Source organism: Manduca sexta, chromosome 23 (genome assembly GCF_014839805.1).
Source record: "Manduca sexta isolate Smith_Timp_Sample1 chromosome 23, JHU_Msex_v1.0, whole genome shotgun sequence".
NCBI classification, from domain to species: Eukaryota; Metazoa; Arthropoda; class Insecta; order Lepidoptera; family Sphingidae; genus Manduca; species Manduca sexta.
This window is the reverse complement of record NC_051137.1, coordinates 6,118,119-6,251,954: the sequence shown is the minus strand read 5'-3', so window position 1 is coordinate 6,251,954 and position 133,836 is coordinate 6,118,119. Positions and strand designations below refer to the sequence as shown.

The window sequence follows — 133,836 nt, the reverse complement described above, 5'->3', positions numbered from 1 at the left end:
ATGTCCCAACGGTATTACCATATGCTGTATGACTGTTCTCTGTAATTTAGGTAGGCATGTGCTTATCTTTTATGTATATGTTTTATATATACATATACTTAACTAGATTTTGGTCGCAGTTTCACCAGCATGAAAAGCCTTTCGCGGTAAAAAAGTCCCTAAAACTCTAACGATCGATAATGCCATCTGCTTTAAAGTATCTTATTAAAAAAAAAAACATAATTTCACATGTGAAGAAAATACCGGGATACAAGGAGCTTATGTATGTGTTCAACCAGTATGGCCTATCCATGTGCCAAATTTAATCCGAATCCGTTCAGCTATGTCAGCGTTTATGTCTAATAAACATCCAAATATTTTCGTTAACTTTCGCGTATATTATGGTACTTAGATTCAAGAAAATAACATTGAGTATTTAGTTTCATTAATAAACACAATAGTATTCATATTATGCACATGATATTATATTAAGAGCTCCGGTGCTGTCAATGAGTAAATAACGCCGGTCAGTATTTATATGAAACGAAATGGTCTCAATCCGACCCATACTCGAATTTGCATAGCCAAACATTTAATGACTTCCATGAGTAATGAGTAGTAGTAAATGTTTTATAAGATTATTTCCGATGACGTGACAATATCAAGGTTAATGTATTAGTATATTTAGAAAACTGGAATTATAAGATTTCGTACGTATTTTTATACGTACGAAATCTTATAATTCCAGTTGTCACACCATACATGTGTGCGTATTCTCGGTACGTCCACATATTCATCCTCGCTACACAATACGCATAAAAAAATTTCCTAACTTCCACATTTTTGGTGGAAGCGTACACTAAAACAACGCAAAATACAACGCCATTATTATTTGTCATGCTAATGGCGAGATTTCCGGTCAAACAAATCAACTCCTCATTCATTATTTTGTTATGGTGGCATCCATGATTCCTCTGGTTTAGGAACGTTTATGGTCGGTAGTGATAGTTAAACATTAGCGGAATAACTTGCTTGTTTGCTTTTATAAGTTAAGACAAGCAAGTTCTCGCAGCAATTTATTACGTAAAACCTAGATGCGTTCCGACTAGCGGCATTATTTGAATAGTTTTCCATAAGCGAGGTTTAGATAAGCAAGAAATTTAAAATAAGTCGACATTTGCAAGCAATTTTTACCGTTTTAACATCACGACAAGGCGAGTTCTGCAAGTTTTGAAGTTTGCAGGGCTTGCAACGAGTCGCATGTGTGTAGAATCATTCGAAATATTCAGGCTAGTGTAAACGAATTTGGATGTACTTTCGCAAGATATTGCAGGAGAACTTGCTAAGTCTAACTTAGTTACGCATATGCGACTCGCCGAAAGTCCAGCTAGCTTTAAAATTTGCAGAATTAGTTGCCATGTTTGTCACGGGAAGAATTGCTTGTGGAAGGCAACTTGTGTAAGTTTTCTTGCTAATCTAAACCGCGCTTTATAGATACTGTGGAGCTTGCTTTCAAAATAATGTAGGTAGAGACATTTATTCCTTTATTTATATTGTAATGAAATTAATTGAATATCACAAATTCTTATGAAATATTTTGGATTAATTTTATTTTGGTATAACTTGTACGTTTACGGCGCATAAGCATTATTAGGATTATAAGGAATAAAGATATAGTGATAGTAAGTATATAGAAACATCCATATGGCCTTTTATTATGATATATTATTTATAATCTAAATCTTTGAAAATGTAATTAATTATGAAACACTTATCAAACTAAAATAATACGTAGATACATGTTAGATATATTATGGCGACGGTAGGGATTTGCCATATATTTATAACATGAATAACATTATACTACTTCATTAAGAATAAATTCCTGAGGTACACTAGATTAAACGAATTGATGAATTTTTACAGTAATATTTGATATGAATAACACATAGGCTACAATTTATAATGATTTTGTTTAATTTGGTCATAATATAGCGATATATATCAGGTCCGAAAAAAATTGTTATCTTCGCGTACACTACCTAAACCGTTGGAGTTAGACAAAGATGATGTACCGTAGATTTTTTTAAACAAAAGTCCGCGACAACGTATATTTACCTTTTATGTGGAAGCTACTATGTCCAGAATAGTGTGCCATAAATATAATTAAATCGGATACTTTTTTTAGCGGGGACGTTTTTTCCCGGAAAACTCATCCACGTGGGCGAAGCCGCGAGCAAAAGCTAGTATATAATATTTAACGAGTCGGCAAACATATTTGATATCAATATTTTTTAACGGCTAAACGACTACTGAGACGTAACTTGCAACTAATTTCTTGGTGTACTGAATGTGTTTTCTACAGTGGTCAAGCTGTTTGGTTGACCTCGCTGTTTGCGTTAGATGATAGCTCGTGTTCTCTGATATCCTATGTTATTATCCTTCATATAAGTAAGTATGAGTATATAGTATACAGTATACTCGGCATGATTTTATAGTGCCGTGTATTTACGGTTGCCTGCGTGCATCGTTGTGAAACATTTTTAAATGTTATCGAAGATTTTATTTACTTGTCTGCTGTTGTGTCACTTTACAGATATAAATTGTTTATATTTGTATTTACAGTCTACACAAAATACAAACATTGCCAGTTAGAGGCAGATAGTAGCTTCTATCAATATTATGATTTTGTATTGATTACAAAACGAATAAAGTAAGTTTCGATTTTGCCTGCATTGTTTATCGATTTCGTTCATAAGACAATTAATATTAGTAGCTATAAATTACTATGGTAGAAGTTCCTTACGTAGGCACTTCGGTAACTTCATCGTGGCAATGGCCAGTTAAACATATAAACAAGAATTAAAGTACATTTTATTGTTTTTACTGATACAACGACACCTAATCTATTAGACCTTGAAGTATAGGTAAGTTTTAGTGTTTTTTTGCCTTTGTTATATTTCCATAAGATTTTACTGAACTCAGGGAAAATGTTCCCATTATGGCCCACCAGAGCCACATATTTCCTAAATAAACAAAGAACAATTATGGAATATTCATCCTATTTATTGTTATATTATTTTCAAATATAATGCTCGATTAGTTAAAGTAATTGAATTATTTTTATTTTCGTGCAATTTTATTTTAATGTACTTTTATTACAACAGGCCACGGGCTAATATTTAGATGTATTTTTTGACTTTTCGATTTTTCCATACGTTATAAGAAGAAATAAAAACTTAAATATCGATAAGGTTCCTACTTATGTTAATGCAATTTTTAAGGCCATGTTGGGCACCGACTTTTGTTTACATGGCTCACCATCCATGTTTTCGAAAATTAGAATTTTTGTAAGTAGCTATATCGCAAGAATATACTACGATTTTTTGCTTTTTCTTTTATTATTAAACATTACAATTTAATTGAAGGCTTTTCTTTACTCTCGGATGCCACTGTGTAAATGCCACGAAACCTGATTTTCTCAATATTAAGTTATCCCTTAAAATTACCGATATGTTCGATATTCAATGATCGTATCTGATTGTAAGGAAAGGATAATACGTAAGGAATAAGTAAGGATTATTTTTGTTCAATACCCTGTCTCAAAAGAACCGATTTGAGACAGGATTAAAGTAACCACCTCAACTTACACAGGCAGCTACGTAAGTGTCAAAGATCTTAAATTCCCTAGAAAACGTGCCAAAGATCTTATTTTACTTTGCTTTGTTAAGTATATTTTTGTTATCATCATTGACAATATTTGTAATATACAGTGGCAAAACACTTGAAATCAGTGCCTCTAGGGCTGTCCTTCCTTTGTAATATTATATTGACATCTGTTTTAACCTAACAAGTGTTGAGTCCCGCACTTAATACGATTAGCCCTTATTTTCTTTTATTTTATTAAGTAAAAATAAACAATTACACATTAAAAACGATTATATAAGCATTTAATAATGATTATAAAAGTACTTATAATATTTTTATTCTGTTGTCTTCTTACAAGGGAGTAACGTAGGTATTGGAGGCCTGTACCCAGCAGTGGGACGGTATAAATGTTACAGCTGACTAGTATTATATTATATTACTTACTCTCGATGTATGCGGAATAAAAATATTTTTTGTTTCCCTATTGCAACTTAGTTGTAAAGTGCACTGTCGCTGTTACGTAGCTTGAGAGAGCCTCTCTACCGGCGATGCTACATACTTGCCAGCGGAAGCATATCTTACAATAGCTTTTGCTCGCGGCTCCACCGGCGTTAGGAATTTTTTCCGAGATAAAATTCCTGCATATCTTTTCCCAGAATACTTAGTAGTCTATATTCTTCTCAGGGTCTCAAGCTATCTCCATATCAAATTTCATTGAAATCCGTTGGACGGTTTTTGAGTCAATCGTGTTTACAGAGGCAATCACATGCGGTCGGGATTTTGCATTAAAATATATTTTTTAGATCTTTTTAAGAAGAACAATTCTGTCATACATGATTGTTGCGTAGCGCACGCAACGCAAAAGCAATACATTTTCCTAGTTTTTGCTACACTTTTCGTTGATTCTCCGTTCCTATTGGTCATACATAGTGTGATATTATGGCCTTCCTTGATAAATAAGGCTCTTAAACACTGTTTTTTTTCAAGTCGAACCAGTAGTTCCTGAGATTGGTAAGTTTAAACAAAAAACCAACTCTTTAGTTTTATATAAAGTATAGATGTTACATTATTCTTTACAATGTCACACATGATTCAAAGATCTAATATATACTTATAGGTTCCTACTTACAAATATTGTTTGTTACGAGTCTGCGTTCCACTCAAGAACAATTCATTAATCAATCATTATTATTGTTCCGTTTATTAGATAACAACCAATATTTATCTACAAATATAGTAATGTTATTAGGAAGTTATACAGGTAAGTTTTTCAAGGACATCTGACCTTAAAACCTAAACTCTTACGTTATCTACGTTTTATAGGATTTTCCAACATTGTAGTTAGATAGTTCATAGTTTTAAAACTCAACATCATGAAATTGTATAATTTTTTACTTTGTGAATAGGTTAAAAAGCTAAAATGCAGATCTATAAAAACATGAAGTACTCTGGCTATTTAAATATATTCAATTCTTTTTTTTTCTCACAATTTGTACGTACAAAAATGTAGAGACACTCTAAAAATAAAAATGTATGTGGATTTACTAAAAATTACTTACATCCTAAATCCATATCCGTTTAAAGTAAAGCAAAATATAAAAAATCTGCATATAGAAAATCTAATTTCTGCGGCCGCTAGTACCTTTTTGACCCCGCAATAAAAATGTTAGTGAACTTCATGTTGTTTGCCTTTTAGCTGGTAGGATATTTAACACGAAAGACTCTCTCAGGCCAAATCTTGTTTTTGTTGATTTCTGCTGTCAAGTAACAGAGTGCGAGCTAATTTGTCAAGGTGACACTAGGTTCAGTACATTAGAGTCTTTGATGGAGTACTTTGTAATTCAAGGTTGAGGGTGACGGTTGATATTTATGCGCTCGCGCACCGCTTATCATAAAGTCATCGTATTGACTTTTAGTGGTAAAAAATTGTCTACTCCTGTAAACTTTGTAGAGAATTCTTGTAGAGAATCTTACCCAATTTCATATTTTGCATTTGGTTTTAAATCTTATTTACCTTACTAATATTCAAAAAAGTAAGCGTAGGAATAACTTGCGGAACGAAATAGCTCTAACGGCATTGGATAAAATTTGGAATAGAAATAGACCATATTCTGCACATAGGCTAATTTTTATCTCTGTAATTTGCTCTCACGGGAAATAATGGATTTTTTTTATTTAGATGGCGGATTCATCGTACAGGTAGCTCTATAGCGGCGGCAGTGTGTTTTAGGGTGAGCAACACCAAGGTATTTATTAATTTCAACTCAGCCCTATCTTTATATTTCACAATTTTCTCTACGTTTATTTGCCTGGCAAGGGCAGGCCTATAAAAGTACAAACATAACGGACTTTTGGGAAAGCGCTTTAGCCGTTCGCATCCCTTGAAAATTAAGCGACCATGCTGAGGGCAACCCATTAACGGGTTACGAACCTTCGCTCAGCACGGATGGTATTAAAAGTTGTTTAAATGTTTATGTACCTACAAACTACATGGTTGCTTATACACACCTTTATTTCGTGTGTTTGTATAAAATTTTAAAATATGCATGAATTTAAAAGCACTCCAAGGCTTTTAAAAAAGTACAATGACACTTTAGAACTGCGCATTTATAGAGTCTGCCTTTTGTAGGCTTCCGTAACAGTTACGAAATTTTAATTTTGCCAATTTTCACGGTAGGTTTACAAAAGAGAAGTCGCGACTGGCTTATAGTCAATAGGTGTACGTGATTTTAGAATTCAATAGAAACATGACGTCTTAACGCTCCGATGATTACGGTCTCGATAAAAAATAAGTACTTACTTATGTACATTTCCTGTTAAATATAACGCTTGTATAGATATTTATTCTTTGAATTAATGCCGTGTTCCTCCAGTGGTGACGCCGGGTAAAAAGTAATTGCAGACCTACTACTATAGATAAAGTTGATCAACATTGTCGACCTACATATTCCCGCACCCTGGTCACTTACAATTCCATATTAGATATATAATATGATTGTCTTATATTATATATTGACTAAATCAAATTTACTTGGTATGTAATTATTGCACAAATGGGACTGTCGTGCACTAAAGTCTAAACCTTTTCAGTACTTAGTAGTTATGCGTAGAGATGAGGCCCAGTGAGGTAAAGTATATACCTACTACAGCAGTGTTGATAATAATATGATATACTACTTATTATTGTTAGAAACTTTCGCCGTTAGAAGTTTTTCCCGCTATATAGGTCCCTGAAACACAAGCCATTCAAAGCGCCAAATGTACGAAGCCAGCGCCATCTGTTTAAGAAACCAGATTAAAATAAAAACATCGAAATATAAAAATATTTATTTTTTTAAAACAGATGGTGCTGACGTCGTATGGTAGAGATGGCGCTATGGATCACTACAGTGATTCAGAGACTTGTAGCTAGATTTATTTTTCATGCAGGCGTATCTGAGAGGAGTATCTAGTCTTACTTCCTACTTTTACTAATATAAAAGCGAAATTATGTGTGTTGAATGGGTACATTTATATTTGTTTAGGGTAACATTTGTTAATATGTAATTTAATTTGTTTTTGTGGCAACACGCCTCCACTTCCTTCTTCCTGTCACGGGCTGCCGGCGAGCAACCACAATAATGTAGTTCTTTAAGTTTATGTTTAAGATATCAAATTAAATAACAGTGATCCGTCATAGTGGTTTTATTAACATGGTAGCAGAGCGTGGTTGCCTGCAAATACAAAGAAGAAAAGAAGATATTTTCGCAAATAAAGTGGAAACGTGCTATATATACAATAAGCAAAAATGGCGTTTACTAAATGCAATGACGCAGTTATTCCAATATTCGACGGATCGGATTATAGTAGCTGGAAAATACGTATACTTAAGTTTTTGGAGTTTAAGAAATGTAAAGAAGCTGCCATACGAATCAAAAATGATTCGGATGATGTTGCAAAGTGGGAAGAGATGGATATCCAGGCAACGAACTACATTTATAGTGCAATAAGCAACAAGCAACTCGAATATATATGCGACTTAGATTCCGCATGCAAAATATTGGCAAAATTTGATGAAATGAAAAAGACAGAACTGTAGATTATTTGAAAAGTAAAATTATGTTAAAATCATTGGATAAAGAACCTGAAAAATGTAATTAACCATCACGCGACAACTCAAATGTTTTTAAAGCTCACACTAGTAGTTCTGCATCACCTAATAAAAACTTTAAATGTTTTACCTGTGGAAAACCTGGCCACATGCAAAGAGATTGTCGACACAGAAATGTTAACAGTGGTAGAGGAAATGGATTTATTAGATTTAATAATAATCGTGGACATCAACGTGGATCATATTATAATTCAAGAAATATTAGAGGAAGAACTTATAATAATAAATCCAGTAATGAGAGTGGTGGTAATAATTTCCTTGCAACTATTGAGAATAATAATGTTTCAACTTCAAGTAAAATATATAATATTGAGCAGTCTGGCCACTTAACTTGGTTATTAGATAGTGGTTGTACAGATCATATAATTAATACTGATGAGTACTATCATTCATGTGAAATATTACAACAACCTATTAAAGTAAAAGTTGGTGATGGAAGAATATTAGAAGCTACAAAGGTCGGAAAAATACAAACTTATTTTATGGTCTATGGAAAAAAGTCTGAAGTTGTTTTGAACAATGTTTTCTATGTCAAAGAGATGAAAGCAAATTTATTGAGCTATTCAAAGATTACAGACAATCATAAAATTGTTTCCAGGGGACGACAATCAAAAATATATAACGTCTATGGAACTATTATAGCTATAGCAGTGAAAGAAGATAGACTGTATAAATTAAAAGGTTATATAAATGCAAGTACATTACATGCTAATTTAGTGAAGAAATCAAGTATGACAGTGAAGGAGAAATTACATAGGATGCTTGGTCATATAAACTTTAACAATTTGAATACTATGTGTACAAGTGAATTATTGAAAGGATTACCAAAGGAGATTGAATGTAAGTACATGAAATGTGCTATATGTATTGAAAATAAAATGCATAACTTGCCATTTAAAAATAATAGAAAACGAGCACAGGATATATTAGAAATTGTACACACAGATTTAAATGGGCCACACAGAACTACAGGTTTTAATGGTGAAAAATATTTCTTAAGTTTTATAGATGACTATAGTAAGTTGGCAAAAGTTTATTGTATTCCGTCAAAAGATAAAGTATATAATTGTTTAACGCAGTATGTTAATGAGATACAAAATTTAACTGGGAAAAATATTAAAGAATTGAGATGTGATAATGGAAAGGAATACATTAATAAAAGAGTGTTTGACTTTGCAAGATCAAAGGGAATAATGATTAAATCTTGTCCGCCATATGTGCATGAATTAAATGGCACAGCAGAAAGGTTTAATAGATCAATAATGGATATGTCAAGATGTCTTTTGGCAGAGGCAAAAGTACATAAAAGATTTTGGCCTGAAGTGGTTATGGCCGCAGCTTATTTAAAGAATAGAACATTAACAAATGGCACTATAGAAAGGAAGACGCCTTATGAGATATTTTTCAAACAAAGGCCAAGCATTGAAAATTTAAGGATATATGGAAGTAAAGTATTTGTTAGAACACCAGAGGAAAAGAGAAAATGTAAATGGGACAGGAAAGCCGAGCTTGGCATACTAATGGGCTATACAGATGTTGGATATAGAGTATTAATAAACAATAGAATAGTTGTAGCAAGACATTGTGATATAATTGAAGATGATGTAATGTGTATTGGTCTCCGATGATAATAGAGAAGAGAAAAATGATAAAAGTAATAGCCAGCCGAATAAATTGGAAGAGAAAATTATAGAAGAGAAGAAAGAGACTAATGCAGAAGAAAATAATGAGAAAATTAATGAAGATTTGAATGCTGAAACAAATGAAAGTTATGATGATAATAAAGTAATTGAAACAAGAAATCGGCGTAAAATCAAGCCACCAACTCGGTTTGATGAAGAATTTGGTTATTATTGTATAACTGTTAACTATTGTGATGCTATGATTCCAGATAATTTTCAGGAGGCAATAACTAGCGATGAAGCAAAAGAATGGACTGAGGCTATGAATCGTGAGATGAACAGTTTGGCAAAAATGAGACCTGGAGACTTGTAAGTAAACCAGCAGACAAACAGCCTTTAGATGTGAAATGGATATACAGAAAGAAAGCCGAAAATAAATTTAAAGCTAGGTTAGTAGTAAGAGGTTTTCAACAAAAAGATTTTATTGATGATATATATTCACCCGTTGCTAAAATGCAAACTTTAAAATTGTTATTGTCTTATTGTTGTCAAAATAATCTTAATATACATCAGATGGATGTTGAAACTGCTTTTTTAAATGGTAAAATTTTATCTGAAATTTATGTAAAGCAGCCAATTGGTTATGATGATGGCACTGATAGAGTTTATAAATTAAATAAAACATTATATGGTTTAAAAGAAAGCCCTCGGGCTTGGTATGAATGTGTCAATAAGTTTTTAACTAGTCTTGGATTTCAGAGAAGTAAATATGACTTTTGTTTATATTTTAAATTGGATACTAATGTGAGTGTATACATTTTGTTATATGTTGATGATTTGTTAATATGTTGTAAAGATGAAAAGGTAATGAGTAATATTAAAAACAAACTGTTAAGTAAATTTACTATGAAGGATATGGGTAAAGTTAAAGAATACATTGGAATACATATTGATTATGATTATAAAAAGAATAAGACCATGACACTGAGTCAGGAATCATATATAGAATCATTAGCTAAGCGTTATAATATAATAAATACAAAGTTATATACTACACCAATGGAAGTAAATCTTAAACTAGAAAACTGTAATATAAATGAGAATGTAAAATATAGAAATTTAATTGGAGCACTTTTATATATTAGTTCAGGTACAAGACCAGATATATCGTTCAGTGTTAATTATTTGAGTAGATTCCAAAATTGCTATAATGAGACACATTTTAAATATGCTTTGCGAGTACTTAAATATCTTTACTTAACAAAACATATAAAATTAATTTATAACATGAATATAAATTCTGATATGTTAGATTGTTATGTAGATGCAGATTTTGCAGGAGATATTGTCAGTAGGAAATCAACAACAGGATTTGTAATTAGACTGTTTGGGAATGTAATATTTTGGAAATCAAAGAAACAAAATTGTGTAACAAAGTCATCTACATTTGCTGAATACATTGCGCTGTCAGAAGCTGTTACTGAAATTAAATTTATAGTTTGTTTAATTAATGAGATTTGTCAGAAAGATTGTAAACCTGTAAAAATATATGAAGATAATATTGGAGCTCAAATTATTGCTAAATACGGAAATTTCACAAAAAATTCAAAACATATTGAAGTTCATTATCATTTTGTTCATGAAAGTGTTAAAATTGGTTTAATTGATGTTATAAAAATTGCATCTGATCAAAATATAGCTGACATTTTAACAAAACCATTGGGAAGTAATAAATTTAATAAATTTAGAGATATGTTAAAGTTGTTGTAAAAGTAAATTATCTTTCAGATGGATATTATGTTGAGATAAATATTGGTTTAAATTGTTTAATTAAAAGATGATAATTGTAATATAAAAAAAAAAAAAAAAAAGTTACAATTAATATGTTATACTGAAGGTAATGTTTATAGAGCTATTGTTTTAATTTAAAATACTTGATATGAGTAGTGTATGATATGATTTAGTTAAAATATAAATGTAAGGAGGCATGTTGAATGGGTACATTTATATTTGTTTAGGGTAACATTTGTTAATATGTAATTTAATTTGTTTTTGTGGCAACACGCCTCCACTTCCTTCTTCCTGTCACGGGCTGCCGGCGAGCAACCACAATAATGTAGTTCTTTAAGTTTATGTTTAAGATATCAAATTAAATAACAGTGATCCGTCATAGTGGTTTTATTAACAATGTGAAAATGTTTGGATGTATAAACTTTCGGATATTTGGATTTCTCTTAGAAGTAAACACAGTATACAGGGTCATTTTGACATGGCGTAACTAAATGAAAGCATATACTTATCTACATTGCAATAACACTTTACAATAAGTTTCTTGAGCCGTAGATGCAAAATAAAAAATTGTAAGCTTCGAACAAAATAAATATTAGGTAAGTAATAAAAAGTAAATTTAATTTTATGCATCCTAAAGCCACTTTCTACTCTAGAATTCGTTGAAGCGGCAACATCATACTTTTAGTGAGAAATACACCTACGCACACGCCATATTCGCATTAAACTACAAAATGATAAAAAAATCAGAAAAACATAAAAAACTAAAACCCTGGTTTTAGTTTTATTATTTTCAGGGAATTTTCTGGGAAATCCTGATTTTCCCTGAAAATATTAGTTATTAATGGATGATTTTTGGCACAATGTCAGCAAAGGTGGAGACTCGTATATGGTTTCAATTAATAACGCAATGTCAAAATGACCATGTATACTGAAAAGATTTGGATAAAATTTGGCACATGGGTAGAGCATGTCTTGGATTAATACATAATCTACTAGTAATCCCGGAAATATTGTCCCGTTAGAAATAATGATTTTTTTAAATAGATGGCGCTAGCATCGTACTTCAGTGTTTGAGGGACTTTTGTTGTGGGAAAAGCTCTTTTTAACCGACTTAAAAAAAAGGAGGAGGTTATCAATTCAACGTGAATGTTTTTTATATTTTTTTTGTATGTTTGCGGATGAATTCGTAAGCTATATTAGTTTTAAATAAATTTAATTCCATTTTTTCAGAAGGAGGTTTATATAATGACCTTGAGTCTATGTATGTATTAAATAGAGATATAGAGGAAAGGTTTACTCTCAAATCTTATAAACCACCCTTGTACTTACAGTCAGAGGTTTAAAAATTTCAAATAAATTATAATTATTTTTGTAAAGTTAGTGATAGATTTTTTTTAACTTAAACGTTCTAATACGAATATTAATAGAATTTTTTCTTAAATCTATTTGAAGAACTAACCGATTTTTTGTTCTGTATAAATAATTATTAATTATTAATTTTACCGACGGTGGCACAGGTGTTTAAAATGACCTTGTGGATTTGGAGCATTTGGAGAATTCCCGGTATGTCCTGCTCATCATGAGAGACGACTAATATTGGCCAACAGGGGGGTTCCGGCGCGATGTGAGGGCTGTTGTAACGACCCCAGTAAGTATCAATACCCTGGACATTCCCTCGCAAATTGTGTGAACCTCGGGATGTAGTGTGGTCTCATATTGTCTTAATCTTACTCACTTTACACAGTTGCAGTTTCGTCGCGTAACTAAAAAATGATGCCTAAAACGCTTTATGATATTTGGTTGGTAGAAATACTTAAATACAGTATGGCCAGGGATGATTGATAGTATGCCAAATGACGAATAACACGAGATCTAAACTTGGGAATGTATGTATTTGTATTACCAATAAGATAAATACAATTATTAACTTACATTCTATATTTATATCTATACTATTATATAAAGCTGAAGAGTTTGTTTGTTTGTTTGTTTGTTTGTTTGAACGCGCTAATCTCAGGAACTACCGGTCCAAACTGAAAAATTCTTTTTGCGTTGGATAGCCCTTTGTTCGTGGAGTGCTATAGGCTATATATCATCACGCTATACCCAATAGGAGCGGAGCAGTAATGGCTAATCTCAGGAACTACCGGTCCAAACTGAAAAAATCTTTTTGCGTTGGATAGCCCTTTGTTCGTGGAGTGCTATAGGCTATATATCATCACGCTATACCCAATAGGAGCGGAGCAGTAATGGCTAATCTCAGGAACTACCGGTCCAAACTGAAAAATTCTTTTTGCGTTGGATAGCCCTTTGTTCGTGGAGTGCTATAGGCTATATATCATCACGCTATACCCAATAGGAGCGGAGCAGTAATGGCTAATCTCAGGAACTACCGGTCCAAACTGAAAAATTCTTTTTGCGTTGGATAGCCCTTTATTCGTAGAGTGCTATATGATATATATCATCACGCTATACCTAATAGGAGCGGAGCAGTAATGGCTAATCTCAGGAACTACCGATTCGAACTGAAAAATTATTTTTGTGTTGAATAGCCCTTTGTTTGTAGAGTGCTCTAAGTTATATATCATCACGCTATGACTAATAGGAGCGGAGCAGTAATGAAACATGTTGCAAAAACGGGGACAATTTATTAGTTTTGAGAGCTTCCGTTACGTGCGCTGCGTAAACGGTTAGAGTTATGCAACAATGATGTATGACGGGATTGTTCCTCTTAAAAAGTTCTATAAAATATATTATAAAACAAAGTCCTCCACTGCATCTGTCTGCCTGAACGTGTTAAACTCAAAAACTACCCAACGTATTAAGATGAAATTTGGTATGGAGACAGTTTGAGACCCTGGGAAGAACATAGGCTCCCGGGAAACTACTACTTTTATAACGGAAAACTTTAGCCTGAAAAACTTTATAACGCGAGCGGAGCCGCGGGCAAAAGCTAGTAGATAATAAAACTAAAGCATAGGAATCATATTGTCGAACTTCATCTTATTATTTAACAGATCTGAATTCGCGCTATAACACGAAGTAACTAACGATAATACCAAATCGGATCACAAAACTTGGTCAGTCAACAAAGATCATAATTCCTTAGAGTCCTCGGGAATGCATAAGAACATTTTAGAGCAAGTTATATTAAAGGAATTGCATGCTGATTGCAACCATTTGGGTTTATTACTCCATTGAATAAATATGAGGTATATTGGAACTCCTAGTGCTATGAAAGCAATGCCGATTCCCACTTTTATTGGGTTCTCGAAAAAGCAGAATATAACAAGGAATGTACACGTGATTAAGAATACTATAGGTAAGATAAGGTTGACGCGGATCGGTCGCATCTTCTGAGGTAGAGTGTGACGCATCCACAACAGCCCCGCCACCGAACACAAGGTGAACATCGCTTCCACCGCGGAGACGATCAGCATCAGCGACTCAATATCGGTTGATATTAACAGCGTTAGTGTCACCACGCACTGAAAACACAAAATATTAATTCGATTAGATTATCTCTTTATCCGACTACGACTGGAACAATAAGTTCTGAACCTTACAGGCTATGCTTTTGACAATGACAATGAAACCTAACCTAACCTTAAACTCACTAAATTGAGTGCATAAGTAAGCTGGTAATTCTTCATTTTCAGTGATAGAGTGGTGTTCTACTTGTGTCGAACCGGCCGTTTCTTGTCTACAGCATGATTCTACTATCGATACTTTCACTTATAACGGAGTCACCCCAATTGAACACTATTATCTAAATGGAATATTGGAATCACAGTGCTTAGACTTCTACGTTAATCGTGTATTATAGCAATAAAACCACAGCGCGAAATCAAACTATAAAAAGCAAAGGCGTTAAGAATTCTTACCTAATCTTTGATTGTTGCGTATTACCGCCGCACTAAGAAATGTCACTTAAATTTAACGATTGTAAGACCATTTTTGTGATTCGACTATTTTTACACCCAGAGGTAATTAACGCTTAGAATTTTTGACTTAATATAGGGAAAACTAATACAAAAAAATTGCGTTTGAAATTTACATTTCATTGACCTTTGGAGAAACAAGCAAATAAAAAAAAAATCTAAGGATCATAAATTAAGGTTATAGCTTAAGGTCCATTTTTCATACATTTTGTTTCACCTTTAATCTGGGTAACTAAACAAGTATTGACAAGTAAAGAATTTAAATTCACGTCTAGTTAGTGATTAGTTCTCGCAGTTGAAAGAAAAACGTAAAAATAATTAATATGCATGGATATTTCGGCCTTTAAAATTTAATATGACGAAATTTTAAAGAATTTAAATTCACGTCTAGTTAGTGATTAGTTCTCGCAGTTGAAAGAAAAACGTAAAAATAATTAATATGCATGGATATTTCGGCCTTTAAAATTTAATATGACGAAATTTTAAAGGCCGAAATATCCATGCATATTAATTATTTTTACGTTTTTCTTTCAACTGCGAGAACTAATCACTAACTAGACGTGAATTTAAATTCTTTACTTGAAAATACTTGTTTAGTTACCCAGATTAAAGGTGAAACAAAATGTATGAAAATGGACCTTAAGCTATAATCTTAAGTGACATATCTGAGCATGGTAAGTATGATTTAGTTATCATCTATCTAAAAAGACTAATCTAGTGCCAGCGTGAACTGGGAAGTGCCCGGTACGACAAGTATCGATTATGTGATTTTATTAGTTATCCTTGGAATTCAATTCTTCAGAAGTGAAAGTAAATTAAGCCAAACCCATTCTGTAACATGCGTATAAATATGTAGCACCGATCTCTACATTAGGGCTTGATAGGGGCAGAATAAGACTGGCAATGTATTTAACCTCTCCAAAAGTTGTAAAAAAAAAGAACTTTTTTAATATCAATATTTTAGGCAGGCATTTAAAAAGTAGTATGTATACTGCACTTTAGTTTTCCTATAGTGTGTTATTGTGTAGGTTATATACCAAGGTACGCATATTTGCTTTTCCATACATATGCACGATACTTAAACTGATCTATCTCTATAAAAGTCCCTGTAGTTAGGAACAAATAACGGTTGAAATCCATAAACGATCACAATCGCTATCTTTAGAATTTGGATCAATCCCGAAAATAAACCAATCAAAATAAGCCTTTGTGAACTTACGAGCTTTGTTCTAATTGATAAATTTGCACGGTCGATCTTAAAATATCGATTGAGGTCATCTATTGAAATACCCACATTAAATCAATAACCATTAAAACGTACTCGGTATACAAAGCCGAAAAAATCAGTAATAAAAATATCTCACCATAAAAATTAGGGAAGGTACGGGTGTGAGCCTTCTGATATCGATTAAAGATATTGCAAGTGGAAGGTGGCCATTCCTTGCTCCGACGAAGAACAGGCGAGATGAGGCGTATATAGCTCCATTTAATGAACCAACTGTACACATCGCGACGAAAAGCGGCATGATCCACGCCACCTTGCCTAATATCTTCTCACTGAAAGTGACAGCGAGAACCTCGGAGACAAGGACCTCGTCGTTAGTGAGAACTGCGAAGTAGGCGACGTTTGCCAGCGCGTAGACCAGTGTCACCACAGGCATCGATATGCGTATTGCTCGGGGAAGGTTCCTAGAAATTTATAAATATACAGTTAAATTCTATCATAAAATGCATGCTACTTACATCCTATGGGTTATGTAGGTATAAGTATCACAGCCTTTATACTGTTACTGGCTAGGGGGTTGGGGTTGACCATGGTAATACCGATTTACTGGCTTGCATTGAAGTTATGTCGCCAACATAAAATCCGCCTATTTATCTCGTCAGCGGCCCAAGTAGTCCGTCGAGTGGCGTGAGTCCTAAGGTACCACGACGAGAAACTTTGCCCAATAGCACTAAACAAAATCAACCTTATACAGCTGTATATAGGGATAGAATATTTATTCACACTTTGTTAACCCAAACGTCTTAAAGTGTGACGTAACTTATGGATGGCCCCCTAGTGTTCTCCATGCGCGATTATTGAGTTCCTCATGCCATATTTAAGTACCTAACCTAATAAAGACGGTGTTTTTTTTCCCGACGAAGTGTTTCTCGCGGCTTCGCACACGTGTAGACCTTTCTCGGTATAAACTTCCATTGTGTATTTTTCCGAAATAAAAAGTTAGAAAGCAATTTAAATATTACGCTAGCCCATCTTAGTCACTGTAACAGTTCATAGCGCAATATGTGAATTTACGATATCGTCGCCTATTAAACAAAGCGAAAATATTTCCTACGGGGACAAATTACCAGAATAATAGTATTCTTGTATATACTAATATAGGATATGGTCTAAGTATGTGCCAAATTTCATTCAGAAGTTTTTGCGTTTATGTTTACAAATATCCAAATACTTCCACGAACTTTCGATTTTATATAAGTATATAAGATAAGATTGACGAAACGAGCAGGTCGTTCCGATGTTTGCAAGTGTTCCCATAAAGAACAGCAATTTTTACAGCAATAAATACAGCATACTGTATTTTATATTTAAATGTATTTAATTATTGCATAGCATTCAAACAAAATAGTCAACTTACTTGTAGGGATCTTTTAACTCCTCTGTAACGAAATTCAAAAAATTCCAGCCGGAATAGGAGAAAAGGCCAGTGAAGAACGCACTAGCGATGCTTCCTGGCTTGGTGGTGGTACCCTCCATCATATTCTGAAGGTTTTCAGTGTGACCAGAAAATAAGTACCATAAACTCGCGAAGAATGTTATCAATAATGCTAATATTTTCGCAGCTGTGAAGGAATCTTGTACTCGCGTTACCCATTTGACGTTGTAGCAATTGATGACGGTTAAAAAACCTGCAAAAGGCAAAAGAGCAAAACGTTTATTATTAGGATAATACAAAAAAAGTTAAATGCGAAAGAGTATAAGTCGCTTAACATAGAAGAAGGTGATTGCCAGCACGTACCTAATAACAATTCGTGTTGTGATTACTGAGCCGTTAAACCCACATGTTGATAATTATTAATTAATGGTGCCTAGTTTCTTGCCAAGGTTTTTCTTTTGAAAAGATAAATACTAGTCCTATTATGGTTAAGCATTTTATCTATAATGACATTATAAACCTGAATCCAGCACTGCTATTTCCTACGTTTATGTTATAGGGTAAATCTGGGTGGAACCTTACAGGAGAAATGGCCAAACCAATAACGTAACATTTTCATTTTCTACATGGCACTACATTGATAGTACCTACGCTGTGTGTAGTGCGTAAAAACGATATTTTAGTTCGAACTTAGGTTGATAAGAAACAATAAGTAAGGAATATGTAACTACCTATCTTCAAACAGAGTTTAAAATTTTTATGGCCCTTACTTAAAATAGTTCAGTGATAAGATATACGATGAATAGTTCGGTTCAACCGGGATAGTATCATTATGCCACAAAACTTTATCTGAAGAGCCAGTTTGATGTTCCAATCGAGTAAGGAGTAAGAATTCTGGACGCTCAGTATGTTAACCTATTCTCTATTACGTTCCTTATGAAGCTGGCAGTGTGCATGGTATTTATGAAACCTATTAAACCTATGAAGTTTTCAGAAAGATATTATAGGATTTTTTTTGTTAATAAATATATTTACAAACTGACCAATTCTCCCTTGCTACTATGGTCACGAGCGAGAGAGATGGCCAATAGTAACTTAACAAAACTCGTTATTTAGTGAGGGTTACTCTGCTGTAATTATTTCTTATTTTCTGAGAGTTCATTAATTAATAATGTTAGTTTTAATTTAAATGCCTTCCTATGGCCTTACTATAATAACATCGCTATCAAAAGACCTACGAGTTAGCAGGTTTGTTTCATACTTTATGAAATATACTAATTTAGTTTACCCAAGTGTTACTTGTCCTACCTATTAATTGTTATTTGTTCTTTTCTGGTGTATGTTTTAAATTTTGCGAGCCATACACGGGAAGTAAGTTCATAATAAAAATATATATTTTAACGTTACATTACTTAAAATATATAAATAACGGAACTTTAATACGATTCAGCATATCGTAAAGCAAACTTATTAAATACTTAAAAATTTAAAGAAATTAGGAATGTCTTCGGGAAGTTTCTTAACAGAAAAATGAGTATAGCTTATAAAGAGCCCTTAGTCCTTACATTGTCCGTCAGTCCTATTTGTTCGCGAAGATAATTCCGCACAAGAGCGTGTGCGAGTACGATGCGGGAGGAAGCCCTCATTATCCTGTCAGGCGCAATCAGGCGACCGCGCTCGCGTACTCCTGTATATATGTATTATAGTAGGTACGTACAAAACTGGATGAAAAGATGCCACCGAAGCCCGATAGCCGACCTTAGGGTCCATTACTCACAATCATTCATAGCAGGATTGTGTCATGATTGTCTGTCCTTCCGTCATCGTAAAGGGCTTTTATGAGAAGTAAAACGATCGCATTATAGCACATATGACTTTGATATTTTGTTTATTTTGAACTCTTGTCAGTTGTCACGCCGTTGGACAACCCCGGTGGATTGAAAAGCACTAATACGATAAGATTAAATTAATTATTACATAAATAACTCGCTGTACAAAAGGTTATCTCTACATGGAGTTACAAGTGTAATAACTAATAACTGTTGATTATAAAATTGTAAACATCCCCGCCCACAATACGCATGTGACCAGTTACAATGACACACATTTTGGTTTGAACACTTACTAGCTCTTCTTGTGGTATTGTTGTATAAAAAAATATATATTATATATTCAGAAAGTGTTTATTTTAATCCCAAATATAGTTTTAGACGAGGCTGATATCCTGGCAAGTATTTTTATTTGTTTATTTTCTTTTTAAAATATTAAATTTTCGCTTCTTTTATTCTGTTCTGTTTTCTTCCTTCTGCTCTTATTTTACGCCAGTGCTCCAGTGCAGGGTGGGTATTTATTTTTAAAAAGCATAATATTATTGTAGAAAGTTTTGCTGGGTTTTAACGTCCAGTTGTCTGCGTAATATCAACTTCCTCGGAAATTCAGTCCCGGATAAAACCTATTAGTAAAAAATCCGCACAGTGTGTTTTCTAACCCAGGATTGTCACCCCGGTCCTTCTGTTTATATTGTATTTTCTAACGCATATTATATCGTAAACGGTCACATTTATTACAACGTTTTAAAAAAGGTATCTTTGGGTATTTTATCTCAAAGGTTTAATAAATTAGTCTTATTGAAGCTTTTAATTGATATTAATTATATTTACTAGAGAGATGCTTCTTCTAATAGTGGGCACAAAAGTGCCAAAACAATTTTCGGATTGTTTGGAATTTTGTTAAGCATTAACTTTGGTTAATGCTTGTTTTTGAGAAGGACAAAAGAACATTTACACGTTACGCACACGGAATTTTGAGAATAAGTTTTGAAGACATTAATCAAACTTTTTTGATCGCTGGTGAATTTCAGTTTGGAACAGAACACTGAACTCCGTGGGTGCAGTCAATAATTATTACTTTAATTTGCAAGACGAAAGACTCTAACATTAATTATAGTTCATTTGAATCGTTCACGTAAATTAGTATTAGTACTACATTTTCTATGATGCTTTAAAATGTCTCTCTCAAATGACGTACAAAAACCACTTTGACAAGAAATAAATTAATTTATCAAAATCAATGCCGAAATTCCTGGTGTAATAGCCTTTGTGGCGTGCATGTATTTGCTAATTATGCAGTCACGTTACGTGCGGCCTTTGGAAAATTCTTATGCCTATGAAAATACCAAGTGTGAGATCAGAGAATCAGGACTTCGGACAATAGACTGACAGGTTACGCTATTCAACTTATGACATGCTAATAAATATTCTAAGTATGGGACAAAAAAAAAAAAAAACTTTATTTGCAATTTTATAATAATTTAGATTAGCCAAGTTTTTTCTGAAGTTTACGTTTTTTGAAAAGTTTCAAAAATAATATTAGCAATTTCATAGATTAGCCAAGTGTTTTCTGTAGCTTAAGTCTTTTGAAAAGTTCCAAAAATTTGAAAAAGTTAAAGAATAGACACGATGAAATTGTTAATAAGATGTTTATTTAAGCCATTACAGAACTTAGCCATTTCTCGATTTATTGTATTAAAATTACTTATATTTTTAACCCTTTGTAGTATATAACTAAGATTTAAAATTACTTAAATATATATTCTTTATAATAAAAGTTATTAGTCATACAAATCTCCAAACCACTCCCCTCGTGTAAACTGTAGGTAGGTATAATGAACACTAGACAGGCATCCGAGATTCAGGGAATTGATGTTTTGGCAGACCCCTTGCAAATAATATATCGAACGTAATTCTTAGTATTACAGCGGGTTCGCTGCATGGGGTAAATATATAATGACAACGTGTCCTTTAAATAAAAAAGCACTCCTCAGTCCTGCTTGTATTATAAATCATTGCAGAGTAAAACCAGTATTGCCATTGAAATATAGGTACTTATGTAAGATTCACAAGAAAAGCTTTTTGCTCTTTTGAAAACTTGTTATTGCATCTTATATTACGTGTTTCATTTTTGATTATTCGATCTGTTTAACGTGATCGTGAAATTATAAATAGCACTTTATTTAACGTTTATGGTCAATACGATAATCAAGTAATAAAATTGTGATATTACTAGTTATATTTTTATACATCATACAAGATATTGTATCATACCAACTTCATCCTATAGCTTTTATTACCAGTCAAAATTGTTTATTTTACTTGTATGCATGTATCTATGTGTTGTATATCATATGCTGAATTTCTATGTGGAACGGTTATGCGTTACGTTAATTATTTACCAACTCGTCTTACGACAAGAAAGTTGGTGGCAATATTTCCGGTGCGGGAACAAGATTTTGCAAAAAGAAATCAGGCTGAACCCCTATTACATTCCAGTTTGTATTTGGGTTGTAGAATGGCTCTCGAAGTTCTATGAATACTATTCAATTATAAGAATTGGATTTAACAAGAATGTTTTCAAACCATTGTCCATTACGAATGCTTCAAGATATAAAATATATCTCAGATATAAAAACCCTGATGCAGGTAATATCTCCAGCATACAAGTCATTACATACATGTTAGTCTTGAAGGGTTTCTTTAATGTTGTTGCGTGCTCTTACAATAACAGTTATTTACGGTAATATTACGTAAAAGTAATGTACTTACATGTAATAATAGCAGCTATAAGGCTAATTGCAGTAGTAGGCGGATGACATTCTGGCCACAGTGGTTTGAGGATGTATTCCGCAAAGGTGAGGGCGGTGATGGCGTTACCAGTCGGTACCAGGATGAACAGTGCCCCCCATAAATATAAGAACGCCGGCAGGTTGCCAAACGCCTCGCCAATGTATGCGTAGTCTCCACCAGACTTTGGGATCATTGTACCTATAAACATTGTTATATTGTTTTTATTACACATAATATATTTAGGTAACTATTGGTTTTCTATATTGCGAATTTGGCAACACAATGTGACAGTAATTAATGTTCTGGATGAACGAAAAATAATATAATAATTTAACCAAGCCAAGTACCTACTTATTTATGTTTCCAGAAATTTCTTTTACTTATGGCCCGGCCATGTATTTAAAAACAACAGAACAGGTACGAACCTACAACATTTTATGCCTAAAATATTCATCTCAGTAAAGGCTTGAATCACAATCTTGCTTTTATCTTATCTCTTTGAGCCTCATGGCTTAGCGGGATATCACTGGATGACATTAATGAAATTCGTCGAGTACCCAGCAGTTCATAACGAACTAACCCAAGTTTAGAAGTAAATACTTGTTAATGCAAGTTATGATCTTCTCATCCTTGATGTAAAAAACAATGTGCGGCTATGCAAGTAAAATATACCTATGTGAGAGTCTCGTACTGGCACAAGACTCTAAAGTCTCTTTGACATTTTGCCGTTGTTTTGCGTTAATGTCGTTTCACCACTTAGCCTCGGCGGCGCCACTACGAGGGCTGACGCCGAGGTCGACGTCACTCATCAGAGTCACAGACACCACACACACTAGCCGATTTTAATAAATAACTTTAGCTCGTTTTTAACATATAGATCAAGGACAGCGAGGTATTTATATTAATGCTTTACTGTATATTAATTGTATAATGCTATTATTTCATTAATTTTCCTTTATAAAATATCGGTACTGTATTATGACCATGGAAATATTTTGAATAACTTAAAATATGGTAACCAATATGAGGTTATTGAATGTTTGTCATAATTTATTACTTATTACAAGGACTCTTTTGGCTTATCGGGCTACTGATAGTAAAGTTATGGCCTTGTTACCAAATTAATATTCTAAGCTAAATGAATAGCCACCATGAAATATGGTGCGTAAGTTCACGCCTGTATGTTAGTTAAAATGAATAACGTGCTAAATAAATTTTTATTTACATCAAAATATATGTATTATACAAAAAAATTACCCCTTTCTGATGGGACTGACGTGTCCCCATTATTATTAAATTTGCGTATAAAACCAGAACTGTGAACATATGGCAGTTGGCACATTTTTTACGAAGGGTCAATTCGAGGGAACATTTTTTTGTGTAGTTAATGGAAAAAAAACTTTTGCAGTTCCCAAAATTAATTATAGACAACGTGTAAATATACGTGTTGATTATGAAATTTAATAATAGAAAGTTGCTCGAATATATAACGATAAATTTTTGCCGTCTGCAGCGTTTACCAGCAATTATTTAATTTTATCTAAATTATAACTTAAGCCAGTGAAGCAAGGAAGTAATGCACTAAGTTATAAATTTATTGTGTGAATTAAAGAGACGAAACATGGATTAGTGTAGTAAGATTAAAAATTTGCCGCGTGGGCAAGGCCCGTGCATAAAATATATTTTGGACCGGTTAGGTTTTGGTACAGGTGATGCAATATAGAGATTGATTTCATTTCAAAAAAATTCGTAAGCAAGTAAGCGCGCACCACTGAGCCAACGGGCTAAATGAGCCCCTCAAGTAGACAGGTGGCTTAGAGGTGTTTCCAAGTAAATTTTGGCAAGTTAATTTTTCATTAAGACTTATTTTAAGTGCATGTTATGATGCTAGAACAATGAACTTCGGTGTAATTTAGAAAATTTGTGTAACAATTGTCTCATTTTTTTCGCGTTGCAATAAAATACTCGATGTTAGACGCCCGCCAATATTTGGTAGTCTTATTGGAAGCCTTGAGCGAATACAATCTCTATCTCGCGAGATCTTAATTTTCACGAGATGTTGATTCATTTGCTGAGATTGAATCCTGTTATTTAAAAAAACACAAAAATCTGTCAGAAATTAATTCCACTTACGAACTATTTTTGCGCCTGCATCTACTTAATAAATTATATTCTTCTACTTAATAATATAATATATTAATAAATTGAGCGAATACGCGGATGAGAAACAAAATATCACGATTTGAATTTCGTGTTGAAATTTTAATTTTTATCCGTCTGTTTAACGAGTCATATAGAAATCTTGAAACAAAATTGAGTTTATGTTGAGCCGTCGCCGAATGGACTTGTAAGAAATTATATAACGATAATATTCCCATAAAATGTAATTGTATCTCATTTAAGAGTCTCTAAATTCGAACGTCTAAATAATAAAAGTGAGACATTTTTAGGAAATAATATTTTAAGATAAGTCAGAGTAATATCAGAGCTCTACATTCTAACGAGTGTCTTATTAGTACAGTTGCTTAAGGAGAAATTGATTTGATCGAGAAAGTTTTACATATTCCTCTTTTAAATTTTAAACTCATTAATAACGCGTAGACCTTATATCCGAGTGGTAATTAAAAATACTTGTAAAACACGTGTATTTAGAATAAATCATTAGGAGTTGAATGAAAAACAAAGCTAAAATTTTGATGACTGACATCATGATGATTGACAATTTTAATTACACACATCACACTTACCTAATTCAGCATAGCAGAGCGCTCCAATCATGGAGAGGATTCCCGAGAGCACCCACACGATGAGCGCCATGCCTTTGGAACCGGCAAATTTGAGGACGTAATGTGGTGACACGAAGATACCCGAGCCAACTATAACTCCAACAATTATCGCCACACCATTCATCAGACCCAATTCTTTTTTCAAACGAACACTTCCGTTTGACTCCTGATCTCCACCATCCACGGTTTCTAAACCAGAATCCATCGCCCTAGATGGCAGTCCATCAACATCACCTACTTTTGCCATTTTTGTTATATTAATTAAAGTAAAAAAAAAAACACTCGTAACCTATATCACTATACTGTTATCAAACACTGTCACATGTATAGTTAACGGTAAAAAGGTCATTATTCAAAACTTCCGAAATTCTGAGGCACCGCCATACAAACATTGCGTCACACTGCGGCGTGCACTGTGGCGGGAAACACCACGTGTAGAAATATAGATAAAGTTATTTTACCACTACCGGTATTTGATAAGCTTAAAAATATACCAAGTAACTAGGAAAATTTATTTACTTGAAAACCAATACCAATTTTAGGTTAAAATATTCATCACATTTATAATCACTTTTTTAATTTAAACACTAGTAATTAGCACTAAAACTAATTCACTTAACTTGAGCTAAGCGAACTACGTCAAGTAAATTATTTTTGTTTCTAAAATTGTATATTTTTTCGCCGCGATCGAATCCATATGGTACGGGAGTGCGGAGTATACGTTCGACTTCACATGCGTCTGCTTTACTATTCACTAGCGACTCGACTACTTTGCAAGTTAACTACGGACGCGGGTGACTACCACGGTCTACCATGAACATGACTCAAACCTAAAACGGCATGTGTGAAACGACACCGTTAATCGAGAGTGGACCTTTTCCTCTGGTGAACAAGTATGTATTTTGAGTTATTGCTGGTGTTGAATTCACTGCCAAGTTCATTCGACTGGTTTTAGCCGTCTCTCTCACACCGTCCTACTATAAACCACGTGTGCATTTGGCACACATTTTTTAATAATGAAGTTAAAATTGTGACACTGATAACGAATAGGCAGACTTAAGTGATATAGTACATTGACCGTCTTTAGGACGAATACCATCTTGACTAAGACAGGATATGAGCAATTCATTTGTAGCATGTCTCTGTGCAGGGGTCAATGACAGAGAAATATGATGTCGGTCAATATAAAGTTAGACTTTAGAGCTGAAGCATCGAATCTTTCATTTTTATTATAATATACCTATTAGGAGAAGTAAAAAAACCAAAAGCATATCGAATCATATTCAGAAAAAGGTTCCGTAGTTCTTGCGAAATGATAACTCCAACATGGTTGGCGACATCTAGTAAATTACAAATTATATTTGTCCATTGTTTTTTGTTAACATCACCAAAAAGTGGGTAACATTTCCTGGAGAATAGCATTTTACTTCGTCGGTAAAGTTTCAGTGTTCAGCTCTAACAGTTTTGTCTTCAGCAATAAGGGTCGCTCGTACGGGATGGTGTTTTACCTTACCGATAGGGCGTACTCAATTGCATTGAAGCGTTTTGCGTGGTCCGTGGGAAGACCGGAAGCCAACAAACCTCAAGGGTCCGATAACGCGCCGTTGATTTCGCTAGTTATAGATGTATATGCGACGTTCACTTATTTATCGTCTGTTTAATGTTTCCTCCTTTCCTCTACAATTAAAAATTAGTACAAGTAATTGAGTGTTTTAGAGTACCTAATTATCCACTTAGAAATTTACATATTTTATAAGGGAAACTTATGATTAATCACTGTTTATATGCAAATACTCATATATTAACGAGCAACCCGCCCCGGCGTCACACGGGTAGCAGAGCATGCCTATACGAGTAACTTTTTCTGTCGTATAAAACTTTAATGAATTCTGCACATAAATGTTGTGAATAATTTACTAGGATTTGTACGAATTCTTGATTTCAATAACCTTTATCTGGAATCGGAGTTTGAGCCGGGTATGGCGATAGGCGCGAGCCGAGGGATGATAGCGATATCATACCATAGAGCCAAAATAAGTTACGAAATTTGTGTATAGCTACTGGTTTAGGCTCGGTCTAACCCTTAAGGAATAAAAACGTGAACTTATAAACCTATATATGATAAAGGTACATATTTGAAATAGGGTGGAGAAATCGTGGTGTGAAGTGGCTGCCAATTCGCTGTGAAAAAACGCTTGGGCTCCGTTTTCATGGATAGTTTATTTTACGGTAGGAAATTATCTATATATATAAAAATCAATTGCTGTTCGTTAGTCTCGCTAAAACTCGAGAACGGCTGAACGGATTTATCTTATCTTGGTCTTGAATTATTCGTGGAGGTCTAGGGAAGATTTAAAAGGTGAGAAAAATTCGAATAATTGCCGGGAAAATCCTCAAAACAGCATTTTTCTATTTCCCATACAAACGTTTTCTAACTAATACGTAGAGTCAATTTGAGCTTTATTGCTATTGTATAAAGTTCACTGTTGTCTAAGCAATGTAGGTGTGTTCCTAACATCAAAGCAGTGTGCGTTGGAGCACAGAATATAATAATGTAATGTCGCGTTCTGAAACTCAACAAAAGTGATATCGCGGACCCGACTAAATTGAACAGTCACAAAATTTAATATATCATTAGTTATTTGGTTGGCTTCACGATATTATTTCTTTTGTTTTACTTTAAAATGCATGTTTTCGTTATGGACAATTTTTGAGCTACTTTTGCATATCTATACTTATAATAAATCTGTAGAGAGGTCAATTCTGTACATGAAATATATTTCCAAAATAACTGGGGGTGATTAGGGATCGATACTGATGCTAAAAATGCAATTAGTAAAATTTTTGTCTGTCTGTCTGTATAACCGTTATAGAAACAAAAACTACTCGACGGATTTTAACTTAACTTGGTACAATTATTTTTCATACTCCTGAGCTGGTTATAGTATACTTTTCATCACGCTACAATTAATAGGAGCATAGCAGTGATGGAAAATGTTGGGAAAACGGGAGAAGTTACTCCATTTTTAAGCTTCCGTCATTTCGTGTGCAACCTTAATGGTTAAAAGTTCCTTCGATTTCACCAGGATCCCATCATCAGACCCTGACCGGACAATCGGACCACCTGCATACCACCATAAATTAAAAAACATTCCGACAAATTGAGCACCTTCTCCATTTTGAAACCCGAAATCCACGCGGGCGAAGCTGCGGGCGGAAGCTAGTTATATATAAAAGTCTCGCTATAAATTTTCCCGGAAGATCTAAAACGAAATTTATAGATTTCCCCGTTTTTGCAATATTTTTAATTGATGCTCCGCTCCTATAGATTATAGCGTGTTGTCATATAGCCTATAGCCTTCCTTGATAAATGCGCTTTCTAGTATTAAAGTATTTTTCAATAAGAATCAGTAATTCTTGAAATAGGGTGTTGAAACAAACTAAGAAACTCTTCAGCTTTATGTAAGAGTATAGACATGGATATATTGAGTTATAGTCGACCAGGTGTTGGACAGCCGTGACATCAATAAACTTTAAAGGCTTCCAATAAGACGTGACCAAATATTGACAGACGATTAACATTGAGTATTGTATTGCAACGTGTAAAAATGTAAACACAATAACATACATAAATTATTTAATTACTTAGAGCAATGCCTGTTCTATATTCATGGGCGAAACTCAAAAAAAAAATTAAGATGTGACTTGAGCCAGCGTGAAATTTTACTAGAAATATTGAAAAATAACTCGTTCTATTTAGACCGCTATTTTGCCTGTTGCCCCGGTAATCGCCATTTTTAAAGAAGTGTTGGAGATGACATACTTAGATCTCAAGATTGCATCATGTTGTCAAAATCGAACCGGTCTAATGTTTTTACATTTTATAAAACCAATGAAACCTTCAAATATTAGCCACGCGGCACAATTTTAATGTAATTTAAGTTTTGTTTTTTAAATTTTGAAAGTATTTAGGGTGATTTTCGTAAATAGATTTTAGAGAACCTTGACAACTTAAGTGTTTTCCCAATGTGTCCGTTTCAATACAAGTAGTAACTTACTTTTATTGAATTATTGTGACTATTTATAAGAAAATTTTCTTGTTGCCGCCTAGTGTAAAATCTGATTATACTCATGTAACGGCGTCTTACGCGACGTTTGGATAGTACCTAATCTTAGTGCATGGTTACGATTCAATAAAACGTTAGAAGCTTGATAGATACACGTATAGATCATAGTCAACCTTTTTTATTCTGTTTACGACGTAAATATGAGGTCAGCAACAGGGTCGAAACCAATCCTGGGCAAATAAAATAAAAAAACCTATAAAAATTATTGCCCGAACCAAACATGGATTCCACGACCTTGCGGTCCATAATCTCGAATCCTTATACCTTGCAACGAGATCCTGGTGTCGAGAATTATTGTTATAAGTATCACATACATTTTCATCACTTTAAAAAAAACAATTTATTTTTATTTGCTAACGTAAAAACCATAATTTTGTTAGGGTTTTTAGTGTAAAGATGTGGTTTTCCCTTTTAGTTTATCTATATTACGCTGGCTGTCAATTTAATGGGAAGTAATAATTTTGAACTTAATTAATTTCAATACTTTTCACATTTATGTGTTAAATTTAAGGCCGTCTTAGGTGCCTATGCGCCCCGAGCGAAATCTTTTTGGCGGTTTTTCTTTGTATTATGGCGCTATCGCCATCAAATCCGCGCGCTAATCGTGTTTTAGAAGATATTCGAAATTTATAATTCATATAGAAATACAAATAAACATCGTATTTCTACAATATGTTATCTTTATTTGGTTGTTTATATTTATTTCAATAATGTGGATATTGTTTCAGTAATTTCATGATGAAATGCGTTTAAAATTGTTGATTCCGTGCAACACCTCCTTAAGTATATATAATTTGAAACCAACAATAATAAATAGACAACTTATAATAATATGAGCCCTGTATTATATACTTGCCCACTGCTGAGCACGGGCCTCCTCTACTACTGAGAGGTACTAATCCCGTCAGTAACTCTTTAGCTGTAACTATAACGAACCGTTTAGGCCGTTCGCTTGGGAAAAGGGTCTTAAATACATTATTGTGGTGAAAAAAAGGCGGCGAAAAATATTTTCCACCCGGCGTGCGACGGATTCTTTCTTTAAATCATAACATGCATCTTGTTCACAAAATAGTTCCAAACAGAAGGTGGTACCGGGCAAGACGTATTCTTGTTACCATGACAAGATGATGAATAGTACGATAACACGAGATAAAAGGTAAATATGGGACGCAAAAGCTGAACTAAATTCATCGAAAATGTAGGTAATGTCAGTAATGCAATTACATTTTCAAAAACTGGTTTAGATAAAGGTTCGCAATGGTTTTCTGAATTGAAGAATTAAAGATGATTAAATTATTACCAAATTAAATTAATCAATACCAATAAAAAAAGCGAAAGTAACTCGTAGGGTATCTGTCTGTTACGCTTTCAAGACTAAACTACTGAATCAATGTTGATGAATACTGGTCCAGGGTAAGGTTGAGCCATAAGGACGTAGACTACTTTTTATCCGGGAACGTTCACAGCAGTACCTATTTTTATCCAGAAAACATTTTCACTGGCGCGAAGCCGCGAACAATGCTGGTTGCTTATTGTATAAGTAAAAGCTCTTTCTTTCTCCAGTTTTATCATACGGGCTTCAAAGAGAACACGCGTAAAGTAACCTAATTTAAAGGTAGGTCAAGTTAGGTCCCTTCCTGATTAATGCAATAACATTGGGACATCGTGCACGGTGTGCTTGGATATCGAAACGACATCGGTATAAAGTCGTGCAATACTACTGTATATCAATGACCGAGCCAATAATGGAACGGTCTTTGCCTGATTCTCAATGGACGAGACTGATTTTGATCTTGTTGTACATTGGTGTACACAATTCGTATTAATTCAACATAGAGGACTAGGCCTAAGACGAGAAAGCTGAGAAAGTCTGTTCTCAGATGTGGGCTGTTATATATTTAATATAGGACAGGTATTACTAAGTTGCATACATCTCATGTCAACTATTATTGTGTATTCAGTATTCACAATTCCACGCACGTAAGTTATAAAATCACTTAAAATAAGAGTGATAGAATAGTGATGAGCTATAGCACTCTATAATGTTTATTAATAAAGAGCTTATTCTTAATTCACAAATTCAGAAATAACCACTATATTACAAAAAAAAATGTTGGAGATTCAAGGATGGGTTGATAGATAAATAAATCGTGTATAACATAGAGTTTAGTATTAGTTTTGGTATCGATTTATCGCATCCATTTACCGTGCAATATAACGATACAACACTATATGATCTATCGGTATTTAATCGATATGTTGGCCAAACGATACGTCTCCATTTATCGTATTCTCATAAACTGTACAAAGTATCTCAGTTGTGTTAAAAGTGATATTGACATATTCATTCAATCGCGTACGATACATTTACGATGGGATATATCGGTAAAAGAGGATGCGATAATATCGCGCATAGTTACAAACGCTATCGATACAGTTATGATACAACTATACATGCAACGGGTTTTTCGGGAAATCCTATAAATACATAGACCAGGTTATAAAACGATAGGGAATTAATATAAACAAAATATGAATCAATACAGCAACAAAATATAATGATATAATGTATAAATTAACAAAATGCCAACATAATCAGCAATTTACTAGTACAAAAAAAGGAAAAGAAAACAATTAATCATTGTCTTTGTTTACTTCGTATTTAAATATTCTTGCAGTTCCGTCGTCAGATGTAGTCAATATAATGTTTTGTTTCGCGTTATAGCACAGATCGAGTACCTCAGATCTATGTCCAGTGAGCATGAGACTCTTTTCACCGGAGCGGCCTTCGTAAACGCGAATGGAGCCATCGAGACACCCGGTGACTAAACGATCTTTAACCCAAATCATTTTTGTGACTCCGCCGACGTCATCTGATGTGGCGCATTGGTGACGCATCATCTGCCTGGCTACATCCCATATGCTTACAGCACCCGTTAAAGTACCTGAAGAATTAAGATTTATAAGAATGTCTTGTAAATTTTTAATACCTAATTTAAAATATCCATAGTTATATAAGTAATTTTAATTGTTGTTTAGAAATAATAATAATAATTTTGATACATTGTTTTGACGTATCATAAGTGCAACTTTGTTCACCTATGTTCTATTTCTATTTCTATGTGGTAAATAAAGTATGTATTTAATTTAATTTTAATTTAGCCAGTCATCATAAGATTTTTATAAGCATGTCAAAAACTTTATACTAATTGGTTAATTGTTGCAATCGATTTGAAGGTAGCAAATGAGATCATTTATTGAAATTGACTGTAAAATCCTCTCTGTGATTGTCTTAAAATCTTTATAGCTACTATTTATATAATTTAATGTAAAGTTTTGTTAATTACCTAGTGCAAAGTATCCTAATTGTGCATCTTGGACGAATGCTACTGTTTCTAGGTCTGTTTCAGTCTGGAGTTGTCCCACCACCTTGCCATTGGTTGTTGTGGTCAGGATGACTTTACCTTAAGAAAAAAATAAAAATTATAAGTTCCCCTACATTAAAATAAATTTGTATTAATGAGCTAATTATACATAAATGATAAATAGAAAGTAGATCATGTTTAGGCAAACAAATCAATCAAGTAATACCCAAATTACTTTTCTAGAAAAATCTATGGGTTTTTTATTCTTGGAAAATTATATGATATGGGCAGAGTCAGGAGCAAATACTTGTTATAGATAAAGTTTGACATTATTAAACATACTAACAAAGGATTAACTATTATTGATCCAGTCCATAGAACCATTTAAATCTATCTATTGAAAAATGATCCACAACTAATCACAAATGTATTTTTATTTTATTAATAATGAAAGTATATCAAGATTTACAACATAAGCAGTCTCTACTAATCAACTCCAATATAGCAGAAATTCAAGAGAATACCAGATATCATTAAAACCAGTGATAGCAAAAATTTAACATTTTCTATTAAGGCATAACTTCATTTTATGTCATAATAATTATTTATCTGTATTATTTTGGCGAATAACATACTTATAAATCCATTTTGTACCACATTAAATTAATTGTATTACATGATTCATATTTCATACCATGTGGTAGTAACATGTAAATTTAGAATTTCCTATGCACACACTATACATAAATAGTTATTTTTTTATAAATAATGGCTGTAACAAGTTTATTAATTTTTATGTTTACTAACCCCATCATAAAACAACTGGAAAAAAATAATGCACAACATTAAGAAACAATATACATATAAGTTTGTTTTTGTGATTTTAGCGATTGTTTATAATTATTGTCACAAATAATCCCATTTGAGTGGATTATACAAACACTTACAGGTTATGACTAGCACATTTGATTTGGCATTACTTTCATATAATAATGATTTTTGTTCAACTCCTTGAGTTATCTCTTAGTTTTCAATACATTATTAATTCAAAATTACTATGTATAATAAACCATGTGGATATAGATTAATATCAATGGACTTGGCATTGAGTAAATGAGTTAAGCAAGAAACAGAATAATACATGACCAACTTGACAATGTGAAATTGACATGTAAGCTGTTTACCTTTGCACATTCCACTTTGATGTTGTGTCCTTGTAAGACTTTAGTTTCTCCTGATGGTATTTTAAATACGTACATATCACCTGACACAGAACCAACAATAAGAACTTTAGCACCAAAATGCCATAAAGCAAATGACAAATCATCCGCTTCATATTCAAAGACAATACTCCAAGGTTGATTCTCTTCAGTGGGAGTTTTCCATACTTTAATCACTCCAGACATATCTGCTGTCGCCAAATACGCTCCATCACAACTAAACCCAGTAAATATGACTGAATCTTTGTGACTCGAGCAGTCCAATGCTATTTGTCCTGTTTCCACATTCCATACATACGCTTTGTCATCTTCACCACCAGTCACCGCTAGTTTGCCGTCAGGGTGCAAGTCACAACAAAACACCGATCCCACGTGCTTACTAAATACTAGAGACGCGTGATCTTCTGGCGGCTCCATGTCAGTGTAATCTTCTTCTAGGTCCGTCACTTCTTCCATGTCATCGTCGTCCAACTGCAGCTCATCCATTTCGTCAAAGTATATGACGCCTTCCTCGTCCATAGCGCTAATTTCGTCACCGTTTACCGACGACGGCGGTGTGTCTTGTTCATAGCTCCGCATTTCTAGAATTATCAATACAGATTCTGTGAGAATATTTGAAGAAGAATTATAAGGAATAATAACTAACTTTCAAGTATAAATTGCACAATAAGTGATTTAAAATTTTTAGATTTACAGAAAATTTACGACAAACCTCTGACAAAAACTTTCGCGTGTCGTTTCTTGTTTCTTGTGATAAAACTTATTTATCTTATTTTTTTACTTTGTTTACCCTGAGTTTCAGTTTTAAAGTTATTGTATCTAAACTGGTAAATAATACAAACACGTTTAAGAATGGAAATAAGTTTATATTCACGTTTTCTTCGCTGACACTTCAAAATGCTTCAAAACTCTACGGTTGACATTGACGTTTGTAGGCAGGGTTACCAACTCCTAAAAAAATAGCCATAAAGTCACGATAAAATATCTCCAAATAGCCCTAAATGCAAATGCCCCAAGAAAAGCAGTGTACTGTCAATGTTATTTTGTATGGTGTAGTGTACACTTATCTAAGAACATAATTGACATAAGTTCCCCGTTCTATTAAAATTTAAAGGCCGAAGCCATGCCTGTAGTTGTGAGGATCAGAGAATTATAATACGGTGTCTCAGAACAGTTCTTGTCTTTGTTCTGAGACGTAAAGCGTGGATAGTGAGTGAGGTGTATTTGGAATTATTGCATTATGCTTTGTAGAAAAATTTGGACGTTTTGCGTTTTTAATCGTTTTTTGTGTAGTCAAACAGTAATGCATGAAAACATTTTTATGGCTCTAAAAACAACCCTAAATTTTTTTGGGCCCTGAAGAAAGCCCACTACACCTATTTTAGACCTAAATTTAAAGCTAAAAGCCCTAAGTTAGCAAGCCTGTTTGTAGGACTATTTTTAGGGCTAATGATCAAGGATGCTTGATTATGAATTGCGTCCACTTGCTCGAGCGGAGCGGACAGGCCAGTACGTATTAGCATTAGCATTTTACACGATGGACCCTACTGTTAATATGCGGTACCTCGGATTTTGGTATACTGCGAACATATACCTACTGCATTTTCGATATAGACCAATAAGTATTGATTACTTATGATATAGCAGCATGGTCTCTGACCTTAGCCGATTCCCTGTGGAATGATTTAAAAGTAATTGACATTTGACATTTGATTTTGTAGGTTATGGTGGTATAGTGGGTTATGAATACAATAATAATTTAACGTACAATAAATAAATCATATTTTAGTCCTAAATAACTGGGATAACATAAAAAAAACGCTATGGCGTCATTGAACAAAGGTAATATTGTATAAAAAAATTAGAAATATCTACGTGTGGAAAATTAAGTTTCGTAAATTTTAAGTTTATTTATTTATTGCAGTTTTACTACAACCACAACTCCCATTATTAACTGCGAAACGATTCCGCGGAAAGATCAACATACAGAGGCCTCGAATGCCTCACTTTGAGAAACAACTTCTAATTGATATATCCAAACCTTATTACGGGCCCCCAAAATATAAACTGCCGGAAGTTCTTCGCTGTGACAAAGGAGAAAAAGACAAATGTAGAGATTGATAACCCATTCGAAAGAATATTAGCCTCTGAATGTTTGAACTGGTTCAATACATCAAAAATGGTTGTGTTTTTACATGTGAATTCTATAAGTATGGAGGACAAGACGCCGATTTTTGCTACATTAGTCAAAAATAATATGCATTTAAGAACATATGGCAAGAAAATAGTTAGCATGGCCACAAAAGGAACCCGTTATGAGGCAGTCAACCATCTGTTCACATCTCATCAGAATATTATATTTGGGCAACCAGAAAATGCTTCAAAAATGTTTAAAATATTAAAAAAGGCTCCACAGTTAGTTGTTATGGGTTTGTATTTCTTGTAGTATTATATAACATACTAATTAAGTATAGGCAGAAAATCATTTTCACAGTAGATGTGTTGGTTTTATAAAAACATTGGCTGGTGCATCAAAAAAATCATCCCTCAGTGTGGTTGTCATGCTTCAAAATGTTGTCCCACACTGGTGTTTGGCCAGACTGTGGCTCACATACTAGTATATATTTATGCTTTTGTCTTTCTGTGTTGTTGAATGAAGTTTTACATTTCATTTTTTTTTACTTGTGGTGGAGGCAAATCAAATTCAATATTTGATTAATTACTAGTGTATACATACAATTAAAGTTATGCACCAAAACTTTGTTTTCATTTAGGCAGAAATAAAGGACAAAGGAATTGTTTGACTCAGTGTCCTCTCATGACTTTTAAAACCAAAAACATTTTGTCTTTGAATATAATCTAAAATATAATATTGTCTCATAATAACATTATGAAAAGAATTATATGTCTAAAACCAAATAAATCCATTAATTATTATTTTTCAGCTGGCATCATACAAGATAGATTTATGTCCAAAAACGAACTACTGGAGTACAGTCAAATGCCATCCTTAGATGTTGCTCGGCCAGCTGTGTTCAGTCCTCGACAGTGCTGGATCTAGTGTTGTTGGCCTGTTGAATAGAAGTCAGCAGACACTTGTTTCACATCTAGAGCAACATGTAGAAATTACGAACTCCTCCAACAAAGATGGCGCCAAAGAGAAGGCTGATGGTGCAGATAGCTGAATATATACTATTTAATTATTGTAGATAAGACATGTACATTAAGAAAAATACTGTTGATTAATGTATCCTAACAACTTTTATTTCCCACATACTGCATGAACAGAATCTGTCATTCTGGTGACCTTCTTTTTAGGTAATATTATTATTGTTCGTTTTAAAAGTATTTTGGTGTAATTGTGTCATACTCCATTCAGTGACACCTGTCGGGCCTCTCTTGGATTTGGCTTTTGCCCTGAAAACCCATAGTGTACTTACCAGTGCCATGTCAAGTTCAGTATATGTTTATAGACCCTATGTGCTGGTATTTTAGTGTAATTATAATACCAAGTGTAGGTATAATATCGAGTTTGATGGGCAATGTAGAGCATAATTGATTACTTTTGTAATTAGAAATAGCAATTGGGATTTTATTTAATCCGATTACTTGTAATCAGATTGAATGAAACCACCAAATTAATAAGTAGTTGCAATTACATGATTACTTTTGTGAAATCGCAAAATATGCGATATAAATGGATAACTATTGCCACAAGACATAAATCTTGATCTCGTTGACTTACGAGTTTGATTTTTCACAGCTGGAAGAGACCGTAACCCCAATTATTTTAAATAAATTTCAACTTGATGACTACACATTCCTGAGAAAAAAAAAGTGGTCCTAAAATGGTTCCTTTAAGGTATGGAACCCCGGAAAGCAATCAATTTTACTAATTAGAATTATAAAAATTTGATTGTTAATCCAATAACAAATTTAAAAATGTACTTGTATCCATTAATGGAATTTTGGGGTTTAATTTTCCCAGTTATTTGTAATTGTAATCCCAATTACATTTCGCAATCGTAATAATCGTCAATTCCTAATCCATTACTTATGGCTCAACATTCCTGTTGAGTACAAGCGGGCGGTAGTCAATTATAATAATCACCGTAAGGTGGCCAACTTGCTCGATAATAAACCTGAAACTTGGTTAATACAAATTTTATTGGAGTTGAGACAATTTACAATAACTTTTGCGAAGCGCACTCACAAGATGAATAAAAGAACAACGTTTCAAATTTTATAATATTGTAAGTATCGAGCTATATCATTTCGCTGGTTGACTATAATTACAAAGTCTTATGTTATATTTTTGCACAAATCGAATTATATATATTTTATGTACTTTCGGTAAAAATATCCAATAATCACGAAAGATATAAAGGCGATGGCATGATTTCTTGTTTTTTTTAATTTTACCAACATGAGAATTTTGAGTCTAATTTTTCAAAGATAAGTTAAAATTAACACAAGACATTATAATAGTGAGCAAGATATGCTAGTTTTAGAAAAAAAATTAGACCAAAACAAAACAAGAATAAAAGAGATTATTATAAACAATACACATGTAATTCGAGAGATCCAAAGTCAGATGTGCACTGTGCGTCCGTTAGGTTTTAAACTTGTTGATATTCGTCTCTGCATGGCAGTCCGTTCCATTCCCAAGTAGGCTTGGTACGCTCTTCTATTACCTAATTAAATACTAATTAATAATTTAATTTAATTAGCTCCTTATTTATTTTGACGTGTGTTTAAATTGTCGTACGCATTGCATTTATTTTTAATTGATAGGCCATTTATCGAGGAAGGCTATAGGCTATATATATAACATCTCTATAATCAACATGAGCAGAAAATCTATGAAAAATATTGCAAAAATGGGAAAAATTCAATTGTTTTGAGAGCTTCCGTTGCTTGTACTGCGTAAACGGTTAGTTACGCAACAGACATATAGCACGGAATTGTTCCTTTTTAAAAATATAAAATAAAGTTCCCCGCCACATCTGTCTGCCTATCTATCCCAATAAACTTAAAAACTACCCGATAAAATTTGATATGGAGATAGTTTCAGACCCTGAGAAGGATGTAACCTACTTTCTATTCAAGGAAAATATATAACGGGACTTTCATCTCGGAAAAGAAAAAGCTAGTAAAAAGTAGCTAAAAAAAAATCAAAAAGAAATACACTCTATTTTCTATACAATATACTGTTTATTTTAATTTTGCGACCTCAGTATAACTTTACTTTATTTCTTGTGCAAAACGTTGACAACCCTATTAGGTAGTAAGTACTGACTTCTTGGGCAAAAGGCAATGCATTGTTTTATGGGTTTCGAGGGTAATTCACATGAGATTCAGAAGGTCGAATGTCGCCAAAGCATGGCTTAGGTAATTATGTTTTACTATGTGTTTACTTACTGATATTACATACTTAATTTGTATTTATACACTTGCAGAATATCTGTCTCCCTTTGATTATATAATCAAAACTGTCTGCCTATTATTTAGAACAAACATTTAAAATTAAAAATATGAATTATACTATAGAGAATAGGTGCAAGAAAACGAATTTATTTGATGGCAATATTTATTGCGGTTGGTATTTAAGCACAATCTTTGGTTGGATTAACAACTTATGACTAATATAATAGAGATCAAAACAATAGTAACTATTCTATGTAGGTACGATTAAATATATACTTAACATACATTTCATTTCATATAATACTTGAGCAAGATCATATATTTATAATAAAAACAATTTTACGCTATGCAGTGAATGTGTTCCTGGATTCTTAACACTTGTTTAATTTTTTACAATTATACAAATTTCCTTGTAAAGGTCATTTTATAATTTAATTAAAGGTAAATTGCGTGAGTAAAACGTATTAATATATATTATCACAATATTAAGATGTAATTTGGAAGATGGAGTCATTGTACATTTGTGCATTAATGGTAAATGTGATGTAACAATTAAGAATTTCTCGTATTTACGTTTTGCAAACATATACCTTTAATTTCTTACGGATATGAATATCAGAAGTTATCGTTTCTAGTAGGTAGATTCAAAATATGATTATTTTGGACAGTTCGTACCGGTTTGTTTACGTATTTGGAATAAATGTAGGCTTATTGCAAACAGTCAGGGTGTCGCGACACGGTTCGCGGAAGTTGCCAAAGCAGTTAGTGCAACAGCTGCTTCTACTTCGTCGCGATCGTGTCGGGTAATTGTGTTAATTGTTATTCTTTGAATTTTCGCCTCCGGCTTTCTTCGTTTTCCATTAGCCCACCAAGCGTAATTGCTCTCACTTGGTTGAAAACGTGCAGCACTTTCCAACCATTTGCTCAAAAGCATTGGACTTGTTAAGTTTTTAGTTTCTAAATGAGTATTTTCATCACTATGCTGTAAATCATACGAATAGTTATTGTTGATGTTGTTACATTTTTCTTTTAGCGCCGAAGTGTCAGGATCATTGTGGTCTCTAATTGTTTCGGGGCTGTCTATGAAGTCTTCATCTATTTCAGTATGGTCATGTTCACGACTGTCCGGTTCGGGTTCGCTCCATATGCTGTCGTCGGAACAGATGCTGAATTGTTCAACATTACCTTGTGCGCGATCGTTGTAAGTGCGAATGAGATGTCCCCATGTTAACTGATGCCTGTCCGCGTTGACGTTTTTTAATTTTCTTCTCCAATTAGCAAACCAATTGCATATCTGCAATAATATAAAAATCAATTTTAATGAACTTTAAATATAACCAGGATCCTATTTGCATCGTCAAATTTATCAGAATTCAAATGGAAATAATTTTTGTTGTGTTGTATTTTCACCTTTCATTTTGCCTGTCGCCTGTGAAGATATTTAAGTTTCGGTCATTTCAATTATAATTTTAAGACAACATTTCAAGACTAAAATGTATTGAGCAAGATTTCATTTGCATTGAAAATGGCAATTATAATATTATAATTGACTTAAATAATGAACTGAATAAAACTGATGTTAACAAAGCCGCAACAAATATGGTGCCTATTTATGTACAAATAGCAATATCTGGCAGAGTTCCAATTAGGTTGCTGGTAGGTACAAGCGTGATATCTTATTACATGTAAATAATGGGAAGTAATGTGGCTTGAAAATACTTATTTTGTTTACGGAGACGTTACACTTACTTGAATGTATGTGAGTCCTGTTTCACGGGATAAATATTTCTTTTCCTCCCGGTTAGGGTACGGGTTGTCTCTTCGTCGAACCAACCAATCTTTGAGGTATCTTTTAATTTCAGGGGTAAATAATCTTTTCTGTGGACGTTGACCGACGACTAAACTACGCCTGAAAATATAGAAATATATCATCTTATTTTGCTCCAATCAAATGACCTTCGACAGTCTTCTTTAAATCGCAAAAACTTACTATTCTTCGGAAAAAAGGACTTAGCTAATGATTCGTAATGACACACTCACAAAGAGATTTGGCTGCTCATGCATTTTTACGGACTGAACATAAAATATGACTCATAAGTATACATACTAACCTTGTGTATCGTCGATTTCTAACAGGCCTTGAAGGTTTACCGCTGTCTTCTTTCACAGTGGTTGAATCCATCATCTCTACTTTGGGATCACAAGTACTTTGAATAAGTGTCATTGAAGTTGTTTTTCCTGAGACACAAAATAACAATATAAACTTAATGAAACCAATGTTTTATTACGAAACAGTAGAGATTATCAGCACGTGTAAAGCAACCACGACCTGCGACACGACTCATGTCTCACAAAACTGTCGTTGCGGGGGATGTTTAGCGATCTATTAAAAAAATAAGGACATGATGACATAAATAGATTGTCTTTCGAAGTGCTACAGCACACTGTCTAATTGCTGCGAACGGTTAGATAGGTAACAATACGTTCTGTGTGTGGTTGTGCGTTGATGTAACCGAAACATGACCGTCACATTCCTCTGTTCGTCTCTAGATGTTATCAGCATTTAATGTTGTCTAAACGTATAGATATCCTATATTAGACTTACTTACTGTAATGTGCGTGACGGACTTTGCTTAAATGCATTATTTCAGTATGTTATATTCAGCAATCATTGTTGCGAACAAAAAACATGTTGGCTATTACGTGTGCTGCGGAGGGTCAATGTTCTTGTTTTTGAGCGGCGTGTAAAATTTGGAATTAATTACTTTAAATTGTTATACTTTCACGGAAAGTACCACGTGGCTTGATTAAGTTTACAATTGATTTAATAAGATGTTATTATCGGAAAGTGAGTTTGTACATACCTGTGTGCGGGAAAGCTCGGGGAGTGTATGAAAATGGCGTCGGATAAGCGGGCGACGGCAGCGCCACTGCGCGGGCGCATCGCTGCTGCAAAACGGTGTTATTTTCAGGATGTCTCCCGCGATGTCTTCAAAACATGATTACAACAAATGTATAAACACAGCGGTGTACGTGTATAAATCTGTCCTTTCTCTTTGTGCACGAGCTTCACTTTGTATCTGGGTAATTGCAATCTTTTGTATTAAAATGATTCTTATACTTACCTACCTAATTGTGTTTGCCAATTTTCATGGAGTGGCGCAGCTTTGTTCACGGTATTTGCAAGAAAACATAAAGTTTATCTACATGAAAAGACAACATGTCGTAAGTAGTGATACATCACCTCTTGCCATAGATATATTTTAGAGCAAATGTTATCACGGTAGGTATTAGTGAAATGAAACCATGAAACATATTTATATAGGTACTAAGACAATTTTGTTATAGTTTATATGATATTAAAATCAACGAAACTTGCTTCTCATAAATCATGACAATATTTACTTACAGATTTGTTATAGATGTAATTACTTACTTACTTCCAATTTTACTTCCGATGTTTGGCACACGTATTTCGATCATCATAAATCTGAAGAAATTTATCATGTTTACGTTTATATTATAATATCACTGTTTTATTATTTTAAAGAAGATGTAAGTAGTCACTATGAATTTTCACTTTGCACGATCTTGACATATAATTTTTTCAAATATTAAGCTTTTTATTTCATTTATCTCTACTCCTCTAGTTTCTTGCTTTAAATACTTATTTACTATTTACTTATCCTTTATTTTTGATGTCACCGATTTTTGCCTACTGCTATGGTTTAAACTATATGGCGAGTCTTTTTATGAGATTTCATTTAGACACTTTTGTGGTGGCACAGCTTTGTCTATTTATATCTAAGAAATGTTTCATGAATATAGTGGATGGGAACGTTAATTTGGCTAGGGCATAGCTCGATCCGCCCTGTGGAATGGGGGCGTTTGGAGAATTCCACCATGGTATCCCCTGCCTGTGGTAAGAGGCGACTAATAGGGGCCACGAAGGGGGTCGTCGGCGGGCAGCAGGGGCCTGTCCGCCCTAGTGCATTTTGTGCATGTTTGCACATTTGTCGGTCAACCCCCGGGTTGGACGGCAGTGTGTGTAGTTGGCCTCACGCTGCCGTAGACGCCGAGGGCGTCCTTCGGCGCGCGGGGGCTTCGGACCCCCCCCGTCCATAGGAGACGGGCCGCAATGCGGCACCGCGCAGGGGCGGCTGCGGTCGCAGACTAGACACTTCAACGTCAGAGGAAGCCCGCGGTCGTCCCTAATGCGCCGAAGAGGGCCACTGCGGAGTTTTAGCTGGTAGGCCGTGCATAGCTTAAGTTGTATATAGGGTTAGGGACTCGGCCCGGCGGTCGCCCGAAGGTCGTCATCAAATCCGGGCGGCTCAACGCCGGGCCGTAAAGCACGGTTACCCCAGCATAACCGCTCGGTCGCCCCTTAATATAAGGGACTTTCTCCGCGAAACCAAAAAAAAAGGGCATAGCTCGATAAAATGTAGTGATTTGACCGCTTCATCGGTCGCACCGGGTGAACCACGAGTTCCATTACCCCTTTTTTAAGAAAAAACAACATCGTGCCCTCGCTTTTTGTTACAGTTCTAACATAATTTATTTGCTTATGAAGGTATTCCGACGTTGCAATTTATAGGTAATGACTAATAACCATTTTAGTTTTCGAATTTGTATTTGAGAGATTATTCAAATTACTGTAATAGGCATATGTGAAGATGCTGAGGCCAATTAATATATCATGGGTAACTAAACGCAATGGATCTATTAACATAGATCTAACAATGTATACTATTAATTTAACTTAAATGTAAAAAAAGTGGCACATTCACTTGGAAACGTTCTGCACGCGGTGAAGTCCCGGTTCAATGAGAAGTTTTCTTAATGAATGTTTTAATTAAATGTATATGGCAGCGTGTATTGCGGAGCGGGGTTCGACTTATAGGCAGTAAGATCCCTTATATTTCTTGGACTTAGTTTACTTTCTTTACTCCTATGGATCTTGGTAACTGGGCAATGGTACTTTCTCGTAAAATTTAAGTAAAAATTGCTGCCTCGTCATTGAAAAGTTTGTTTATTTATTTCGTACATTTTATAGAAACTATAAACAGACAAACTACTTATCAAATAAAATCGCAATTATAGATTTTTGGTGGTAACATATCATACAACTCTCATATTTCATCGTCTTTTCTAATTAACTCTACATCAAAACAATCATTTATAACCACTAGGATTGCTTCAGAGACATTTATGTAAAGTAGCAGCAGCGATATGTGAATTAAAAAAGTAAATTCAAATATCATAAAGAACCTAGCAGACCTAAACTGCGATACAAATATCATGATCTACTGATATCAAAATCGTAGTTGTATCGTTGTATGATATGCGCTAGTGCGATATACTAAACGTTGAAAAGTATTATTTGTATAATAATTAATATAATATAATAAATGATAATAATTAGTATAAGGTCATCAGTAATAGGACTAGATTTAATAAATTTAATTAGGATACAGATATACGAACTACTACACACTTTGATAATGGTTTTCGGGACGTAAATTCCATAGCTAGATTTTTTGGGATAGATAACTTAAATAAACATTAGATAAGACAACAAAACTTTGATAAAACTCAACAATGTTCATTATTTTATACTATCGATCCACTTAGCCAACTTAAGAGTATGTATCTACTTATATTTTTCTTTTTTTGCTTTAGGACTAGGTTAGATAGCTTAAAGTATTTTAGGAAGTGTGTGTAAAGTGCAATCTTTTCGTGTGATCTGTAAATATTCATTTAGATTTATATAATAATTCATATATGTATTTCCTATGTACAATAAGTGTACGTAATATACGAATAACAAAAATAATGTTTGAAGGAATTCACGTTGAAATTTACGATGTCCCGCTGTCGCCGAGCAGGTAGACGTTTAAATTTGCCGGCTGCACTGAGTTCAACTTCGGCAAAACGTTTCGCCGTCTCTGTCACGAGCTCCTGCATCGAGGTCTGAGTGTCTCTATCCAACACGGGAACGGCGTCTTCTATACGCGCTGTTCCACGCATGTCGCTTACAATCTCGGAAACCACATGCGCAGTAACGGCTGAGCAGTGTGCTCGAGTGATTCGCGTCGGTAGTTCGCTGTGCCTGACGTCACCCAGTAGTCAGCCTATCCAAGTTTCACAGATCATAAAAATGGTAACAAGTGATTCAGTTGTGTGAGACATTTCGTAGCGTCCACTCCGGTACTGTGGCCGCGCTGTAGAGTCTAGAGCGGCATCAACTCGCGCGTATTTGCCCACGTGCGTTGCGTTTGCCGGCGAACGCGATTGATTTTTTGCGGAATGGGTGAAGATTCGCAAGCTGTAAATGGGAAAGTTGTTTTAAAACGCAAAATAACCTTGTTTAATGGTGTGGGAATAATTATAGGAACAATTATTGGTTCTGGAATATTTATTTCTCCAACTGGAGTTTATTTGTATACTGGGTAAGTGTTTCTCCTGTTTCCCGCCTTTTTGAAATTGATAGTTCTTTGAGAAAAAATTGTTTATTATAATATACTATTATATAGGAGGTAGATTATAAAAATACCTCTCTCTAAGATTCATAATAATAGTAAAGAATTACACGAGACTAAAAATAACGATGCAATTCGTGTAGTCCCACGGCTTTAACTACTTTTTATTTGTTATTTTATTACCTTTTGCTAGCAGGTACGCTTGAATGCTAGTGAACTTTTCCGAAATAAAATATAATATCCTGTACATAGACTATAAATATGTATGCCCTTTTTTTAAAAATCTAACCAATGGTGTATAAGGTATCTTTTTATAAACAAATCACTAAATTATAGAGTTTTAGATTTTAACTAAAGCTTTGGGAAATATTGGTAGCTGGTTAAAGTACTGCCGCCTAGATACCTATAATAAAAATAAACTTGACAAGTGTCAGTATTATGCCGTTCTCCCTAAGAAATAAATACATTGTATTTATACACTTCTTGTAAAAGATGCAATACATAGATCCGATACGTAAACCAGCAAACTGATCCTTGTTATGTTATTAATTGCAGCTATTGTTGCGGACGCTTTATAATAATAGGAACCTGTCGTTCTAATTTAAGGAGACCCGTAATTGCGTACACACATTGAAGCGGTACGAAGTAACCTCAAAATGGGTCAAGTTTACTATCTGGACCCCTTCGTAACTGTTTCGCTCGACTATAGATTGCTACAGTCAATTGAAATGGTTGTATTTAAACTCTCTTATAAGGGCGTAGGAATATGCTTTTCCCGACTGGGTCAGATTGAAAATTAATTATAATTTAATTACAATTAATAATATTTAATTATAATTTTTACAACTTACGTGTTTATAAAACGGAAGGAAATAAAGAAATTTTAAATAGTAGCTGCACACTGGGAATAGGTTCGTAAATTAGTATTGGACATTAAACTATTTTTAAACTTGTAATCTAGATTAAAACTTACTCAAATTACGACTATTTGAATCTTGTTATGGTAGTACGTTTGACGGCTAATGAGTTAAAATCCCATGTAGGTTGTAGGACGTAAATTCCGATTTTCCAAGTGTCATCGGAATATTATAGTCAAGTATGAAATTAAATTTATATGTAAATATTTGAAGAAAAACAAAGGTTTTTCTTCAAATATTTACATATAAATTAGATTAAGAGTACAAAGGTACTCTTTTATTAGTTGATTGCCCGCATGGAGGATTAATTTAGAGTAAATAATGTTTATATCAAGTAGAGCAGAAAAATAAAATTGATGTATAATGTGTTATAAATATACTTTTAAATTCGACAGTCGTTTGACCACAGAACGTCCCATACTAAGTTCAAAATTTTATCAAAATTACGAATCAAAAGGCAGTATCATGCTTTTCGTAAATAAGTTATATTTTGTATCATAAATAAAATCTCTAATGTCTACGTACTATAAGGAAGTGTACAGGATTATCTTAAGATAATGTAATGACCTCTACCTGTATCAGTGATTTTAATTGTTACCGTCATAGTTACCTAGTGCTCAATATGACATTCCTACATTTAAATATTAATTATGTTATATTAAACTAGAGAATTTAATTGTTGTAAAACAAATGTTACATTGAAAAATAAATCTCTTGTATTTAATTAATAAAACCCTTAATAATAATGATAATTTAAATATATACTTAGCTTTTACTATAATCGTCACTATCTCATAGTCAAACAGTTCCATCATTTTGTTATGGAAATCTTTAGGTGCGTTCTTTTTCAGAATTGGATTCCCAAAAGCTGAAGATGATTAATAGTACAAATTCTTGAACTTATCTTGCTTAGGTAACTACCACGGTTTTGTAGTAACTACAACTCTATATTTATGTACGTTAGGAATAAAAGATATTTTATAACAAGATAGAGCCCAGCTGTCACTCAATAAACTCAATTAACCGTTCTAAATGGCAGCGCTGGCGGTAGTAGATCAGGGAACGTTTACTTAGATTAGCGAAACAACGGGCCAAGGTTGTATCGAATACGATATAAAATCAACACAAATATTATGCGGTCATGAATCCAGTTCGTAATCAGTATTGAGGAGAGGACATTCACCTACTTACTAAATGCTAGTTGCTACGTTTCTTTTGTTTATGTTTTACATTGCGTAATGCAACTTCACAAAATAGGAGCCTATTTTTTATCGGTTTAAATGGGTAAACGTAATATTGATCGGAATTACATGAAAGAGTTTTAGAACAATTAAATTATTAAAAATAATAAAAAAATAAGGATTACCCAATTATCAACTACAGATGTAATTTGTATGATCTCGGATGAGATACCTTTGAACAATTATTTAAGTATTTTGTATTTCTGAAGGGTCGGATTTTATAAAATTTAGGGTCATGGATAAGTATAATGTTGCATATTTAAATACATTGAAGTGATATAGTCCTCTGCGATGCATGTTATCTTGTGGTATTATAAGCATCTATGCAGTTTAGTAGCCTTACCTAGATAGTGGATTAAATAATCGTATAATAAGTGCTGCAGCGCCAAGAGAATGAATAAGCGTTCCGTATCTAACACCGCTCTACCTTGTTACCTACATTAATTCTTGGAGTGACATAGTTCATGCAATTAATTTATCCTTTAAAAAAAATATAGTTCATAGTTTTTCTTATGTACCAACATTAATTCATATTATAGAAATGCTGCGGAATGCGTTGCTAAGTAACTACTGTAACTTAGGAGGAACTCCGATAAGAGTATCGGGATAGAGATCCCGATCTATAAAATCACGGTACAGTTTTTGCCCTACCAGACCATACCTGGATTATTTTATTACAATACGCGGTGCGTAAATATATGTTTATATAATAATTTCTTGTTTCAGATCTGTAGCTGCATCTCTAATAATATGGTTGGTGTGTGGTCTCCTGTCAACCCTGGGAGCTCTTTGTTATGCCGAGCTGGGCACGTCGATTACTAGGTCTGGTGGCGACTACGCCTATATCTACACGGCATTTGGGCCTTTACCAGCTTTTTTGAGGTTATGGATCGCTCTCTTAATCATCAGACCAACCACACAGGCCATAGTGGCACTAACCTTCGGCAACTATGTCGTAAAGCCATTTTTCCCCGAATGTGATCCACCGCAGAATGCGGTCAGATTGCTGGCTGCAGTCTGTTTGTGTAAGTATAAATAATTTCATTTAACAAGTGGCCCTTTATACACACCGGTTATAATTAGAAATTTGAAAGGGCATAAACTTTTCCATAATGAATTAATGGTGTAACTCAAGTCACTTGTATACTTTCGATTTGACTTTCTACCATTTACACCCGTCGACTTTCTTCCGTAAATGATTGGGTGTAAATTTTAACAGTTAAACAAAGCAAAGTTTACGTACATATTTACTTGTGTTTAGGGAGTTGTGGATTTTGTGTTGTGTTACATAATAATAACTATGAAATGATTCTAGAAAGCTCTAGTTCTTTCGTTAATATTTATCTGCTTTTTGCAAATTCAGGTCACACTATAAAATTGTTAACAGGTCCGTATGAACAGTCAGTTTTTACGTTTCAAAACAGAATTATTTTTTTTATGTGTAGTTACTAATGCAAAACTGTAAACAATGGCGGTGTGGTGTTTAGTCTGTTACGAGAATGTATGAAATGGCAATTTTTTCGTGCGCTAATGTAACCGTGTACAACTTTTTTGTACGTCAAGAACAGTATTTATCAAAAGGTAGTGTTGATATAAGTTTGCATAATATTATTCTGAGAGAAATCGTACCTATTCTTTATCGGAATACTCATTACACTGTATATAGTTCGTATTCGTATTAACTGCCTTGTTGCATAGTTGTATTAGGGTACGATTGCAATGCTAAGGTCTTGGGTTCGTTCCTCGACTTAGGCAAAGTGCTATTGGTTTTTTTACTCAATATATGCTCGGAGTCTGGAATTTGTACCCATATGGCACTAGATTCTTTCCCTATGACATCATGGGACGAAGTACTCACAGTGAAAAGTGGACGTATCAGTCGCAACTGATGAATGAAAAGGTAGGCAGAACCGCACCTCTGCATATCCTGTGTTAGTGTGTCTATAATTCGCAGTTACCATCACAGTGTTTTCGTCACATGATTACGTCTAAACGAAAATAGATTTACGAAAAGCGGATAATGTCCGTAGGCGGGAATGTAATTCCAAATATTGCGCTTTTGGCTTGGAAAGTCTCTTATACCCACTAATAACTTATAGAATACATGTAACATCGAACAAATTTATAGTACCGCGATCCACAATTTTCGGTTTTACTGAAACAAACGGCCAGAAAGACGGTACCTATTGTTTCCTACATAACATGATTCCATAATTAACAACGTCGTATCTGTTCTGAGATAGTGACGATGGTCGACGGTGGTCGATAAAAATACTTTGTCGTGGACGGAAGTTCTTCCACGTCTATCAGTACATAAAACACTTTTGCTTCTGTTTTCTTTTTCTTGTACCCATAATTAAAGAACACAAACACTTAAAGCGGTTAGTGTTAGATCATGAAAACTAGCAAATGGGTAATTTCGTTTATAGCTAAAAAAACCTAAATACATAATATAAGGTTTGGGATTAATATTGCCTCGGTGGCGTAGTTGTATTGCACGTCCGGTACAATAGCGCTCTGAGGTCCTGGGTTCGAATCCCGGGTCGGGCAAAGTGATATTTGGGTTTTTCTGCTCAGTATCAGCCCGGAGTCTGGAATTTGTGCCCGATATGGCGATAGGCTCGCCCCCTATCACATCATGGGACGGAACATACTTGGCGAAAAGTGGGTGCCCTAGTTGCGCCTCTGCATACCCCTTCGGGGATAAAATGCGTGATGTTATGTATGTATGTATTAAATGTATGTACCTACATAATGCGTAAGCCGAGCATTCGAAGCAAGCGTGCCAAGGTGATCACCCGGCTAGCAAGACCCGGTCATAATTATGATACTGTAAATAATTCTTTACTATCTTTCTCCTTGAAAAAAAAAATAGGTGCATCTAATGGATATATAATTTACCAGGATTTGGCCGGATGATGTGATAGGTCTATCACTTTAACCCTGTTCGCTGAGTAGAGATAATTATTAATACATGTATTTTCCTACGTAATATTATTATCAGCATATTATTCCTTACTTGAGACTTAACACCTCAACACGTTCATATATAAAAGCTTGTTTATATGAAATCCTCAGTTAAGTTGAATATGCGTATAGTGCATATAAATTTCCGCATGAGATTATTAATCATGGTTTTGTGTCACTTTAATTGATTTTCCAATCATCGTTTTACTTCCTTTTGTAACATGAATGGTGTTAATTATACTTATATTATTATGTTTTGTGTTAGGTACTGAGTTTGTATGCAGGCGTTAATTAATCTGTGACACTACCGGTTTAATTTAAAACATCTTTTACTGATAGGTAACCTGGCCCTTGCAAACGGATATTGTATAAGCTATAAGTATACGTACGGTACGTATGACCAGAATATGATCTTTACATTAAAATATATTTAGAATTATAGTATTAACTTGATTTACTCCTAATAATATTTACTTCATGGATACAACATTGGGTCAGGTGAAAAGAACTATTTAGACTTTTGTTGCTTTTTAGGTAAGTAAGGTATAATAATAATACTATGTAGTTTACACGTAGATTGTCAAATGTCATTGCCACAGTATCAACAAACATGTAACTAGGGAAGCTGTAATTACGAAGAGTAATTTTAATAGTTCTGTTTATCGGAGTATTTATAGATGTACTCCTCGATTTCAATGTCTCCCACGCATTCGTTCGTTAATGAAAAACTACGATTTTAAAAGGTCCGATATAATGAATATTAATCTTTTGGTAAATATATAACACTAGCTTTCGCTGGCGGCTTCGCCGGCGTGTTTTCCAATATACATTTTATCCGTTTTATTTGATATGTATCAATGTATTATTACTAAATTACAGAAAATCATAATAAATTGTAGCCTGTGTATTATTTTAACGTATAACCAATATTACTGTAAAGTTTCACCCAAAACCGTCCAGTAGTGTTTTCGTGAAAGAAGAACATACATATATGCATACATCTATCATCACAAACTTTCGTATTTATAATATTAATAGGAGTAGGATTTTTCAATTTACTATGTTTTAAAATATATATATTAGTAATAACATAGTTTAAAACATACTTTAAATATTTAGCAAAATAATAACATTCATTAAAACGTGTTCCCTGTAAAATCTTTTTTATTTACGGCCTAATGCGTTTTGCAGGTCTAGCTACAGGGCTACTATGTATTATTTGCTTCGATTTGTCATCAGCCTGGAATATATTATTAAGTTACTTGACCTAAGTTAGTTTAATAGTAAAAAATAACAAATTACTATTATATTTCGTAGCTTCTTTTTAGAAAATCAAATTCTCTTTTTATTATTACATTTATAAAATTCACGCATTTACGATTTCCAGGAAATATGTAAGACCTAAGAGTATTAATTTATTTCTGAGAAGGAAATAGGGATTTCCCGATTTAACAAGAGGCAGATATTTGTAGTTTATACTGTTTATTAACAATTATTATACCTATTAAAATATTTTATTTATGTAACTCAAATTAGGTTGTGTTTAGACGTAGAGATAACTAAATAGATACAGATAGAGCTAACACAAGCCTGTTAGTTCAAACAGCAATTACTTCGAATTCCCCATTTTTCGTAGTTCATTGAAGTTACTCCGATATACGCCAAGGATATACGCCAAGGACGCTTGCGAAATGTTTACTTTGGAAAAATTAACGGGAGAGATCAACACTAACATGAATTCTCTTCGTTTTATGCTATTTAATTAAGTATACAATATTAAGGCGGACCTATTTAAGTGTAACATAAGAATGAGGAAACTCTAGTTTTAACATTATTGATTTCGCATGAATGTGTCATTTTTTTGTTATCACCAATTCCACATATCCGTTTACCATTAGATTTTATATTAAAAGTTCACAAGTCACAACATTTGTTATCATTATAAATTGTGATTAATGGCATCTTCCATCTACCTTCACAATGAAAAGTATTGATATCCGTCAATTCGCTGATTGTACTGCGTCTCCAGTCGACGTGAACGGAAAGTTCCACTTAACCTAATTACTTGTAACGGGGGAATTCACTCTATTTAAGAATGAATTGTCATTAAACAATAGACCACGACACTGTTATTTTCCTGACACATATGCAAATAAATTAATTTAACTGGATTAAACCTATGCGAGCATCACGTATGCGAGTAATTGGTGTGATTATTTAACAAGTTTTTATTGTTACGCGTTTGCGTGACCGATACTATAATTGCGTGTTTTATTATCTGGGAAAAATTTGAATATATTTAATACTTATTATTGATTTTTATGTTGACGTGAATGTTTGACATTGAAATAAACCTACATTACGGATTTGTTCGCGATAATGTTGTTTATATTTTTACTACAGACGTTTCGAATTCTTTGCAGCCTTCACGGTCCTGGGACAATTTATAATTCAACCAAGTTGTTACAATTTCTCTTAAAATTTAAAGGGCCTCGACTCTACCTTCCCAGCTGGTATCGTTACAGTAGAAACCTAGTTTTAATGGTATTAAATATATTTATTATTTTTTTTAATCCTTTGTTAAGTAGCTTTGCCGTATATTACGACTATGTCGCTCTAAACGTTATTCTCTTTATATTGATATTTTAAAACATACTCATATTCCATAAAATATAATATCGGCCTATGTTTATAAACTTAGCAATTCGTTTTTCGTTTCGCTTTTTGGGAGAGGTGGTGGAAAAGTACGCGTGAATATTACTACCGCTAATATCATATTTTGAGTCTTATACAATTTTAACAGAGTTGAAAATATCTTGCGAGAAGCAATAAAATTGCACGAGGTCGTATTACGATGACATCCGCAACAAATATTTGTCTTGTGTGTTATTTTCAACTCTATTTGGACTATATAGTGTCGAAATTCTGCTATCGCTGGTTTCATTTCATATATTATACTAAGATTATACCTAATTTAAATATGAAGTCTGTGTACAAGCAATACCTATTTATTGTTATTGAATTATTGCTTTCAGTGAGGTAATCAAAAATTTGTATTTTACAGAAATAAAAAAAAATTATAGTGTTCAGTGGACATTCCATTAAACACAATGGACAAAAAGTAATATAAGTATTTTTTATATGTAGCAGACTAGATGCAAATAATAAAAAAAAAAAAAAAATAAGATGCGTGCAAGGTTGAATGACATTAATTTTTTTGTTGTTGTTATGGTTTTTGTTAAAAAATTCGTTACGTGCTATTAAAACTTTATTGATTATTTTTATTATTAGAAAACCCACTAAAATGTATATAATACTGTCATTTTATTTTTATATTCATAATAATATGTAATATTTTACCTTCTTTACACAGCTATCTAATTATTACTGCAGTTTTATTATTCTTTCATACATAGGCTGTCTGGAATGGATTGCTTTTAGTGAGTAAACTCTCGAAGGCTTTTAGTGATAAGACTGTGCTTTGTAAACTTTCTAAGTATTGAGACAATTAAGTACCAGTTCTTTTGTTATGATATATTCTATTCTTTATTTTATCGTAACATTCTTAAGTTTTATTTAGTCTTAAATGTTTCAGTGGTGTCTCACTATTTGATAAAGATTCCAAAATAACTGAATATTATGTAGGTATCGAAATAGCACTATTTTTCCTGGCTAGTCCGCCCTGTGACTATTAAGGCTGCGAAGTCTTTGAAGCGTCGGGAGAAATATTATATAATATAAAAAACTGCGATAAATTCTGAAAAATATTTTTATTTCGATGTCTAACATTCGCATAAACATAAGAAATTATTATTGTTGTTTGTAGTCAGAATTTTAGATAATTATTACGTCCATTATATATTATAATTTCTATTCTTTATTTTATTGGATCCCGTTTATAAAGGCTGGAGTAACTTATTGTTCAGACATTAAGTATTTGAATGGCTCCTCACTGTATAGTGTACTTTTTTTTATTGTTTCATAGGCTGTTTGTAATATATTGATTTTAGTGGGTAAAGTCGCAATAGAGGTGCGATAATAAAGATGATTATATTCGTGATACTTTCTAGGCAGGGTCGTAGCTGCCGTTGTATCAGACGTATCAGTGATACGGGGCCCCCGAGCTTTGGGGCCCCTCTTGGCCCATCCCTACATTAAACTAAGAAGGCGCCCAAATGTTCGCACTGCCCTAAAGGGCCCCCGACAAATTTTAGATATGGTGCTTCTCTATGGCAAGCTACGCTACTGTTTCTTGGTTATTCGTTCTTCTTTAATTGCTGTCAGTAGATTCGGTTTTTGAAGACTCCTTCGTAGTTTCACGATGGTCTTGATTGGAGACATTTAGTATACAAGCGTTAAATGTATAATTACCTATATAGGTACTTTTTCGATAATGAATGGGATTTTATAAGTTTATTATCTCATGTTTAATAGTATCTTAAGATAATTGCTTATCACGCAGGTATTTTGACGGCTATCAACTGTCTGAGCGTGCGATGGACTATGCGCATCCAAGACGTTTTCACCACATCCAAGCTGCTAGCGCTGATCGTCATCATCATTGCTGGCATATATTACATTTGTATCGGTGAGTATCTTCAATAAGCAATCATTCATATGTACGAGGTTTTGCTTGTGACTTCACCCGCAAAAAAAGTTCAACGGTGTACGTAGGTAGGTATTTTTCCGGGATAAAAGTAGCATAATGTGGTTTTCAGGCTTAATATGATCTATGTATCTATAAGTCAAATATTATCCAAATTAGTTCAGAGACTTCACAAGTATCGCACCGTTTGCATAAAAATTCGCACTGATATCTAATATTAGTTACTGAAGTAAGAAATTATCGCGCGCCATAGTTCGTAGAAGCAGACATTGGAAGCATCAAATAGATTTATTACATACAAGTGACTCATTTAACAAACGAATGAATAGATAAGTTAAGTTCAAAGGAATCTTTGTGACATATTACGGCCTTTATTGTTCATCATTGTATCAATATTGTACTACTAAAGTTAAATGAAGTATCTATTCATTTATAATTCTAGATTTATACACGCATCATTCTTGAGATAAAATGTATTTTTGTTAGCGCGATAAAAGTAATAAAGTTTATTTTAATACATTTTTATCGTAAAATCTTTAGACTAGGCTAAATTTAAAAGTATAAAACACGACATCGAAGCTATAAAACGGTTTTAGAACTAACATCACTGAGTAACAATCTTTGAGTAAAGCATGAAAGCACATAGACCTGTATATATAGAAATAATTACAAGAGTAAAGAAAAAGGTAGTGTTCAGCAATATAGCGTTAACTACCTACGCATAAGTTGATTACTATGTGATATTTTGAGAATAAGCAATCTGCCGCGCTAGTACGTCTGAATGTAAAACAATCTCATTCCTTTTGCAACACAACATTATTCGGCCTACCGCAGTGTATATCGTAAGCCTTATGATTTGCACATAAATTATTTATCGATAACGGTTATTTTACTACAACGTACAATGTCAATACAATTGTCAATGGAAACGTTCTTCATTATTTATGATCCTTTATAAATAAACTGATAATCGTGGCCGTATAGTCCAGGAGCATGAGTCGATGATATCAAAAGAAGTAAAATTATCTTTGCCTTCATAATAGCGTATCGCATTTTTGACTTACTTGTTATAACACAATCGAAATAATACTTAATTTTAAGTGCAATTTACAACACAATACTGTTTCAATGTGTACAGGCGCTTATATCATTCGTGTTCGTCACAGTATAGTTCCGAATAAGCAAGGTTATAAAAATAGGCGTGTGGCCTATTGATGTGCGTCTATTGGCGATTGTTAAATCAATATTATTCATTATTGATACAAAGAAAAAACGTCCATTGCAATAAGAACATCCTCTTTCTAAGAAAAAATAAACTCCCGAACATAATTGATCTATTCTTAATAGATATAAAATAAAACTATTGAACTCGTCCTAATTGTGGCAACGTTTTAATTTATAATTTATAATAATATATAAATTTGTTTCAGGAAACACATCGAATTTTGACAATGCGTTTGAAGGGGAGTACAGCGCTGGCAACATAGCGCTCGCTTTCTATTCTGGCTTATTTGCTTTTGGAGGATGGAACTACTTAAATTTTGTGACTGAGGAATTACAAGATCCGTACAAGTAAGTATTAAAATAATTTATTTCCGTACTGGCAGAATAGCAAACACATAATACGCCAGTTGCCACAAACACAGACCCGAGAACAAACGTTTGTTGAATGATACATTATAAACAAACGCTTTCTTTGACTGGTACCGTTTCCGAGAGTTATGCCTTCAGGTCTACCTAAAAGACTTGTTCACAATTGGGTCGCGGCGTGGTAAAAATTCGGAACTGCGTCATAAAATAACTAAATTCTTTATTTCTATCTAAATTATCACCTTTTGTGTAGACGTGAAGTATAGGCAAGTTATTGATCCTTACAAAGCGTTTTATAACTTATACCTGCACCCGGAAGGCATTTAGGCGTATTTTTCCACAACGCGACACAACGTGACATCACACATTCGTCTAAAAGTAGGTATGATAAGTTCTTATGACTAGAAGCATGGTGTCATCATCATCATCAGCCTATATCTTTGTCCACTGCTGGACATAGACCTCCTCCAATATGCGTCATTTTACCCTGTCTTCGGCCTGGTGTAAAAACCCTATAAAATACGATGCTCGAATATTAATAAGAATTAGTAGCCAGCATCCGATCGGATCGGATGTTGCGGGCCTTATACTGATCGTTTAAAAACGAAGACGCTTTCCTTACACAATAACTAGCACCATTACTCCAAGGCACGTATAAAAGTTCTCTTCAGTCATTATTTTACGATAAAAAGAAAGTGTTTGAACCTTTATTGGTTTCGTGTTATATAAGTACACGCAATCCAAGAAACACATTGCGTCATTTAAAACACTTACAATGAATACACGTATTTGTGTCAAGACTGGCGATTTACTATTGTAATGACATGGACTTGCAGAATAGTTTAAAACAGAAATCTATTGGAACTAGTTCCCACGAGAGTACTACAAATAGACCTTAAGCGCCTTAGAAGCTTCGAGTATTTGAAAAAGAATTTAAACGATTCGGTCTTTGTCGGATACTCAACTAGGTATTTCTTATGAATCATTTCATAATAATTGTCTCAATCAGCTAAAATGAATTTAAGTTGTGGTGTTATAAAGATTTTTTTAGTATACTATGGCCATTAAGTCAGATTCATCAAATACAGCATCAATAGCAATAATATTAGATAGAGCATAAATAGTTATAAGTAATTTATTCAAGCGGCGATAGCCTAGTTGGGTGTGGAACGGACTGCCAAGACGAATGTCCGCAGGTTCAAATCCCAAGGGCACACACTTCTGACTTTTCTAAAAAATTATGTGTGTATTCTTTGTGAATTTATCGCTCACTTTAACGGTGAAGGAAAACATCATGAGGAAACCTGCACATCTGAGAAGTTCTCTATAGGAATTTCGAAGGTGTGTGAAGTCTACCAACCCGCACTAGGCCAGCGTGGTGGACTAAAGGCCTAATCCCTCTCAGTAGTAGAGGAGGTCCGTGCTCAGCAGTGGGCAAGTATATAATACAGGGCTGATATTATTATTATTATTAATTTATTCCTTGCCTGTCTATTAATGGTTCACATTAGGGTGGACAGTTTCCGCGAAAGAAGAACTGGCACGTGAAAGTTACTGTAACTTTTTTGAATATAAAGTACATAAATTATTGATATAGATAATGTATTGACACGTACTTCTATCATTTGCTTTTAAAAATTTCAGATTTAAGTCGGTATTTTACTGTCGAATGTCGATATACATTTTATCGGTACTTAACATAAACTACAGAGTGGTATTACCTTATTTGGTCAGCCTGAGACCGGCGTTTTTTTAAAAAAGAATATTTGTATCATGTGACCTTATATTTTTTTTAATTAATAAACGTCTTTTATGCAAACTCCCATACATAAATCTTAGAGGGTATTCGCTGCATATTGCACGCGCGGGAGATGCCCTATATTTGCTTATAAGTTGGTTTAAATTTATCCATGCGAATACTTTGTTTTGAAGAAAAAAATCAAGCCCCTACTTAATCTATGCCTATTTTATTTTATTTTAATTCATTGAGAAACTTACTGCTAGTACAATCACCGTAAAGGCTACAATCAAAGAAGATATATACATACCTATATCGTTAAGTACCTAGGCATTTTATTTATATGGTAATTTTCTTAACGCATGAATGAAAGATGATAATTATATCAGTACAGTTGAGCTTTATGTCTATATAATAATCATACTACCGAGGCCATGTATAAAAAAAAGGTTAGTTTGAAATCCTACTATACACGGGGGCACTTTTCTATATGACTTTTACTGTAAATATCAGCTGAGATCGCAGCTGATATATAAATTCCTTTATATTCTGAAGCAAAACTGAATACTATATTACGTAGCAGTCAGTGTTGCTGTTGTCTCAGATTCCTCACTGTGCGCAGTCCTTTAATATATATTACTGTTATCTAGAGTCCTGAGTCTGACTACGCCGACGCACCCTTACCATCTATCCTTACTTCACTTATTGCATGTTTTATTCATTTATTTCCATTAATTCAGCAATCAAAGAACACGATCAATCCCTGCGAAGTTTGTTCAACTAGAAGAAATGATTGCTTTATTTCTTAATAAAGTTTATGCACTGGCCGCAAGCCAATATTTGTAATTTTGTACATTCGCCATTTATTTTACTCTTTACTATGACATTAATCTTCTTTTTCTGCTTGTTTATTTTAATAATGTTCATAAAAAAGATCATATGTATTTTTTCTTTATATACCCTTTAATCTTACAAAATAAATATTAAATTTGTATAGGTAAGTTAGAGGCTCCCGGAGAAATGTGTGTTAAAAGAAATGGAATAAGTATTTAATGTTTTTGTAGTTCAAACTAGACCAATTAAATTATAAATATCCACATCTTTTAAATATGGTATGATAGACTTATCGACAAACATGCTAGCACGTAGCACATAGTCTCTTATTCCGTATCATAGTCCGCATCAAAAATAATTGTTTGAAATAAAAACCCCTTGTACATTTTTCGGGGATAATATTAATCTGCTCCTTAATAGGTTAATGATCTTTAATGGTCTAATGATGTTAATTTGTCGCGCTAAATGCGGATGCCTGAAAATATAACTTACTAAGTACTTATATAAAAATAGGTATCTAGTCATAATAATTTCATATCCATACTGATACCAAGTTTTCAATTACGTAACATGATTTGGCTCTCTTTTATAGAAATAGTATTAATAATTTTAACATGGCATCCATATCACAATGTCGGCAAGTTTGGCCAGTAATGTGTGCCATTTACGGGCCTAATAAGCGATATAAGATTACGTGACATAAACGTGTTTCAGAAATTTGCCGCGTGCAATATGGATCGCGTTGCCCATGGTCACCATTATCTACGTGATGGCGAACTTGGCCTACTTTGCGGTCGTGTCCAAAATGGAAATGATGTCTAACCCCGCTGTTGCTGTGGTGAGTAACCTATATTTTTACAGGCTTTGAAGTGAGTTTGAGATTTTTTTTAATTTTAATAGGAGATTTTTGTACTTATGTTTACGTTTAATACTTATATAGGTATCTACCATTGACGACAAAAACATTTCAATTAATAATGTTCTGGAAATCGTGTAGTTGAATTAATTACAGTCCTGGACTGGAAATATTATTCAATTGATGTAATAATTAAGAGTGACATCATCATCATCATCATCAGCCTACAGCTGTCCACTGCTGAACATAGGCCTCCCCGAAAGCGCTATAGTGACATATAAATTGAGTAAAATAAATTGCCTCTGAAAACCCATACTAGAACTCATGGAGGCGCTGCGACCCTAAAAGTAAAATACTTATGTGTACAGAAAGCAACAGGGGTTCTTGGCCGACTGGAAATATTAGGTACCATACGAAACACAACAGTTCCTTCACAGCAGTTTAGGTTTAGTTTAGAACAGGCCTGTTAATAATAGCTTTTTACCGAGTTTCCTTTGAGGTTTTTTGGGTATTTCTTATAGTTTCTGTATTTGACATCCATGGCCACTTGAAAAATTCACAATACACTGATACGACGATGTTTAGTTCGTCCTTGGGGAGAGGCAGAGGTCAGCGCCATTTAGTTTATTTATAATATTATTTCTGAAAAATCTATCAATCATTGATGCATATAGACTAATTATAAATTTGATTTGACTATATTTGGTATATATGATAAGTGTTTTTAATTTTATTTCCTAGTGCTTTTACAATAACTTTAAAATAGTAGCAGCCTGATATGCTAAGTAAAAATAAATCTTACATGTACAGTGTAATGTTTCTAGTCTCTATCAATGTTCAATAACCTTTTATATTTACGTAAATGATACGCATACACGAGTACATTTACGTATCATTTTTGTTTTTCCCACCTTAATTAATTGCACCTACCGCGCCAGGCGATATTAATATATCTATAGTATTCGTTTATAATAATTGAATGAAGTGACTGGTACTAAGGTTAGGAATCCTTCTAGAATTGCGTACTTGCGCGTTGCAGATATTTGGAGATCGTCTTTTTGGTCGCTGGAGCTGGGTGATCCCCGTGTTCGTCGCATTGTCGACATTCGGTGGAGTTAATGGCGTCCTATTCACTTCGGCACGACTGTTCGCTACCGGTGCTCAAGAGGGACACATGCCTGCCTTCTTCTCGCTCTTCCATGTCGACAAACAGACACCTATTCCGTCTCTTATTTTTACTGTAAGTAATTTTGACCTACATACAGATTAATACATATTGAATTGCATTATATTGCTTTTTAAACTCTACTTTGAAAGTAAAGACATAAATTCCATATCTGTTTAGAGCTGTAATGTTAAATGAATGTGATTAATAAAATGAAATGTGTTTTTCCACTTCAGTGCCTGTTCTCCCTCCTCATGCTTACGACGAGCAACGTATATGATCTCATCAATTACTACTCGCAAATATTATGGTTGTCCGTCGGTGCATCTGTAGTGGGCATGTTGTGGCTGCGACGCACGAAACCTGATATACCTCGACCCATCAAGGTCAATATTGTGATACCATACGTTTTCCTCATCGCCATCGCTTGTTTAGTTATAATTCCTGCAATTAAACAGCCACAAGACACCATTATAGGTATAGCGATATTACTTTCTGGCATACCAGTGTATTACGTTTGTGTGAAGTGGCAGAGCAAACCTGAGAGTTACCACACTATCTCTGGCTGCGTCTTGAGGTTCCTACAGAAGGCTTGTTCGTGCATGTATGTAGATTCTACGGAAAAATTGGCAGATAATTAAACATTGGCAAATTGGAAAATTTAATGCCTGTATTACTTCACTTATTTGGGTTGGACATGTGTTACTATCGACCAAAATTGTAAGTTTTACTAATTTATAAGTGTTTTTATGTATTGCTGTAATTAAATTAAATTAGTGTCCAACCGGTGGAACCTTTTACACACACGTTTAAGATGAACGTATTTTTGCTATATAATTGGCTACAATGTTCAATATGTAAACAAGTGTTATTGATTCGGATTCTACCGAGGTTGAGAGGTCAATATTGAGAGTCATCATAATAACATTTATTTATTTATAACTTGTTTTTATAATAAGTTCAAGAGCTAAGGAATTAAAAAAAAATAACATATTATTAAAAAATAAGATCAGATATAATTCTTGTGATGCACATATAAACTCAAATGTGATCCGAATAAGTACCTAAAGAATATTTAACCTTTTTATATTTACACACTATATGAGTGTATTTTCCTCAAATCTATGTTATTAGATAATGCAATTTAATATTAACCGACAGAAAAATACAATGTAAAAGGTTATAATATACTACTCACATAATTTATAACGTTTTGTAGGTATATACACGTATAGGCAAAGAAAAGTTATGTATGTATTAGATATAAGACTAATTTGAAATGTCAGTATTGAAGTTTTTTTAATACTTTACTATTATTTTAAGGTATGATAATGTGGGTGAATAACTAGATGATTTATTAAAATTGGTCCAACTCGAACTATTCATAGTGTAATAAAGCTGATAGCACATAATGTGACATTATCAGTCTTACTTATTAACTTATCTTACCGTTAAGAGGTGGTTAATAATTGTTTAAATAGCTGTCAAAAATATCACCGGTTCCTAGTTTAAACCTAATTCAGAGACAAGATGGCGGGTTCTGACTTACAGCTGATCGAGTAAATTTGTGTTTCAACTAAGCATAGCTTTGCGAAATTTTATAAGTAAGACTGTATGTTTGTCCCAATGGCTCATTTAAGGCTTCGTTATATTTTGGAGTTGAGTTGTATTTATGTGATTGAGAATGAATTGTGAAAGAGAATGAATGAGAATGAAGCGTGGAAAATCTGTTCGGTTTCTGCGAACTCTACTCGTTTAATTACATTACGCTACCTTAGTATCACAATTCACAAATCATCGACACAGAAGTGGTCAAGACTGATATCAACATTCAACATGTTTTCATACAAATGCATAAAATCCATGAAATGTAACGCATTGAACCATAACTAATTTAATTACAATAAATGTAGGTCAGTACCAACATATACAGTCTTAGTTATAAACTTGTTTTGGCGTTAAGAGGTGGTTAAGAATTGTTTAAATAGCTATCAAAAACAACGCCGGTTTCTATTTTAAACCTAATTAAGAGGCAAGATGGCGGGTTTTGACTTCAGCTGATCGAGTAAATTTGTTTTTTAACTAAGCATATCTTTGCGAAATTTTTATAAGTAAGACTGTATATAACTACCTACTATTAAAATTAAACTACTTTTCGGATTTTATCGCGGTTTTTTATATTTTAGTTTTCTCCCGACGTTTCGAAGACTTTGCAGCCTTCATGCCCCCCCCCCCCCCGTGATCCCGTGAAACTAAAATATAAAAAACCGCGATATAATCCGAAAAGTAGTTTAATTTTAATGTCTAACATTCGCGTAAACATAAGAAAACATTATACTTACCTACTACTTAGGTATCTACATAATTTACTTACTCAATTTTCATCCTTATTACCTATGGGCTCAATATTTATCGCACACACATTAATGTAATTATGGATTACGACTACTGTATTACGACTTATCGTAGCCATGCTTTTGTAGAGAGCTCAGTAACATACTATTTATAGAAAATATATATTTTGGATATTATGGTTTTTAATAAGTGATTATGGACTGTGGTCATATACGTTATATATTTAAATCCTTCGACATTATATATATGCGACTGTAATTAATTAAGCAATGAACATTCCCGAACACACTATTGTACCTAAGCTAACATATATTTTATATTTTTTTATTTTGCTACTGTTTTGTATACATTTTTAATATTGACAGAGTTGTATGTCGTTATTGTAACTAAGTTGAGATAAATATACATAATTTGATATACTTAAAGAAAAAAAAAATTATAACTGATGGTGATTTGTAGAAAAAAATATTTTTTATTTAGATATGTAGGTAAGAAAATATTTATAAATTATGTTAATAATATTAGCTAAATTGAAATACCTACTTAATTTGTTAACTGTGCCATGTAACCCATTAATGTATGAGAGCACAATTTGCAGTGATGATGATCGATACTGTAGATAATATTCAAGGTGTTAATGTGTTTGTATCTTGTAGTTACAATTGTAATGATGAGGTATCCAAGTCAAAGAAAATATTTAAACTCGTAAATTAGGTAGTGGAATTAAAAAAACACGAAACGCAATTATTGGCAACATTTTAACCTTAGTTCAAATTAACACAATACGATGATGCTCACAGTAAAACACCTAGATTACAGGTACAAAGTAACCGCACAACTTCTAATTTAAAATTCTAAACAAAATCATTTTTTTCTTTTTTTATTATATTAAACCAGAAAAAGGGTGTTTGTATAAATTAATTTAGTTAAGTGTATGAACGATTGCAGTTAATAATTACTGTTTCTTTTTAATTTTGATTTGTTTTTATTAAATAAATAACATAAAATAGTGAAATGAATTATTATTTTGAATTAATCATATATTTATGTAGTATATTTTAGAGTGTATCAAAGATCGATACGGTTTCATAAAATCGTAGATTAATGGTCTTAAATCAACTTAAGATACCTAAAATCTGGTCACGTTATTACAAAAAATAAAATACTTAGTTATCGGTATTTCGAAAAAAGCAAGGATATAAAAAAAAACTTTAAAAAAGTAGAGAACAAAATTAGTTATGTACTGTTATCCTATTTAATAATAAATAATTACCACTATGACTGTATAAGTGCGTGCACAAATGTTATTCCAGATGGGGACGAAGTGGAAACTTCATACAGCCCGCTTCCATCTGTGTGCGTCTTTCTATAGTAACTAGCGATAACTTATAAAAAGAAAATACCCAAACTTATAATATCATAATAATACCATCTCTGTATTATATATTGCACCGTGCTCAGCACGAGACTCTTACTGCTGATAGGGGTTAAGAACTTAGTCCAGCACGTTAGCCTAGTGCAGGTTGACTTCACATAATCTCGAAATTCTTATGAAGAATTGTCAGATATTATATGTTCCCACGATGTTTTCGAACGATGATAATTGGTAAATATACACGTTACTTCGAAAATTCACAAATGGGTAGCTTGGGTTTTGAATCTGCGGAGATTCTGCAGACTGTTTCCAAAACTAGGCTATCGTGGAGCTTAAGTCATTTGTCTTATCGTCGATCATGAACAAGCAGCGAGTAGAGCTCGAAACGAGTTAGCGAGCATAGAGAAGCAAGTGTGCAACTGCCAAGGGCGATTATACGCTCTATAGTAGAGAATGACCGCTGGGAGTTCCCCGCGAGCGTTGCTCAGCGAGTATTATCTTTGATAACTTCTGTCACTGCGGCAAACTCGTGGAGAGAAAGTTCCCGCAAACAGAGTAAGCACTCACCGATTAACTATTTATACATAATAAGTATATTTTTTGTTTTCAGATAAAATCCATATCTATGTAACGTTTCTTGGGCGTGAAAATAGTCGATAGTACCTACTTCGTTTCCTCGTCGGGTATGTGACAAGTGCCTAAGTGTGATTTATATTGTAATAAGGAATTCATATAAAACACTTGTAACTTGTTTTAAATAATCATAGACGGTGCTGTATATCGTGAAAATAAGTAATATATATATGTACAACATTTAATAATGTGATTAGGTACGTATATGACAATGTACCCTCTATTTAAAAAATAAAATATTTTAATGTGATGTGTATTTTTCCATGCGACATTCCATTTTTTGAGATAGATGTCTATGTATGTAGCTATCTAGGTACAAACACTACCTATAAGAGAAGATACCGCGAATGGATAATGGTATATTTATAAGTATCTACCTACTAAGTTTTTTAAACACAATTTGTACACACTTATGCGCTTATTCCATAGGAGTGGGAAGACACTATTAATAAAATAAAGTGAAATAAATGTATATAACCGTGTTCCTAGTTTTGCCAGAGGGTAATCCTCCAATTGTAACTTAGCCTCAACAATATAAGTGCTAATTATGAACGCTATCCTTCTTTAATAAAAAACACTACTAATTATTGCGAACGCGCACTCAACTCACCGCACTCATACACTTTTATACCTGACCGTACACTCCTCAGGGGAACCAAGGGGAGGCGAACAAAATGTTATGCCGTAATTTTGCCCTTCGGGAGATCCCCCGTTCACTTACTTATAACGCCGGAAGGGGAACAGTTATCGTATCACATACCTAATTATCGTGATATGATTAATGCATGTCACCAATCCATTATTTCCTGTCGATATAATATGCGAAAATGATAGAGAATTTATGCAATTTTTAAGGTGAAAATAAATTTTATATTATCAAACAACATTAGACTAGGTGGTGTATAAATAGACATTGGACCGTAAGACCGGTGAAACCAATATAAACATTCCACTCACTATTCAAGTGGTGGTAACAATAACGCGGTTTTCGCCCGCGACAAAAAAATGGTGGTGTATAAATACGACCGCTTTGTTTTAAATGAACCTTGTATACAACCTTAAATACGGCCAGATTAAACGTCATTAAAAAAAAATTATATTGTGTCAAAAATAAAACAATTTTCATTAACTTTTGAAACATTACATGAATATAAAGACATGAATATTTTAAAAATGCGTTTGCTAGGAAGAACTTCGTTAAAACTGCTTTGTCACATTCGGTATTTATCTATACAAGCACCTCTGCAAGGACATAGATGGTATCCTGATGCAGAATATGTAAAGCAGTTCAGTGGCCCCGTAATGTATCCCACTTCAGAAACAAATAAATATTATAAGATGTACTACAATTCGCAAATAAGACCTGTAGAGCGCAAAATTAAAAATATGTGGATAAACTTCGGGCCGCAACACCCCGCTGCTCATGGCGTGTTACGTCTTATACTCGAGCTGGACGGAGAAACTGTTGTCAGAGCAGACCCTCACATAGGATTTTTACATAGAGCTACGGAAAAATTAATGGAACATAAACATTATAATCAAAGTTTGCCGTTCATGGATCGTCTCGATTACGTTTCTACTTTGGCTAATGAAACTGGGTTTGCACTTGCCGTCGAAAATCTGCTAAATATCGATGCACCACCTAGAGCTAAGGCAATTCGTGTTCTATGTAGTGAATTATCACGTCTGGCAAATCATATGCTTAATGTGTCCGGCACTGTACTTGATGCGGGTGGTATTACACCATTTTTCTGGATGTGCGAAGAAAGAGAAAAAATCTATGAATTATTCGAAAGACTTTGCGGTGCCCGAGTTCATTGCGCATATATTCGTCCTGGTGGCGTTTCTCAAGATATACCGATAGGCTTTCTCGATGACGTTCATGAGTTTTGTATGAAGCTGGCAGAACGTTTTGATGAAACCGAAGACCTTGTTTCTGGAAACAGGTTGTATTATGCGAGAACAGCTGGGATAGGTACTGTGACTGCTCACGAAGCGCTAAGCTTAGGATTCACCGGTCCTTTGTTACGTAGTACTGGAGTAAAATGGGATTTGAGAGTCGCTCTACCCTATGATAATTATGATTTATATGATTTCGATGTACCTGTTGGCACTTTTGGTGATAGTTACGACCGTCATCTTCTCCGTTTACAAGAGATGCGTCAGTCCTTGAGAATATTAAATCAGGTTTTAAATACGATGCCGGAAGGAGAAATTAAGACAGATGATTCAAAAATATCTCTGCCTTCTCGCAAAGAGATGAAGACTTCAATGGAGTCTCTCATACACCATTTCAAATTATGTTCTGAGGGATATCCAGTTCCTCCTGGTGCGACATATACGTCGATCGAAGCTCCCAAAGGTGAATTAGGATTGTATATGGTGGCAGACGGCACGTCTAAGCCGTACCGTGTATTCTTAAAATCTAGTTCTTATACACATATATTGGGTGTTTCAGTGCTAGGCAAAGGTTTAATGCTTGCAGATATTTCGATTCTTATTGCTACGGTTGACATCGTTTTTGGAGATGTTGATCGATGATAATAAAATCGTTGCTTACAATTTTTGTATAAGGACGTAGATACAGGTGTATGCTAATTTCGCGAAAAGTAAATGTTATAATCCTAAAGAATCTTGAAAAATAAATAAGTACGAATTTATTTATTGTTTATTATTGCCTCTATAATGAAATTGTATAGCAATAAATATAATTAACGTAGGTGCCTACTTATAAAGTACATGACACTGACACGCTCCAGATAATTGTGTCTACAGAATGAGTGGATCGACCAAGCAAACCCCTTTTTCATGAACGAATGTTCTTATTAGCACAAATCAATAATGTTACACGCAAATACATTATACTTAAATATCATTAATTCAATTGTATTCGAGTGAAAATTAAATTCAATAGAATCTTGTAGGTCGTTACCGTAGCGAAAAAAATTGTCGGTAAACTAGATTTTCACACCAAATCGTTACACAGAAATAGTAAAGCTTTTCGGCAACAGATGGCACTTTTAATAATGAATGTAAATTTATAGAATAAGACAAAATTGTATTCTACGCTCAGAACAATGACAAGCATTGTACGTTGTAACGTCTTGTCACAGGACGTTTCAAATGACGGCGACTTATTACTAATTGGTAATGACTTTTGGAGCAGAAATTTGACCTATCCGGTTTATAACTAACAAATTTTGATCCCAGTAAATTTTATCGATGCGATGAAGATATCATCTAGCGATAATTTTCAAATCGCGATGAAGACGCCATCTAGCAAAACATTGGTGTAATTATTTCCATTACTTATACTGTTCTCTTACTTATCTCATAGATGGTAGTGTTAAAATTATAATGAACACCTACGTATACAATCTACGTATAATAAGAAATTCACCTTATTTTAGAAAAAAAATATCTTCATTATCACAGGCACAGTATGTATGTACTTCGCTAATTTAGTAATGTGGTAATAATTAAAAATGTTACGTTCATAATAGGTATGTTTTTTAAGGTTTTTTACGTCTGAATTGCTGAGCTGAATTGTTAGTTGTTATTGTCAGTGATTGTCAGTTTCTGGTTTATTTAACTGTATGTCAATTGTCAGTTGATGTCAGTTGTCAGTTGATGTCAGTTGTCATCTGTGTATTAATTTGGTAGTGTGTATTATTATATCGAAATTTAATTATTTATTTTTGTATTTGTTTTTCAAATATCTCGAATACTATTGAAGTTGTTAGAAAGACGTTAATATAATGTTGGTATTTAAAATATTGTCATATCGCACAGTGGAAGCTAGTGAAAATGAGAAAAAATTTGTAACATACTTACTTGAAGTGAGGCAAAATAGCAAAGAATTTGATAATGACCCAGTGTGTGTGGAACGTCGGTATACGCACTTCCTAGATCTCTACAATGGTTTAAAGAAAGAACATCCAGATTTGCTGAACAATGTGTCTTTCCCAAGAAAGGTATGGCGTCCAGTTATTCTTTGTAATTTGTTACTGATAATGAGTCATATCATTGTTTAACAGACATCGGCCTGTTTTGTCATGGATTCGTAGTAATTTTATTTTAGATAAAATGATTAGTGATAAACTAAGTGATGAGCAAAAAGAATGACAGGCTTTGTGTAGGTATTTACTCACTAGTAAAAATAATGCGTTAAGCGCCACGATTTTTAAAATAAAAATACAACAGGTTGTTTATACAACAGAATATTCATTTTAATAAGATACATCTGTTTTTATGTGTGATGGCCTATCCATTGGCTTAAATTAAGAAGCCAGACTCCACAATCTGGTACCATCAGATCGTCTCGTTTTGGCCATGTAGCAAAAGGGGCAGTCAGACTTGGATAAGCTGGTTGTGGTGGGTAGAGCAGATGGCAAATGACCTAGAGGACAATCACCTGCCCGATGGTCTGACACCATCAGAGAGGTCATGGGATATCCAGTCTCAGATGCTCTGCAAAAGGCACAAGACGGTGCAGTGAAAGCAGCTTGTGAGCACCATCATAAGGCTTACCAAAGTGGGCACAAGCTTTAGTCGTGAAGAAAAGGACAAAGATGAAGAATCCATTTGTTATTCTTATCTCTTTTGAACTCACATTCGGTTTTCTTGATTTATTTGACGAGAACTACTGTATCCTAAATTCTATAGAATTTAAAAAATATAAATTACCTTAATCATTGTTATAAAACAAAAACTAGTTTAAGGTTATACTATTTACAAATTGCTTAACATGAGTTACTTTTTTCTATTGAGAAATATCATTTTGATAATGCATGAATAGTGGATGAGTATTTACATGTAGCAGAACTGTTGTTTTAATATTTTAGCATTGACAAAATCAATAAAGATATACAGTCAGAGTTCCAGTCTGTAGTCTCAGGTTTCAAAGTGGTTTTCATTGGAAAACAGGTTATTTTAGTATTGCTGTATTAAAAACAAGTTTAATTGTAATAAAATAATAATTATCAAATTAACATAAACTGATCCTTAAGAATGGAAAAGACTAGCGTCTTTACATATTTTTGCCATGTTTACACCCATTTCCCAGTATGCAAAATAGCGGTAGTAGTAATTCATAGGCATAAGTTTTAGGCTACAAAAAGAAACAAAACATTGTGAAAATTAATTGCATTATGTATTTGTAGTTATTGATTTTTATATGTAAAGGTATAATTTTAAGATCAATTTAATAATAATATTTGTGATTATTTTCAAATGGACATAATGATGTCTCAGTATTCCCAGAGTTGGTAACATCATGTCATGTTATAAAGTGGGTTATAAATCAATCATTAGCTTGTTATCTTAATTAAATATTGTGTTATTGGACAGCAAATGTCTTTGTTTATTATTATTCATTACAACAATTATGCCACAATATTATGCTATTAACTGTGTAGTTATTGAAATATTATGTTTTTCAATCTGTGATAGCTCATATTATTACATCATACATCACATGATGTTTTCTGCTGTGACTTAATAAGTTTGTCAGTCCACCTTGTCTTATATAATTCTATATACAATATATTTTTCAAAACTATACTGTTTACACTTTGGACTAGCATTATAATAATATAATTTTTTAATCTTGTGTTTATGTCATGGATGTTTTTCTTTAAACAACAGCCACTTCTATTTTATATTGGACTATGTGTTACTTGCTACCATATCTACATGAAATGCCTTTCCTGCTAAAAAATCTTTAATTTTTATATAATGATTATAGTAATTCATAGCACCACCTGTATGACACCGTTGCCATCAATAAAAAAACCTATTATTTCCCATGAGAGAAAATTACCAGAATAAAAAGTAGCCTATGTGTTAATCTAAGACAGGGTCTACCCATGAAACAATTTGTATCCAAATCTGTTCATCTGAGATTATTTCTAAAAAGCATCTAAAAATTTTCACAAACCTATATTTATTATGTATTAAAAATATTATTAAGAAGTAAGATAAGATTATTAGGGTAATGAAAAAAAATCTACATTTGCAGATGGTGATGGGTAATTTTGATCCTGAACAAATATCGGCGAGGTGTATTGCATTCGAAAAGCTGCTCAAATTGGTTTCAAGTGATTACCGACTGAGGGATTGCCCAGCCGCTATTGCATTTTTTCAAGATATTGAGTTAAATGAAGCAAGAAAACTTATTAATGGACCTGTCAAAGAATCCACGGAAAATGAGCATGATTGTAAACTTGATGTAGCCCTTTCGGTGTTGGAGACTAGTTTCAAATTGTTGAACAAGGTATGTTGGTGAAACAATTCTATTAGTTTGGACTGTTTTATAAATAGTCGTTTTTCGACAGAACAATGAACTTTTCTTATATCATTATGCAAGTTAATATTTTTTTATTTTAAGATTAATAATATGTCCCTGGTGGCAGATGTTCTGGGTTATGTTTCAACTAATGAAAGCTTTCATTTTGTAATACTTAGTACCCATCTTTTCTACTTGAGCCAAAAGGTTAAATTTTATAATGACTAGGATTTGCCAACTAATAGGGTACCGGACTCATTTTTGTTCTTTACTTTTATCAAATATTTACATAATATAAATTATAACACAGAAGGAATTTTTAAAATCCGGTAAAAATTAACAAGTTATAAGTCTTTGAATTTCGGTGGAAGGGGTAATTAACAAGAAACAGAAAAGAGACGAAATATCCACATGTGACGTCATCGGGAATTACGACGCGTGCGAAAGGAAAAAGATGTAGCGATATCCCCACATCGCGCCCACTTCTGCACATTAAAATATTTTAAATATGAATTACTCGCTCATTTTTTAACCAATTTCATGCAGTTTTCGCAGGAGTACTTCTTTTTCATATTATTACCCATTATATATAGAATAATGGACAAAATCAAGCATAGGCCGGTCCCCTATTTTGATTGTTTTGATAAAACGTTTTTTTTTTGTTTTGTCACTTGCCGGTGGCATACTTAGTTTTGGTCTAATAGACTGCAAATCCTGCCAGACTTAATAATAAAATTTCAGGGCAATGGTAGGTGCCTGCATCTTCTCTTTCCCTGGCTGTATTTTTTCTTTTTATTATTATTAGTTTTAAATAAATGTACAATGCTAGAAATTTGAACGTGGTTGCGTTGTCTTGCAGGTGTACACGGGCCGGTCGCGCGTGGTGCTGGGCGCGTTGTGCCGCATCGTGGCGTGCGCGGGGCTCAGCGGCGCCGCGCTGGCGGGCCCGGTGGAGCGCTGGGCGCAGCTCGCGCTCGCGCGGTACGAGACCGTCAGCGACTTCGACTTGTTAGTCTTGTACGTGCCGCTCTTGCACACTTGTATTTCTATATGGTAAGTGAAGAATCGGCTCTCCCGCCCCCCGATTATGTAGATCTGTAAAAATTAGTTTTGTTAGCAAATATATAGAATTGTGATATAATAGGCTTAGAAGTATTGCTGTAATGTCGTCATTCATTTTTACTTTTTTTTCGTATCTAGGCTTCAGTTTAATAGTTTTAATTTAATCTTAATATCTATGTAACAAAACAAAAAAATATCAATGACCTAGTTTACATAATTATTATAATATATAAATATCTATCTTAATTTTTTTTATTAGCAAATATCAATTATATTTTCAGGGAGACACTAGGTAGAGACAAATCAAAGTTAGTTGAAGAATTAAACAATCTACGCAAAAGAGGAATGAAGGTGGACTCGGTGCCAAGTTTGATGGAGGCAGTGGACGGCCTGAGCATCGCCACTCAATGAAACTGGTTAACCACCACACTGACAATGGTCTTATTTCGATAATCATTATATAAAAGTGGAATTACCAATGATATTTACGTATTGAAAGTATCTGAACACCTCAAAAATTGACACGAACGTGTAGTACATTTCTACATATAAGGTAGGTACATGTTTATACATATATATAATTATGTATTTAACACACTAGGAGAATTGATAGAAACAGGGAAAATTTAGGTTCTCAACATATCAATCAATGTATATGCCGCGATATAATAAATTGTAATTTGACGCATGGGTTATCTTCGCTTGTCGCCTATGACTAATTGGTTTACACAATATTCAGTGTATTCTCCCATACTATCTACAGCAATACATATTTATTTTTTCGCACTAAAAACTTCGATGTACATCGCACGGTAAAGGATTGGATTTTTAAGGAAATGACACATAGATATGAATCATATCTAAGGTCTAATCAATGCTAATTATTAACTTGCGATTTTTAGCTTCGAAACCTCAAGTATTTCACGTAGTGTAGAGAATTAGAATCTAGTGTGATGACGTAGCAGGAGGCTGTGGTGAGGTAACCAGAAGTAAATATCATTGGAAATAACATTTAGATGTTGACTGTAGCAAACATTGGTTTGTAATGTTTTCAAAAGTACCAAATATATATTATTAGAATTGTAAGTACCATTATTAGTGGCTTATTAATCTCATTAGAGATAAGTTTGTATATTATGCAATTATTGTTAAATTTAAATATGATACATTATGTCAAAAAACATTTTATTATGCATTTTGTCGATATATTTATTGACATGCAACATTATTAGTATTTCTCGAAAAGGTTTTTGTTTAATTAATTTGCGAATAATTTATCACTGGCGGTTTTTCCGTGCAGCTTGTAAGGCCAGCTCATTTATTTGATATTATTTATACAATATAATAATACATAATTGTAATCTTTTTTTGGTTAGTCATAAGTGTAACATGGTGACAAAGTTTATTGTCAAACAGGCGATAGGTTGACTAAAGGCCGTATGAAACCAGAAATCGTATATGGGGATTGATTTCTACCAAGAATTTTTCACTTCAAACATTTTTGTTTCCGCTGTTGTATGGTCGAGATGACAGGAAATACGATATAATGGCAATCTAAATGGGATTTCCCTTATTCATAGTCCTTCATTGGCCACTCTAATGAGTCGTTTACTATGACTAAGGGAAGTGGGTATTCATACATGCAGATGTTTCTGTATAAAATTTTGGCAACATTAAACTTATTGATTTCTAAAACCATTAACGGAGACATGTAATATTATCTTTAATATATTTTCTTTATAAGTGTAGCTATTGTCTAACCCGATTAGAACATGTAATACATACGTGTACGAAATCAATATTAAAATAATATGTATATTACTTATTATATTGTATACTCTTGTGTAATAAGTTTACAGTAGTCGCCATTATCGCTGTCACACACGACGTGCGTTACAACACTAAGTTTACATTTTATATGCGTAACCATTTTGTAATTGATAACATGCTGTGAATGTAAACACTGTTGTATCACATATTATATAAAATAACATAGTACTGGAGTTATGCCAGCATAATATATTATGTAATTACACCTGGGGACACCGCAGCGCCTCCGCCGACACGAGTTAAAGGTAAAACAGCACGCTACCTTTTCCACGAGTGTTTCGTCGTATTTTACAAGATCAGTATATCGTGCCGTATAGGTTAGTAGTATTATCGAACAAATATAGATCTCAGATTTATTCAGTACCGATTTAGCTCTTATAATGTCCAAAAAACGCGATTCGTAAAGGCCTACGCACACCGGGACGGAATACTAGCCGTTTAGATACCTCGCGACGTGCCGCCTTCTTCCATGGTGTGACCAAAAACACGTCTTGGTCTCTCCAAATGGATACAAGACGTGTTTTTGACGTGACGGCGTCACGGCGTCCTTCGGCTTGCCGTTGCATACCGCAGTGCGCTGCGGCATCCCGGCGCGGGATCCCTTAGCGCGCTCCAATGCCGTGGCAAGAATTCTTACTAGATAAGTTTGAAGTCTTTGGTAAAACATTAAATCCTCTGCCGTTCCGTCCCGGTGTGTGTAGGCCTTAAGTCGATGACGTTTAATTTTGATGTTTGTGATTGATCGAGAGACCAATGCGTCAGTCACGTGTTACTCTCTCAAGCAATCACAATAAAACGACACGGAGTCATATGTTTTGACATGTTCTAAGCACACCGATTTACAGTATATAAATAAGAATGACAAAACACTGTCTATAATTAATTGCAGCATTAAAAAAAATTAATGGATTTAATGTTAAACGAGACATTAGCAATAAATGTCTATTCTGTATACTGTGGTTCCGGTTTATAGTCTTGTTTTTATCAAACGTTAGGTCCAATTATGAAACATGCGTAAGCAGCTATTATATTTGCTTCGATGTTAGAACGTGTTAATTTAATTACCACGTAAGAAGATTATTGTTATGGCTTTGCGTAGTATTTATGTGAATCTCAAATATTAAAAATATTATAGTTATCATGATGTATTTAACATTAGAATATTTTCATTATGCCACGGAACGAGTATTGCCAAAATGCACCAATTGCTTTCAAAGATCCTTTTTGGTGTGTTATTTATTCGAGCTAGATTTTTTTATGTATAAAAAAATGTGTGAATTGGTTCACATATACTTATAGTGCCATGTATCAATAAATTTTGGCGTGTTTTGCTGATTTGGATTAATTGCGTGTTAAATATTAATAACTTATTTTTGGATAATTGGTGGCTTGGTACATTTGGCATAACTAGGTCAAATTCTAAAGATAAAAAGTGGTATAGAAACCTTACCTAGATCAGTTGGTGTCATAAATAAATAACTTGTAGAGAATAACCCGTTCGTATATTTGTAGACGAATAGAATGATAATATCGAAATATTGCAAACATAGGTTGCTAACTTAAAATGTCAATTTAATCGCTACAGGTATCGATATTAAGAATAATTAGACATTAAAATTATCGTCACACGATATCCTAAAATTGTAATATCATTTCACCGTTCAAAATTTAAAACTATGTTTGCTAGTCTCAATCATAAGTATTTATTTTTTAATTGGTATTTAATTTCAAATTGTGATATGTTTTATCTATCGTGATATTTTCGAATAATGTAGATGTTTCATGTAATATGTAAGACTAAGTCTTTATGATATTCATGCATAATGGCTTAAAAAAACTTTTTAGAGATATTGACTAATTTGTTAGAAGCGGTAAATCCGCCATACATTCGCAATTTAACTTTGCCGGCAAAAAAGTTAATTATGATATACGTAGCTAGTAATATATCGAACGACTAAAGAACGGCAGGAAGTGTAAAGCGAAAGTGAAGTAACTTCAGCTTGGTGAAGTTATGCGTCGTGTACTGCACCTATAATTGAAGGCATAATATTGTTAATTAAAATTAGTGACAGTAAATGAATAAATCATAAATATCATTTGATATAGAAATCTGCCTCAAATCTTCCAATTAGACTTTAGAGTTGCTGTGTCATCAAAAAGGTTCAATGTTTGCTCGTAGAATGATTTGTATTTAATACGATTGAATACTTATAGAATGTAGTCAATTTATATTTAACACTAGATCCATACAATATTGTTTAAATATAGCTAATATTAAGTTGACTGACATTTATACATTTGTAGTAATATTATACAAATTAAAAATACATATTAACCCAAAATTTATTCACTGTGTATTTAATTTCATGAATCTTAATAGAAGTAAAAATAGTATTTGCCAGAAATATCTGGTAAAACCAAGCGCATTCGCCAGATACTTCTGGCAAATGTACTAACATTTACTTGAGTATCGTTGCAAAAATGTCGCGTTATAAACACGTGACTTGGCCATTTATTTGTCGTAGACAAATAATCCTTTAATTTATTTTAATTTATTAAAACTCATGGATTTTTATAGCAATAATGCTTATTTATAAGCATCTATTCAAAAGAAGCTGTCGCCCAAATACATTCTCACTTTTCAGCTTCCTGCCTTTTGAAAAATACGAGCATATTCTCCTGGCTTCTAAAATTTATTTTTCATAACAATACTAAGGTGAATCTTGCTATGTTCAGTATTTCTTAAAGCGTTTAAGCTAGCAATAATGCATACCTTTTCATTGATATCATCCCCTGGATCGGTCAGAACAGAACGCGGCCGTATCCATTCAGCGCGGTCAAATAGAGTGCAAGTCAAATTTTTCCTAACTAGCGGAATTCCTAATTACTCGGATGGTTTACCGCTTGATCGATGTAGCGCCTGCTGGTCATATGCATAAAGTGCCTAATGGTCGGGCAAAACCTGCAGACGCCGAATTAGAGCAAGCGGTATATGGGCAAACGTGGATGATGCGTATGTCACTATCGGCCTAATACACGAGGTAAAGATTCTAATCTTGTGGATTTGAATATTATATTATGTGTAGTCGTCTAAGTGCCAACTGACATATCACAGAGCTGAAATGGAATAGGGCTGGATAAATAAACAATATAGTGACATATGGGTTATAATCATAGAATACTCCTATAATAATAGTCAGAGCTGGGACAAATAACTGCTTTATATTAGTTACAATGAAAATTACGAAATACAATCTCGCAATTATTTAAAACACGAAATACGAATTATTTTTAATTAATGTATTTAAAATTATTGATGTATATAAAAAAATGACAACCATGACAACCATCTCTTCTTCGGGAATAAATAATTATTTTCTGCAAACCGCTATCATTAATAAGAAACTATGCTGCTAAACGTAAATGTATTTTGAAGCCATAAGTATTATACCTCAGCGTCAGATTTTTGAAATACTAATTACTTTTTTAGGAAGTAATTGAAATAAAAATACCCAATATATTGTATTTCAATTAACTATTTTTATTATAAGTAATTTAAATACTGACCAACCCTGTGTATAGTTTAACAAACTTTTATTCCAAAAACCAAATACGGAAATATCTTTTATCTTCTTCTGTTAGTTTCGTCGGTAAAATACTCATAGTACCCATTCCACATCAAATCGAACATCGTATAGTAAACAGCAATCAATTTGGTAAATTGATTGGGGATTCACCGTAACAATTTACCCTTCATAAATGTATATTAATTCGGGTTCAATTATGCGATGTTACGGGCGCCCAACGCCGCGTCGGTACATGCGGTTTCTTCGTTATTAGAAGGTTGTTAAATTGACCGGCAATTTCGATGGGGCATATGGCTAATGTTCTCATATCACTTTATTTTATATAGGTATTAGTTTGATTGTAATGAATCGGTTCATTGCAATCATTGGAAGCATCTTAATTTAGGTATAAGTACAATAAGTAATTACATTTACGAGAAGTAGCAGTTCATAATTTGAGGAGAACTTATTAAAGTGTTTTTTATTGTCTGGCTAATCATGAACCAAGTATGAACTTAGGTACTATAAAACGATTAGCAGCTCTCTTAATAATTTATGTACATAAGTGGATAGCTATTTTTAAAACAATAATGCAATTAAACACAAAGACTAATCAAGACACATATAAATAACACAGAGGCAATGGCTTTAAGAAAATTGTCGCAAGTAGACCCCAACAAAGCCGCAACCTTCAAATCACCTAATGGATTTGCGTGCTTTGCTGTCTTAGTACGGCGGGTAATTTCAGTCACTAATCCCCGAGGAACTATTGGCGATCTGATGAGCCTCGATCTTGTTAATTCCGTGAGGTGGCTTCAACGACATGCAATGTAGGCACAAAGATCGCTTATACTTAATTTACTAATTGGAAATAAAGTATGTACATAAAACATACATAAAGTTAATAAAGTTAGAAGTAGTACTGTCATGCTGCAGTCGTATTTTGTTTACTTACATCTAAAGTAGAATTATCACACAGTGACAGAATAGTTTGCGTTGTATGGTCTGTAACTAGGTATGCTGAATATCTAGAGGCTTCAAAATTCAACCTCCTGCGCTCTCCTAAGCTTTATATCTTTCTCTAGAGATTAGAGAAAAGTGGCGTTCATACGGTGAATGTGATTGCCAAAGCAAACCAGTAGTAAACTGGTTTGCTTTGGCAATCACATTCACAATATTTGCGCCACTTTTCTCTGAGATAGGGAATCCAGCCCGGCCGTTTTAAATCATGTAAGTGTGGTGGCGTTTTCTGTATTGTCATAAAGGCGGTCACTATGACATACAAAATACAATTACCCATACAAACCTTTTGAACTAAGTTATATATTATGAAGTCACGCATTAAATAAAACACTAACATTTAAAACAGCTTGTTGATATTTAATTTGGTAGTTGAAACTTGCTGATGGTGGCGCTACATTGCCGTCAAACCAGTCGTAATGTTTATGTTGCTGAGAAGTCTAGTCTACATTCACCGTATAAGCGACACTTTTCTCTGAGATAGGGAATCCAGCCCGGTCGCAAAAACAGTTCATGTTACGGGCAAAATTTTTCGCAGTATGATTTTACTTAGTGTTGGGACTAGACTGGGTAGTGATGCCACGTTTTCCATCTTGCCAGGTGATCAAAGTTGGGTCGAAAGGCTGGTGACCGGACGCCTCTCGTTGAGGCTAGACATTTGTGTAAAATACGTATTTTTCAGCGAAAACAATGAAAAGATGATTGATTCTACTTAAATTACGTATTTTCAATGCGGATTTCTGCGGATTATGTTCACCACATATAATTAAAGTAATCTTACTATATATATACCTTTTGCACTGCCCTCCAATTGCAAAATTCGACATGCGCCTTTGCCCGATATACCCTTTGTGTGGTATAAAACTCAATCCAGCATGCAGTTGAGAATTCGCGCATAGGGATTACTAAGTCTAAATCACAAAATACTTATTTGGTATAATGGCTGCACTACTGCGTAAGTCTTGGTTTCTGCCCACGAGGATTTGTAGACATAATTAATAGGTACTAAAATGTATCATCACCGTAAAGAGGTAAAATCGCTAAACATTTAAACGTAAGGAAAATCATCGTTTAAGTCAAGGTCGATGATTTAGTGCCTTAGGGTTGTTATAGGGATCTTAGTCTAATGGAAAGTGTCTAAGACATTTGCCAATAAATTAAGTGACCAATCACAGAAGACGCGTAGATTCTTGAAGATCGCACATTTCATTTATACCTTAGTGTTTTAAATAGACCTAATTGCCTTAACGTGCTGATGCGAAGTCTGCGGTGCCCGCCTTACTAAAGGTGCACTGAGGGCATTTTGGTTTGTTGATTTTAAACAAATTATAAAAAACGTTGATTATAATCGTTATTGAAACTCTACAGTATTGTATAGAGTTCATTTCCTGATTCACATAAGGATATTACAAGCGAGGAAGTCTTTAAGAAGCAACTTTGTTTTAAGCGCGCCCTGTAACCGCCATAAATCAGCCGTTCCGAATTTACGACGTCCCTCCGCAAATCGGTTTATATTTTCGATAAATAAAATTGGCGCGGGTTTTGCGAGGTAAGCAGAGGCCGTTAGGAGCGCGTCGGCGCCCGGTGCCGCCCGTACCGCCAGCTGCCGCGCGCACATAAACCCAACTACCCTCGCGTTTTCTTGCTGACAATTTTTTCCCGCTCCGGTCATTACGCAGCTGGGCCCCGAGACAAAACGGCGAATCGTTTAAGCCCTCTCCGGAGACCGTCCAATTTTATTGTGTGTACCTAGTCGAAATTGATATGCCGCGCGAGCAGCGCGTCGTCGACTCTCTCCATATGACGGATAGAGGTTCGGCACCGGTCCATTTGCCGTCTCGCGAATTTTGAGCACTCGACCTCGCAAATGGTTATTGTCCCTATAATGTTTTGTGACATCAGATGCTTCTGATGTTTGTTTCTTATAATCAGCTGATATAAAAACGGAACTTAGATGTAGGTATTTAACTTTTATTATTTAACCGAATGAGGAGGTGACCTTCATTACTTCTACTGGTAGTAAATCTTTCTCGTAGTGGGTAGGTACCGCCACAATGACTATTTCTATCGCCAAACGGCAGTGTATATCCAGTGTTGAGGTCCGATTTGAAGAACATTATAGCTACCGTAATTACTGGGCATTATGAGACTTAATATCTGACGTCTCAGGGTAACGAGCGCAGTGGAGTGTTACGCAGTAAATAGATACTAGACTTATATACACTAGATAGATAGTAGACTTTGTAATTCAAAGTTTAGTATCTGTTGCTATTGTTTATGGGCGGTCGTATCGCTTATCCTCAAGTGAGAGGGAATCTCATCTCGTTATTTCTTTGCAATAAAAAAAAAATAGTTGAATAAAAATGATTTGAACTTCTATACATTACACCATTTGTGACCCTAAGTTTTGTAATGCCCAGTTATGTTTATTATTACCTTATAAACTTCTTTTACAAATAGAGCTCTACAATGTTGAAAACATTCGAACCTTCGTTATATTATGCATAGTGTAATGTTTTATACATGTTGTTGACCCATGATATGATGGGGGCGAGCCTATCGGGTACATTTCACAAATTTCGAGCTGATACTGAGCAGAGAAACCAAATACCACTGCCCGACCCGAGATTCAAATCCAGTACTTCAGAGCGCTGTCGTACCCCGCAAGCAATACAACGCCACCGAGGCTGTGGCAGTTCAGTGAACTTAGAGGAACTTACCTAAGCCTGTAGGAACTAAAACACAATCGTATTTTATTGGAAAATGGTAAATTAGGTTTTATAAACATAAATAGAACTAAAAAGCTCGACAAACCCAAGTATCATTCTTCTTTGTAACTTATAGTTTATTTTGTCAATAGTAAGTAAGTACTAATACAATGACTGAAGCTAAATAAGTACCTATTATTTAAAGCCCGAAGAAAAATTTTACGAAATCTTTTTGTTATATTAAAGTATAACAATATATTTAAATTTATTAGAAATATTATCTTACCCATTCATCTGAGGGCGCGTAAAGTATTTTTGAGTGCATGATCAAACAAAAAATACTTATAAATATCACAATTATTTTTATACCAGTATATACTAACCGATACTAATATGATAAAGTGCCGGTAATCCAGAAGAATCATTATTACCTAATAATAATGATATTTAATTAGTAACTATATTGAATGTTATTGGCTTTGCTAATAACGAAATCTTTATTCATGAATTTGACAAGTACTTAATTATTCTACGATTTGACATAATTCTCTTTGAATTATGATTTAAACTGAGGATTTAAATCTATGTTTGAACTGACATTGACTGACATTCAAAGCTGACATTATTTGTCAATATTTACAAAAACATGTCGGCAATTCTTCTTAAAAATTCTTCGAGTAATGCCTGAAAAAAATGAATGTGACGGCGTCGTTATTGCTGGCGCATTAATTGTGTTTGCGTTGCCGTTGACCCTGCTTATTCCTGATTTCTCCTTGTGGGATGTGGTGCCCAAATTTCGTGTAACTCGCTTCCACATTTTTAGTCAACATGTCACATGGCCGCAGTTGAATGCCTTAATACTAGGGATCCTTATTTTATTCTTCTGTCTTTATCTGGAAATCAGAAAAAGAAGGTAAATTTATATTAAATACCCATTTTCAAAATAGGAGTTTTAACTATGGTATGAATATTTATTTGTAAAATTTTATGAGGTTGTTTGGATTTATTATGTTAGTACATGTAGTTAAGGATAAGAACCTACTTTGGTTTCAAGAAAATGTATACCGGGCAAGTGCATTTATGCAAACGAAGTCCCATTTTGAAGCTAGCATAAAGCCTATCAATGTGGCCCCAAATTGTTAAATTAAATGTCAATGATTTTTCATTAAATTACAACTGCATGCTATAGTCTCTTAGGGTAGAAAAATTTATATATGAATACTATATGAAGTGTGCTAGGAAAAATTATAAAGTCACTTGAAAAGACGTTTGACATCTTACCAGTTTAACCTTACATCCTTAGATTGGATGACGTTGTTGAGAAAGTATTGGCTGTAAGTCAAGCAACCGACACGACGATGGCGGGCGAGCAGAAAAGACAAACAGCAGCGATGAGGACGTGTGTAGAACTTCTCGATGCTTCAACCGAGCATTACGAGAACCTCGCGCTGCTACGTGACGAGCTCCGACAACGGGACATTGTGAAGAAACAACACCCACCCACCATTGATTTGAGTTCGATAGAGATATAAAATAATCAAAATAAACTTATGATGATGTTAAAGTATACATTTTTGTGGGACCAATAGTATAACTGTGTTTACTTTTAGAATATAATCAATATTTTAAATTTTGAATATGTTTTCATTATTGATATGCCATTTAACTGCACTTATTTTGTTCTAGGTAGCATGTTATAATAAAATAAGCACACGATAAAGTTTGCTTTTACTAAAATTATGATTAGGTTTAACTGTCATCCATATTATTTTTAAGACTGAAATGTGTGTAATATGTATCATAAATATTTACAAACATGGGTTTCGTTGTTACGCATTGATGACGTGACTTATGATTGACGTAACCATGGAATTAATATGTATTAGTTAACACTTTTTTAGTTCATTGTTAGCAAGTTTGAATCAATTTTGCGAAAAAAGAGCAGATTAGGTACCTCCAAAAAACAGCTCATATTTACGAAGTTAATTACACGTTTGAATCATGCTTCATGTTCTTTCTGACGAAATTTCTTATATTATTTCGACATGAGTGAACATTTAGGTATGGCAAATATTTGTGATAGACTCTAAATTATTTTATATTTAAGAATATTAATACTGTGGGGCACAATTTTGATAACTATAATTAATGGCTAATGACATTTAATTTTAAACATATTAATTTGAACATGCTCGGTTACTTTCCTAATGTCATTTGTTGGCATTGTTTGGTACGTATTAAAAAGAAATTTCTTCTTTCAACGCTTAGTATTAGAAGTGCTCATTAAAGCAAGACTTTCTAAGTTCCCGTGGGCCATTGCCGACGTGAAAAAAAGAACAATTAAGAGCCGGCAACTATTGCAAATTACCTCATTAGAGGATCGCCATCCATTGACATCGTTAGAATCACAAGATTTTCACATTTTTTTTGTGTAATGTGCTTGATGAAAATGTAATGGGATTTAAAATTCAGATACATTTGCTTTGAATGTATGTCTTTGAATGTGACCAATTAAATTAAATGCTTTAGAAACTTCCTTTAGCACATTAAATAACACTTATTTACACTTGGGCATTGTCAGCGGTCTCATTAAAACTCCGCATTATTAAAATAGTATGTATAGACGCTTTGACAAGTTGCAATTATTTCAGTTTTAAGATTCAGGAACTGCTTTGCGACGTTTGTGCACGTTAATTCGTTAGTAAATAAATTTTAAATTCGCGTTTCTTTCACAAACGTTGTTTCTACTCACCAACAATAAAATGCCGTTGAAATAATTATTTTGTCCATGATAATGATCTATGGCTATTCAAAAATTAAAAGTTGGCGCAATTCAATAGAAGAGCATAGTTATAAGTCTATTTCTGCTGCCAAGCAGCGGTATGTAGTCACTCTTGTGTTCCGGTTTGAAGGACATTGTAGCCAGTGCAACTACTGGACTTTACGTCTCAGGATGGCGAGCGCAGTGGAATACCAAACAATACTTTGTAATTCAACGTGTTGGATGGTATATCTACTCTTTATGGGCGGTTGTATTGTTTACTATGAGACAAGCTCGTCTCGTCATTAAAAGCAATAAAAAAAACGTCTTGGATGACGTTGCTACTATGCTGTTGGTTATGGTCAATCTCGGTGTCTTTTATCAGGCAAGAGGGTTTCTACTGTCATCGTTTGTAAAAATGGATTAGGTTAGGTTAGTATTTGAACTGTCCGGGTTTTAACCTATCTATAAGTTACTCTCTTTGTTAACATAGCCCATTGGAGTTATAGGTTACTTTATATCCACTGTTATATCACTATTCACTAGATATAACAGTGGATATAAAGGAAGCATAAATAGACGTTAAAGGAAAATCTTAACGGAAACAGAAACAGAAACTGATGCGGAATCGTAAATATTATGGAAAAAGCATTTTTTAATGTATTATTTTTTATAAAATTTATTTTACATTCAAATTTAATAAGTGATATTATTAATTAGTCTGTTATGATGCCATCACCTCTAACCCAACCACGCCGCGCTTGTGCGCTTGCCTTGTCGTCTAAATATTCGGTTAAAAGCTGCGAAAGCAGAAGCAAAGACAGAAATGATAAAATATGAGGAATTTCAAACTTGTTGAACTACAAATCGAAGTCTGATTCATCACTAATGTCGTAGGTAGGTACGTAAGGCAGACAAAATTGTCCATAAGTGATAATACTACAAGCAAAGACATTATAAAGCTATTATAATCTTAAAACTCTTTGATCTTCTCTTTTCATTTGACCTATCTCTACCGCGCTATATAAGCCCCCTAATAGTAATAAATGGATAGCTTCCGTTTAAATCTATGTCTTTAAGTTTCTAAAAGAATAAAAATAATTTTAACAAAAAATTAAACCGCCTTCAACAACCACTCAAAACCAAAAAATAATTTCACATAACAAGTATATATTGGATACCAATTTTGGAGTCGGTGCCTAATTAAAATTGCTAGTTAGCTATATTTGTTGCATAGTCCATCTATGAGCTAAATTTCTTTCAAATCAATTAAAAGGAGTAGGTTTGCGTGTACTACTAACAAACATACACAGTGAAAGGTGTAATACCAAGCACATGTATGGTGTTTCATCTTTTATTTCCTCTTTTTCGAGGCAGGGAGTGTAATACACCCACATTTGACCAGCTATATGTAACAGGGGAAGAATTTGGGTAGTGTACAGTTCACAAATTTAAATATTTCCTTAATAGCTTCCATTTGCTGTGCTGCGGCGATGTGTTTATCTCCGGTGACGATCTGACTTGCTGACTTTGTACGCTGGCAGCACATTGTTTTCGTATATTCGTTAATGTATTTATCTAGCTTAACTAGCAATTTCAATTAGGCACCGACTCCAAAATTGGTATCCAATATATACTTGTTATGTGAAATTATTTTTTGGTTTTGAGTGGTTGTTGAAGGCGGTTTAATTTTTTGTTAAAATTATTTTTATTTTTTGCTTTTTTGTGTTAGTAAAAAATAGACCGTCTCAATGGCATAGTTGTGTTTCGCTCTCGATACGACTATCGCGCTCAAATGTTACACCTCTGCCTACCCCTTAAAAGGGGAAAAGGTGTGATGCTATATATATATATATATATATATATATATATATATATATATGTATATATGTAAGAAGTTGATTCGAGCAAACCTAACGCAAAAACACAACTGATATTATTTGGCTCACAGTACAACTATCGCGCTGTGGTGTTACACATCTGCCTATCCCTGAAAAGGGGCAAAATGGGTGATGCTATATATATGTATGTATGTATGTAAGAAGTAGAGTCAACTAAACCCAACGCAAAAATACAACTAATGTGTTTCCCTCATAGTACGACTATCGCGCTGAAATGTTACACCTCTGCCTACCCCTGAAAAGGGTAAAAGGTGTGATGCTATATATATTTATGTAAGAAGTAGATTGGAGGAAACCTAACGCAAAAACACAACTGATATATTTGGCTCACAGTACAACTATCGCGCTGTGGTGTAACACCTCTGCCTACCCCTGAAAAGGGGAAAAGGTGTGATGCTATATTTATGTATGTATGTAAGAAGTAGAGTACACTAAACCCAACACAAAAACACAACTAATGTGTTTCGCACGCAGTATGACTATCGCGCTCAAATGTTACACCTCTGCCTACCCCTGAAAAGGGTAAAAGGTGTGATGCTATATATATTTATGTAAGAAGTAGATTGGAGGAAACCTAACGCAAAAACACAACTGATATATTTGGCTCACAGTACAACTATCGCGCTGTGGTGTAACACCTCTGCCTACCCCTGAAAAGGGGAAAAGGTGTGATGCTATATGTATGTATGTATGTAAGAAGTAGAGTACACTAAACCCAACACAAAAACACAACTAATGTGTTCCGCACGCAGTATGACTATCGCGCTCAAATGTTACACCTCTGCCTACCCCTGAAAAGGGGAAAAGGTGTGATGCTATATATATGTATGTAAGAAGTAGATTCAAGCAAACCTAACGCAAAAACACAACTGATATATTTCGATCATACTACAACTATCGCGCTGTGGTGTTACATCTCTGCCTACCCCTAAAAAGGGGAAAAGGTGTGATGCTATATACATATATGTATGTATGTAAGAAGTAGAGTCAATTAAACCCAACCCAAAAACACAACTGATATGTTTTATACACAGTACGACTATCGCGATGAAATGTTACCCCTCTGCCTACCCCTGACACGGGGAAAAGATGTTATGCTATATGTATAAGTATGTGAGAAGTACAGTTAACCAAACTCAATGCAAAAACATAACTAAATACGTCACAGGAAATCTAAATTCGCGATTTCGTTTTCTTGGACAACATAATTATTCTAGTTTTTTTAATTTTAAAACCAAACTACCGAAGCGATCTTGAAAAAAAATTTATGGGACCAATCTGGAGAGAAATTCTTTCGAATAAAAAAAGAATTTTCCAAATCGGTTCATAAATGAGCGAGTTCTGAGGTAACAAACATAAAAAAAAAAAAAAATAATAAAAAAAAAATTCACGTCGAATTGATAACCTCCTCCTTTTTTTTGAAGTCGGTTAAAAGGATATATGTCCGCTAGTAGAACAGAGATTTGTCATTCAGTCTCTACGTTTTTCAGTATTGTGAATAAAATCAAATATAAATATCATTATTGTAGAAACAAATTATAGATAAATAAAACTAGTAAAGAGATTTATATCGATTGGCGTGTGGGTGTTACTCGAAGAGACAGTCGTCTTACAGCGCGTCTCCCGCAAGAGAACTGTTCGCGGGCTTGAACACGCCTTCCTCTATTTTCATTAGTACGTTCCACAGGGAGTGGATCAGTCGCTCACAAAAATAAATAAAACTGTTATTGAGATAAGCATCTGCGCGGCAAGGCTTTTCGCTAAGTCCCGTTGTGTCGCGCTGAGCAATGTAGCGAGATATGTCCGGATTACGGCGCGCCGCATCGCCGCACCGCCGCGCCGCCGCGCCGCGCCGCGCCGCCATGCGCTTTCCTCCACATCTTGTTTTCTTCAATATTTTCGACTCAAGAACAATTTACTTATGAATGTGTCAAAGAAAGTCAATTTACAAAGTGTGTTATTTGGTAATTAGTTGTGTATTTTGGAAATGTTTTGAAAAATACATATTAAAATAAGAATTATACGTACCTATTTGTTAAAAAAAATAAGTTTTTTATATGATCAATTTAAGTTCGTCGCGTCTTAATTAGAAAATATATGGTTAATGGAACCACTTGCTAATAGGCCACTTCTGTGAACATTGTTTTACAAAGATAGTTATAAAAAACCACGTTCATTAGTCTCATATAATTATAAGTGACACGTCGCCCATGAAAATGATGGCATTTAAGCTACCTCTTTTAGCCTTCTATTGTACCAACCAATTACTTGGTTTTATAAGTTTTTTCTCGTGATGATGTGGACTCATGGATTAGACGCGTTCATGAAGACGCTGGAACAGCGCAGGAAGCTTACTGTAGCAGCAAATTCGCCGCGTACCGCACCTGCGACGGCCACCTGCCCACCCTCGGATTAATTTCTCATCACAATCCCGCCTTTCCAGGGAAATAATGAATACGACATCCTTGGAGAAAAATGCCACTAAGCCCAGATATGTCTCTTGAGTTGATTAATAAACTTGGCTATGGCTCTGTCCCTCTGCGTTTGGACTTTTGTGATGACATTGCTTTGTTAGTTAAGAATAAATGAGTATCAATCATTAATATCTTAATCGTAGTATATACAGATAATATTGCCTCCTTGCTCTAGTAGTTCGCCTGTGGTTTATAGGCTGGGAAGACCTGGGATCTAGGTTCAAATTTCAAATTGGACACTGTTTTTTGTTTTAATACATTTTGTTCTTTAGCTTCTTAGAAAAAAATATAATTATTGTAGTACTTTGGGATGTGACGTGAATGGCTATTTAATTAGCATAAATGCAATGTTGTATTCTTTCATAACCTTTAACAAAAGTAATTTAAAGAATTATTGTTAGTTAATTATAATTAAAATTTATATTTACAGGCTTGCTGAGCTAAACCTAAGCCATACATAAATGTTCTCTTCCGCTTTTTGTTTAAAATGTGTGTAGCATTGTGTGTAATTTAAAGCAGCTGTGTCATAATTGTTGTATAAAATTGGATAAAGCCACAGTACATGATAACGTTAATTAGATTAAAAGTTACGTTCGTCGTCACGTCGTTTACATAATACCTGCAGCTTGGAGCCGTTGCCGGGTAATTTACCCTGTATTATATTACCAAAATTTGATTTTAAACGCGACATTGTGACCACAAAGTCACGAAGCCAGCATGCGATATTTTTGTCGCGGCCGCAAGATTGCCGCGAGCATCTGTCGCCTTGTCGCTCTTTCCTTACAAATTACAATTATTTGTAACTTGTATCGCTTTTGTTGCGGTCGATGTCAGTATGTGTATTCGCGTGAATACTTTCTCAAAACTTGCGTCATGACGGTGTGAAAATAATTATAAGTGGGTGACAATGTTGGTAGATTCATGAACAACATATTTAAGTAAAATATTAAAATAAAAATGAACAAGTGAGCTCAATATTGGTAAGTTCAGAGCTCTGCAGTGCTTGATTGTAAGTTCTGGGTGGTGTCACAAATGTTAATGTTAAGACGCCTTACCATTTAGTTGTATTATAAAAAGTAGAGATGAAACGGATATCCGGTAACTATCTCGTATCCGGCCTATCTGGCGGCCTAAACACTATCCGGCCGGATATCGGATATATACCGACTATTCGAGTATTCAGCCGGCCGAATACTGGACTCATAAAAACGAATTATCTTTAGGTAATGAAATTGTTTTGTTTAGTTATTAATAAGTATAATAGTAAGAGTGATTGAAGTGCGTCACAAGTCGTCTTTCAGTAGTATTCATTGTTGTCACTTCAGCCTGGACTTTGAGCGACTCACATAGCTCTTCGAAGCGTTTGTACTATTTATTAAACATCTAGTAGAATCAGGCAAAGCCAAACGAACACTCTTCAGCATGTTAGCGCCGCTATAATGAATGAGTTAATGTATTTTAAGTGCTTATATATCTGGAGGTCGCATATCCGGCTATCCGGCTACACGGTTGATCGAATATTCGGTATCCGGTGTCCGGCTAAACCGCTATCAATTACATATCTAAAAAAAAGTCTAATAGAGTCTATTCATACTATCTAAGATAAAGTTGGCTATAACGCAGCTCAACTTAAACCATGCTCAGCGAAATTTCTTATATAAATCACAATTATAATTCTGTAAAAAAGTGATTGCCTACATGTTCGAATCCCAAGGGCACACACCTCAAACTTTTCTAAAGTTATGTATTCTTTGTGAATTGTTGCTTGTTTTAATGGTGAAGGAAAACATCGTCAGGAAACCTGCATGCCTGAGAAATTCTTTATAGGAATTTTGAACGTATGTGAATTCTCCCTATCTCACTAGGCCAGCGTGGTGGACTAAGGCCTAATTCCTCTCAGTAGTAGAGGAGCCCCATGCCCAGCAGTGCGACAGTATATATTAGAAGGCTGATATTATATTATTAAATAACAAAAAGGGAGTAATAAGTAAAAGGGAGTTTATACTATATCCGTTTAACTTAGCATTAGTATTTATATGGCGAAAATCATGTAAGTAAAAAAGTGTGAAAAACTGTTAGTGGTGTAACGTACTATTATTTTAGAATTGTCACTGTGTTAAAGTAAATAAAATACAATATACAGATAACAAAAAATGAGACAATATTCATTCATATACCAATTTTTAGGGTTCCGTTCTGCAAAAGAAATCAGTATAGGATCACTTTGTTATCCGCATGTCTATCTGTCAAAACCCTTCTTCTCATCAACGCGTAAAGGAATCAAGCTGAAATTTATAGCGAATTCGCGGGACTATGGTCTCTTTCAGTTGAAATCAAACTTGTAACTCAATTTGATCAAAAGATATGATCGTTTATGTCGCATGTTTTATATTTCACAAGAGAAATACAACTTCTAGGGTAGGTACTTCATGACATTGGCAAGAAGTAATTTAATAACAATAAAAAGCGAATTTACTTTTACAAACTTATAATTTGGGCTTGGTGCAATGACCTTGTTTAGAGATCGAATGGCAAAGTTCAATTTGTCAAGTTTGAATTTAAATACTACCTATACCACCTTACCTACAAGTTTGTACGGAACCATTGATGCGCGAGTTCAACTCGTAGTTTTTCGTTTTTTTAAGGGGTGTGTTCTTGATCTCTCTATAGTTACAAACTTTATCCCTAAATGCTAATATAACTTTATAACGTTAAGTCTTAACAAAATCTTGTTTTTCTAACAACGTCTTAATATTCCTAATAAAATAACATTGGCCTTTGCAACTTAACAATAGACACTCAGTACTTTCCTACTTAGATATTTTTCGAAATGTATGTTTTCAGGATATTCTCTAATTTACGTGTAGTATCTAATCTCAAAGGTTTCTTTAGTATAGTAGGTTTTCGTGAGATCATTATTCGGTCCCTTACTATTTGCTCTTTGTTATTTGAGACTATTACAACAAGAATAATTCAATTTGGTCTGTGAACTACTAAACTCGTCCTTAGAAGCAGTGGTCAACTCTCTACATAAATTTAAATTGTCTTCTACGCGTTCTCTCGGGTTATTTATGTCACTATTTATTGTATTAACATAAATTGGACATGAGTTATTTTATTAGCTTGAATACGCTCAGGATTCACTGGATAAAGGTTACGATTATATTTACGTCATTTGATTTGTCATAGCTCGTAAATGTTGTGTTTGTTTTTATATACCACGTTCCTCGTTCTTGTCATAAATGAAAAACTTTAACTTATGATTTTTACTTTATGGGTCATTGAATATATCACGTAAAAGTTATTCTTCGCAACCTAATAGGCTTAGGGTTGTTTCACAACTTCTGGGTAATTGCTATTTGTCACACTTATGTATAATCCGACCAAACACGAAAGTCAAAAAATAAACTCCCAAATAAATGATAATAAAATACTACGTTATCTACATTAGCTGTTTAACTTATTAAAATAACTGTCCAATAAAATTTACTTAAAACATGTCAAACAAACCCTTATAATAATAGCTATTTTGATTATAAACATTTCTATTAGAAATTATTTAGTTAAGCATTCAGTATTTACCCAAATTGCATTTTGTTATTTACGGTACCGCTATTTTTGTGGTTACTTCAAATGTTATGTAATTTAATTTAAATATATTTAAGAAACAAAATTAAAATAAAGGTTAGACTGGTTACGCTCAGAAATGTGTTATTCTGAAGTGGCCAGCGCTCGATAATTCATCTCTGAATACAAAGCAGTGAAAGCAATCACGATCTCGCAAAGAATCAGTGTAGTTGATATTATTTTGTGAACACAAACCGCAGGGGTCCGGGGCCCCACGATATTTAATTTAATAATCGTGCAACAAAACGTACCACAAACAACTGTCCTGTAGATATGCGCTAATGGGGATGTGACAGTCGCATCACTGCATTACTTGTTTAAGTATAATAGAGTAGTTATAATTATACACTATAGGTAATATTGTGAAAATATTTGATACTTTATACGTTGGATACTCTATTATCCTAATTTTATTAAGGGCACAATTTATAGTAATATTATAAAGAGTACTTTGTTTGTTTGTGGGGGCTGGAACTACTGATAACTGAACCGATTTAGAAAATTATTTCACTAATAAGGAGCATTATTCCCGAATGCTATAGGCTACTTTTTAACCCGAAAATATATTTATCTCAGAAAAACGTTACCACGCGGGCGGAGCTGCGGGCAAAATCCTTGTTTGATATAAACTTATTATAAACGCGCCAATAATATTAAAAGTATTATTTACGGATTATGTTTAAAATGGTAATAATTGGAACAAAGAGGTAGTTTAATTGTCATTGAATAAAGTCTTGTGTACCCACAATGACATCGATAAATACTTGGAGCAATTGCTTTAATATTAGAAATCAATTTAATGAATATTTTCGAAAGTTCAGGTTTATGGTAGTAAAGTATCTGTCAAGTACACCTACTCTTTAGATTAGAGAGTAATGGAGTATTGTTAAACGTCTGGCGCCGTTTGTACCACAACCGGCATCCCTCTGACATTACAGTAATGTCCACCCACGCTGGTATCGTTAGTCCCTGCTAACCAAACGCTTATTGACATCTAAGAACTAATAATAACCGTATTGATGAAACGACTCTTTGAAATTGTAATGGTCAAGAACTCAACGCTGTTATGTTAATTTATCACACAATAATTATCAGAATAATATGAAAAATAAATAAAAGGAACTCCTCTCTTAATATTTATTTTAATGGAAGTACCTTTAATTCATTTTGATGTTATGTTAACGATACACCACCAGTGCACACAGTTTAAGCCTTTTCATCTGTCAAATCCCAACAACCATGGAATTGGGTTATAATTTACGATTTTATCTCAAACCCCGCATAGGGGCAGCGGTCAGTACAGCCAGAGAAAAAAGTCGCAGTGGGGTAATAGAGGGATAATGGTCATCGGAGACCGCCCGCCACGCCCGGCCTGTTGTGACTTGCCAAAATAAAGTCGTAATAATGAAAGATGACCCGCGTAAGTTGCAAGTAATTTAGTGCGATTTCCTAACAAGCGCTGCATCGGGGGGCCGTTTTGTAGCTGTTTGTCCAGTGGGCGCCTCTTTGTTGGGACGAGGGCTCGTGGTTGATTTAATTCCGTTTTTGTTGGTCAGTTAATGTCCGTTTGGTATTTATTGTTCGTACTGTTTAGGGCGTTACGCTATTTTTGCGCAGAGTAGAGCGACCGTGATAAATGGGGCACAGGGATGAATCGTCAAGCATCGGCGAGGTCGCGCTAAGCCAGCAGTCGAGATTGATGCTGCCCGGTCGCCTCTCCCTGACAAATAGTTGGTCCAACGGAGGCGTCGCAGAGCGTCTTGCCATAAATAAGGATTACGCTTGTGACCACGCAGTCTTGCGGAGTGGACACAGCACGCTTGTGTGATGGCACCAGCGACCGCTAGAGACTCACGTCAAACTTGCTAGCTTTTCGCACCGTTACGCATATTGCTTACTTGGGAAATCCGACAGCTATTTGGTAAATTTTATCGTCTAAATACTTGAAATCCCCTTGCCGGAAGTTGAGCCCGAGTCGCGAATTTGCCTTACTTCGGCGCCTAAGTCTCGGATTTCGAATAAGAAGATGAGTATCAAGTTTGGCGCGGAAAGCGCTAAGCTAACGCTGTTTTAGGCTCGGTGGAGGCGTTTCGATCGCAATTGCGTCACCGGCTTATGTGCTCAACTACGAGAACTAAGGGAGACTTGAAATACGCGTCAATCCGCATTTAGATTATTTATCGTGCCACATTACCAATTTTTAGTGTCAAAGTTATACAGTATGTATTGTTATATAGTATAATAAATATGCAAATTATTACCTTATGCTCATCAATTTATTTAGTGAAACTTGGTAAATATTTGTATACAGATTGATAATATAATATGATTAATTGGTATGAGATTTTACACTGTAATCGAGAACGTTTAGTAATAGAGGATGAGAAAGTGATAGCTGCCCACAGTTTGAGCATTGATTCGTCATAAATTGTGTCATGTGACCATGTCGCGGACAGAGTAATGAGCGCTTCGGTGCATTAACGAAATATGATTAAGTTTTAGGCCATTATTATTACCTATATGCTATCTGCAAAACAGATGAGATGGCATTGCATTATCTATTTTTGCCGCCAAGCAGCAGTGTTTGTAAATATTACTGCATGATCTTGGTCCACATACAATTGGAATTGAGATTAGTACTCGAAAAATGTTTTCATGTTATTTTCGAATTAGTAAAGATGACCTGCAAGTCTCTGAAGCGTTATAAATCTCACAAAAATAGATTACCGTTCAATTAACCATGACCTCTTAGTCATAATATATATTTCTTTAAGTTAGATTTCTTATTAATTAAAGGAGGACTGTCTCTGAATTGGAATGAACGTTCCTTAAATACTTTTGCTCGCAACTTGTTGGCGCAAAGGTCCGTTCCCAGCATTAATATAGCTTTAAATAAAATAATTTGCCGATTAAAATAATTAAACTCGAGAGATTATTGAATAAATAAATTATATTTTCTCATCAAATGACCTAAGATGTTATGGGTAGGTCACAGTGTTATCTCGTGAAATCTCCAATTACACAGATATGTGGGTTGCGGCATGGGCGCGGAGGTCCGAGGCGCCGTGGATTAGCCGATGGCCAGTCTTCTCACGTCGTGGCGGGTACGCCGTTTCAATTAGTGGGATCTGCCGCCGGCGCCCGCCCAAATGACAATATTGGTTTATTATTACCGCCGATGAATATGTATGTAACATGACCCTTCTATTACCTAGATATGATCTCTTCACTTACGTATTTATACTGAGGTATTTACAGTTATCTTTCATGGCATTTTATTAGTTAGTTCACTGATTGCTTACTTTACTTTACGAATAAGAAAGTAAACTAAAGTAACAAAGTAACGGTTATTACGAAATTAATACGGACGACAAATACATCGTCTTCAGTAGGATAATAAATAATGAGATGTTTGCTTGCATTGATTAAAAAAATCCGGAGGTGACGCTTGTGCTTTAGTGATGTTAGGCATCTTGTACTATAATTATTTTTATAAATTAGTAGTAAAAGAATTGCCTTCAGAACAATTTATCCGAAAATTTACTGCTAGTTTTCGGGAGCTAGGACGCAAATGAACGACTAATAGAGCAGACTATTCACGCTTGGTCATAGCGTTTGCACCTGTATGTCTAAGGGAACGTTAGCATCAAATTAACTCACAGAGTGCATTACTTATACTCCTTAAAAGCATCCCACTCATCAGGATCTAAAGAAGTTTGCTATGATATTTTCCATCTACTTCATCCGTTCTTTGCTTTCTTCAAACCTTTTCTATCCTTCCCCCTTCTGAGAAGTAGCAGTTGCAATGTTAAGCCCTTCGAAAATATACATTAACAGGTTCCTCTTGGGAACTGCAACGGGTCATTAAAAAGCCTAGAAGTGGACCTATGTCTTTGCTGAGTGGGATATAAAGGCATAGGCCTTTACCATCTTCATTCTATATCGTGGGATTGATGTTTTTGATTCCTGAAGCAGTGCTCAAAGTCACATCTTCTTGGTAACTTTGCTGTGCCAGTATACAAAATATCTTTGTAGTTTCCGAATTCTTCCGAGTTGAGTTTAAATTATTGCTTCATGTGCTTTTTGTGATATGCCATCTCATTACTGGCAATGTTATTTTGAAACGTCTTGAGATTTCAAAACCCGCGGTTCATAACATGCATGAGTAATTTCTGATTGGTCAAAATGTTGTCGCCTTTCATTGTTTTGTAAATTAAGTAAATCCATAAATAATTAGCGGAAGTTTTACGTCTGAAAGAACTGGGCCCTTATTCTGTATGATAGTGTAAACGCGTAACGCGGCCGTGTCATGTTATCTTCGAGAAATGTGCGTGGAATGGTATTCTGTAAGCCAAATTTCTATAGTCCTAAACATGATGCGTTGTGTTACGTGCTTTTTACGCACTGTCAAAATAACGTGCGGGATAGAGAATAAGGCCCCTGAATTTGTTCATAGATATTAAAATGTCATTAATTTCTCTGACACTTAATTACCAGACCGTGCAATTGTGATAAAAACGTCAAAGGGTGACGCGACAACGGACACCTACATATTTTAAAGTCGTTACTTTAACTTCATAATCACGGATATACATAATAATACGAAACGAAACTTGCCGCCCATCCGACAACTTGATTGATGTGGCCGGCTAGATTACCCGAAAATACAACATGTATCCGCAAACATTTTACCGGATAAATATGCCACATGTAATACCTTTGTTTCATTTTTAAATACGGTCCTTTCATAATTAGCGTAATAAATAATAAAATGATAATAATTCGAGGGCCGTTCTTGTGAAATGTTTTAATGCCGCGCGTCGGGGGGCGCCGCCGCCGGCGACCGCATGTCAATCACTCTCCGAATGTAGAACAATTCTTATTTTGAAAAAGAATAAAAAATACGTATCACTTTTATATTTCATCTCTGTTAGTCCGGTGCGTGCGGCGGCTGTGCGAGGGGAACAGAGCATCAAATCGGTCTTGTGGCAACATCTGTGCTTTATAATAGACGCTTACGTAGGCTTCTTTTCGGGGATCGGTGCGAGCCCGGTGGGATCGCTTTAACATGATTGATCTGTTTATTTTACATTTTAAAGGAGCATTTTTACGGTTGCTTGTCAACTTAATAACAAAGTGTTTTATTTCGGGACATGTAAGTTCAGTTTTATTGATAGGTTTCTTTTAACATTCATGATTATTTATTCGCTGTGACACACACAAGAAATATTTCAATGTCAGTCCGGTAGATTTAATAATAATTGATTGAAAACAAATTATCATCTGCTATGGAACGCATTTAAAAACTTGAGAACCCTTTCTTTGTAAATTAAATAACATTTATCAGTATCAATATATTCTTAAATTTGGAATTATTACTATCATTGCTGAAAATAAGAGTCATATAAATAGACATAATTAAGATTATAGACACATAACAAATGCTTTAAACGTTAATAACTTCCACACACGTATAAGAAACATGAGTAGATATTTAAAATAAATAACACGCATGCCGTTAATCTAAGCGATTCATATCTCAAAGGTTCTAAAATTAAAAATAAACTGTTAAAAGTGAAGTGTACGAGGCGCCAGACAGTAGTCGTGCCACCGTACCTACTCAATGAAAGTTACTTAACTAATTGCTTAGAAAAAAAACGGTTATCACGCCGACGGCTATCGGTACCACGTGTTCTAGTAACGTTATAGATAAAAAAACTTGTGAATGAGTGCCGGTGGCTTCTGTAGGGTACACTTACGTTTCAAAGGTAGTGTCGCAAAATATATGGCCATTAGAGTTTATAGTTTTGGAATTTTACAAGACATTATGTTATCATTTTTACAAATAGGTTCTTTAGATATTCGAAAATAATATAGTCAAGACAGATTCGTAGCCTTACAGTGCCACCGCTCTGAGTTAACCCGACTGTAACAAGGGACGACACCTGCCCTCTATGTTTCTAGTCCATGTACCAACTTGACATCCAAAGTCTCATACGAACGAAAGGTGCATTGTCATGCGGCGCGTTGTGATTCAAAGTTTTAGGTCATAGTTGTTTATCACTTCGCGCTGACGGTCAGTCAAGCGACTTTGCTCATTATATCATTTCAAAAAACTGTATGAGCGTTACTAATTTCTACATACAGTAAACAACAGTAATGTATCACTAAGTCTCAACATCATTAAATCTTGCAGCGCGCGTCGTAAAACGTGTTTGTATGAAGGGCCGGTTCTTTAACATGATCCTGACAAAAAACGAACCCGGCCCGTACAGCGTCGCCTTATCGGAAGCAATTACACGTTGTTCACTTTATTAATTTCCATAACTACCCCCGCGACATCAAAGGTGCCGCCGGTTCGCGTATAACGCCACAAGCATCCGTCCAAGTCAGAGGCGTTTAGAATGATATATATTATTTTCCCGTTTAATTATGATAAACGCTTCGATTAAGGGGAGTGATCAACAAGGAAATAGAGGTAGTCAAGTTTGATTTAAACTTATTAATTAATGGATAGTATTTTCCCTTCAATTTGAATTTCAGGATGTTAATGGCAAAGAAGGATATGAAAAAGGCCATCATATAAGTATATTTTTTAAAAACTATTAAAAATAGTTTTTGTTGTAAGTTTGTGTAAAAATTTAGGTATTGATTTTGAATATGTAAAAGTAATTATTGTATTATATGTGACAAAATTTTTCGCTTTTGACTTTCAACTTAGGGCACCCAATCGACTACTGTTTACCGCGCTGAAACCCTTGAAGACATTTTAAACAGCACTCTTGGCCTGGCGTATACACTCTTTGATCTCCAGCGACACTTGTCATATTCCGTTGCCTCACAACATGTTTATAATGTCGAAATTAATATAGTTCTTTATACTTAAGATAACTAAGATAAACAAACTGACACAGTAAAATACAACTACAATTTATTAAACTTATTCTACCTTACTTTTATATTACGAAAAGCATCGGTATTATTTATAAGATAGCTGAGGTGATGCGTGCGATAAATCAGTGATCCAAAACAAAACAAAATTTACATTCATCGCAAGAAGTGAACAGTAGAACAGAAGAGCGACTTATCTCGCTAAAACGATTCCCACATAAATAAAGCTCATCGGATATGAATCCGTATTTACATAAGAAAAATATAAAGAGGCCTAAACGATAGGTCCATAAGGGCGGTGTATCGGGCGCGCCGTCCGCCGCACTCGGAGACTCCACTCACGTCCGCAGGGAGTGCTGCGCCTTTAATAACAATACGAAATATCAGTTCGTTCCTCCGATCGCAAATCTACGTCAATAACATATCCAATAGTAGCGCTCAATTCATTTCGACATAATCTAATATAGCGGGGCACGTTTCCCGCCTAAATCTCCCGCCACATGTCGCCAAGATGGCCGACCGGGCGAAACGCGAAACTAAAGAAAAAGGAGATCACGAATCGGTAATATCTTTCGAGTCCATAAACTTAAACGTTTATTTGCAGTGATATTTTGTCCTTTTGTGGATATTGCTTTACTATGTAACCGTAGCGTGAGTTTCTTATCGAAAATACAAACTTTGAAAATCGTTTCTTAATAGTTTTCGTACGGGACACTGGTCAATAATATTTAAATAGCTCACAAACTGTAGTTTAGTCATGAACTTGATAAGTAATGTCAAATTGCCTGCAGTTTGCGTAATTTATCTAATTTGCGCTAACCACTTTCAAATACGTAAATAGACACTTTAAAGTACCTATTTACCTAGATGACTAAATCGACATAAATTACTATAAATGTCTTTGTCTGCGTGGCATTAACTGCCCTCCGATTAGCAAACAACATAAAAAATGTACCGACCAGTGGCAATGCAACTATTGTTTGCATTTTACAAACATTGAAGCACATTGCTTCAACCATCGGCCGTTTAAATATACAGTATTTAGGCGAAATCACTTATTTTTCGGATCACTCGTACTTGTGGTCTTATGTATTCGAAAGACAATGTAAAACACACGAGGATAAATTGTTGGGTTTTATCGTCCTCGTGCGGTTGTCAGTACAAACAAATGTATCAAAATTGCCGCAATTAAGGTGGCCTCTCTAATGCATTGATTGATCAATCATCGGACATCTGCCATTGAGGGTAGCCCTGCTGTCTTCCGACCTCAATTGTTTGCAGACGTATTTTATATGTGTCGATGTTTTATGTACTAAGTAGCTGAGCTTTGCTTGTATTTAAATAATTGGGTATAGAAAATATTTCTATTGTTTTTTGGAGTTTGAATAAAAATAATTATTAAAACTATATTAAAATATTTGAACTGAAAATTTTATTTACCAATAAATTTTTCCTCTATCATATAAGCCGAGTATTTTAGCACTTTATAGGTATTGTAATATTGACATAACAAAATGTTATTGGCGTTGAGGCCACTAAAAGTAAGTACTTTCCGAAAATAGATTTTGCTGGAAATTCATCAACACTAGATTTTTATTTCAGTCTTCCTAAAATACCTAATAACAGATATATCCTCTATTTATAATCTGCTATACATAATATAATTAAAGGAACAAATCGTAAGTTATTGTTAGCTAGGTCATTTATTGAGGAAGGCATAGGTATACACAAGATAACATCACGATATGACCAAAAGGAGCGGAGCATCTATGAAAGATGTTTTGCAAAAACGGGGAAATTTTATTCGTTGTGAGAGTTTCCGATGCTTGAACTACATAAACGGTTAAAATTAAGCAGCAACCACGCCTGGTATGATTGTTCTTCTTAAAAAGTGGAAAGATATATGTATTATAATACAAATTCCCCTACCGCATCTGTTTGCCTGTTTGAACGGGATAAACTCAAAAACTACCCAACGGATTTCAATATAATTTGGTATGGTGATTTTGATAAACGTGATTAGTTTGAATCAGTAGTTAATTTATTAGGTTAAAGGTATATTACACAAGTCGCATGTTTCTGTTCTAATGCTTGAATTCTGATTCCAAACATCGAAAAACACTCGGATATCCATTTTTAACCCCTTAAAGTTTGCTTTTGTCTGATTTATGTTAATAAGTACGTTTTGAAGATTTTAAATGATTCTTATGAGGAATAGGCGGTAGCATTTGATCATTTTAATTGCAAATTGTGAATTATGTCTGAACGGCAGTAGTGAGTGTTTACTAGTCTATTACTATTTAAAAGTATATTTGAATTGTAACAACCGACTTTATGTAGACTTACAGAAAATGGCACCAGAAAGTGTAAACAGAATGTTGATTAATTCTGTTTTATTTGCGGTGAATTTATTAAAGTAAGTAAGAAATTTGCTTCGGCAACGATTTTGAAGCATTGCGAAGCCTATGACGCTTATTATAATCTTAAAATACGGAATCAAGATAAGAAATGGGTGCCTCACGGTGCTTGTGTTAATTTCAAATTGGAAAATATAATGTGAAAGTGAAACCAATAGTAGAGCCTACATAAATATTGATGCTACCGTTACATATCAAGTTAGGGCTAATGAAGCAATTTCTGTAAGCTCTAGATCATAATTCTGAAGCTATTGAATATTTAAAGAGATTATTTCTTGAAAAATAGTAATCGTGTAGAGTTGAGGCATCTATAAAGAAAATTGTCCATACCGCGAATTCTTTATTAAAATAAAATATTCTAATATGTATTATATAAAAACACGTAAGCTTTGATACGAACTCCGTATGAAATATATTTTTCTAATTGAATTATTCAGAATAAGTTTTAAATAAGACATCGGCAACGTCTTAAAATCGTATCAAACGATGTCCGTCGTCGGCGAGATGTAAGGGTCGCCGGTCACGTGCGGTGATTCCTATTGATTTCCATTTAATTCGGCGCGTGCTCTCGCTGCCTGGTGTGTACTGGTAAAGTGAACTCCAAGCCGCCTCCATCAAACACAAATTGCTGCTCTTACCTTCATTTCCAATGATTGAAGGATGCCTGCCGATGCTGTCCGATTATGTTACGCGAAACCATTTTTATATCGACGCTGGAAAGCAAACACGTAGTAACTGACATGTACGGTATTTTTTTTTTATTGCATCATTGGAATCAGAAAATTAAAACACGTCGAATGGTTTTTTTCAAGTAACTGTAAGATTAATAATAACAAAAATAGGATTTTTAAAATTTACCTATTTTTTTCTTTTTTTGTACCACAAAACGCTGTAAGTAACAAAAACTGTTAATATTTTTGTTATGTTACTTACGACAATTCATTTACTATAAAAAAATTAAACCTATTATTTACATCATCAGTAATTCCATATCTTATGCTGGTTACTACATTTTTGCTGCTCGTAAATTTTGATTATTTGAGTTTACATCATTTAGTGGTCGATACGTTTTTAAATGGTAGTGTTTACTACGCTTTGTACGGTATTCAGTTTTTTTGGTCGAGACCTTTAAAGTATTCACAAGGATCCTATTTAAAAAGTAAGTTAGGTTTACAGCACTACTAAAGATTGTAGGCTTAACACATTGCGGATTTACGTCTTATGATCGGCGCCACCGCAGACATTCCTTTGATTCTTACGCCACGTCTTATTGCGGGTTTTGAAGTGAAAGTGTACGGCGATTTGTAGTGAGAATTTTATACTGAAAAATAGTAAGCGAGAAAACGAAATCGAGTATAGGCCAAGTAAGTACAATATTATTATCTTAGAACTTTTATTACTTGTGCAATTTTTGTTACGTAAGCATTATAATTTTTACCGAAATTATTTAGAATTAATTACACAATAATTATTCTTTCCAAAATCTTAGCTGATAATCTCGCTAAAATATACAAATTACTCTTTTAGATGGTGGCACAACGAATAAGGTGGTGAGAGACCTTACGAGATGGTTTTAATATGAAAACCAACGAAAAATCTAAGATAAGTAAATAGTCTCGAAGGAAAGGGTATAATTATAGATCAAAATAGGAATTTAGCACATACAGCATGATGCTGTATTTTAACCACAAAAAGTCAGGTCTATTCAAAGTATCTCTCCTGACGGATTTGGTTCAATATAATCAAATGAAATTGAATATAATAGTCCTAATTGGACGACACTTGAATCATATGAAGTAGGAGTAATTATTGAACGTAACTTTGGAGCTGAGGTTGGAAATGCTAACGAAAGAATAGTAGTAACCACTATTTTTTACTTAACGTACACTTATTTTTGGAATCTACGTTTAGAAATAACGCAGCAGGCAAATATTAAAAAGATATTTAAAGAATTAGAAAATATAGACGTTATGACAAAGAAAAGATTAAACGGAATCAAAGAAAAATTCCAATGTTTCTAGACACAAACGATGATATATTAAGACATGCCCCTGTCTCAGACTTTACTAAATCGGAAGATGAGAAGCTAAAAGCTGTTAATCGACGATAAAAAAAATAAACTTTGAAGAATCTTAACTAGAGTTTGTTGACGATAACTCTGAAAATATTCAAGTCTGTGATTGAATAGAAAATAATCAATCAACTTCTTCTTCAAGTGATCCTGAAGAAAACAGTTCAAATAAAGATAATTTAATGAATTTTATTGTGATAAGAATATAATTATTTGATTAATCAATAAAGTTCTGCAAAGCTTTTATGTGGAACATTAGCTTTTTCTTGTTTTAGATAAAAATAACAATAAGAGACTGAAAAAGAAACAGAACAAGAATGTAAAAGAGTTCACCGACTGCCATTAGAGAAATCCAAATCAAAGCATGAAATTATAAAAGAGAATAGCGAAAAGAAAAAGAAAGGAGATTGACATATTAACAAAAAGGGTGAAACAGTCAAAAGTAGTGTGGTAACAACTGAGGTAACGCTTCAGAAGAACGACGTGTTAATATTTTTTTTTTTTTTTGTGATTTGAACAGCTACCAAAGAAGAATAGATTGATTAGCTCAATGTGGTAATAGAAGGTCACTCAAATGACCAAGTAAAAATGCTACATCTAATAGAAGTCAAACATAAGAATTTTACATAAATGAAGGTGAAGATAGATGTAAAGCATGCCAAAAGTTTCCGATTGCCAAGTTAGAAATTACGCAAAGATTTATGCTTTATACTCTAGATACAATATGATCGACGGTATTGCAAGAGAAGATGGATGACTAAGGGCTGGAGGTTACAACAAACATCTGAGGATGTAATTCAAAAGCAAAAATTTTGTACACGATCTACCCCTTTTGCCATTGAATTACTACCGCAGAAAATTTGCCAAAATAAATATTCAAAATAAAAAAAGGTTGAAAAACTTATAATTCCAAAAAGATATCTACGCAAAAAAGAATATTTAGATTTCAAGACCAATGCAAAAGTTAAAGAGTGCTTTAATCTGATTCTAGGATAGAAAGTAATGAATATTTACCTGCATTAAATGGTTTTATGTGGTTTCTAAAGAGAAACTTAGTTTTTTTATATATACAAATGAGCAGTGTTAATTTTGTTAAGTAATATATTACAGTGTGTAGTTGTAAGTTTTTTACCAATAAAAAACTGAGTTGTTTTGTCGATGGCAAGTGGTCGATCTGTGGCGCAAATATTAAAAAAAATCCAAAGCAGAACATTTTGCTAAAAAATACATTTTGGTTGTATTAAATAAACATTTCAAAAGTAGAAGTAACCTTTTTTTATTGTCTCTTACAGCAGTTTAATTAGCAAACCCACTTTAAAAGATTTACTTTTAAAACAATTAACTCTTTCAGGATACGGAAAATAATGCCATTTACTACATACTGATTGCAAAATATTTACAGATTTTATTTATTATAACGTTTTTCTAAGTTATGTTGCTTAAAGCAACGTTGGTTACTACATGTATGCTCTCCCTAAAAAAGTGCGATTTGCATCGTTCCATACATTTACTCTCTTCATTTACTACGTTTCAATGGATTGAAAAAATATTTACAAATGTCGTAACCCGCAAAATATTTCTTTAAACAACCTTTAGGTTGATGGCGTTTAATACAACTTATTAAGCACAAAAATATAAATATAGTGTCCAAAAACGGCGACTCTAGGACTATAAAAACGCAAATTATTAATTTTTTTTGAAAAAAATTTTAGTTTTTCTGCTCTGGTGAACAATTTTAGTTTTGCGGGTTACTACGTGTTTGCTTTCCAGCGTCGAATTAACAATGCTTGATTTGTTTGACTTGAGACAGTCGCGTATACTTAAATGTTGAGTCGTAGATTGCAGGCATGTCTCAATACATTTCTTGTTGTGGATATCCTGCGGCCATATAGGTGGAAATTTTATGACTTTGGTGGAAATTGTTGATGTCTTTGTACGTCACACATGGCACCGAACAATATAATAATTGTATATTTTCATCATGATGCAATATGAAGTATTGAATATAAAGCAGTTATATGTGGTAGTAATACAAACGTATTAATTCGTAATTATAGAACAAGTACTTATTAGGTGAAATTGCGGGTCCCAGGTATCACAGACAAATTATGATAGCGCGTGACTATATCGCTGCTGCCGCCTGCGCCTGCGCCCGCGCCCCTACTCGCGCCACTTTATGTGCGCACTGCCGTCGCAACGCAAATTGTATTGCGTTTCTATAAACAAAACAATTCTATCAGCTGGCCTATTAGATGATTGCTAATGTATTTCTCTATTCTACACAAAATGGAAGCACGAGAATATAAAATTTATTTGTTACTTCAAAAACTGGCGCACAAATCTATGTTTGATCAATTAGGCTTTAATACCCTTTTTTAAAAGAAAATTGTTTATTTTTTTCGTTTTACAGAGGCCAGTAAATTTCGAGATGGCTTACGCCGCCTAAAAATTAATTGATCGGATCTCGTTTCTCAGAGGAAACAGCGCGGAAGAGTTTTAATTAGCGAGAAAAAAACCACCACAAAACTTCCAACGTAAAAAAGCGGGAGACAAGGGTGGGCGTAGCGCGGAATAAAAATCTCCCGCTCGTAATGCGGGCAACATTTGTGTGAGGAAGACGCTCAGTAATGGAAGACAAATTTCAATATAATTTGCAATACATAAGCGTGTTACTTTAATAGCCCAGAACCACCCTTCAAATTAAACGGGGCTTAAGTTTTATTTTATTTTTTCCTCTTCTGTTCAATCGTGTTGCGGGCGCGTAAGCAACATCGGGATCCGGGAGCCACAGGAAGACATTCACAGGACTCGCACAGGGCGCCGAGAAAAAAATATAATCCGAGCAAATTAATTGCTCCTACAGGCAATAGTGGCGCGGCCGCGATGCCGCCAAATCAAATTAAGGACGCGCTATAAAAACCAAATTAGTGCCCGCTTTAACCGTGAGAGGGTATTTAGTTACAAGACGTTAGTTCAAATCCCGCCATTTTCATTAACAATAAATATCCCCTTGCAGCCGCGTGGAATCCTTATTGTTTTACTTTTTACACCCTTGTGTCCCGAGTGGGATATAGCGCGAGGACGACGGTGACGTCTTCTACTGAGGCTAGCTAATTTGTTCTTTTTGTTTACTTATTTACCGGGCGAAGGTAATAAAAATTTGTGTTGCGCGAATTGTATGGACTTTAAATTTTATATAGCCGCCGGTGTTGGGGAGAGTTTTGCATTTAATTGGGAAAAATTTAGGGTCGGCGAAGCGCTTCTGTGCGGATTCTTAAACTAATTGGATGGCCGTTACAAACTTTTTTGTTTCAAACGCTTACGCAACTGAAATAGGAGCGAAAAGGCTCGGCCACGGGGGACTCGTTGGTTTACTGCAAATATTACACTACTTACTCACGAATCCGATTACAATCGACATCGTCAACATATTTTCATATTAAGTTATATCCCGACCGTTATTTTGGTCGGGCGCCCCATATTTCATACAGATGCAGTTATCAAGAAGGGGTGAATTTGATGTAGATATTTTTTTGTCGTATTAGGCCTTAATTATAGGCGATGCACCGAATTAGAGGGCGGCGGTGATCTAAAACAATAAGCTTACCCGTCATTAGGGCGATAGTCCGTTGCAGATTGAGGGATGCATCGTCCTAATGTGACGAAATATATTACATTTTGGTTTCATAAGTTGAGTTAATTTAAAATAAAGTGCTGTTAGTGATATTAAATCAAGTATTTTTTTATAGCTTTATTTAAAATTATCGTTATACTATCAATATGCACGCAACGGTAATATAAATTGGGTTTACATAATTTCGAGCAAATTTTATAGGAATAATTACGACCATATTAAAGAAATAATGCAATGAATAATAAATAAGCCTCTGTAAGTGAATATTCCAATAAATGTAAGAGTCTGCCAACGAAATTCTTTAACCTCAAATTTTGTAGTGGACTAAGCCGCCTATCACTCTAAAGGCTATAAGGTCGATTCTCACATCTAAAAAAATATATAAAAAATTGACATTATTATCATAATTAATTACTGTTATAATCTACAAATATTTAAATAAAGTTCATGTTAAATTAAATAAAGAATCGTCTCTAAAACATCAAATACTTAGTTATATAACCCACATAACTATGACTTCCAATCACTAAAACATAACCTTCCCAACTGGTAGCCGGATAAAAATGGATGGAAACACCGCCTTACAATCAATCAAGTTATAATAAAGCATTTAACTTATGTGATCTCACATCCCCTGTGGAATCGAGGGTTGGTACGAGAAATATGGAACGAAAGATCAGGAAATGGAACTATAAATTAATTTAGTTTATTAAAAATAACACTATATTTATGGCGGTGATATATTACTGTACGTAGAATTGGTCGTTTTTTTAAATACTTTAGATTTGCAGTTTGCTTGCTATGTTAATTGATAAGTACTGAATATGTTTCGGTTTATAATGTGATTAATAACTCTATTCGAAATATAAATATAAGAAATGTCTGATAATAAAATACTTTTTTAGTTCATACCGAAATTATAGCGATGTTGATTACATATTTATAAATAAAAATTACGGTGCAATTTAAATAAATATAGCATTAAAAAGACAATTTAACGCACCTATGTGATCAAGCATGTAGGTTACACTATGATCCTATAATTAAATTGAACATGCTGAATCCGATATCAATGTTCAACATTTAAAAGTATAATGAGAGATCGGTGTGAGTCGATTTCATACATTGTGGTGTTTAATCGTCAGTCTGTTTGTGTCGGTAGTCATTACGGATCTCAAAAGGCCGCCGGCCGAATATCGTAATTATATTATTAAAATTACCACGACGATTGCAGGAAACATGTTATTTAACGTTGAGTCGATAAAATCTTATCGTCGCCCGATCCTAATACCCGACGTGTGGATATTATCGTGATACCTGCCGAAATCGGCCGGATATGGTGTTCGATCCGCGCTCCATGTTGTTATACAGGACTGACAATAATTACACTGATCATAAACAACCCGCCTCTCTTTATAACATTTATAAAAGCTAATTTACTGTGTACTGACATGTGTAATGTACAACTGTCAATATTTCGTAGTGATGTAGAGAAAATATTTGTCATGATGTTAAATAATTAAAATCATATCTACGTTTGTCAATTTTTCATTTATCTTGTCAGTTTGAGATAATTAATTCATTTAAAAGAACTATATCCCTAGTTTTAATTTGAAACCATTGCAGTTATTGTTAAAATATTTATAATATTGTAATTCAATTACTAAATAATATAATAAACTGCGTATTGTTATACGTAAATTAATTAGTCTTAATTGCCATAGCCGTATTTATACCTAAATAGTGTCTATATTTCAGTGACTAATTTCCATTATAAGTAGTCAGCAATTTGTCATGGTGTCATATCTGTAAACAAAAATTCATCGCTCGGTATTAAAGCACCGTGTATACAGTGTTATTATCGAGACAATGCAGGCAGTTTGTCTATCATGATAATCTGTGGACTGCTCATTTCAATTCCGTGTTGTGTAAACGCCCTAATGGACGCTGGTAATGTGACACGCTTGACGATTTTACTCACAAATTGTTGTACGAAACTCTATTACAATCTAATGACAGCCACCGTCTAATTGCAAGGTTATTACGTTTTGTTGTGCACGCGGCTTAATGATAGTGGCCAGTAATTATTGGGCGAGGTGAAACCCTGAAGATGTGTCGAATTGAATCGTCGGGCGCGTAATGACGGGCCGCAAGTCGCGACTCTACGCAGACGGTTGCCGTTCCGTTCTCCTTGCACGCACACCTGATTTTTAATCATTATTATACCCCCGACAATGTGTTGTTAACTTAACGTAATTACAAACTGGGTCACAGTAATTATTTACAAGAATATTTCATTGGAAATTGTGGCAGTTTATACTGTCTAATGCATGGTTGGCGGTATTACAAAGTGCACTAGTATCGGTAAACTCTTTGGTAAAAATATGGATTCTGTAAATATTTCTGAACAATTAGCCATTGGTTACAAAATATTTTATTTAATATTAAATTACCTTTATGAGTTTCGTCTATTAACGAATAATACCACGTAAAAAGTAGACCGGTTTATAATTAAGGACGTAAAAGTTAAAGCTTTCTCTCGAGCTTGAATATATTTTAGTCTCAACAATAAAAAACAAGGCTAAATTGTTCGCGACATTATGGTACAATATTGATTTTGATATAATTTTCGTGTCAGCCGGCACCATTAGCGGCGTAAGTGGAACAAAAATTCGATATCAAGCTGTCACGATTGTCATCACGCGGCTTCATTCGCATGAAATATGAATACACGTGTAATTCACCGTATCTACAATCTCGTTTAACATCTAGAGCGGCGAATGGATTTCGTGAATAATTTAACAGACTATGGACTGTCAAATGTTTATCCTATATTTTTTGTATTTTTAGAGAAATCGCGGTTTAAATTTTATGCAGAATATGTTCAGACAAGGTTTGATAGTAAACATAATCGCCTTCGAATATCCAGAAATACCGGTAAATTATCAAATGCCAATAGTCGTTGAGAAACGTTTTGTTAAGCTATAATATTAATAAGTGACGCTTCAATTCGTTAACGCGATAATGAATGACATTACACATAACATAATCTGCATTAAAGTCAATGTAATTAATTTACAAACAGTAATTGGTATATTTTATTCCACGTTACACTGAATGTTACCTAAGCGGATTTCTCGGCGGGCTGGCTTGGTCGGAGGAGCAGCGGTGACCTCTTATTTTTGCCGCGTCGCTTGAGACCGGCGGATTGATTTACGGGACGAAGTGAGAGATTTCGCCCCAAGCCAACCCTGGCTTACATTTAACAAAGGTTCGGACCGGGGATTACGCAAAACACACGTCACATGACGCCGTGAGGTGTGGTGAATTGAGAACATAGCCAATTTAAAATAAGATATCATTACTGAAATTTATTTATCTAAGTATTTACAATTTATGTAGACGATTGATAAAATATAGAAGAAATTACCTTCAGGTTACGTTAATTTTAAACGTCCCATAGCGGGTAATTCAGGTGCAATTTAGCAGTCCTTCCCATCAGTTGATCAGATCGGCCGAGGCGTAATAAATCTTTTTTGTTTAAGTTATTGCATCTATTAAGCGAGAAGTAAGAAGACACGTTCCGCCATTAAAGCTACTGTGAGCGGCGGCAGGGCGCAGCGCAGGATATTATCGCGCCGCTTGTTGCCCGCGTAAAATAATAATGGCCGAACTTCCGGTGCCGGCGGCGCGGAAAACTTAAGCGAAAAAGGCGGGAAACGCCCCCGGCCGTCGCCGCTAACTTTGTTAACCGCTGGGATGTGACGTCACTTAATTTATTAACACATCCCTACCTCCGCGAAGAGGTAATTCTTGTTTTTTACGACACTTTTCCACTTCTCACTCAACGTGCTACAATTTCGTAGAGCAGCCGTAGGCGACTAGTTTTAAATTTTGTAGCGGGAGTAACCTCACTGAATTACTTTGATGTGAGTTATTTTTATATAATGCGTGCTTCTAAGGATTCTTTCTAAAACATTATTGTTCTTCTTAATGGTAGAGCTTTTGAAATAAACATATGCGTCTTGGATTTCCCTTTGTAATTATGTTTATGTGTGTTAAAAGACACTATATAAATAATATATGAAATAAATTAAATAACACCAACATTAAACGTAGTGTCCATTACTACCAACAAAGGCAGCACAAAAACTGCGTATTGCTATACCTATAAAAGGTAGGGTGGAAAATCAATAATCGAAACCACACAGCGAGCAGTCGCATAAATACACTTCGACTATCCAATAAAACACGTGAATCGTTTACAATTAAAGCTTTAAATCGGCAATAGGTGTTGCCATAAATCGAACGGGAAAACAATCAGCGAGCCCGCGTCGTTCGCAATTAGCGCTGCGTGGCTCGATAAATTTGCATTAATGCTCTCGAAAAATCCGAGCGGCAATAATTTTCACGTGCCATGTGTTGTATAGTGCGCCCGAGCGTGTATGCCGCCCTGACGCCCGCTACATACGCGCTGCACTTTTTCCATGTGGACTGTACCATGTTGGCTTGTTTTGTGCCCGACTGTACTGAAGGGCCGAAATCATTTTAGGCATCAATGATTTTTATGTTGCACATACAGATGATCGTGCTAGCAAGTACTAAGTGGTAGGCTTCTGATAATAACATTTCTGAGGAGTCATCTAAATACCTGCCTTGCATATTAATTAAAGTCCAAGATTACAGTTGGCCACTAATTGACGTTCGAGATGTGCAGTTGAACATATCTCGTCAGTCGACATGTTGCAATTGAAATTAATTACTTAATGCGAAAATCGCCTTTTTCCTACACTTTAAGCTCATTTTAATGTATGTAATTGATTATTGTACATGTCGATCGTTCCGTTAAATTGACGATGTCACTAGTTGGCGTAATTAAAGTTTATAAAATCAATGTACAGGTATAACTAACTTTTAACTGCCTCGGGGGCGCAGTTGTATTATGGTACGACTAAAATCCTGAGGTGTCAGGTTCGTTCCCCAGGTCGGGCAAAGTCATATTGGGTTTTTGTACTCAGTATCAGTCCGGAGTCAGGAATTTGTACCTGATATGGCGATAGACTCGCCCCCTATCACATCATCGGACGATCGGACATGTATACTGACACATATACGGGCGGACATTTATATCATGTATACTTATGTATACATGACGGATAGTGGGTAAACCAGTTGCGCCCATGCCTACCTCTTAGGGGATAAAAGGCGTGAGTATAAATAACTATTTGCTCGATTAGTTGCCAATATTGATACACCTCGAATCATTATATCAATCGGTAATCGATTTTTGGCAATCGCAAGTGACCAATAGTGTAGAAGCGCCTGTTGATTCAGCTGCTAAGCAGGTATTAACATTGGAGTCAGTTTCGTAGTACGGCTCTGCTAGCAACCTTGCTCGTCAACTGCACAGTATTTCAGCGTTGCCGATTTACGCGTATATCCTCGCGTGATTTACGTCACTCCCCCGCCTCACTGCACTTTACACTTTTGCAGCTCCGCGCGCACCAACGCCCATTAATTGATATTCGATACGACATTCACTCTATGTTTTATTATCTAAAACGGTTTTTTTATTAACTAAACGTTTACTGGTTTCGTAATAACTTCATTTGTATTTTCGAAACTCGATGTTTAATACGTATACTATAGGTATATATTTATTAACAATTTACCGAACTTTATGATACGTAGGCGGCGAATCAATTTAGCATGCTAATGAAACAGTCTCCCCGAGAGTTAATGAGTCTTATAATTCTTTTAGCGCCCACCTTTATTTATACACTCGTGAATTTAACCGGTTTGTTAACATCGGTTCTTGTTGATATCTTACTATATATCTTAAAGGTACATTTAGACGGAACGATTCCGTTCTTTTTTTAATACTCGGAAATAACCTTGATGTACAATGTAAAAAATTGGGAAGTTGGTGAGTGATTAATTAAAATATAAGATGGCGTTAATTTTTACTTATTACTGATTATATATTTTTTTATTTTAAACTAAATCCGAAAAGATATTAAATGAGAGTATAAAAATAACTTATTTTAGCCTAAGTGAGAATGGAACAGACTGGAGCAACGAAGGTCCACAGATTCAAAACCCAAGGTACAACTACAGACCTCTCACTTTTCGAAGTTATGTATGTATGATTAATTAATTATCGTTCACTTTAACGGAAAGAAACACATCGTTGGAAACTTACATATCTAAGAATTACAAAGTATGTCAACTTGCATTAGGTCAGCGTGGTTTTCAAGGCCTATCCCAATCTTCTTGTAGAAGAGGTCAGTGCGCAGCAGTCGGACAGAGTATAACACTGGGATATGGATATGGATAGCGATAACTCGCTCAGAGTATTTTACTGAATCATGGGATCGACATAAAAATTAAAATTAATATTTTATCATATAGGATCCAACCCGTAAGGATGTCCTGACGATTATTAAACTGGATATGTTGTCTGTTACATAAAACACCGTAGATGTTCAATTATTCCGACTAACTCTGACAGTCTATATAACAACCGACTATCAGTACGATATCGTATCGTAACATATAAAACACAAAAATTCTAGGCAAAAGTACGAGTTTACATAAAACGGTCAATCCCAGCATAAGTGGTGTTACTTTATATGTTTTTAATAGTGTATTTATTTAAAACAAGTTTTTATAGATTTGTTTTAATTTAATATTCCGACAGAGTGGCATAAGTATACAGCTTGTCACGCCGGCCGGTACATACAGTATTTCTCTTTGTTTATACGCCGAACTGCATGTGGGCTTGACAGTAAAAAACAATCAATTCATTTGAATTTTATTAACTCCATTTAGGAGACGATAAACAGTAGGTCCATTTGTTTCGAACGTTTCGAAGTTTGTTATCATTCGGTGTTATATTAGCACCGAGCACGTTCATAAAACTGCATAGAACTTGGATAAATATAAAGTACTGATAGGTATCGAGCTGTCCTCGTGTCTGTAATTACACAAAATACCAGGTTCTTTAAACCCCATTCCTTGCATAGAAGTAGGTATCGTGTCAGTGTATAATAGAAACTACGAAATTATATACGGGCAACTAGTCGGCCCCTGTATGTAGAATTAATTCATCGTAGGCGAGCTGTTCTTTGTTCTTCGATTAGAGTTATATTAATATCTTAGCTGGTTATTAGAATGTTTTTAGATTGTTCAGATCTAGAATCTGAAAATTAACTATAACAACTTACAGAGTTCATATTCTTATATCTCAATGTAATTAAAAATTCACAGAAGTTAACAATATTACCCTGCACATAAACCTTCCCGCATAAATATAAATTAGGATGTACGATCATGTTTTTATTTTTATAAAGTAAGGATTTTAGTAGTGTACATTTAATATAATATATTTAAAGTGAGATTAAATTGGTACTTAGGTATTTATGCTCATAGTGAAAACCCACCTGATAGAAATTGCATTAATGTTTTGGCTTTCATATACACAATACCTTTAAATATACTAAATTTATTTACCATACATTGAGAGAACATTACTTAACATTTATAGTACGTTGTAAACTTTACCAACAACCGAGAAGCATCCCAGCTGGAAAAAATATTAAAAACATGTCTTTGAAATTTTGTAGAGACGTTAACAGTGATATTAAATAACGTCTCTATTCTCAATAAAACGTGTCATAAAAATCGTCGTTGTTAGTAGAGAATGGAGTGATGTCGGACAGTGATGGTCCAGCGAGCGGCCAAGCGAGCAGCGCCGGAAGAGACGCGCCGCGGGGGTAACACTCCGCTCACACTAATATATGAAAATATTCAATTTTATAACATTCCGTAGCGATAACATCTTCCTGTCGATTTGATATTTTCGGCGGTAAAGTAATATTATATGTGAGCCAGTGAATGGAGTCCGGTGCCACGCTGCGCGCGCGCCTGCGAACATCATAACTTAACACTTAATCATTTATACGGACACTTTATAGTGACGTACACTGTAGGTATCTACCATCAATGTGCCCACAAAGCCAGTTCAGGTGTCAACTACAGGGCTGTCTACCACCCATTTGCTTAGAAATGGGATGACTAAACTGGTACACTTATTTACCATAATCTAAAAATAAAGTCAGGCGATTTGAATTTGTCAGTAATTATTTACGTGTAGGTATTTCAGTGACTTTAAATTAATAATTCATGCGCTTTTACATTAGGTACGTATACATTGCGATGCGACTACATTTTTCATTATTCCTATTGAGTATGATGATATGTTGTAAAATTTATAGTTTTGTTTTTCTACCTGGCGTTATTTAATTCCAGTGCCATTTGCCTTTCGTTTCAATTTTACGATTTCGCATGATCTTGGGCGTCTTCTTCAATAACCATTGTTTCTCATATCTCATATAGGGCAATAAAACATCGACTTTGGAGCTGTTGACGGGTATACGTACTTATTATAATAATAATAATATCAGCCCTGTATTATATACTTGCCCACTGCTGAGCACGGGCCTCCTCTACTTCTGAGAGGGATTAGGCCTTAGTCCACCACGCTGGCCTAGTGCGGATTAGTAGACTTCACACACCTTCGAAATTCCCATAGAGAACTTCTCAGAGGTGCAGGTTTCCTCACGATGTTTTCCTTCACCGTTAAAGCGAACGATAAATTCACAAAGAATACACACATGATTTTTTAGAAAAGGCAGAGGTGTGTGCCCTTGGGATTTGAACCCGCGGACATTCGTCTCGCAGTCCGTTCCACACCCAACTAGGCTATCGCCGCTTTCAACGTACGTACGTACGTTACGTACTTATTATCTACTATAATTATATTTTACTAATATGTATTAGAATCGAAATATTAATGAGTTCATCTGCAATATTGAGTGCTATTAATATAGTCTGGATTACTTAGTATGTCTTCGAAATTTGAACCCTTTTACGAGTTAATTTGCAGGTAATAAAAAGTGGAGTTTTATAAGTATATTTATTCTAAGAGCCATTATTCTTCAGCTCCTCATAATACGTTATTTGTGTTGAAAACATTTAAAGGTACACCTGTCTAATACAATAATAATTATGGTGCAGGATGGGTGTCTTCAAAGGTGTGAAAGAAAAGGACACTGTTATTAGCTAGGTGACTGAAAAAGCGCAATAACTTAGCATTTGAGGTACATTAAAATAATGATAGAACATTCTTAATGGAACAAATAATCGAAGAATATTTAACGAACATCTAGGCCATTAGGTATTCTATAAAGTTATCGCCTCTTCGCTCTAGCGATACTCACGAGCTGGAAACTAGGGGCTCCGAGTTCGAATTCCAGCTTAAGTAACATTTTTTGTTGATATTCTAACATGACATAACTGAATCGGCCCGAGGTTGTTGACGTTAGGAAGGTGGTAAGTCGTGTAAACGATTGTAAAGAACTGAAACGAGTCAGCCAGCTTATTTTGTCTAATTTGAATGTCTTTTGTCAATTGTATTAGGTAGGCGTAAGATATCTTTTTTTTTAGCGAACAATGGTAAATACTTATTATTTCAAATGTGAAATTTACGTGTTTTATTATTTTTTTAATTTTTACCTTGGAATGTGCAATTTCTGCACATACTAGAAGTAGAAACGTGACAACCGAGCACATTATAAACACAAAAGATCGCAGCACATGTCATAAGTCAGGGCTGAGTGAGGTGGGACTATAAATTAGTGAGCATTGCCTCCCGTGTCGTGTGTCGCTGCGTGGGCCGACGGTAGCGGCGTACACCTATTGGGTTACATCTTGCGAATTGAACGATGTAACAGTGTAAAATTTTATTAAGATATTGTTGGGTGAAAATCGACTTAGGTCGGTCGTATGAGGCTAAGATTAGGATTTTAGGATTATAACTAATACATCTTAAAGTTAGTTCACATTATATGGGAAAGGGATTTTCATTCTCATAAAATACGATACAATTATTTGCGCTTCAGTGATCACACAAATATTTTACTAGGTAGTAATTACCTTTATTTGAAGCTAATTTTACTAAATAGTATCTGCTTATGTTACGCTACGACTGATGCGCTACGAGTTAAGTCAACTGCTATTTCTTTCTTATTGACAATAGATCCCATTTGAATTTGATTCAATTTAAACTTTAAGTTTTGTATTATTGATAAGTACATCACTACTAACATGCTTTATACATTACTGTAGGCTCCCTTGAAGTTCTTAATAGTGAAGATGTAATTTTAGGTATGCGGAGGTAGCTACTTAAAAATAGGGTCAATTGTTTTACTTATAGAACATGCCATGGTAGATTTAGATAAAACGCAGAGTACAGCCGTGTGGATCCCTGCATGAAACTCGTATTTGTGACAGATTTGTGTATTGTTGGAACAAAAGTCTATCAACAGAAGAACAATCAGAACAGGTAAAATGATTATTGACTGGTAGAGAATACCTAAGGTATTAAGTCCGCCTATATACATTTGTATATGAAGTGCTAAATAAATAAATAAATGAAAGCATTTTATGTGGAGTCAATAATTTGATCCATTTCTAATCCATAATTTTATGTCGCCGAAATTTGGATATGTATATTATTATAAGTCAAAATAATATCCAGATCAAACTTGGTGAAAAAATATTGTCACAATATTAGTTCAATAATAATAGTGTTGGACCGTATAAAAGTATCGTGAGTCACTAATCACACTCAGTATTGCTAAAAGACGGAAAGAGCAAACAAAAGTCCACGCAATATACATTTGTACGGTTTGGGCCGAGTTATGATTGTGAGTACAAAAAGATCGTTAGTCAACGGCGTGCTACCTACCGCACCAGCCCATAACACAGTTCATTATTTATATTAACAGTTTAGCAGTCAGTGGGCAGCTCTCTCGATCTCGACTTATAGCCGCGTGAATATGCGTGGGCATTATTTGTCCCTTGTTAAGCGCTGAGGATATTATAAAAATTATTCCTTTATCCGTGCTGTGACACTCGCTGGAAATTGGTCGTTTAATTTATGATCGTCATAAAAAAGGATTCGAATCCGTGCGAGTTGGAATTTCATTCATAAGGAGGTTCGGGTGTTTATGGATGGATGTTTTCATTAATTTAATACGGAACCGAGGGACGACAGCGAGGTGTCCGGTGTCATGACGGCTGACACCAGACCTCGGGCTTGCTCGTGCTGCAACTACTGTTACGTCCTCGACGGTGACGTCACGTGTAACTTTGCCATTCTAGACCGTTGGCTGTGACCCCTTTGAATAAATTAGCTATCTCTATGTAACGAAATGTAAAGCCCCAGTCGTGATCGAACCATTTTATGTTTATTTACATACTAAATCAAAAATTCCTCGGGTGTCGAGTGCGTGACTTAATTTATTGCAGTCATCAATGGAAAATAATTTTTAGACATTTGAGAAGAGAGGCCATTAGTCAGTGTGGAGGAGGGTCGGCGTGGCGCGGCGGTGATACAGGTGGCGGCGCGGCGGGCGCTCTCAGCCGCGATCCTGATGTGCGACGCGGCGCGGGCGCATCATCAGATAAGCGACAATAAGTCGATACGCGCTCCAAATAAGCTCAGGGAGGCATTAGTCATCGCGGTGAGCGACCGACAACGCCGCTTCACCTAATCCACTCAAAACATTCGGAGACATTTGTCGGCCGCGCGGGCACCGAGTGATCGATAGCGCGACTCGCCACAAAACGATAGATAAAAGCCGATAAGTCAGAAGAAATATGACGCGAACAAAATCAGGAGATGTACGTAATAAGATAAAAGTCAAACAATGATTCGACCGCGGATTCGCCGCGGCATAATTTATGTGACAACGCGTGATGGACGAGCGGCGACTTTCGGTAAACTATTTACATACGGTGGCGGCCGCGCTGTCGGATTGGGTTCCGTTTGTGACAGAGGGTGGGGCTTAGTACCGAAAACAAATGTCACTGTTATTTATTAGGTTACGCTACTATTAAGCCTAAGACGGGAAATATGTTTTGAGGATAGCCGCGATAAAGATAACTAACTGCCTCTATATTTTATCACGTTCAGATTTTAACAGAGACACTTTTTTTTTTAAACTAACACTGTTTTATGTTTGATACATTACCTCTGAAGAAACAATAGCAATATATTATTTTTCATACACATAGTAGAGTCGCAACTAGTGCACCTACTTTTCACCGTGTGTATTAAGTGATCCGTCCCATGTGATAGGGCGCAAGCCTGATACTAAGGGGGCAAGTCAGGCTGATACTGAGTGAAAAAACCTATAACACTTTTCCCGACGACCCGGGGATCGAACCAGAGACCTCAGCACTGCAGTCGTACGGTAATTTTCAATAATTCTATAATACCCAATAGAGGGAAGGAAGGCACTTATACTCATTCAATGCATAAATACTTCAAGATGTGATTGGATTTTTGTTAGTTTCAGCTACCCTTTGATAATATGATCTCGCTTTTAGCCTTTCACTCACCACTGCATTCCACATTTATTGAAATTATAAGGTAAATTAAAAATAGCCTGATGATGATAAAAAATAACATGATGGAATTATTTCTGTGTTTTTACCATATTTAAAGGCAAGAATCAGTAATCTCAAGCTTTAGTGTGGCGAATAAGCAAAACGAAAAAATATGGAAACATGGTTTTTTTTACAACGAAATGGTATACAGAACCCATGGTACGGGAAATGAAACCGCGCTTGATTTCTCTTCGTAATTTCTTAAATATATCTGGTGTTAAGGTAATTAGTTCTGGGTATGATAAACTCGATCCACGTACCTTACTTTTACAGAGAATTTGATTAAGTGCAGTACATTTCATTATTAGCAATGTATATTAAAATATGAACTGACGCACCAGAAGATTTAAAATTTGGTGTTCGCTTTAGTTCTATCAGCAGTGTATGTAAAATTGTCTGCTAAGTATATCGAGACATTTAAAATTTTTGATATGTATGAGATAGATTACACTGCGTTTTTAATTTGTTAGTCAGACTGAATAATAGTATGTAATGATATAACAGGATTTACATTAACAGGATATACTTTTTATTGTTTATTAATTATTTACAATAAGACAATCAAAGTAAATAATGATATGATGAATAGATGCAATTATTTTAAACGATTAACAAGAAAAGTTAAACAGATCACTTCTAGAATAATAATAATATTAGCCCTGTATTATATTCTGTCCCACTGTTGGGTACGGGCCTCCTTTACTACTGAGAGGGATTAGGCCTTAGTCCACCACGCTGGCCTAGTGCGGATTGGTAGACTTCACACACCCTCGAAAATTCTTAATAGAGAATTTCTCAGGTATGCAGGTTTCTTTACGATGTTTTCCTTCACCGTTGAAGCAAGCGATAATTTACAAAGAATACACACATAATTTTTTAGAAAAGTCAGAGGTGTGTGCCCTTGGGATTTGAACCTGCGGACATTCGTCTCGGCAGTCCGTTCCACAACCAAGTAGGCTATCGCGCACTAGCATTGATTCTCCTATTTTTTTTTATAACGGTAATTGTAAAAAGTGTCGTAAATACAGGTAAAGTTACTTGTAATTTTATAACATTACTGTGCTCCTTTAAATCCGTATTTAAAACATTCTGTTAGCATGTAAATTGTTACACCAATAAGTTCCTTATATTCCACGTTATCAGGCGTTCGCGTGTGTAAATCCAGCATGAGTGAGTGAGTGAGTGAATGAGTGAGTGGTAGAGTGTCAGTACTACGGCAGATTGTCGTCGGCGAGTTCGTCCCGCGGCAATCGCTCTAATTGAATCCGGAGCTCGCGGTCTCCGCCGGCGGTCGCCAATTCCCTTAACATGTCTACTTAGATTGTTTCCCGTTGTAAGACAGCTACACGCGTTCAAAATGCTCGTGCAATTATCTTCAAAAGAAGGGTGAAAATGTATTACTTATTGAATTTATGACCAAAAAAAGGTATGAAAATAATGGTAAAAGGAATGTAAAAGTCATGATCTGCTATACAAGTTTGGTTGCGATTTTCTTTAAAGTTTCAGGTCTGTCAGTTATTTTCAATGACCAAAAGATTTTTGTTGTGCCATCGTATAAATATTGCTATATTTTGCACTCAATATTTTTCTTTAATCGTATTATACAAATCTAACAAGAAACAAAAGCACGGGAAAGCTTTACTTTCTATCTTTAATTATTCTGTTCATATTTCTAATCTTCAAAGTATTGATAATTTGTATTACTAAAACGAAAATGGCATGCAAAATAAACAATATAATATTATGAATGGCTCGGGTCGCTCAGTTCGGTAGTTTTTCGGGCGCCGTTGTCACAGTTGATTTTGTATAGTGTCGAGATTCAAATTGCGTCGGTGGGTACAAAGGATGGGTCGTAGGTGAAAACGTTAGCCGAGCGACAATCCCTGCGGAGACAACGTCGAGGCGGCTTCCCTTTTTACGCGCCGTTCCTCGCGGCGCCCGCTCGACCGTGTAATTGGATGAGAACGACGCGATCCCAATAGCGCGCCCTTATCTGTTCGCGGCAAATCCACCCCCGCCCGCCGCGCGCGCCGTCGCGAACACCCGCGAACACCCACCAACACCCACGCCGCCTGAACGCTGCCTGAACGCTCCGGCAATAAGTTTTTAGTGAGTAATTCAAGATAACCCCTTGATGTTGTTCATTTTCACACTTCCTTTCGCGAGAACAGCTCTTTATTGCGTAATATGTAACTGTCTCGTCGCCAACGGGCGTCCCGAGGGCGCGTAGACAAACTTCGCCCCTTTTATGATGTTAATGCGATCGCCTCCGACCCTCTTATCTGGATAATGATAATTGCTTTTTCCGAAATTATTATTTGATGTTGTTGCTTAATGTTATATCGGAAACTTCTGACGATTTAGATTAACTCCTTAGCAGATAATAAATTGATACTATTAATTACTAATAAAGCACACAATACTTTCAAATATGACTAAGTACTTTATTTTAATAGAGGAAGAGTAATGTGAGAACCTATTTTTTGCAAAGTTAACCCTTCAAAAAAAAATGTCCCCTCTAAAACACTTTGCTTCAAATACACGTGATGGGCAACTGCTTTTGAAAGTAATATTATGTCAGTATTATTTTTCACGACAATAACAAAAGCCAATTGTTTTGTTTTGCCGTAACAAAGCGGGAGGCTGCGAATTGTCGTCGTATTAACCGGTATCAGATGGGCGCTGGGCACTCCGTCGTGCGGCTGTGCCCGATCCTCCGGGCTATCGGCCACCCCCTGCCACCGCTCACCTCACTTTCTAACTCTGATTTTGCAGTTTTAGTGCAAATACGTCTGGATTTATTTCTGTTAAAAGTGCACATGATTGTAAAACATTCAAAGGACTAACTCTCTGTTTTAAGGTGGTAGCTCAAGGTCCATTTTCATACATTTTGTTTCGGCTTTAATCTGGGTAACTAAACAAGTATTTAACAATTTCGTCATATTAAATTTTAAAGGCCGAAATATCCATGATTATTAATTATTTTTACGTTTTTCTTTCAACTGCGAGAACTAATCACTAACTAGACGTGAATTTAAATTCTTTACTTGCCAATACTTGTTTAGTTACCCAGATTAAAGCCGAAACAAAATGTATGAAAATGGACCTTGAGCTACCACCTTAAGGAAGCTTTTTAGGAAATATATAAAGTAACTGTCAAAGTTTTAGACTTAAGATAACTTCTGTATAGTGCATAGAAGATTAACAGGTTTTGTACTTAAATACATGATTTTTTTTGACTTAACTAGCATTTCAGTCCGTGTTGTTTGAAACACCTTACACTTACTTATATAGTACACTAAAAATTCAAAACAAGTATCCGAAATGCAGCAGTACTAATTAAAACATGTTTGCATAGAGACGTACAATGACATTTCCTGCCCTATCGCACCTATCTAAACGGACTATGAACTTGGAGTGTTTGTACAACTAAAAAGGTAGTATGTTTATCTTTATAACATGGCCGCGCTCGGAAGCCGGGAGCTTGCGAACTGTCGTCATATTCCAGCGCTATCAGATGGGGTCCCGGGGGACGCGCCTATCTCTGCGTCTAACCGCACGCTCCGTTATATCTAGAATATGTATATATTTTTAATAGTACCAACAATATATTGTGTACACTGTTCGTATGTGAAATGTAGGTAAAATAAACCGTATTGTGACGAATTAAAAGTTGTCACTGTGTTATTGATTGTAGATTAATCTGACGCTTTTATTTTTGTTTCTCACTCTAATTAATGATAAAATATCAAATGACAAATACAATACACAATGTTTTTAGTAATGAAAAAAAGATTGTGTTATAGTAAAACGTAATGTGTTTCATGAAAAGGTAAATTGCTTCTAAAATTTCCAACTACTAACAATAAAATCAACCAGTAGGTACATGACTGGCTTTAACTTATTGAAATTTAATCAACGATTCCAATAAGCTTTCAATAACGCAAAAGCAATTTAGAAGTTCGTAGAACAATTTCGTCAGATCAAAACACGGCAAGGTCCCATCATCGAGATCAATACAAGAGGCATCGTACCGAGTGAGCTGCTCACGTCGCCAGCTCTCATTTAAGGATGCGCCAAAAACTTATTTTTTATTGTGTTCATTATTTTGAGTGAAATTGCGAGAGCATTAAGTTGAGTATAGGGTGGGACGCGACGGGTCTATTACGGGCCGCCTTGTAATCACAGCCGGACCGTCCGTCGACCGGTCCGCGCTCCGCACTCCGCGGTGCGCGCCGACCGCCAACACATATTATTAATTTGTTAGCGAATTCCTTCATTTTTCTGTCTTGTTCGGTGGCAATATTCACCTTTCTCATTCTCTGTCAAAGTATTGTTGTATTTTAAAATAATAACACATCGTTTAAGTTCTTTAAATAGTGTGCAACATACATTTACAAGCTTTTTACACAGAAATAGTTGAAATAGTATAATTATGTGTTTTAAAGTGAGACTTAATGGATAAACAATAATACACTTCTTGGTGTTTACTGTACGTATAGATACAAAAAGTCATGGCCCATGGATTTATGGTTTTCAGACGAGGACGAATAACATTCTATTTTAATATATTAAATAGGTAACTTTGCTTCAAAGCATTGTTCACCGTAAAGCAATCATAAAAGTGAAGTGGACAATGAATATTTCCAACTCCTCCCTATCTTTCTATTTGATTAATTTCGTTGCGGGATAATGACATATTAGTTTTCCCTGAGACTCGCCGAGCTTCACTGCTCGGTGTCATAAAATGCGTGCCACTGCTGATTCTGGCTTATAGGAGTTGTAGTGGTGGGTGTGAGGGCGGGAAAGTCTCGAAAAAAGCAATTATAAATGTGATATATTCATTATTATAGTGATGTAACCTTCAATAATATAATATAATCCGTAGATATTGTAGGCCAACCAAAATTTTTACCCTGTCACTGACTAAAACAAAACTGATGGTACGTGCAGTGTACATCAAATATTATAATGTCGATCAATGAAAGGAATTTGAATTCACAGAATTTCACTTGAGTTATGATGGCCGTCCTTATAATTTGTACGGACTACATTGTAATGCGATTCATCGAGACACTACTAAGATATTATGTATAAAACACTATCAATGACTCACTATGACTATTTCCTCATATTATGTGCGATGGGTATATAAATTCCTGGTCTGGACTCTGGTATTACTATTCCACGCATAGTAATAATATGTACTCATAACAAGTATGTCACTACAATGGATGTTGTGCCATTTCTCATCACAATAATGTTATTTAATTTGTATTCATGGTGGATAAAATAGAAGATAATACTTGTACTTATATAAATAAATATAGATTGAATATAATTTTCTTCCATAATTAACACGTTATAATGTTATATTATCTGTGTACAGAGTGAATTTTACAAGCCGGGGCATCGCGCGGGCGAGCTGCGAGCATCGTGCTCGGTTAGGCGATGGCGACGGTGCGCAGACAGCGCGGCCCGTGGCAACACATCACAAACATGCTATCGGCGCTCCAGCCCTATAATTTTCTTCCTAATTTTCCCATTTTAGCTGTGATCCAAATTAGGATTTGCATAAAATCGTTAATGACAGTAAACGCAACGTTCGACGTGTCAAAATTGGCGTCTACCTATTCCGAAATGTTTTAGTACCTATATTATCGACATCGGTCCAAATTGGATTTGAGTGGATAATTTGGCTTAAATATGAATGTGAGCAGAAGCTGAAATTTTGCTATAACTATACTTTTTTGCTACGAACAGTTTGATGTCATGCATCAATAAAACAGTATAATATCTAAAGAGATATAAAAAATTAATTGCTTTCGACAAAAATTCTATCTATTCAAGTAAGTATAAATATGATGGTTACTTTGTCGTGGACTGTAAGTGAAAACCTTTAAAATTACAATAAAGAAAGCGAAAACATAAAATAATAAACACTACAATATACCTCTTATAATCAAATATTAACAAAAATGTGATTTGTTTTCATTCAATGGGTGGCAATAATTGCTTACTCTAACATTTTATTACAGGAAAATAATGATTATAGAAAAGTAAGCCCCTGTAGGTGGCGTGCCTGCGCTCTGTAATCATAAGCCGACCTCCAATCATGCATTTCTCACCCGAGCGTGTTGAAAAAATAATACCTCACAGAGATTTGTCTATAATTTGCCGATGCCGCACGTAAAACGCGCGTGCATGGCCGCGTCAGGTCGCCGCACAAAAACCTATCGTATTTAATAGCCGAATCATTTTCTATGCTTTTGTTATGGACAGTAGCTTTCTATTCCCCCAGCAATTTGGGACGGATAAGTGTTACAGATGGAAACGGCAGACGTGATGACTATTTTCACGTAATCGCTTTTAATGTGTTACAAATTGTATCTAATGGGGAAATGAAATGAGGAAAGTTGTAATGAACTTTTTTTTTGTCTTATGTCCTAAATTTTAGAGTTCGTAGTTCAATAGTATTTAAAGATGGTTTGATAATTTGTTATAATAAAGGGTTATATATATTTTTTTTTGCATTTATAAATGAATAATACGTGTACCATGTAGTATTTAGAACAAGAGTTTTCACACATTTCACGATTTCTATAATCTATTATAGTTATAATTCTTTAACAAAAACGTAACAAAAGCGGTTAATGTAACCACAGGCAAATATTCTATTATTTGGAAAATAAGCGCGGAATTTCGACAAAACTTCTCCAATATTGCTTAGCTATGTTGTGACGTTTGAGTGACAGTTACTTTCAATAGAACATTTTATGTGTGACGGACTTACTGTCGGAAAGTAGGCACCATTCAACGTCCTTTATTTCAATAAAAGGTGTGTCATAAGTCGTAATGCTATGACGAGTCCTCGCTTACATATTTTTTTTAGTAATGCGAAGTAAATATTAAAGATTATGGTTCGCATGAAAAGCACAAAGTTAAATGAAACGTATTTTTATTATGACATCCAGAAAAGCTAATTATAATAAGAACCTCCGTGATTTAAGTTGACTTCCTAGTGGTAACAATTAATAATTATTTATTGCTCGACCATATATTATTTACTTAATGTTATTTTATAGTTAATAATGGACACAATTTCGTATGGAGGATAAAAATTTATACAAGTATACAAAGTGTTATATAAAAAATATTAATCGATCTTTCAACCCTCTACTGTCCGCTCACATCACATAGCAGAAACCACTAGTTATTTAAAGATAGAAAACAAGGGTTTATAAATTCTGATTTGTCATATTTTATTGGTTAAAAAATCATCGACAGACAGTGGCAGCAGGTGGGGTCGCCTGATCGACGCTCGATAAATTGGATTGACAGCTGTTGTGTTGGAAGCCAGTGCAAGAGTTGCTGTTCCGATAATCTTATTTGCACTGGCCTGGGTTATTCTCTTTGGTATTTCTTATGACAGGAACATAAAAATGCTGAAAATGGACAAAAAATTATATGTTATTTTTAGTTACAATATTTTGTTATAGATAAATTTATGTTAGACCAAAATAAGCATTAAATATCACCTTGGTTTGTCATAAACGAATGGTAAAACTGAGATAGAGGCGATCCATTTATGATGTAGTCAAATTTGTCTGCAGCGTGAAACGACCTGCCTGTTATTTTAGTTATAATTATTTAAGACATTGTTATAATACATACGGACATATGTACCAGTCAAAGTATATGATGTATTTCTACCCGTAAGAAGATGCTTAAATAGTCACTGATTTAGAGAGTATCTCCAGTACCATACTCGTCACATAAATGACGGAGTCTGAAGAAATGACAAGTCAATAATTACTTACCAATAATTAATAGTACCTGGGCCAAGCTGTTGCTCAAAGGAAACCTGATTCTAAATGCATTTAAAAGTGAAAAACTGTCTTGGCAGTACGAGTCACGACTGATTGTTCATTAAGCGAAATGTTTGTCCACCACTGGAACAGTTCCAGAAATCATTCGTTAGTGAATCGACCTTTAATATATCGGATGCGATCAGTGCACGGCGAGCGCCGGTGGGCCGTCGCGTAATGTGCCATTGTGTCGACGTCGAGCAGGCCGCACTTCGCTTAGTGACGGATTATCAAGCTCTTTAGCCGCTTATTGATACATGCGGCTTTTGTACCGATTCCTTTGGATGTGTCCGACATTTGTGGCGGTTAATACGTGGGGGTCTATTTTGATGGCTGTCCTGTATCACGGTGACACCTTTTGTGCGCTATTTATATTTGCGCCGATTATCTGTGACAATGATATGATTGATGTATTGTGTTTATATTATACTATATTTATGCACAGTATTTTTTTGTTAAACGAGACAAACGAGTGAATCGGCCACCTTATTGTAAGTGCTTTCCGTCTATAATAGCTATAATTTCAGCAGAATCATGAAAACAATGCCGGCTTAACACGAGAGAAATAAGGATTAGGGAGGGGATGGAAGTGTTGGGACTTCTAAAAATCTAGGGAGTTTCTAAACATGTAGTGAATGAAACAAACAGTAAACAGTAATTTTACATTTTGTTTCAATAAATTGTGTTGTATAAACACAAATAATTTCTTGATTTAAGTGGCAGTTTTATTAAAAAAATAACGATCTACAAATGAGTTTCTTGTTTAGATTCCGTACCAAGCCAAAAATAATAAATAGAAAAAGGTCCAAAATAACTAGAGCTCGGTGTTAATACAGAGTAGTCACGTATCATTTACCCTTAGATTACTTATTCCAATGACCCTTGCGATTAGTTTTAGTAGGAAACGGTGTACGCTTCAAAACGCAAAGCCTCCAGTAATTGCGGCTTCGTCGCTATCCTCGGCAATCCCTGACTTATCCTGTTTGATGTTTGTTAGTGATACTAATGTCTAATCAATGCTGGAGGAAAGAATGTTCTAGCGATCTGGCTAAGTTTGTTTTAGAATTGCGTAGATTTTAAATCACTCAAATATATTAATCAAGTACATATACTAAATGTACACCTCCTTGATATATCCTCACATATTATAAAACAAAATCTCGCGCCGCGTCTGTCTGTCAGTCTGAATAGTATAAATTCAAAATCTACCGAACGGATGTAAATGAAATTCACCATAGAAATAGTTCGAGATCCTGGGAAGAACATAGGCTGCTTTTTATCCCAGGAATATACCTATATACAGGGTGTCTTTTATCCCGGAAAACTCTTTGACGCGGGCGAAGTCGCGAGTAAAAGCTAGTCTGTATATAAAACTCGTAGCTACTTGATGATAGGATCAATGACACAAAAACAATAGCTGATAAATTACCCGCCGAACTAACTAACTGAACACCAACATTACATTATTTCGTTGGATGCTGCCGCCGTGCGCAAGTCACTCAGACATCCCGGCGGCAACCACAAATTACAAACAAAAAGCTAGAAGCATCCTAATCTGACATCGCATCACGTCGATCATCGACTGATCATGATTTACGAATACGATGACCGGTGATAGCTGATCTGCTCTCTAACAATTGATTCTCGTTTATTGATTTGAATCGAGCCTCCATTTCGAATGTTTGTGGGCAGATTTCAGACATCTTAAAATTATAATTCTATGGTATAAAGGCGCGGTATTTGAACGAAATTGTTTCTTTATAAGCATATCACGTTTTATTTTGTTCGAGGAACAAATCAATTCTGTAAAAGGCCAAAGCTTAAAGTGATTCTAATAAATGATGATTTATGAATAACCATTACATGAACGTCGCCGGCATCTTTAAATTGAATGAGTAGGTTGATATTATAGACGGTGTCGGATTGAAATTGCGCAATTGTTGCAAAAAATATACTCCACAAGACACCAAGTAAACAGCGTGGGTTACATTGAATTAGTTACGACATGTTTGAGAAATAGTGAAGGTCAATCAATCGATCACAATTCTACATTCCTGATCCGCATGAAGTTCCTGAACACGGGGCGGGCCGGCGGTGGCGGCGGCCCGGCATGCGTGGAGCCGCGGCCCACGTCAGACCACCTGTCCGATTAGCATCACCTTCTTTATGCGGATCACTCACTGACTGAATACCGTGGCACAAATTGAAATTTGTTTCGTTATGCTACGTCAAAGAATCTAGCTGACGCGTAGAAATTCCACCGGATTAAACGATGACTAATCGGGGAAGCGTTCTGCGTTTAGACTGTTTACAAGCATCGCGTGTTGTGCAGACCCATCAACATGATAGTCGCCACTCAACGATATCAAATTTCCAATATCGTTTTATATATAGATAAATAATTGAGGGCTTAATTGATTACTGAAACAACGTTGTATCAATAGGGGGCGGTGCATTTCCTTACCTCTTGCATATTAATCCAAATTAAAAGTGGAGACCGATACGTACTGGCGAGCATTAGGAGTGCGGCCCTAGAGACTCCATTAAGGGCAATAAAATGCCTATTATTATCGAGGGCCGAAAAGCTGATGCACGCGATGCAATTACTTGATTGGCGGTGTTCTGGCCCATTCTGGCTGAGCTGTGATTGATGGCGTACATAATTAGAAAACACTTGAGTGTGTGTCTTCATCGGCGCAATCTTAATTGCGGGCAGCACTTGCCTCGCTGAGTCAAACAGCACGCGCTACCGAAACGCGCCGCGCCACTTTATCCCATCTATATGCCCGTTTCAATATCTGTTCGCGTCTGGAAGATATACGCCCGATTACGTTTCTTACGGGTTAGTAGTTATAAAAAATTAGACCAACATCCAAAGGTATTTGTTAATCAACGGGTTTGGTTAGTTGGTTACTTGTCTAAAATAAAGCGTTACTCGCTCGACACATCTGAGATATAGGAAAGTACAGTGATGTAATAGCGGCGATAGCCTAGTTGGGTGTGGAACGGACTGCGAAGACGAATGTCCGCAGGTTCAAATCCCAAGGGCACACACCCCTGACTTTTCTAAAATCATGTGTGTATTCTTTGTGAATTTATCGTTCGCTTTAACGGTGAAGGAAAACATCGTGAAGAAACCTGCACATCTGAGAAGGTCTCTATAGGACTTTCGCAAGTGTGTGAAGTCTACACTAATCCCTCTCAGTAGTAGAGGAGGCCCGTGCTCAGCAGTGGGCAAGTATATAATACAGGGCTGACATTATTATTATTATTACAGTGATGTGTCCAGGCTCATCTAGACTAAATCTAAATACATAAGTAGAAGTCAAAGACCACGCACAATGCACAGCGGTTAGATATTAATATTTCGTAACCAAAAATGGACAATTTAAAAAGTTCATATTAAATACTTTCATGGATTTTGACTCACTTTATAATCAAGACCTCTGTGTATTTGATACTAGTTTTAAGATTATAAGTAGTACGCTACTAGTATTTATAGAATACACCCTAAGTTACTTGTTAATTTTAGTTCTATAACATTGTGTCAGTAAATGGATATATTTTAGATATCAATCCAATCAAAACCCATTAAAACTAGGAACAAAATCCGTTTCGTTTACAAATATTTAAGTGATTTCGATCGACTCTATATTTCATGGCATGTTTTAGCTGTAGATACAAAATAATTTCCGAGAACATTTTCAATTCTACGATTATTCTTTGTTAGCTTTAACAGCTCCTTAAAAATATTTCCTTAGCTGCTTTGCAAATGATACAAACCATCAGGCGGGGAGTGAGCGGCCGATAGCGGCTGACACTTCGCAGATTTATAGCTGTTGCGCAGATATCGCGGGATATTTCAGGCTAATATTGATATTTTCAGCTCGCTATGTTTCTGGCTATTAACTCCCAACGCGCTAAAGTACTTTGTAAAGTGATACAACTGAATCATTGGAACGTCGGTGCGGATACTCGCGGTAGTGGTGGTTATCGAGAATTCAGTCGTAATTGATGATATACAGACTTATTAAGAATTAATGCGCACCTTTAAATGGATAATTTAGTGGTTTGCATTAAACACATGAGTGTTTATCTAAATCGCTGAGTAGGTATATTGTGTTGCTCATCTTTGAACAAACTTATGCGCTACGTGGTACAGGATTTACAGTAAGCTCTTAAGGTCTAACTGATCTAAGTTTAAATATCAAATTAATTACAATAAACCTACGCAAAAGAGAAAACTGATCTCCTTAAAAATATAAGTTGAAGTAAAATAAATTGTAATCAATTAACGTTAACTATGAAATACAGAGGACACCATCGGAGGACACTGTCTATTTAAAATATAGCAGTGTTTGCGCGAAGGTACGAAGCGTTCAAGAAAGCTTAATAAGTAACCCTAAAGCTAAACTTTGCTGTAGGGAATTTTCTTGTAACGGTTGCATAAACAGTTGCAGCGGGTCCGGCTCTACGCCGCGCGCGCCGCAGCCGACCCGCAAGTAATCAACCTATTAATAAGGGGCTCAGCACTAATGCGACCAATTAAAACGGCGACTCTCGTCTTGAGACGCTCACAGTTTTTGGGCTCGTTCCAGCCGGATTAGGATCGCTTCGGCGAACTTACTGTGTGCTTTATACGCCATGCCGTCCTTTATACGCGCGATTGTGTTTTATATCGCTTTGATGCGAAGTTTATGTAAATGCAACATATTAATATTCAATTGTTTATAACGTTGATCGGCGGTAATTTTTAGCCGGGGGCGGGCATTAAGTATGGACCGTGACAGCGTTGACAGGCCGCTCGGAGGGCTCGGAGGGCGCGGAGGACGCAGCGGCGTCTTTGTCGGTGCGGCTCTTTGATCGGAGCGCAGTGCGCGGGCGCCGGTAGCGATGGATTCCGCACTCGAGTGCCAGTTTACGAGCATCGATATTTTACTGCCAGTCTGCCAGTCCGCCAGCTTAGATCTCTAAGTGCGTGTATTTGTTACCAGTGCTCCATAGCTTTTTACTAGCCGCGGCAACTTCTTTGTTCATAAATTTACGTGTACTGCAATGTATCAAAATATATTATTGTTGGGCATAGTGTTATTGTAGAGAACGTCAT

At 34.7% G+C, this 133,836-nt stretch overlaps 7 protein-coding genes and 1 pseudogene across 8 annotated transcripts; 5 read left to right on the top strand and 3 right to left on the bottom strand.

Moving 5' to 3' along the window:
• Positions 1-14,013: 14,013 nt before the first annotated feature.
• Positions 14,014-25,446, bottom strand: LOC115451929 (large neutral amino acids transporter small subunit 1). Its single transcript, XM_030180341.2, has 5 exons — positions 25,161-25,446; positions 22,393-22,611; positions 17,774-18,044; positions 16,496-16,820; positions 14,014-14,678 (listed from the first exon to the last, which is right to left on the bottom strand). Exons 1-5 carry the CDS (start codon positions 25,444-25,446, stop codon positions 14,286-14,288), a joined length of 1,494 nt encoding a protein of 497 aa, XP_030036201.2. The 3' UTR covers positions 14,014-14,285.
• Positions 25,447-31,859: 6,413 nt separating this feature from the next.
• LOC119190322 lies at positions 31,860-34,845 on the bottom strand (annotated as a pseudogene).
• Positions 34,846-35,577: 732 nt separating this feature from the next.
• On the top strand, positions 35,578-37,651 carry LOC119190314 (39S ribosomal protein L10, mitochondrial-like). The gene is given in 5 exon segments (XM_037441993.1): positions 35,578-35,753; positions 35,836-36,019; positions 36,021-36,340; positions 36,857-36,935; positions 36,937-37,651. Coding segments are annotated over 5 exon segments (762 nt in total). The 5' UTR covers positions 35,578-35,734; the 3' UTR covers positions 37,097-37,651.
• A 1,836-nt stretch (positions 37,652-39,487) lies between these two features.
• LOC119188504 (iroquois-class homeodomain protein irx-2-like) lies at positions 39,488-42,303 on the bottom strand. The gene is made up of 4 exons (XM_037441991.1): positions 42,203-42,303; positions 41,450-41,576; positions 41,088-41,247; positions 39,488-40,632 (listed from the first exon to the last, which is right to left on the bottom strand). Exons 2-4 carry the CDS (start codon positions 41,560-41,562, stop codon positions 40,060-40,062), a joined length of 846 nt encoding a protein of 281 aa, XP_037297888.1. The 5' UTR covers positions 41,563-41,576; positions 42,203-42,303; the 3' UTR covers positions 39,488-40,059.
• Positions 42,304-45,222: 2,919 nt separating this feature from the next.
• On the top strand, positions 45,223-66,338 carry LOC115451919 (large neutral amino acids transporter small subunit 2). 2 transcript variants are annotated; one of them, XM_037441883.1, is made up of 8 exons: positions 45,223-45,790; positions 48,705-49,003; positions 55,408-55,533; positions 56,982-57,123; positions 60,428-60,551; positions 61,609-61,809; positions 61,971-62,120; positions 66,075-66,338. In XM_037441883.1, the coding sequence occupies exons 1-8, from the start codon at positions 45,648-45,650 to the stop codon at positions 66,093-66,095; spliced, it is 1,206 nt and encodes a 401-aa protein (XP_037297780.1). In that variant the 5' UTR covers positions 45,223-45,647; the 3' UTR covers positions 66,096-66,338. The 2 variants fall into 2 exon arrangements, with proteins under 2 accessions (XP_037297780.1, XP_030036193.1); XM_030180333.2 differs by lacking the exon at positions 66,075-66,338 and having other exon boundaries at positions 45,648-45,790; positions 61,971-63,431.
• An 816-nt stretch (positions 66,339-67,154) lies between these two features.
• On the top strand, positions 67,155-68,757 carry LOC115451924 (NADH-ubiquinone oxidoreductase 49 kDa subunit). The gene has a single exon (XM_030180337.2). It carries the CDS (start codon positions 67,256-67,258, stop codon positions 68,636-68,638), a length of 1,383 nt encoding a protein of 460 aa, XP_030036197.2. The 5' UTR covers positions 67,155-67,255; the 3' UTR covers positions 68,639-68,757.
• Positions 68,758-69,696: 939 nt separating this feature from the next.
• Positions 69,697-77,625, top strand: LOC119190296 (sorting nexin-20). Its single transcript, XM_037441869.1, has 4 exons — positions 69,697-70,071; positions 72,117-72,371; positions 73,243-73,436; positions 73,727-77,625. Exons 1-4 carry the CDS (start codon positions 69,856-69,858, stop codon positions 73,854-73,856), a joined length of 795 nt encoding a protein of 264 aa, XP_037297766.1. The 5' UTR covers positions 69,697-69,855; the 3' UTR covers positions 73,857-77,625.
• Positions 77,626-83,171: 5,546 nt separating this feature from the next.
• Positions 83,172-84,133, top strand: LOC119190335. The gene is made up of 2 exons (XM_037442076.1): positions 83,172-83,482; positions 83,873-84,133. The coding sequence occupies exons 1-2, from the start codon at positions 83,250-83,252 to the stop codon at positions 84,099-84,101; spliced, it is 462 nt and encodes a 153-aa protein (XP_037297973.1). The 5' UTR covers positions 83,172-83,249; the 3' UTR covers positions 84,102-84,133.
• The last annotated feature ends 49,703 nt before the right edge of the window (positions 84,134-133,836 follow it).

Coding starts and splice junctions, on each gene's coding strand:
- LOC119190335 (XM_037442076.1), top strand. CDS start 83,250: ATGCCTGAAAAAAATGAATGTGACGGCGTCGTTATTGCTGGCGCATTA. Junction 83,483..83,872: donor CTGGAAATCAGAAAAAGAAG/GTAAATTTATAT, acceptor TTACATCCTTAG/ATTGGATGACGTTGTTGAGA.
- LOC115451924 (XM_030180337.2), top strand. CDS start 67,256: ATGAATATTTTAAAAATGCGTTTGCTAGGAAGAACTTCGTTAAAACTG.
- LOC119190296 (XM_037441869.1), top strand. CDS start 69,856: ATGTTGGTATTTAAAATATTGTCATATCGCACAGTGGAAGCTAGTGAA. Junction 70,072..72,116: donor ATGTGTCTTTCCCAAGAAAG/GTATGGCGTCCA, acceptor CTACATTTGCAG/ATGGTGATGGGTAATTTTGA. Junction 72,372..73,242: donor GTTTCAAATTGTTGAACAAG/GTATGTTGGTGA, acceptor GTTGTCTTGCAG/GTGTACACGGGCCGGTCGCG.
- LOC119188504 (XM_037441991.1), bottom strand. CDS start 41,562: ATGACACTTATTCAAAGTACTTGTGATCCCAAAGTAGAGATGATGGAT. Junction 41,248..41,449: donor AGAAATCGACGATACACAAG/GTTAGTATGTAT, acceptor CTATATTTTCAG/GCGTAGTTTAGTCGTCGGTC. Junction 40,633..41,087: donor CAGGACTCACATACATTCAA/GTAAGTGTAACG, acceptor ATATTATTGCAG/ATATGCAATTGGTTTGCTAA.
- LOC115451929 (XM_030180341.2), bottom strand. CDS start 25,446: ATGGCAAAAGTAGGTGATGTTGATGGACTGCCATCTAGGGCGATGGAT. Junction 18,045..22,392: donor TATAGCTGCTATTATTACAT/GTAAGTACATTA, acceptor TGCCTTTTGCAG/GTTTTTTAACCGTCATCAAT. Junction 16,821..17,773: donor GAGTTAAAAGATCCCTACAA/GTAAGTTGACTA, acceptor ATAAATTTCTAG/GAACCTTCCCCGAGCAATAC.
- LOC115451919 (XM_030180333.2), top strand. CDS start 45,648: ATGGGTGAAGATTCGCAAGCTGTAAATGGGAAAGTTGTTTTAAAACGC. Junction 49,004..55,407: donor GCTGGCTGCAGTCTGTTTGT/GTAAGTATAAAT, acceptor CTTATCACGCAG/GTATTTTGACGGCTATCAAC. Junction 61,810..61,970: donor TTCCGTCTCTTATTTTTACT/GTAAGTAATTTT, acceptor TTTCCACTTCAG/TGCCTGTTCTCCCTCCTCAT.